A 144,179-nucleotide genomic window follows, 5' to 3' on the forward strand; every position below is an offset into this window, starting at 1 on the left:
ATAAAAATGATCTGCTTTATCATACCACATTAAAAAAAAAAACCCTCAAAATGGATTAAATACTTAACACCTGAAACCATAAAATTCCCAGAAGAAAACATATGCAATATGATCTTTGACATTGTCTTAGAAATATTTTTTTGTATCTGCCTTCTCAGGCAAGGGAAACAAAGTAAAAAATAAACAAATGGGACTATATCAAACTAAAAAGTTTTTGCACAGTGAAGGGAATTATCAATAAGAAGAAAAGGTCAGCTACTGAATGGGAGAAGTCACTTGTAAACAATATATCTGATAAGGGGTTAATAGGCACAATATTCAAAGAGTTCATAAAACTCAACATCAAAAAACCAAACAACCTGATTAAAAAATGGGCAGAGGACCTGAGCAGACATTTTCCCAAAGATGGATGACCAGCAAGTACATGAAAAGATGCTCAACATCACTAATCATCAGGGAAATGCAAGTCAAAACCACAGTGAGACATCACCTCACACCTCTCAGAATGGCTATTATCAAAAAGAACAAATAACAAATATTGGCAAGAATGTGAAGAAAAGGGTAGTTGGGAATGTAAATTGGTGCAGCCACTATGGAACACAGTACGGAGGTTCCCCCAAAAATTAAAAATAGAACTATCACATGATCCAGCAATTACACACTTCTGGGTATTTTGCCAAAGAAAACAAAAATCCTAATTCAAGAAAATGCATCACCCCTATGTTAATTGCAGTATTATTCACAAAAGCCAAGTATGGAAGCAACCTAAGTATTCATGGATAGATGAATGGATACACTACATGTGTTTGTATACGTACAATGGAATGTTACCCAGAAAGAAAAGTGAATTCTTGTCATTTCCTACAACGTGGATGGGCCTTGAGGGTATTATGCTAAGTGCAGTAAGTTAGATATGACTTCACTTATATGTGGAATCCAAAAAGCAAAACAAATTAACAAATACAACAAAACAGAAACACTCATCGATACAGAGAGCAATAGGTGATTGTCTGAGGGATTGAGGATGGGGGTGGGGGCGGGTAAGTGAAATAGGTGAGGGAGATTCAGAGATACAAACTTCCAGGTGCAAAATAAGTGAGTCACGGAGATAAAATTTAGGTATGGGGAATACACTCAATACTGTAATATCTTTGTGTGGTGGTCGATGGTAACTAGAATTACTGTGGTGAGCATTTTGTAATGTAAAGAAATATACCATTATGTTGTGCATGAGGAACTAACAGTGTTATTAAGGCAATTATGGGGCTTCCCAGGTGGCACTAGTGATAAAGAATCTGCCTGCCAATGCAGGAAACGTGGGTTCTATCTCTGGGTCAGGAAGATCCCCTGGAGTAGGTAACGGCAACCCACTCCAGGATTCTTGCCTGGACAATCTCAAGGACAGAGGAGCCTGGCGGGCCACAGTCCACGGGGTCGCAAAGAGTCAGACACACACATACACAATTATACTTCAACAAACAAACTCATAGAAAATAAGATCTAATTTGTGGTTACCAAAGGCAGGGGTTGGGGGAAGGAAGAACTGGATGAAGGTGGTCAAAAGGTACAAATTTGTAGTTGTAAGATAAATACAATGGATATGACGTACAACATGATTAATATAATTAACATTGCTGTATGTTATATACAATAGTTGTTACGAAAGTAAATCCTAAGTTCTCATCACAAGGAAAAAATATTTTTTTATTTTGTGTCTATAGGAGATGATGAATGTCTGTTATATTTTCTGTGGTAATCATTTCAGATTATGCTGTACACTTTAAACGTGTATAATTATATCTCAATAAAACTGGAAGAAAAAAAAGGAATATAGGAATGTTTTAAAAGAAACCAAGTGGAGGGATGCAGCTGGCTCCAGGAAAGACTAGAACCAAATTGTTGCGAGCCCAGACAATATTTTCTCTGCATATCCAATTCCTCTTGTCTGCTTATCCGCTTCAGTCTTCTTTCTAGGTCAGCTTCCTTTGCTCCCCAGGCTTCATGCAGAATATAGTTGCCCTCAACTCCTGAGTTAACCCCCCATTGGCTTAGTTGCACAAAGAAACTGCATCTCTCTAGGATCCCAAATATCTTACTCCTATTTATTTTCTTGAATAGCAGATAGATTCTTTTGGTTCAAAAAAGATACAGTGAAAACTCTTTCCAGCCTCTTCCCCCTGGCTACTCAGTTCCCTTTCTCAAGTTTGATCCATCTCCTTCCAGAGAAATTTTATGTATATGTGATAACATTTGTCTATCTATTCTCCTAGTCCCATTTTTTAAATATGATGGCAGCATAGCATAAACTTTTTTCACTGAGCAATTTATCCTGGAGATTTTACAGAATCAGCACTCAGAGAATGCCATCATTCTTTTATAGAATTCCAAAACTTGGAATTTAATGCTGCCATAGAAAATAAGAAGTATGTTTATAATGTGCATATAGTACATAATCTCCAGTATTCTTGCCTGGAGAATCCCAGGGACGGAGGAGCCTGGTGGGCTGCTCTCCATGGGGTCGCACAGAGTCGGACACGACTGAAGTGACTTAGTAGCAGCAGCAGCATAGTACATAATACATATACATATAATATATACATTTTGGGGAGCCTTCTTTATGCTTTGCCCAGTTTTTTTTTTTTTCTGTTGAGTTATTGGTCTTTTAAAAATTTATTTCCAAGTGTTTGTTTATTAGAGGAAACAGTCCTTTGTCTCTGATATGAATTGCGCTATTTTTATTCATAATTTTTCCTTTGATTTTACTAATGCTAATTTTTGATTTTGTCTCAATCCTAAAATTTTCCAGGAAGGGGCTATTAGATTAAGACACCCACCCCTGGTTCATTAACTATGGCCAAGGAAGCGAAGTCATTTTTTAATACCCTGAAGTCCACCCTATGGAATGAGGGCAAGTAAAGCTAAAGGGGAAATTGTGAGCTAGGAGGTACACTAAAAGGGGTCTATACATTTCAATGTTTAGAGGACATTTTCTAGTCACTGGAGTTATTTCTTATCTAGGGGAAAAGTTTGCAGTTTGCAGTTTGAAGATATATACCAACAGTCATCATTGGGACTGAATAAGAGAGATATATACAAATTGCTATGGTCTTAGAGGAAGTAGTTCATTACATTTGAGGTGCCTTGGAAAACTACAGGAGAAAAGACATTTAAACTAGATTTGTAAAGGATGTGACCACATGGATCTTAACCCATCATGTGACCACATGGATCATAACCCATCAGGCTCCTTTGTCCATGGGATTCTCTAGACAAGAATTCTGGAGTGAATTGCCATTTCCTCCCCCAGGGGATCTTCCTCACCCAGGGATCAAACTCATGTCTTCTCCGCCAACCTTGCAGGCAGATTCTTTACCATGGAGCCGCCTGGGAAGCCCAGAAGTGAAAATGAATGATGAGGTTACCCAATGACTCAACATCATTGGAAGTAGGATATGCGTGACTGTCACAAGTGGAAAAGTAATGCAACTGACAGAAGGATGTCAACAGGTATGATTATAGGGTGTAACATTTCCTTACTGGTAAGTGATATGAAGTTTCACAGTTACACAAAGCTAGAGCTACCACAATACATACGCTTCGGGACTGAAGCATGGCTTCCTATGAAAATTACTCACAAAGACACAGTACTGTGGTTACCATCGCATTTACATAAGGATTATCCCAGGCACAAGGAAGCTATCTTTGCCATCTATCCTGTAGTTCTTGTTCTCTTAAGTGTTTTATTTGTTTTAATATTCTCTTTTGCCAATTCCTTTTCTACCTTTCCCTGTTAAGTCTGGAGACTGCCTGACTGGTACTTTGGCCATCCACTTATGGAGAAACTATGTAAAGCAAAGATACAGTTCTTGAGAACATCCCTCAGTGGATCTAGGCTTGAGGTCTTGAAGTCCATTTCTGTAGGAAGGGCAGGATTTGGAAGCTACACTAAGGGATTTGGTTTTTCTGTTTTGTCGGTTATTGTTATTTTTTCAACAGAGATTGATTTCTCCCCTACCCTTCTTACCTCCCCATAGTATTACTGAAAAAATTGCACAGAAAGTGTACAACATAATTTGATATAGGTGTATGTACATTATGAAATGCGTTATCACAATTAATACATCCCTTTACTTCTCATAGTTGTCTGTGTGTGCTGAGACCACTTAAGATCTATTCTCTTGGCAAATTTCAATTCTTAAAGTTATCTCTTTAGTTCTTAGTATTTTATTCCTTCCTTTAAGATAGGTTTCCTCACTATTTTTAAAGCAGCACTTTATGCCTGCCTTTTTATACATAAATAATTGCACAAAGAAAATTACTTCATGATTGAATCCACCAATATCTGCAAGTAATACCTATCATCTATTGAGCTTTTACTTTACATGCTTTCATTATTTTAATTAATCATAAAATAGATATGAATGAATGTATTTGAGAGATGCGAAAACTGAGTTTTAGAGGGTTTAAAGTAATTTTCCCAGGGTCACAAAACTTGTAGCTCCTGTTTAGTGTGGTAAAGGAATTTTTTTGTAAAGATAAGCCCATTGATATTATTTACTTTAGATAATGGCAATATAACTCACTATCCAGTTTCTATCAGATTTAAAATGTAAAAACACGAGTTCCAGCATATGTTGGTTTTTACTTGTTAGCAAAATTCTTGCAAAATGTTATTCTGTTTAATTGGGAATGAAAACAAGTATTTGTCAGCCATTACATAAAAAAGGAAAAAAAAAAAATTCTGAGACCGACTTTCTTTTGATTTGCCATACACTGTGCCGTGGAGTAATGCTCATTCTTTTACTCATCAAATGTCCAAGGGGTGCTCTGTATAAGGGTCTGAGTTTGATAATGAGGAATACAAGGGTGAATGGGAAACAGAACCTATCTTCAAGAAATTGATGACCTACTAAGGGAGATTATAAATATGCTGTGCTGTGTTGTGCTTAGTCGTATCTGACTCTTTGCAACCCCATGGACTGTAGCCTGCCAGGGAGATTCTCCAGGCAAGTATACTAGAGCGGGTTGCCATGCCCTCCTCCAGGGGATCTTCCCGACCCAGGGATCGAACTCAGGTCTCTCACAATGCAGGCAGATTCTTTACCATCTGAGCCACCAGGGAAGACCATAAATATGCAAATAATTGTCATTATGCAGAATGCTCCCAGTCAAATTCAAAGCATAGAAATGCAAAGGTGGCATTGTGACTGAGATGAAATCACACTTAAGTTCTAAATATAAGCATGCTTAGAATTTAGCCATTAAACAGACCAAAGATGCTTTGGGTAAATATAAAATATTTGTTTATAATAAATTACAAATATTTATTACAAAAATCTGAGAAATTTTTTGAAAATGTAAATTTTATTATTTCCTTAAAGGCTGGTCTTTCATCTAAAGAAATGCCAGGGTTCATCTTATTTATTTAAAAGGTTAAGCAGTAGCATTTTGCCATTCTTCATATTCACCTGGCATTTTAAGAGAATTAAATATTTTAACAAAACCAACAGGAAGATTACAGAGAGCAGAATGTGACCAGGAGTAGCACCTTGCTATTTAAGTTACATCAAAATACTCAATAATTCAAAGATTCTTAAATTTCTTCTTTAGAATTGAAAGATACACGATCTGAAATGAGAATAGCATGATAAACAATCCGTTTATCCAATGTTTTAACCTAATGCTTATGTCTCACTCTTTAAAAGATGTGTTGTACTTTTCCTATTGGCTTAGAATTTAAACCAATAAGGAAGGAGGGAATCTTTATAAATATTCACAAAGGAAGGCTAGCATTGTGAATGTTGAGTAAAGATTGCTTTGTTCCTTATTAGAGTCTGATTTTCATAACTTTTATTTATATTTTTCTTTCATTGATATACTAAGCAAACACTTTTCCCCCCTTTTCTTCCTGGGCGATGTCTTGCTGGCTTGAAATATGTTTTCCAGTGTTAAGAATACTTTACTTCTTATTGTTCAGACCTAAGAATGTGATAAATCCTTAACAATGATCAAAGGAAAAAACAAGAATTTAAATGCCAGTTTTTAGTATCGTGCTGAACATACTTCATATGAACAAAATTAACTTTCTAGATTTGTTTGAAGTTTATAATTACTAGGATTCTTTCATTCCTCAAGTGGCATATAACACTGTTATTAGTCTCTTTTAATGGCTGTTAGGAGGCAACATAATGTTAAGGTTATATAGATCTTGCGATTTGGAGTACTTTGTTAACATTTTTGTGTTTCGAAATTAATAAAAGCAATAACAGAGGTATTTGCATTGTCATTTCTAAACAGGGGCTCAAGGAAACTTTTCAAAAATACAAAAATCACACAAAGGGGGGTAAACCTCCTTCCGTGTGGTTGGTTTCATTAGAAGATTGACCATCCCGAGATCTCTGCTTAAATATTTCGAGATTCTAAAAAAAAACCCAAAAAACCCTAGAATGTTTTCATGAGTTAAATGTTCCAATTAGACCTAAATGAAGATAAAAAATTCACTTACATTTCCCCCCGAATTTCCATTCAGTTGAAAGCAATTACTATAACAACATCGACAGACTGTCTTTTCCATGTCTATCAGGGGACTATTTCGTTTCTCTACGAAAAACTCTGATGACGGAACAAAAAGTAATTGCAAAGGGAGGGGAACAGAGGGAGGGGCAAAAAACTAATATAACCATAATCACCTCTATCAGAAAACAAGGGGGGGAAAATTCGTGTACCTGAAAACACGGAACATTTCACGATAGAACACGTAAGCAGGAAAAGCAGGAAACCAAGGAAGGTAGAATTTAGGAGGGAAAAAAAAAATGGAGCAGGCTTGGGTGATAGTCTAATAACACAGTGATCGCAAAAGCGAAGAAAACCTCGTTGCTTTTTCTCGGCACCTGAACACTGAAGCTCTAAGCAGGGCAAAGGTCAGCGCCCGCGGTCCTAGGTTGCAAACAGGCTCTGTGTTTTTGTGCTTCTGTCAGCTTGTTCAGAAGGCACATGGGCCGCGCCGGTTGGTACGACGCAGACCTCCGTCCCTGCCGCGACCGCCGCCGACCTCTTTGTCTCCCGGCTCCAAAGCGGCCACGCCGCGTCCGACTCCCGAGCGCGCAGAGGAGCAGCGGGCCGCGCGCCCGGAAACCTCCCGCGGACAGCGCGGCGCGCACGGAGGCGGGGTTCGCGCGCCGGCCGCCGCCGTGGCCTCGCTCGCCGAGTCAACTGCCCAGTTAGGCTACGCCGAGGCCGCCTGGTCCGCCTCGCGGTCGTTCTCAACTTGCTGCCGGGACCCGCGACCTGGCGGGCCCGCCCCGACCAGCGAGTACGACCTTGTGTTTCTGTTTTTGCTTTGGGGGATTGGGAGAGAGTGAAAGAGGCTTAGGCACGGCTGTGGTTATCGCGCAGTTTATTTCCGGAGAAATTTCAGGCCCCTATTGCTACGTTCACTAGCTCACAAAGACTCCCGCCTTCCTCGCAAACCCGACACATTGGAAAGGGCTTGCTCCTCCATGTGACCCCACGACAAGGGAAGGGGGAAACACGTCAGGCTTTCGCTCGAGGCGGGGGAAGGCGGGCCCGATGCGGCAGAACGGGCCAGGCCGGGACCGGCTCACTGAGGGGAGACGGAGAGGCGGGAGCCTGCGGGCCGGGGTCACCGGGGCCGCCAAGGCAGGGCGGGCCCACGCGCCCCACCTGAGCCCGAGGACGAACCAGAGGTCGCGGCCCGAGGCCGGCGGGGGGGGGGGGGGGGGAGGCGGAGAGCAGCGATCCACCTGGGCGACGTGGCAGCCCTTCCCTGCTCTCCGAGACCCCTCCCCATTCGGCCGCCCACCCGCCCTCTCGCGGCTAGCTGCTGTGAGGCTGCTCTTCCCCGGCCGGACGGAGAGCGGCAGTGTCTCCCCGCCAGGCGCCCGCCGCGCGTCTCCCCCCGGCGGCCGTCGCGCGCGCCAGCCCTGCGCCGCGCCGGAGAGCGCTGTGGTGGCGGCGGGAAAGGGCTGCGGACCCGCGTCGCACACTCGACGACGCGGCCCCGGCCTCGACGCCCTCCGCCTGCTTCTGGAGCAGGTAAAGGCGGCGGGTGGGAGGCGGAGCGGCGGGGCTGGGCTGAGGGTCGGGAAGAAGGGGGTCCCGGGGTCCCCAAACCCGAGCGGAGGGCCTGAGGCAGCAGCGGGAGGCGCTGCGACCGAAACCCCAACCCCCGGACGTGGAGGTCCGGAGCGGCCGTCTCTAGTCCGGCCCGCGGGCCCGGTCGCCCGGGCGGAAGGGAAGTGAGGCGTCGGTGAGAGGCGGGCCCTGGCTCGCCGCCCGAGGTCGGGCGAAGGCGAAGGCGGAGGCAGTGGCCGCTTTCCTGGCCTCCCAGCCCCAGCGGGCCTCCGGGCCTTTGACACACCCCTTTCGCCCCCCCCGGGGCTTCCTTGTTAGTTCCCGTTGGGACTTGACCTGGCGGCCCTCCGAGCTCCTTCGGCTTTCCCAGGCGGAACCTTCTTGGAACTTGGGGCCACCCTCCGGAGCACGTAGCCCTAGCACAGCCGTTTGTTTTATTTACTCACTTCAGTTCCAAATACAGCCTCTCACTCCGCAAGTTCTGATTTTGGGTACTGTGGGGAGGCATTCCCGGTTACTGGTATCTGTGTCTCTTTGATCGTCGTCCATACCACCCTCCCCCACGGCAACTTTGATCCTCACTGACTCCCTCCTTGAGCCCTACTGTGATCCGGACTCTCCAGAGAGGTCCCTTTGAAAATCCGTCTTGGGTAGAGTAAGTCATCCGACCCGGGGCAGTTTATTGCTTAAGCTCTTTTGGTTAAAACGTGGTTTTTTGTTTTTGTTTTTTTTAAATTTTTCTTTTGTCTCTCTCTCAGAAAGAGAGATAGAGTAATTTAAAAAAATGTAAATGCCAGATCACGCTCAGTGTTGGCTTGGAAGAATCTTCTTTTCTGCAACAATCTTTAGAACTAGAATCTGATATTTGTGGCACGGACAGGTTTGTACACATTCTCGCCATGCAGTGGTTGTAATGTCTCCATAGCACAGTTCTGACTTCAAGGCAGGATTGGCTGGTTTTTCTACTCGGTATCTTTAAGCCAATCAAGAAGCGCTGCTTGCCTGGAGACTGGATAACTCAGAAAAGGTGGAGATTGGTTGAGCTCAGAGAAGAAAATCTTGGGAGATGAACCTGCCTTCTCAGAAAACAGTGACTAATTTGCAGCTGCCTCGCCCCCCACTTAAAAAAATGTTTTTTTCATCTCAACAGCATCCTTTTCATTCTGTTTTTATTATTTCCATTGTTTTTCTCTCAAACGCCTGGCTCTCTTTTGTAACTCATTTTAACCCTCATCTTTCAATTTTCAATGAAAGAATTCTTAAAAGCGTTAAGAAATGTAAACGTCATGTGTTTGTGTTTTGATAAACAGCGTGGTTCAATTTTCTAACTTTGCCCGTTTTGCAAGGTCAAATTAAATATTTTTTTCTTCCTTTGCCAGAGCTTTATTATTCAAGTGGCTGTGCTAGGACGGCGGGGTGTGGGGGCTGCAGTGATGGAGATAGTGAAAAGAATAGGAAAGAAATGGCTGCTTTTCTATAAGAATACTACACTTTAGTTCATGAAAAAAGACATATAAAACAAAACCCGGGACAAATCAGCATTTAGTACTTAACGAATGTCCATTTGTGCACCTGTTGACTTTAGCTGCTTTGAAGGGGGTAGTAAAGAGGACTAAATACTGGATTTCATTGAAAAAGTGGGCTTAAGTTATGGAATGTTTTCTCTTTATTGAAGTAGGCATAGTATCTGTACACAATAGAGGCTAAATAAATAGTATCACTCAAGGGGCATTTTTTTAATACTGTGAGGATTTTCTCTTAAAATCTCCCTTTTCTTCATGATTATCTATGGTTATGCATCTTTTGATATGCAAAGCAGTAACCATTTATAAGTTAATGTGAATTTTAGAAAAGAGCTATCTTTGCCTTTCTTCTATTCAGCTTTTTATATGCAAACTCACATTGTAAGTCTTGGGAAGAATTTCAGTTTTTTTAGATCAAACATTGGATCTTAGCAGATCATATTATTAAATGCCTGTGGTAGTAGTTTTATTAGGAATTAAAGAGATTGAATTTTTAAAAAATATATATTTACAGTGCCAGACAATGAGTAAGCCAAATGTCATTAGGATTATATCTGGACTCTTAACTTTTAATAATAATCCTTCCATCTTTTATTGGATTTTTGTAGCTGTATCATTTAATCTTACAATGTTACTTTAATATGATATAGTATTTATTAGAATGAACTTTCGCCATGTGTCTTTAAAATTTTTTAAATATGTTCGCTCTATTTATTAAATTTAAGAATTAGCTTGGGAGACTGACGTGAATAATAATTTAATTTTTCTGTTCTGAAGCAGGCTGTCTTTTAAAAAAATTTTTCTTTTGTCTTCGAATTTGTTTCTTCTGGCTATAGTGTCTTCACTGTTCTCCCTGCCTTCCTCCTCTTAAACTCTCTGCTGACCTACTTCAAAATTTAGGTGGTATATGTTGTCAAGTTTGCTTTGCTTTCTTCCCCCAGCAGAGATAATCACATACTCATCATATTACCTCTGAACCTTTAACGTAGTATTTCCACTATCCACGTACTGCTATATGGAGTTACCTCCTCCCTGTAGTAGCTGTGAGTTTCACTGAATTTTACTCATTTTTTCCCCCTTAATTCTAGTTCCAAAGCTATAGTTGTGTAGGTATTAAATAAATATTGGCATGAATAAAGGAGTTTTTTTTTTTCTATTCTTTTTTTGACCTTGCTGCATGGCATGTGGAATCTTAGTTCCCCAACCAGGGATTGAACCCAAGCCCCCAGCAGTAGAAGTTCAGAGTTAAAGAAGATATTTACTCTTAAAAAATATTTCTCCCAGTTACTGTCTATATGTAGATAATTCTTATATCTCCAACCCAGAGCTATTTCTTGATAAATTGACTCAGGTTATCATCTACCTTCATAACACGTTCATTTGTATTCTCTCACAGGTGACTCAGACTGAGCATATCCCAAACTATAGTTATTATCAACCTTCCCTTTCCCAGCCTCAAAACAAAAATATGAAACAAGCTACCTCTTCTTCCTAGGGGAAGATTATATGAGATAATGCATATGTGGTAAGAATTTGATAAATAGTAGGCACTGCTAATAATAACTTGGCAGAAACCTGGGCTGTTCCTTTCCTTCTTTTCATTTTCTAATAGATCACTGAGCCCTGTTGGATTTTTGCTCCTTAGTATCTCTCCTTTTTTGGCCACATTGTGAGGCCTACAGGATCTTCATTCGCTGACCTTCATGTTCCCTGCAGTGGCAGCTTGGAGTCTTAACTACTGGACTGCCAGGGAAGCCCCGTCTCCTTAATATCTCTTGAATCTGTATCTTTTTTCCATTTCCAGGCTACCATCCTACTCAGTGGTTAGCATCATCTCTTACTTGGATTGCCACAGTAGCCTCCTAAATGGTTATCCCTGCTTGCAGTCTTGCCTTCCCATCCACTTTATCCCACTGTAGCTGGAGTAATCTAACACATTTAAACCCTTAACTCCTCAGGTCAAAACCTTTTGTGTGTGTGTGGCTTTTAATTGCCTTCAGGATAAAGTCTGAACTTCTTAATTTGACTTTCAGGATCATGATCTGGCATCTGTTAACTTCTTCATCCTCTGTCACTTTTTCCTTTTGCCCTCAATATGCTAGTCATATTCAGTTACTTCATTTCTCTCTCAAGATGCCAAGTTTGTTAAGTCTACTTGAGTACAGAAGCTTTCCTCTGTCTGGAATGCCTTCCCTTGCTCTCTGCTTCCCTCCCCTTTGGTTTTGTTAACTCATACATATCTTTCAGATTTCCATAGAGGTGATGCCTCTTAAGGGAAGCCAGTCCTCTACTTTCCCTAGCATTCTACATTCTCATTGTAATTGCTCATTGTCATCTCACCCAGTGCTGGTTAGAGTGTAACAAAAGAAAGAAGTAAATTGACTACCTTAAACCATGACATGAGAAATTTCCCTGGCTTTCCCTCTCCCTTCCACTGCAGGGGGCATGGGTTGATCCCACATCCTTAAACTAAGATCCCACATGCTGTAGCCATGAAAGAAAAGAGATGTGGTTTGTGTAGATTGTATTAAAGGGAATTAAATAGTAATATTGGGGTTTACCTAGTAGGTAAGAGAAAGGCCTATCTGATAGATGCAAGTTTTCTAAGTAGGAAAGGCATACTATGTAGGTCCTTTTACAGCTTTAATTAAATATATCTTTACATATAAAGATGCAGATCTTAGTTCCCTGACCAGGGTCAGAGTTGGCAGTGAAAGCGCAGAGTCCTAACCACTGGACTCTCAGGGAATTCCCAGTCCTTTCTGTGCTTATCATCTGTGACACTGGCACCATCTCTCCTCCTGCGGTATGCTTCTCCATATGTTGGGACCTGGTTCCTGAGCACAGATTTAGCCACTCCCATCAGAGGCTCTGGGTAGATTTGGTCACGTGCCTGTCCCTTGACCAATTCCTGCAGCTGAGGGGATGAGGTATATGCCTAGTTCAGCCTAAATCATGTGATGTGCTTACTTATTTGGCCAGGGGTCTATTAGCAGAAATTAGGCCCCTGGTGGAGTAAGGGAGAAGGAGTTCTGGGCAAAGAATATTCATTCTGAATCTTAACCACCCTTCTAATTTCAGATTTGTTTTCCTAGATATTTTATTCATGGGAAAGAGATGCCCTGTATTATGGACCTGAGTAGTCAAGCTACTGAAATGGTAAGTCCAATATTTTAAAGAACTAAATTGACTTTTTGGTTTGTGCTGGTATATAACAAATATTTATTAAGCTTTTGTTTGCTAAATAACATATTGTGAGATGCTTATAGACTAGCAGTCTAAACGAATAAGTATGCAGATGCTAAGATAGAGGTATATTTAAGGTGCAGTAGCAGCTCTGTGTAAATTAGACTTTGGGATAGTGGAAAACTTTCTTGAAAGAAAGTTACTTGAGCCAAGATATAAGGGTTGGGTAGGATGGGGTAGAGAGACTTTTGCAGGAACATGTGTGAGGCACAGAGATGTGAAGTGGTCTACTTTGGGAAACAAATAATTAGATATAGGAGAAGCAGAGAGTACCTGAGGAAGACTAGAGGAAGAGATGGGTAGGGGTAGGTAAGAGGTCAAATCATAGAAGTCCTTGAATGCTTTGCAATTGGAAAGTTGTAACTTGGTCTTGAGAGCTGTAGAGTCATTGAAGCATTTTAAGTTGGAACTCTCAGGACTGAAGTGCCTAAGTAGTGTCCAAGTAGATATGTCTGTGAGGCTGAACTCACAGAGGCATCAGTGAATAGTCCTGAAGAGAGATCTTAGTTCCCTGCCTAAGAATTGAATGTGGAAATGGCAACCCACTCCAGTGTTCTTGCCTGGAGAATCCCTGGGACGGGGGAGCCTGATAGGCTGCCGTCTGTCGGGTCGCACAGAGTTGGACACAACTGAAGTGACTTAGCAGCAGCAGCAGCAGCAGCCTGGATGAGACCCCACTCTAGTACTCTTGCCTGGAAAATCCCATGGACGGAGGAGCCTGGTTGGCTGCAGTCCATGGGGTCGCTAAGAGTCGGGCACGACTGAGCGACTTCACTTTCGCTTTTCACTTTCATGCATTGGAGAAGGAAATGGCAACCCACTCCAGTGTTCTTGCCTGGAGAATCCCATGGACAGGGGAGCCTTGGTGGGCTGCCATCTGTGGGGTCTCACAGAGTTGGACACGACTGAAGCAACTTAGCAGCAGCAGCAGCAGCCTGATGAAAACCAGGCTAAAAAACCACTAGACCACCAGGGGTTGGTGTCTAGAAGCAAAATGGCCCTGACTCTTGCTCCTGTGTGAAAGCAAGAATATTTCAAGGAGGCAAAAACTGTAAAAAAAAAAAAAAAAACAACAGATAAAAGTTTATTATTAGAGACACAGCACCACAAGTGGGAGAGCACACTTGTTTATTTTAAACTTGTTGATATAAGACTGAAGTAAGACCGAGCGCGCACACACACACAAGGCAGAAATACACATTGGGAGAGTAAGTGTGTGAGAAGGAGCACAGTGAAGAGGTGATTTAAATCACTTATATAGGATAGTCTTTCAAGGTCTTTGTTTACCTTTGGTGAATTATCTTGTTTCTTTTTCCCATCTGACCTGTCCTAGGACCTTCTCTAACATGTGTGTGCAACTTTTTGCTAAGTTGGGTTTCACCTCAGAGGTCTGTGGGGGTGTGTCCACACTTATTAAGGGGTGGTGCTCTCTCCTTTTTTGACCCCCCAAGGAGCCTTCCTACTCATGTGCAGACAGGGATGTTTTCCTTGACTCAGGAGCGGTTATCTTATCTGTTCACTTCAACAGAGCTCAGCTTTTGCTGGTAGCTTTTATCATTGGTTTGTCTGGGGGAAACAGAGCTTCAGTTTTACTCTGCTTGACAAACACCAACTATCCAGCCCAAGGGCCTATCTTATCTCCTACCTCAAGGCAGTTAACTATGTTGGAGTTGGGAGAGAGTTCTTAGCTAGAGTCATAGGTATTGAAGCAGTGGGTTTGGATGGACCTAGAAAAAAGTGGTGGAGCAGATGGTTGGGAATGGAACCCAGGGTAGCAATTATACTTGAAAGAGCAAACAGAAGAGAGATCAATGATGGAAACTGAGAAGGGGCAGCCAGAGAAAAACTACTAGATGCAGGGGACAGATTACACTGGATCAAGAAGTCAGCAGAAAGTGGCAAGTTGAAACAGTAAATGTAAACTGCTTTTAAGAAACAAACTGCTTAGGAAATACTGGGAGTTTGGATAGTCTGAGTTAAGAATTCTCCTATTAACTCAGTTAAGAATTCTGACTTAATAATTCAGGATGCATTGAGAAATCAGATTGCAAACAGTTTTTCCAGTACAGGAATTTGAACTTTTTAGAATTAGAATTTTTAAAGGTAGGAGAGGATAGAGACTTTTTGGTGGGAGGTAGTTGGTAGGAAAGAAATGATTGAGTAGGGCACGGATACAGTTTATGTACAATCAGTCATATTGGGGGGTACAGAGTAGATAGGGTATTTTGCATATAGTTTCTGGAGCTATAAAAATTCAATAAATCTACTTTAGATCATTGATTATTTTTAGCCTTTCTTTTCTAATATATGCATTTGTATGCTCTTCTATGCATGACTTGAATTGTATCTACAAATATGGATGTATAATGTTTTTGTTTAAAATATTTTATAGTTAATAATTCTTTTAAAATCAGTATTAATATGTAATTTACATAGTGAGTTCATCTTTGATACATTGATGTATGTTTCTTAATTTTCATATAATTTGGTTTTCTAGTTACATTTTTGCTATTGATTCTAGCATAATTCTATGTGACCTTGAAAATAATATTCTGTGGTTATTGGATTTGGTGTTATTTAGATACTAAGTCAAGTTACACTTACATGACTCAAATCTTTTATGTTATTACTGCTTTTTCTCTCCCTTTTTCTTTCTCCTTCCTCTCCTCTATATGTGTGTGAGGAGCGGGGTAGTGGCTGAGGTGGGAACCTCCTTATTATAATAGTTACAGACAGAGGGCTTTTACTAGTTGAATACAAACTTAGAATTGCTTTATCTTCCTGGTGGATTTGGAGAAGGCATTGGCACCCCACTCCAGTACTCTTGCCTGGAAAATCCCATGGATGGAGGAGTCTGGTGGGCTGCAGTCCATGGGGTTGCTAAGAGTCGGACAGGACTGAGTGACTTCCGTCCCTCCCTGGTGGATTAGACCTTTTATCTTTGACTTTTATCATCCACATTGGTTACTGGTGATTTAGATATGAGCAATTTTTAGTATAGTGGTAGAAATGGTGGGGCAAAATCATGTTTAAGAAAGGATGAAGGGGAAGAAATTGAAAACAGTTACTATATGTTATACTATTTTAAGGCTTCCCTGGTGGCTCAGACGGTAAAGCGTCTGCCTACAATGTGGGAGACCCGAGTTTGATCCTTGGGTTGGGAAGATCCTCTGGAGAAAGAAATGGCAACCCACTCTAGTACCCTTGCCTGGAAAATCCCATGGACGGAGGAGCCTGGTAGGCTGCAATCTATGGGGTCACAAGAGTCGGACATGACTGAGCGACTTCACCTCACCTCACATATTTTAACTTTTTTCTTCATCTAGAGATATTTTATATTTAAATGTGGCTAGATGTGTTTAGTACTTCTTTTTCTTTATGGCCTTCAGTTTGTACTTTCTGTAAATAAAACTTCTTAACTTTCTAAAACGAGATATTCATTTGCCTCACGGAACTTATATTCTAGAACAGTGCTTATGGAAAAGTTCACATGGGATATGATAGTCGTCAACCACATGTAGCTATTGAGCACTTGAAATGTAATAAGTATGACTGAGGAACTGAATTTTTAGTTTTACATACTCTTTTTCAAAATTAAACTTTTTGAGATTATAGAGTCACATAACTTTTGTTGATTTACACAACTTTTTGAGATTGTAAAGACATACCCATTTGAATGCAGAGTTCTAAAGAGTAGCAAGGAGAGATAAGAAAGACTTCCTCAGTGATCCTGTAAAGAAATAGAGGAAGACAATAGAATGGGAAAGACTAGAGATCTCTTCAAGAAAATTAGAGATACCAAGGGAACATTTCATGCAGAGATGGATAGAGTAAAGGACAGAAATGGTATGGGCCTAACAGAAGCAGATGATATTAAGAGGTGATAAGAATACACAGAAGAACTATAAAAAAGATCTTCATCACCCAGATAATCACGATGGTATGCTCACTCACCTAGAGCCAGACATCCTGGAGTGTGAAGTCAAGTGGGCCTTAGGAAGCAACACTACGAACAAAGCTAGGGGAGGTGGTCAAATTCCAGTTGAGCTGTTTCAAATCCTAGAAGATAATGCTGTGAAAGTGCTGTACTCAATATGCCAGCAAATTTGGAAAACTCAGCAGTGGCCACAGGACTGGAAAAGATCAGTTTTCATTCCAGTCCCAAAGAAAGGCAATGCCAAAGAATGTTCAAACTACCACACAATTGCACTCATCTCATATGCTAGCAAAGTAATGCTCAGAATTCTCCAAGCCAGGCTTCAACAGCACGGGAACCATGAACTTCCAGATGTTCAAGCTGGATTTAGAAAAGGCAGAGGAATCAGAGATCAAATTGGCAACATCTGTTGGATCATCAAAAAAGCAAGAGTTCCAGAAAAACATCTCCTTCTGCTTTATTGACTATGCCGAAGCTTTTGACTCTGTGGATCACAATAAACTGGAAAATTCTGAAAGAGATGGGAATACCAGACCACCTTCCCTGCCTCCTGAGAAATCTGTATGCAGGTCAGAAAGCAACAGTTAGAACTGGACATGGAACAACAGACTAATTCCAAACCAGGAAAGGAATACATCAAGGCTGTATATTGTCACCCTGCTTATTTAACTTATATGCAGAGTACATCATGTGAAATGCTGGGCTGGATGAAAAACAAGCCGAAATCAAGATTGCTGGGAGAAATATCAATAACCTCAGATATGCGGATGACACCACCCTTATGGCAAAAAGCAAAGAGGAACTAAAGAGCCTCTTGATGAAAGTGAAAGAGGAGAGTGAAGAAGTTGGCTTAAAGCTCAACATTCAGAAAACGAAGATCATGGCATCTGGTCCCATCACTTCATGGCACGTAGATGGGGAAACAATGGAAACAGAGACTTTATTTTTTTGGGCTCCAAAATCACTGCAGATGGTGACTGCAGCCATGAAATTAAAAGACGCTTACTCCTTAGAAGGAAAGTTATGACCAACCTTGACAGCATATTCAAAAGCAGCGACATTACTTGGCCAACAAAGGTCCGTCTACTCAAGGCTGTGGTTTTTCCAGTAGTCATGTATGGATGTGAGAGTTGGACTATAAAGAAAGCTGAGCACTGAAGAATTGATGTTTTTGAACTGTGGTGTTGGAGAAGACTCTTGAGAGTCCCTTGGACTGCAAGGAGATCCAACCAGTCCATCCTAAAGGAGACCAGTCCTGGGTGTTCATTGGAGGGACTGATGCTGAAGCTGAAACTTCAGTACTTTGGCCACCTGATGCGAAGAAATGACTCATTTGAAAAGACCCTGATCCTGGGAAAGATTGAAGGCAGGAGGAGAAAAGGACAACAGAAGATGAGATGGTTGGATGGCATCACCGATGTGATGGACTTGAGTTTGAGCAAACTCTAGTAATTGGTGATGGGCAGGGAAGCCAGTTGTGCTGCTGTCCATGGGATCGCAAAAAGTCAGACACGACTGAGCTACTGAACTGAGAGTCACATGCAGTTGTAATAAATAATACAGAGAAATCTCCTGTGCTCTTCACCCAGTTCCCCCAATGAAAGAAACGTGCAAAATGACTTACATTATCTCAACCAGGGTATTGATATCAATACAGTCAAGATATAGGACATTTCCATCACCACAAAAATCCCTCAAATTTCCTTTTCATAGCCCCATCCACTACTCCCTCTTCCTTCCTCCTCCTTAACCTTTGGCAACTGTTAATATTCTCTATTTCTGTATTTCTGTCATTTCAAGAATGTTAAGCAAATGGGGATCATTCAATACATAGCCTTTTGGATGGGCTTTTTTTTACTCAGCCTAATTCTCGGCAATTTCATCCAGGTCTTGTGTGCCAATAGTAGGTTTCTTTTTATTGCTGACTATTAACTTCATGGGATGGAAGTGACATAGTGTGTTTAACTGTGTACCCACTGAAGGACATCTGATTTCTGGTTTCTGATTATAATGAGTAAAGCTGCTACAAATACTTATGTGCAGGTTTTTGGGTAAACATAATTTTCCATTTCTTAGAAATGTCCATAAGTGCAATTACTTAATTGTATGGTAGTTCCAGATTTAGTTTAAGAAACTGCCAGACTGCTGTCCAGAGTGGTTTTTTCATTTTACATTCCTATCAGCAGCATATGAGCCATCCTATTTCTCTATATCCTTGACAGGATTTCCTATTGTTATTATTATTTATATTTGTCAACCTAATAGATGTATAAGTGTTATATCTCATTGTAGTTTTAAATTGCATTTACTTAATGGCTAATGATGTTGAAATTCTACCTGTGTGCCATTTGTATATCCTTTTGGTGAAATCCACTGCCCCCACCTCCCATTTCTAGTTGACTTACTTGGTTTTTGTTTGTTTTTACTTTGAGTTCTGATAAAGTTTGTTTATATATTTTGGATACTAGTCTTTTGTCTATGATACATGGTATGCAGATATTTTCTTTTAGCCTGTCATTTTTCTTTTTATACTCTTAACAGGATTGTTCACAGAGTAAAAGTTTTAAGTTTGGATAAAGTATAGTTTAATCAGTTTTTCTTTTTATGGAGCATACTTTTGGTGTTTTTGCCTAGCCCTAGATCCTTAAGATTTTCTTTTTTTTCCTAAAAGTTTTATAGTACTATGGATTTAAGTCCTTGATCCATTTTGAGTTGTTTTTTTTTTTTTAAATAAAGTGTGAGACTTAGGCCAAGGTTTTTCTCTTTCTATCTGTGGTGTCTATTTGTTCCAGTTCCATTTGTTGAAAGGTTATATTTTCTCCATTGAATTGCTTTTGCATTTTTGTCAGATGTCAGTTGGGCATATTCATGTTGGTCTCTTCTGTTTCCTAATCTATAGTCTGTTGTCAGATCTGTATGCCTGTCCTTCCACTGATACCATACAGTTTTGATAAGTGTAGCTTTATAGTAAGTCTTAAAATGGAGTCAACTGAATCCTTTTACTCTTTCAAAATTGTTTAAACTATTCTAGTTCCTTTGTCTTTCCATTTAAATTTAGGAATAATCTTGTCTGTATCCAGAAAAAATCTTCCTGGAGTTTTGATAGGAATTGTGCTAAACCTGTAAGTCAATTTGAGAAAAGTTGACGTCTTTACTATATTGAGTCTAGCAGCTCATAAATCCATTTATCTACTTTTTCAAAAATTGTCATCACTATTTTGTATTTCTAGCATATGTCTTATATATGTTTTGTTAGGTTTATTCAGAATATTTTATTATTTGAGCATTTGTAAATAATATTGTATTTTTAATTACAATGTTCATATATTCATTGGTAGGATATATAAATACAGTTGCTTTTGTGTATTTTGTGTCTTGTATACTTTGCTGAACTCATGTTGAAGATTTTATTGATTCCTTGAGATTTTCCACATAGATAGCTGTGTCATCTACAAATAGGAAAGTTTTATTTTTTCCTTTTGAATCTGTATATCTTTTATTTCCTTTCCTTCCTTTACTTCATAGGCTAGAACTTCCAGCGTTGTATTTCATAAGAGTGGTGAGAGTGGACATCCTTGCTTTGTTCTCAATCTTAGGATGAAAACATACAGTATTTTACTAGTAAATGAAATATAATCTGTAGGGTTTTGAGGAAGTTCTCATATATTCCTATTTTGGGGGTAGTTTTTATCCTGAATGAGTATTGAATTTTGTCACTTTTTTCCTTCATTTATTCATGCAACTAAGGTTTTCTTCATTAGCCTATTAATATAATGGGTTATACTGATTTTTGAATATTGAAGAAACCGTGTATCTCTGGGATAAACCTCAGTTAATAATGGTATATAATTCTTTTAAAATAAATTGCTCATTTCTGTTTGTAATATTTTTTAAGGATTTTTATGTCTGTATTCATGAAGGATATTGGTTTGTAGTTTTTTTTTTTTTTTCTGGTACTGCTTTGTCTGATTTTGGTATCAGGGTAACAGTACTGACTTGATAAAATGAATTAAGAAGTGTTCCTTCTATTTTTGAAAGAGACCATATATGGTAGACTTCTCCATTGAAGGTATTTAGGCCTGAAATTTCTTTTTATCTATTTCCTGTTGGGTGAGTTATGATAATTTGTGTGTTTTGAGAAATAAATATTTCCTATAAGATGTCTGACTTCTGTATGTACTCCGGTTCATAGTATTCTCTTAGTCTTTTGATGTCTGCAGGGTCTAGAGTGATTGTTTTTCTCTTTTCAGTTTTATTCATTTCTGCTGTGGTCTTTATTATTCTCTTCCTTCTACTGGCTTTGGGTTTATTTTGTTGTTCTTTTTCTAGGTTCTTGTAGTGGAAAGTTAAATTATTGATTTGAGAGTTTTAGTCTTTTCTAATGTATGAATTTATAGTTATAAATTTGCTATAAATTTTTGCCATTGCTGCTTTAGCTGTGTCTTACAAATTTTGATATGGTATATTTTCGTTTTCATTCATTTTTGTGTATTTTAAAATTTTCCTTGAGACTTCCTCTTTGACCCATAGATTATTTAGTATTTTACTTATGTTTCAAGTGTTTGGAGATTTTTGTATTATCTTTTTGTTATTGATTTTGAGTTTGATTTCATTGTGGTCAGAGAACATACTTTATATGATTTCAGTTCTTTCAAGTTTGTTGAGGTTTGTTTTATAGTCTAGGATATGGTCTATTTTGGTATATGTTATTTGGGTTCTTGAAAAGGATATGCATTCTGCTGTTGTTGTTGAATGGAGTGTATAAGTGTGGATTAGATCCTTAAATGATGGTGTTACTGAGTTTTTCTGTATCCTTGCTGATCTTATGTCTATTGACTCTTATTGAGAGAGGGGTGTTGAAGTCTCTAACTATAATTATAAGCTAGTCTATTTCTCCTTTCAGTTCTGTCAATTTTTGTTTCACTTAATTTAGTAGCTCTGTTTGGTGCCTACACATTTAGGGTTGCTCTGAATTCTTGTCAGACTGATCCTTTATGATTATATAGTGTTCTCTATCTTTGCTGATTTTTTTTTTTTGCTCTAAAATCTACTTTATCTGATATTTATAAATAAAATGTAATTTTACTTAATTTTAACTAATTTAAATTTAAATAGGCACATGTGGCTGGTGGCTGCCATATTGACATTGCAGTCTTGGAAGATGGAGAGAGCTATGACACAATAAATGTAATTAAAAGGTAAATTTTATGGAATGTAGAAGGTGTTAAGGGCAATGGGTGGTTAACAGAAAAGGGAAATTGGGAAAGAAAAAGTGGGGAATATGACTTTAAATTAGATAATCAAGGAAGAAATCATTGAATGTGGTACTTGAACAAAGATTTGAAGGGGTGAAAGAGTTAGCAATGCAAATATCTTGGGAAAAAGTATATTAAAAGCCAAAAGTGGAAGTGGGCCATAGTAAGAAATGTAGCTTTCACTCTGAGTGATACGGAGAGCCGGTTGAGAATTTAAAGCATACTGTAACTCGTTTTGACTTATGTTGTGTGAAGATCGTTTTGGCTGGTATATTGAAAATAGACTGTGGGGGACAAGAGGTGTAGAAACAGGGAGACCATTTAGGAGACAGGAATACAGATGGAGGATGACTATAGCCAGACCAAATGTTTAGAGCAGGTTTCAGAGAAAATATCAGACAGTTGGTTTTAGATAATGTTACATTTGAATTGTTCATAAGTAGATTGTCAGAGTTCTCCAGATCTATGAGTCCTTGCCCTTGTGGAGCTTACATTTTACTGGAATATGGGTAATAAATAAAACAAGTGGATGAAACACATACACTATTTTAGAAGGTGAGTTTTATGGAGAGAATTCAAGTAAGGAAAGAAGGATAAGTGGTGTTGGACAACTGACTTCCTAAGAAGGTAACAATTGAGTAATGATAGGAAATACATCTTTTAGATACCTGGGATAATAAGTTTAGGTAGAAGGGACCAAATATAAAAGTTCTAAGATGGAGCATGACTGATGTTTGAAGGACAAGGAGATGAAGTATGGCTCGAGTGACGTGAGCAAGGGAAAGAGGAATAGGGATGACTGTACCAAAGTAAAAAATGTCTGGGTTATAGGCCATTTTAAGGGTTCTGACTTTTATCCTGAGTGTAATGGGAAGCTAGTGGATAGTTTAGCAGAAGAGAGGTGTGATCTGACCTGTGGTTTAACTGAGTCACTCTAGTTGTCGTGCTCAGTAGACTGAAGGGGCAAGGGTGGAAGCAAGGAGGTTAAGAGACTTTTATACTAATCCAGGCAAGGCTGTGGTAACCATGGAAATGGTGAGGAATTATCATATTCTGGATACATTTTGAGGGTTGCATTGACAAAATTGGCTTACTGATTGGATGTGGGATGAGAGGAGTCAAGAATTATTCCAAGATTTTTGACCTGAGCAATTGGAAGGACAGAGTCGCCTTAAATGAGATGGGAAAGACTAGGAAGAACAAGTGTGAACTATGTGATAAGGAGCTCAGTTTTGGACATGTGAAGTTTATGATGCCTATTAGACATCCAAATAGGTGTTCAGTAGGCATCCTCGTTATGAATACTGTGTTGTTGTTTTTTTAAATGAAGTAATTGTGCTAAAATAGTGTACTCACCATTCTGAAACTATATTACATTTGTTAATATCTTAATTTTTAACATGTTCAATCCTGAAAAACTTGAATATTTTGGAGAGGGAAATTGTTTGACTGCTCTTGGGCTTTGCTGCCCACCAGAGTTGATGGTACTTTTTTAGAGTTAAATAAAGATGTCATTCCAATTTTAGATCTGGAACTATAACTATAGTCTGAGTGTTTCAACTTGCTTTCTATTTTAGGTCCTTTTACTACTGGATTGTGCAAGATATTTAACCCTATTTTCTTTGAGGTATGACTTAAATATCAAACATCTTAAATAAGAAAAGGGAAACATTTTAGTTTTGGAAGTCAGAATGCCAAGGAGAAGGAAAAATCTTGGGGGAAATCCTTTTCGGAAGACCACAAACTCTAAGGAAGTTGTATCCAGTGTTGCTAGTCATGAGGAGCCAACCGCTACTCTCCCTTCCGTGTATGAGACAAAGGTTGATCAGGAAGAACTCTTCACCAGTGTCTCAGAGATGTTTTCTGACCTGGATCCTGATGTAGTGTATTTGATGCTTTCTGAGTGTGATTTCAAAGGTGAGAAAAGTTCAGTTTGAACCCTTTGCATTTTATAAAAAGGTTTTATGTACTATGCCATGACCAGTAGTAATATAGAAAATGACTACGTTATTTCTATTTTGTTCATTATTTTTTGAAAATCTGCTGTGGGTAAGGTACTAAGTGTAGTATTACGAGGAATATAAAGAAGAATAAAACATCGTTTCTTCTTTCAAGAAATGTATAGTTCTAGGTATAAGATGTATGTGTAGATTTCATCTTTTACGTTTTATTTCTTTTTATCTTCCCACTTGAAAAGGTTGGCACTATTGACATTTTGGACCAGATGATTCTTTGTTGTGAGTGTCTTTCCTGGGCATCATAGGATGTTCAGCAATATCTCTAGCCTGTACCCATCAGATGCCAGTGGCACATCCCCTACCCCACCCCTGCAGCTGTAACAGTTAAAAATGCCTCTATATATCATCTTATGTTCCCTGGGGGGCAAAATCATTCCCAGTTGAGAGCTGTTGACCTAGAGTACTCTATAAAGAGAGGGATTTTAAAGAACTGTTTTGTTGTACTGCTGTATCTCCAGCACCTAAGTACCAAATGACTTGCTCGGACCTCAGTAAATATTTATTGAGTGAAAAGGTAATTGTAATTATGGAAATGAGAGCTGATTAAGAGTTGAGGCTAATAGACCAGTGTGATTTAAAACTGGCTTTAGGTTGATTTTCCAGCTCTACCTCTTAACCTCTCTGGGTTTCAGTTTTCTTATCTGTTAAAGAGAAAAATAATAGTATGTACCTCATAGGACTTTTTCTTTTTTTTCCAGTAAGGATTGAGTTTTTGTTTTGTTTTGATAAAGTCTTCAGTGCAGTAAATTATTAATGACTTGTAATAAATTGTTTAGATGTATGTTTGCAGACAGGGGAAACTATCAAATTTAAATGGATGAGTAAGTTAAATATTGATTTTTAGTATTGCTATTGGCTGTGATTAGTATAAGTAAAATTGTTCTAGGTTTGGGGAATTTTGGTAATGGAGTAAACTTCAATTTTTTTTTTTTTTTACATTCCACAGTCTGTGATGTGAACCTATCTTATCTATCCTTTTATGTATGCAGAAAACCAGTTTTCAGGAGTCTACATGATGCTCAGAAACAATAGTGTTTACAATTTTACTTGTGGCTTCAACATATATTTCCTAATTTTGGTGTGTTTAAAATTTATTTTTGCACGTACACTAATAGCAATGAAGAAGTACAAGGAAAATATCAGTATGTTACCCTTACATCCTAACAAAAAACATTTTTCTTTTCCAGGATCTTCTCTATACCTGTTCATAAATACTGATGTTTTGAGTAGGTTGAATAATAACATTTATGATGTTATATATTCTACTTTTAAAACTTAACCTAATATAAGCATTTTTTTCAGTTGGCTGCAGTCTTTATATTTTTTAATAGCTTTCTAATTTTCTATTGGGTTATTATGCTCTAATTTATTTAATTATAGCTATGTTTTACATGAATAATTAATATTACAAAGAGCATCTTTGTATGAATAACCTTTTCCATCTCTTGGCTTTTTCCCGATTCCGAAGTTTTATTTTCTTCTATCACAGGGTAAGGACAGTTTTTGGCTCTTGGAAACATATTGCTGAATTGCCTACTATATTGCTGAATTGCCTACTAAAGAGGTGTGGCATATGGTTACCAGGGGTGAAAGCGAGGGGATGGATAAATTCGGAGACTGAGATTGACATATACACACTACTACATATAAAGTAGATAACTAATAAAGACCTACTGTATGGCACAGGGAACTCTTCTCAATACTCTGTAATGACCTGTATTAGAAAAGAATTAAAATACAGAGTGGATATATGTATATCTGATGCACTTTGCTGTACAGCAAAAACTATAACCCGACATTATAAATCAACTATACTATACTCCAATAAAAATTAATTAAAAAATAAATTTACCTTATAAAATAAATGTGCCAATTTGTAATGACACTAGCACTGTATAAGGGTTTCATTACAGCCTTGTCAGCATTGAGTGGTATTCTTTTAAGATTTTAGGAATAAGATTTTACCTTTTCTTTAATGGTTTTTTTTTTTTTTAGATAAAGGGAAATGTTAACATTTTTATATATGATTGTTTATTAGTTCTTATATTGTATGAATTGTTCATGTGTTTTTCATCGTTTTATACCATTGTTTTAATTTTTCTCAACACTGTAAAAACTTCTGTGTTTTATGTATATAGTGATCTTTTACTTCTTTTTACATATACTGTTTTTCATTATATACACTTAATTTTCTTGGTTGATCTTTTGTGATTTTTCTATCATGTAGTTTTTTCTTAAAAATTCTTCTTATATTTGCCTTTTTCCCTTTTTTTTCCCCCCCCCTTTTTTCCATGTTTATTGCTATAGTCTTCTAACTGGTCTCTCTGCCAGGCTTGCCCCCTCCAATCCCTCTTTGTTTTTCTTCTTAAGGGAACACTAATTGGGTGCTTACTAGGTGCCAGTCCTTGTGTACAGCCCTTTTTCATGGATTATCTCATTTAATCCTCACAACAACCCTATGAGGTAGGTACTTTTGTTATCCACACATTGCAAATGAGAAAATCAAGGCTTAGGAAAGTTAACTAACTTGTTCAGAGTGTTCATGCCAGCAAGTAGGGATTTAAATGTCATTCTGATTCCTGACCAGAGCTTCTACCTACTGTGCTGTGCCGTTTCCACATTTATCTTCCTTAAGTTAATACACAGAAATAATATGAAAAAGCCTCAGATTTCAGATGCTTAACAATTCTAATTTCTCTATATTTATGTTGTAATGGAAGGAGCTCAGCATTGGAGTCGACACACCAGTCCTGACTCTGTCACTTATTATTTGTGTGACTTGGGCTAAGTTAATGTACTTTCTAAACTTCATTTTCTTTGTCTCTGTGCTGGGAATACTATAGCTTGTAGTATAATTTGAAGATTCAGTGAGACGACAAAGCATCTAGCCCAAATGCTATGACAGGTAGTTTCCCTTCAAGTTCCCTTGGAAAATAAAATTAGTATTTCTTACCATGAAATTAGAGGACCCTTCCCAATTTTACTTGATTTCCCTTTCCAGTTTTATCTCCTTCTCTTATCTGCCATATTACTGTGTACTCGCATTCCAACAAACTCAATAGCTTAAACATGCTGTGTGTTTTCAGGTCTGGGTTTGCCTTTCCCTTCTGTATTGACAAGTATCTTTTTGATCTTCAACTCCCAGTTTTCATATCACCTCATGTGAAATCTTTCCTTGCTTTCCTATAAGGCTGCTTAAGCATTTGTATATTGTTCAGAGTGTGCAGTATTTAATCTATATTATAGTATAATTGTCTTCTAACATCTTCAGTTGCTTCCATTAGACTGCGAAAATCCTTTGAGTGTAGTAAAAACTATTATCTTGTTCATTTTTGTACAAAGTATGTCTGATATGTAGTACATGCTCATGCACATTTTTTGTGTTAAGTCAAATTCATAGTATGGACCATATAAACAAATTAGGTTTATTAGAGTACTTATTAATAAATAAAATACTTCATACTTAAAGCAGCATGTAGTAGGTAAGTATTTGTTGATTAAATCAACTGGTTTTAGGATCTTTATAAACAACCCTAAAGTATACAGTTCCAGATCGTTTTCTTTTACTCAATAAATTCATCAGAGAATGTCTACTTGATGGCAGTTTATTGGCCTAGTTTATTACTGTTTGTCTGAAAGTAACAACATTGCATGTCTCCATTATTCAGACCTTTCACTGTACAGAATTATATATTAGTAAAGTGTTAAGTTAAAAATGACTTGAATATTTATAAATTTCTTGACATTTCATTCAATGTAAAGTCAGTATAATTTTATGAGAATTTTAATTATGTTTTACTATTTTCAATCCATATAGATATATTTTATTTTTGTTATTGTTGTTCTTATTGTTGTACAGTTGAAAATGCCATGGATTGTCTATTAGAATTATCAGCCACTGATGCTAAGATAGAAGAATCATCTTCAACAAACTTTGTTGCTTCTGAGAAACAAGTAAATGCAGTGGAATGTGAAATAATGGAAAAGTGTTCTCCAGAAGAAGAGAGTGAAGATTCAAAAATGGATTCATTTTTGGACATGCAGCTAACTGAAGACTTAGATTCCTTAATACAAAATGCTTTTGAGAAATTGAACTCTTCTCCTGATAACCAAGCATACTCATTTTTGCCTTTGCAAGATGTTAATAATTTTAGTGACCCGAGTTCATTTATAAGTTCAGATTCAAGTAATATGACTCCCATTCTTTCTACCCAAAGTATGGATTTGAACAGTGAAAATTTAGAGCATTCTGTCTCTGCATTAAGTTCAAATTCCTTAACTTCACGTTCAGTTTCAGATGGGTCCAAAAGTTTTACAAAAGATAACACGTTGGCATTGGGAGATTCTCTTCTCAGTAGTTCTTTAAATACAGATAATGACACTTTGATGGATGGCAGCAACCAAATTCAGAAAGAGCTTTCGGAATCTGAGTGTGTTAAGACTCAGTTCTCTCAAGCTCCTGTAGATTTGGATGCCAGTGAGCCTCAGGCTCCTCTAAACCTTGCTGTCCAAAATCCAGGGCTTGGTTTAATAGGTACAGGTGGAGATCAGAAATCCACGTCTGTCCCTGATGTTTTCGTACCTTCTGAAGAATTCAGTTTCCAGCCACACAAACATACGGAACTGCCGCCAAAGGGGAAGGATGTGAATTACTGCCCAGTATTAACCCCTCTCCCTCTGCTGCTGCCTCCTCCTCCCCCTCCACCAATGTGGAATCCAATGATTCCTGCTTTTGACCTCTTTCAAGCAAACCATGGCTTTGTAGCTCCTGTTGTAACCACAGCTGCACACTGGAGACCTGTCAATTATACATTTCCACCCCCAGTTATTTCTCATACTTCCCCAACAAAGGTATGGAGAAGTAAAGAGGGAACAAGTGCTTACCAGGTACAAGAAACTCCAGTTTCTCAGGTGATAAGAAAGAAGACGTCATCTTATGTTGGACTAGTTCTCGTTCTTCTCAGAGGCCTTCCAGGATCTGGAAAATCTTTTTTGGCAAGGTATGAGGTTTAATTGAGTTTAAAATATGAGTATAATGTGTGAACTTGAATATTTATAATAGCTTGACTGTGTGAAATGTTTTTACTTCATAGAGATGTTTACTAATTTTTTCTAACTTTGTAGCTAATAGCACTGTTTTCTCCAGAAGTTTTTATTGAATTCTTTTGTCTTAGAATATCATTTTGAGAGACAGAATAGAAGAAAAAAATTAAAGGTGATTTCAAGATTGTGAGCTTGTGAAATCAAAAGAAATAAGTTCATGTGGAAGAGAACTAATTTAAGTGGGAGAAAGATGAATTCAGCTTTGGTTATATAGATAAAGGGCCATAATTGATTTTGAATTCAAGGAAGTCTTAACAAGAATTCTGCTGATAGTTGGAAATTTGGAATTGTAGCATGTTGTTAAATAAGGTTTAGAAATGTATAATATGAAGGAAGAGAACATACGATGAACCATTGGTAATCAGGGAACTTCAAATTTTCAGTGATTGTTTTTTTTTTCTTGCAAAGTGTGGTACCCTCAGTTGTTTTATCTCATATATCCCATCTGTGTGCTTTTTGTAGTTAAGATATGTTGTGGATGTCTTGGTCTCAGAGACCAGAGTCAGGGTTAGAGGCAACTTCGTTATACTTTCAGTGATACTTGTTAAAGGGTGTTGTTTTCAAAGTTTCTTCAATCCTTTTCTTTAAATTCCAGAATATTTACATCTAATTTATTTTTTTTTGCCAGTTTTTCCCTTTTCCTTTTAAGTTTTATCTGTTTTCTCTCATGGTTTGCTGTTCTCAGCTTAGTCTTTTCTATTTGATTCTAGGTGGTGTCTAGTCTTTGGGAGTATTCATGTATACCTTGATAAGCTCATTTTCAGTTGTTTTTTTAATGTCCTTTCTAAGTCTGGATTTATCTTCCAATAAATTTCCACACATTCTACTCAATATATTTATAAATACATTCTTCTATAGACATAGCCTTTCTCTTTGACTTAATGACCACAAGAATAGGAAATAATAATATAGATATTACAGTCAATTATGATACTTCATTTTGTGAAAGATTGAAACAAAAGTGGGCACCTTAAAAGATAATAGAACTGTGACACAAGTTTGAAGAAGTAGGTTTCAGAGGCCTGAGAGCCAGAAGCAGCTACAGTTAGAGATTAGGAAGAGAAAGAAATGCTTGTCACAGAGTTGGAGCTTGCTAAAATTTGAATGAAAAGAGAGAAATAACTGGGAAGGGCAGAGATAGGTAGCTGAGTTTTCTCAGAGAGAGTGGCACAACAGTGTTAAGCTGTTGTGCCCAAGGAAAATGACAGATGAAAAAAGACTTTCAGATTTATTGGAAAGAAGGCCACGAATGGCTGTCTTGAAAAATAGTTTTGTTGCCTTGGAAAGGTGGAAGACCTTAAGACATTAAAGAAGCATTTATACTAAAGCAGTTAAGGAGAGAAGTTGGGTAACAGTTGAAAAGGGATCTTTAAAGTGTGGTTAAAAATTAAAAAGATAGCTGAGATAGATGTGAAGTGTCAGAGGGGAAAGCTTAGAGATAAAAGAGAAGAAGATAAATATAGGAGTCTTAGAAAGTGAGATCAAGTGAGCATTCACTGCAGTGTAAGTGAGTGCAATTTACGGGATGGATGCTCAGGGATTAAAACAGCACCTCTTCCTCTTAAAGTGAGAGTGAAAGTAGCTCAGTCGTGTCCAACTCTGTGACCCCATGGACTACAGAGTCCATGGAACTCTCCAGGCCAGAATATTGGAGTGGGTAGCCTTTCCCTTCTCCAGGGGATCTTCCCAACCCAGAAATCAAACAGGGGTCTCCTGCATTGCAGGTGGATTCTTTACCAGCTGAACCACAAGGGAAGCCCAAGAATACTGGAGTGGGTAGCCTATCCCTTCTCTAGCGGATTCCAACCCAGGAATCAAATAGGGATCTCCTGCATTGCAGGCGGATTCTTTACCAACTGAGCTATTAGGGAATCCCATTTTTGCTTAGTAGATACTAATAAAAATCTAATTCAAAAGATATATTTTAATATGCGAAAAAGAATCTGAGTGTGTGTGTATATATATATATATGCATAACTGATTCACTTTGTTGTACACCTGAAACTAATACAACATTGTAAATAAATTATACTCCAATACAATAAAATCAATAAAATAAAATGGATTTTTATTGGCATATAGTTGTTTTACAGTTTTCTGTTAGTTTATTCTGTACAGCAAAGTGGATCAGTTGTACATATACGTATATGTCAAGAGGGTAGCACTGTTGTGTCTCTGTGGATTCTCTTTGCTTATTTTTTACATGTATCTCAAATATATAGAAGATAAATTCCAGAGTCAAGAAAGAGAGATGGGGTACTTTCCTGATGGTCCAGTAGTTAAGACTTCACACTTTGAATTCTGTCTCTGGTTGGTGAGCTAAGATCCTGCAAGCACATGTGGCCAAAAGAAAGAGAGGAGTCAGAAAACCCCTATAAAACTATCTTATCTTTGTATTATTTATTTGTTAAATTTTTTTAAAAATTTTATTTTTGGCTGCATTGGGTCTTCATTGCTGCACGCTGGCTTTCTCCAGTTGCAGTGAGTGGGGGCTACTCTAGTTGCGGTGCATGGGCTTCTCATTGCAGTGACTTCTTATTGCAGAGCATGGGCTCTAGGGCCTTGGGACTTTGGTAGTTGTGGCACATGGGGTTAGTTGCCCTAAGTTGTGGCACATGGAATCTTCCTGGACCAGACCAAGGATTGAACCCATGTCCCCTGCATTGACAGGTGGATTCTTAACCACTGGACCACCAGAGAAGTCCTTAACTTTGTATAATTGAGCTGATTAAATTAATAGTCTAAGAGTTTCCTCTGCTTTTGAAGTAGAATTAAATATCAAGGTACTTGCCTACCTGGAAGTGACCTTCAGCTTAGAGCGGGTAAGGTAGATCTGTGTGTATCAAGTGATCAGATGAGGGAGATGCATGTGATTGATAAGAATTTTGAAGCATTGTTAGTTACTGGTTTTCTTGATATTTAAAATTGTGCTAACCTTCATACCTTTATAGTAAGGACAAAGGACTTCATAATATATTTTAAAAGTTTCTGAAATAATAATGTACATAAAGCAAAGTAGACTTGCCTCAGGTCGGTTTCCTTGGGAGTCAGACTTCTGCTTAGAGATTTTCAGTGTGATTTGTTTGAGAAATAAAGTGTCTTTATTCTTTTAAATAATGATACTTGAATTTTTAATTTGGATTATGACCTTGCAAAAATCAGGAGAGAGAATTTAGAAGAAAAATTAATGAAAATAATTATATTTATCGTTCACAGGACTTTGCAAGAGGATAATCCAAGTGGAGTCATTCTTAGTACTGATGATTATTTTTACATAAATGGACAATATCAGTTTGATGTAAGATACTTAGGAGAAGCACATGAATGGAACCAGAATCGTGGTAAGGATTAGACATCAGGTGATGGGTAATATTAAGAGCAATATAAAGGAAAAAATCTGCCGAGTGTTTTTATTTTGAGTGACATACAACTTTTAAGTTGTAATTAACTTTCATTCTAAATTAAAACTATATAATATAGATAAAATTATAACTATAGCAATTCTTATTACATAATAAGTGGAGGAGGTAGTCTCATAGATCTGTGATGAGGATTAAATGAGTTAATTTTTGTAAAATGGCTTAGAACATTGCCTGGAATGTTTAAGTTTTATTTAGTCAGTGGAGATCTTGTCAGAAGTTAGTCAGATTTTCTACATTGGTCTGGAAATAGCTCAAGATGGTTACAGTTGTCTGGCACGCTCTGGTTCCAGTTTCCTAAAATAGAATTTGCATTGTTAACCACTAGTCTTCCCTAGATTGGCTTAATTTTTGTATAGGATTGTGTGAGAGTAGAAAATGACTTCCCTCAAACTAAACCAGCAGGAAGGTTGTGCAACTATTCACTGAAGATGGTTTTATCATGAAATGTTTAGTTATGAATAGTTTGAATTTTATACGGGAAATTCTTGTTAAGACATATAGACAGTATTTTACTTAGCCTTTCTTTTGTGATAAATGCACTATGAAGGCTATTCTTGAGTCTGTCATCTTTAGACATGGTTAAATTTTTCTATGTTCTTTCTTGAACTAAATATTAAAGTGAAAATCAGGAATATGAAAATACCAACACAAAAATAAAACAGTCTGATGTCATCAAGTGCAGACTTGGATTTGCCAGTTACCAGCTGTGTGATCTTAAGCAAGTTATTTGTACTCTCCAGGATTCTGTGTCCTCATCTGTAAAAGAGTTTAATAGTACTAAACCCCCAGAATTCTTATAAAGGTTAAATGAGAATGAAGAGTGCTTATCAGTAGTAGTTCAACTTGCCTTTCTGTAACAACAACTGCAGCAATAATAATTTGAAATTAATTGGCAGAACTTTTTAAAAAAGGTTTATTGAGTGAGATAAGAGTCAGATAGTTTTAAACATATTCCTTGTCATACAACCATCACCACAATCAAATTTAGAACATTTTTATCACTTCAGAAAGACCCCGTACCCATTAGCAATCCCTCCTCATTTCTCCTTAACTCTCTCCCAGCCCCAGGCAACCACTGCTTCAGTTTCCATAGGTTTATCTATTCTGGACATTATATCCAAGTAGAATCATATAATATGTGGTCTTTTGTGAGTGGCTTTTTTTCACTTAGCATAATGTTTTCAAGGTTCATCTGTGTTGTAGAAAGTATCAGTAGTTCATTCTTTTATATGGCTGAATAATATTCCATTATGTGGATATGCCACATTTCATTTATCCATTCATTAGTTGATGGACATTTGTATTGTTTTCATTTTTCGGCTATTATGAATAATGTTGCTTTGAGTATACCTGTCTATGTTTTACCTTTCTAGGAACTGCCAAGCTATTTTCCAAAGCAAGAGCACCATTTTACATTCTCAGTAGCAGTTTATGAGAGTTCCAACTTCTCTTCATCTTTACTAACACTTGTCTTTTTTTTAATTAAAAAAATTTTTTTAATCTGATCTTTTGAACTATGGCTATCCTAATGGTGGGTGTTAAGTGGTATCTCATTGTGGTTTTGATTTGCATTTCCCTGATGGCTAATGATGTAGACCATTTTTTTGTCTGTTTATTGGCTACTTGTTTATCTCCTTTGGAGAGCTTTCTGTTTAGATCTTTTGCCATTTTTAAATTGGATTATTGTCTTTTTATTGGTTTTAATGAAAACTCCCCCCCCCCCCCCGTTTATGCTGACTATACATTTAATATACACATCAAACTTAGACCAGACAGTTTTTATTTAATTTCTGATTATAATTTTAGTATTTAAGATTTATTATTCAGCATTTTCCTGTACTTTAGTTTTTCATATACTCAAAATAGTATTTAGAAGTACTGGTGGTTTAGTTGCTAAGTTGTATCTGACTCTTGTGACCCTATGGACTGTAGCCCGTCAGGCTCCTCTGTCCATGGGATTTTCCAGTCAAGAATACTGGAGTGGGTTGCCATTTCCTTCTTCAGTGTATTTAGAAGTAGAATTGTGAGTAAAATTAGCACATATCTATGATTTTCAAATTATGAAATTTCAAATCTAATCAATAAGATTAGATTTTTAAAACATACTGTTATTAAAAGTGATTTCTCATTTTCTGTTTTGCAGCAAAAGAAGCATTTGAGAAGAAGGTGTCTCCTGTAATAATAGATAATACAAACCTACAGGCATGGGAAATGAAGCCATATGTTGCTTTGGTTTGTACCATAAATTGTCATAAGTCTTTAATAGTGGGTTTGGAATTTTGGGGGCATACTAATACTTAAGTGAATTCAAGCAAACAGTCCTGACTTTTTAGTAAGTTAGCATTCATTCATTACTAAAAAGCTGACTTGGGCACTCTTCTTTCATGGCACCCTGGCTTATTTCTGTTACAGCACTAAGTACATTGTTTTTATCAGTAGGTCATGAGTTGACTAATTTTTGTTTAGCAAAAACCAGATAGTCAGTATTTTAGGTTTTGCAGGCCACAGTCTGTTGCATATTCTTTTTAAACAATCCTTTAAACATAAATATATATATATATATCCTTAGTTCCTAATCTGTTCAGATATTGGCTGGTGGGCTGAATTTGGCTTTAAGCCATCTGTTTTTCTTGTGGGTAGGGCTATTGTTTTATTCATCATTGAATCTACAAAGTATAGCACTGGCATATACTGAATATATATTTGTTGAGTAAATTGATGAGTGAAGCTTTTGTGACTATGTGTATTATTTGTTTTATTCTCCCAAGATTAGCACATGTCTGGCACATTGAAGCTCAGCTTGTTTCTTTAGTTAATGAATGTTATACTTGCTATTCTGTATTTTTAACACATCCAGCTTATACCCCCTTTACTGTGTCTAGTGTGTTTATACTGTTTTGAAGGTGTGATTCTTTACTTTGCCAAAGAAAATTATGTTTCCTTTGAAAGCAAGTGAGATTTTACTTCTGTGCAGCGTGGTAGGGGAAACAGACTTCTTTGGGAGCTGAAATTCAGTTCACTTTCTGGCCTTAGGAGTTCCTAATTTCTAGACTAATATATTTACCACAGGGACGTACTTCCCCCTTAACCTTACTTGACTCCTCTGTAAGTTTTTCTTAGCTCCCTGCTGTCATCTTAGAAAATTTTTTAATACTTTATTTTCCTATGTAGAAAATAAAGAAGTCCCCAAATTATATGTTTCTGATTTTCATTTAGACTTCAGCCTTCTATGTTATCTTTTCCCTTATTTATTATATAATAATTAAAAATATAAATCCTTTTTCCAATGCTGATTCCTTGACTCTTTCCAACTCTACTTAGAGATATGAAGGACTCCTGTTTATCTTAGATGCCAAATGCTTTTGTCTTCATAAAGAAGTAGATGCATGAATTACTGTAGAGAAGAGGATCACCTTTTGCTTCATTTGTTATTAAGATAATGAAAAGTATAGAAGAGAGGGATAGATTGGAGATAATAGTCTATTACCATCTTGACTGTCATTCACAAAAGTAGCTAAAATAGTAAGTTAGGGATAAATAGGGAGCAGTCAAGTAGCTTAGTTTCTACTGGCTAAATATAAATATGGCAAAGTAGTATTTTCCCTTGTGGGCTGTCGTATTGGTTGACCTAAGTCAGAATCCTCTTAAGTAATATAACTTATTGTTAAGATTTGTCCATTGATATGGGAGTTGAAAAAGTCTTTAAATGCTTAGTCTCTTTTTCTCTGTTTGTATGTGTGCATTTAAAATTAATTTGATTCTAAGAGCTAAATATACCCCTTTAGGTAATTAGAGACCTGGACTATTGCCGGCCATTGAATAAGTTATAGAAATTTGGTGCTGAGGTGAGGAGATGGAAGTGAGCAGGCTCATTACAGGGTATCATGTCACTACCTACCTTGGTGTCTGGGTTGATCTTTGGACTTTTCTTTTTTTTTTTCCCCCACCCCTGGACTTTTCTGTCAGAATGACAGAGAATAGCAATGACCACTATTGACATCTTGTCATAAAACTGAAGGGATCAATAGTGGGAGGTGTGGTCAGGGAGATGGCAGGGCAGACTTATGTAAGGGCTTATGCGTAGGTCTCTGTGAGGACTTAGGATTTTACCTTGAGTGACATGGAAGATACATTAGTCTGCTCAGGTTGCCATAAAAATTACGATAGACTGGATAGCTTAAACAAGAGGAATCTTATTTTCTCACGGTTTTGGAGACTAGATGTCCCAGATCAAGGTCCAGGAGGATCGAGTTCTGTTGAGAGTTCTCTTCTTGCGTGGCCGTCTTGCTGTGTTCTCACATGGTAGAGAGAGCAAGTTCTCTGGTGTCCCTTCTTATAGGGACACTAATCTTACCAGATCAGTGCCCTAAACTTTTGACTGCATTTAACCCTAAATTACTTCCATAAAGATCCTGTCTCCAAAAGCAGTCACATGGTGGAATGGGAGTTTCCACATACAAGATTTGAGGGAATAAATTCATTAGTTCATAACAGGGTTTTGAGCAGAGTAGTGACATGATCTGACTATTAAAAGAATCACTGTAGGGCAGTGTTGAGAACAGACTTGGGAGTCGGGGAGAATGGAAGCAGGAAGGAGACTTGTCGTGGTAGTTAAAGTAAGAGATGACATGGTTCAGACCAACATGGTAGCAGTGAAGGTCATGGTGAGTAGAGATTAAATTCTGGATATATTTTTAAAGTAGAGCCAATTGAATTTCTTATTGGATTGATACAGATGTGAAAGAAAGAGAGGCATTAAGTATGGCATCAAGTTGGGTTTTGGCCTGTGTAACTGAAGATTGACATCAGTTGAGATGGAAAAAGTTCAGGTAGAATAGTTTCTCTCTCTCTCTCTCTCTCTCTTTTTTTTTTGGCATTGCGGTGCCAAAATACTAGAGTTTTGAAAAATAGTTTCCCAATAGCTGTCATTGGGAATTCCATGATTCCCTGGCAGACCAGTAGTTAGGACTTTTTGCTTCCACTGACGAGGGTGCGTGTTCAATCCCTGCTTGGGAAACTAAGATCCCTCAAGCTGTGCAATGTGGCCAAAAAAAAAAAAAAGAATGCGTTGTCATTTAAAATAGTTTTAAAATTATAAAAGTCATGTATATATTCTGATAGGTATTCAATCCATAAAAAAGAAAGCCTAAAGTCCTGTTCCCTTGAGGTAGATGATTTTCATAGTATTTTTGAGACTCTTTCCAGAAGTTTTCTATAATATGCAGATTAATCTTTTTTTATTTTAGTGAAAATTCTATATCTTACTTTCTTAACATTTACATTAAGAACATTCTCTCAATAACACATAGAGGATTTTAAAAGCCATTGTATGTATTTTCATTGTATGACTATATCCTCCTTTATTTAGCCAGTTCAATATTAATAGACACTGAGTTGTGTGTATTCTTTTGCTATTACAAATAATGATGAATTAGATATTCTGCTGTATATATAATTTTGCACTCTGACATAAGTTTTTATCAGTAGCATAAATTTCTAGAAGTTTGTTGTTGGATCAAAGAGACTTCATCTTGCCAGGTAACACACTCATCAAGATAGATAATCTTTTATATTCTTTCAGTTTTAACATGCTGTGAATTTGGGAAAAATTTAATTTCATGAAAGTAATTATTTAAAAATGCATTTATCTTTTTTGTATGTAGTCTCAAAAACATAAATATAAAGTCCTTTTCCGGGAACCGGATACATGGTGGAAATTCAAACCGAAGGAACTTGCAAGGTAAAAGTTGGAGCTTATATAAAATGTTTTAGTTTTGTGAGAGTGATAGAAAGTCCATCTAGATTATTTTCCTCTTATAAATAATGAATAAAACAAAATGGATTAGATTGTGGCTTTGCCACTTAAAAATTGACGGATTTTTTATTGCCTGTAGGTTCTCTTTTTCAGTTTATGAAGAATTTGTATCTGTTTATTCTGAAATTGGGTTAATAACCAGAAAAATTCCAGTTGTCTTATATAGCCAGTACTTTGTTACTTATTAAAAATATAATGTCACTATCTGAAACTAGAAGAGACTAGGGTTTGGCAAACCTGAACTATGTGCCACTTGGAAGGAACAAATTGTAGCTGCCTGGTAACTTACAGTGCTGGAGGGAAGTGAGAACGTGTAAACAGAAAGGGTAGCAAATGTTAGCTGTTCGGGTTTTTCTCTACTCGCTCTGCTTTATAATCTTGTAAAGGTACAAGATTATACTTTTTTCTTTAATTGTTTAATTTGGATGAAAATGTTATTCAGGACATGGACAGTGTGTTTTGTTTTGTGCTTTGTATTCCCATAGGGGTCAGGGTATTTTCTTCTTGGTAATTTGAACTGATTTCAGTACTAACTGAAGGACATCTTGTCTTCAGGATATTTACAACATTGTGCAACCATCACCACTATCTAATTAATGAATGTTTTCATCACCTCAAAAAGAAACCCTGTACCTGCTACTGCTAGTCTCTCCCAGTTCCACTTTACCCCTTGGCAATCACTAATCTGCTTTTCTGTCTCTGTTAATTTACTTGTTCTGAACATTTCATGTAAGTGGAATCACATGTGAACTTTTGTGTCTGGCAGCTTCACTTAACATAATGTTTTCAAGGTTCACCCATGTTGTAGCATGTATCAGTATTTTATTCCTTTTTATTATCCCCTTGATACATTACTAGATTTGGTTTTCTAATATTTTGTTTAGGATTTTTGCATCTGCATGAATGAGTGAGATTGACTTACAGTTTTTATTCTTTGCCCTGTCTTGCCTGGTTTTGGTATGATGGTTTTAGGTTCATAGAGTTAGTTGGGAAGTATTTTCTCTTTTATCTGAGTTACGTAAGTTTGAATGTTTGATAGGATTTACTTATGAAACTGTCTGTATTGTGTATTTTCTTTGTAAGAAGTTTCAGTTGGAATTTATCCATTATACCAAAGTTTTCAAATTTATTAAGACTTTTTATTAAGATGGTTGATATTCTCAAGTTTAAATCTCTGCTACATCTTTACTTAGTTCCCCTTTTTAATCCTAATATGTTTACATGTGTCTTTTTTTCTTGTTTATTCTCACCAGAGATCAGATTTTTTATTAGCATTTTCAAATAAACATCTCTGCTTTGTTGAGCTTTCTATTATGTTTGTTTTATGTTTGATTCATTTCTGCTTCTCTTTTATTCTACTTTCTTTGTTTAAAAAAAAACTATTGCTTTGTTTATTGTTATTTTTGTAAGGCTTGAACTGAAAGTTCAGGTCATTTTCTAGTATGAGCATTTAATGCTTTATATTTCCTTAACTACCATGTTAGCTGCTCCTAGAATTTTACTGTGTAATATCTTCTTTTAAGCATTTATTTTCTAGTTTGCATTACTGTTCTTTTTATTCTTTAACCTTTGGGTTATTTAGAACTATATTTTGAATTTTTGAGTAGATGAATATAAAATTTATCTTCTCAAAAAATTGATTTTCAACTTTACTGCAGTAGATAAGATTGTGTGGTTTGTATCAAACTAATTCTCTGATATTTTTAAAGATGTGTTTTACTAGTTCATTATCAGTTTGTTATAATGTTTATATTTGCTTGATAAGAATTTATAATGGTTACAGTGTATTACTATATCATTAAATCGTGCTTATTCATTTGCTCACATTATATGTAATTTTACTTTTTTGAGAATTTTGCTTAATGGGTTAATCTTTAAGAGAGGGATGAGAAAAATCTACTGTGAGAGGTGTGTTGAAATCTTCCTCTACCACCATTATGTTGATTATATTAGTCTTTCCCTATAATTCTATTTTTGTTGTAAATATGCTGAGGATATTTTTTGAAGTCCATATAATCTTAAGGTCTTTGCATCACTCTAATTGAAGCTTTTATCCTTTGTTAGTATTACTTTTTGTCATAAAATCTAATTGTCTAATATAAATAGAAATATACCAGCTTTTTTTAGTTGGTATTTGAGTGTTATTAATTTTTCTATACTTTTCCTTTCAACCTTTCAGTATCTTTATGTTTAGGGGTATCTCTTATAACCAGTATGGCTGGATTTTAAAAAATTCACTCTGTCTTTAGCTTTTAACTGATATTTTAGTTTCTTTACAGTTATTTTGGTTATTCATATAATTGGTCTTCTTTCTTACTGTCTCATTCTATGTACTTTTTATTTATCTCACATTTTTTGTGATTTATTTTTTCCTATCACAGAAAATTAATTATTTGATTTTTCCCTCCTATCTTGCCTTACTTCAGATTTTTAAAAATTGAATGCAGATTTGCTTGCTCATTTTTTCCTTCTCTGCTAGTTTGGAGATTACATATACTATTTTAAGTTTGTTAGTGGATACATTAAAAGTTTCATTGTGCAGACTTTTAAGTTAAACCATTTTCTTAGCCTTCCTCCTCCCACATACAAGAACTTTCAAACATATTAACTCTGATAATTTACCTCCCTTCCAGCTTACAGGCTCTGACTGTCTAGAATGTACAGGTAGTATTTGTTTTCACTCATTTAGTTATTGCTTTGTGCTTAATTTTTCTTTCATCATAGGCCTTTCATCTGAGAATTTTCTTCTGCTTGACATTCATTCATCTTTTAGAATTTCTTTTACAATTTAGGCATGCTTTATGTCAAACTTTTTTTTTTTTAATCTGGAAGTTCTTTTATTGTGCTCATTCTTGTAAGCTTTTGCTGAGTGTATATATTCTAGATTTACAGTTTCTGTTATTGATAACATTTAACTGTCTTCTGGATTCCATTACTATTGTTGTCAGGTATAATTCTAATGGTTGTTTTCTTTGTAGATAATTTGTTTATCAAATTTCTAGTTGCTTTTAATACGATTTCTATCTTTGGTGAGTGACAATTTCAGTACTGTGTTTCTAGTTGTGGATTTCTTATTTATCTTGCTTGGGATTTGTTGAACTTGTGAGATTAGGAGATTGATGTCTTTCATCAGTTCTGGAAAATTCTTTAACCATTTTTCTTTAAATTGTTTCTGTCCCATGTGTCCTCTCTTCTCTTTCTGGGACTCAGATAGATACATACTAGACCTTTTTGGTCTGTCCTCTATGTCTACGTCTCTTAACCTCTCTTTCATATTTTCTATCTCTTTGCTTCTTTGTGATCTGAAACCAGACAAGATGGAGGTATGTAAATATGAAAGCCAGATTTGCCCAGCTGGCAAATGCTGATACTACCCCCAGGATCCAGACACTAAACCTTGGATCCAACCTGAGATAGAAGAGTTGCAACTGAGATGTTTTCGTTAAGATAAAACTCTTAAAGAACTAAAGCATACCATCTTGCCTCTTGGCAGATGCAACTCCTGATGCTGTATGAATGAAAGCACCCTCACTTTCAGGCCTAAGGATTCCCATATATTAGATTCAGCTAAGTATACGAGCTTATAAACAAAAACAAAGAAATAAGCTACAATGAGTGAAAGCACAAATATAGCCGATTTCATATTTGGACATCCAGAAACTTCAAATAGGAATTTTTTTTCTCTTTGCTTAAACTTAAGATGTATTAAAGTGTGTGTATAATTTATATGGGGTCCAATTTTATTGGAATAGGAGAGTCCTTTGGGACATCTTGTCTGCTGTACTGATGTAAGTAAGAGCCTCTGAGTAGAATTTTTTTAGTCACTAGTTAGTAATTAATTAATTAAAACGATGGCCATATTCTTATGACTTTTTTTTAAAATAGCACTTGTGAATAAGTTCTTTTGAAGTTATTAAGATTTGCTTGTTTTTTTCTAACTTGATAAAGGATGTTTGGAAAAGATTGTGTGGCATGATTAAGAAAATAGTAATTTAAGACATCCTGAATAAAATGAAAATTAAAATTAAATAGTTTAATTGTGTCATAATAAACCAGTTTTGATATTTTTACATATTAGAAATTTTTTCTTTTGACAATGTATGAGCTGATTTAAAAAAAAATGTCATTAGTAATGTTCCTTCTTCCCTTTCTCCCCCCTGGAATTTTTAGGCGTAATATTCATGGGATAAGCAAAGAAAAAATAACAAGAATGTTGGAACACTATCAACGTTTTGTTTCAGTGCCAATAATCATGAGTTCTTCAGTTCCAGAAAAAATCGAACGTGTTGAGTTGTGTGCATATTCTTGTGACAGAAGTACTAGGTAGGTTAAAGTCTCTATGTACCAGAGTTCAATTTGAAAACCTAATTTTAAAAGTGTGATAATTTCGAAGGAATTCCCTGGTGGTCCAGTGGTTAGGACTCTGCTGTCACTGCCATGGGCCCAGGTTTGATACCTGGTCAGGGAACTAGATCCCATAAGCCCAGAAAAAATAAATTAAAAAAAAAAAGATAATTTTGAAACTTCTAAAATCACTGTGATATAAATGTAAAAATAAGTTAGGCATTTGTTGTTTATAAGGTTCAGGTATAGTTTTACCTAGAGCAGGATACTTATGGTTAGCAAGAGAAGTAAAAGCTTATGTGAGTGATGACATATGTGGGAGTTTCATTGTCTTCTGATTTATGTAGGTCCATCTTTATGCTATGAATATTCCTGTCCTCTTTATTTAACTTGCTGCTGTTGCAGTATTTATCTGTTACCTTATCTACCCTCTGTTGTTATTTTGTAGTTACATTACTTCTTAATTCTCTTAGATATTAATAAAAATACTTTCAAGCTATCATAAAAATTTATTATTCATGGTATACTTTGATTAAATAATACAAGTCATAGCCTTTGGAAGTTTGTAGTTCAGGATAGTACTGATTCTGTTAAAAAATATTTAGGGCAAATAAACAATTGAATAAGTAGGTGAGGAAAGAAGAGCCTTAAATATATGAGGTCTGAATGCTCACATTTTTTGATGGTAGGGGATGAGAAGCTCTGTTGAAAAGGAGTTAGGAAAAGAAGATTCATAAATGCTGCAGTGTTGCAAAATGGATAAGAATATGGGCTCCTTAGCTGTGTTTCCTGGCTTCATATCCCAAAGCTTAATCTTGACAGATTATAAGATCTCTCTATATTTCAGCTCCTCATTTGCAAAATGGCAATAACACTTTGCTTATAAGGATCTCATAAGGATTATGAATTAATACTTATAAAGGACTTATAATAACATCTGGATGTAGAAAACTGGTCAGGTGTGATTTCACTTAGGAAGGCTTCATGGGAGAGGTGGGCCTTTGAGAACTCCTGCAATATAGAAAGGAAGATGAGTTGACAAATAAGGAAAATGCACTGAGGTTGAAAGTATTAATATAATGATTTGGCAAAAGTGCTCTGAGTCTGAAAATAACATTGAGCGTGGTTTAAAAAAAAATTCAGCAAGTGACATCTCAAATGAGAGCTGTCCTCCCTATCTCTCATTTGACTTAATTGTGCAAATCATGTTGATTGACTCTTTGTGACTTTGTAAATCAATCTTAAGCATTTTCCTTGGTAGCAAATGACAGGTGGTACAGAGGCAGACCTAGTTTCCCATGTGTTAAGCTTAAGTAAGTTGGAAAGGAGCCCGGGAGGTTGTCCTGTTCTGGGAACAAATTTAGAATCTTAACTTTAATATTTAATGCATAATAAACACCTTAACTGAAAATCTCCTGTTAATTATTTAATTCAAAAAACAGTTTGAGTGCTTCTTGTATGCCAGGCGATGTGCTGGGTGTTAGGATTACAGTAAAGGGGTGTGTTCATCATGTATTAGGGAAAGATCAGGTATCTTGTCTTTCAATTGAAAGATTCTTTAGTTTAAATCATAATGTTAATGTTCTTTAGTTTAAATATATTAACAGTATTAATATTACTAATTATAACAGTAAGAGATTTCGTTATAATACTTAAAAAAAAATCTTACAGCCCAAGAGACAATGAAGATATTACTTCTGAGAAAGAAGAAAATGTTTTATCCTCGTCTTTGAAGCATCTAGAGTTAACTGAAGAGAATAAACTTGATGTGACCAAAGAAAATATGTTACCTGAGAATATTGCATATCTCCCTAACGCTGATTTAAACAAAGGAAAAAAAGAAATAAGTGATATGAATCCCAATATTCAGAATGCTTTCATTCAGGAATCTCCAAACACTTACTTTCCTGATTCTGAAAGCGAAGTACAAGTTACAGACAAAAGTGAAAAAGAAGAGCCAGTAGAAATGGCTCTTGAAAAAGAATGTAGTGAAACCAATGCAGATAGTTTGTTAGAGAGAATGTCACCAAGTAGTTGTTATGGTGAAAATAATCAAGGGGACTGTGGTCTTTCAAATCCTGTACCCCGTCAAAATGAAAAATCTTTATCTAGTGAAATATTGGAAGAAAGAGCGGCAGTAAAGAAAAAAGCCTTTGGAAAACAAAAAAGCAAATCAACTTTGGAAAAGTTTCCAAAACACGAGCTGTCTTTTGTTGGTGACTGGCCAGTTGATAAGAGTATTGGTCAGAGGACAAAAAGGAACCGAAAAATGGAAAAAGCCTCATCTGTACAAAATGACAAAAAGTATAATCGCCTTCAGTCACATAAAATATTAGATAACAGTTTATCTGTGAGTGTAGATTGTATCCAGGCACAAGGATTTCCATATGAAAATGTAGAGGATGACAACATTTCACAGTGTGATGATGCCTTGGAATCATTCAACAGCTGTAAATATGATACTTATAAAAACACTGAAAGAGATTCATTCAACATTGTGGGTGACTGGCCTTCCCTTGATTCATTAACTCAGAGAGACCACAGATCAAGAATGCCAAAGGCTGGCTTAAATGAACCCAACCTAGAATTTGGAACCAACAACAGTATGAATGAAATATCCTTATACTCTTCACATGAGGCCTGTTGGGGCACAAGCCCTGAAGAGCTAAAAACATTGGGTACTTGTACTCGAAGTTCTGAAATGTTGCCCAATGAAATGACCTATGAGCGTAAGACTTGTCCAAGTAAAAAGATTCATAGGGAACACACATTGTCTCTTCCTTATATCAGTAGTGTGCCAACTGTCCAGGGAGAAGTAGGACCACAAACTTCAGCTGAATTTTCAGAAGAAAAGACTAAAGGAGCCCCTGGAATAGGAGTAGGCATGTGTACCCAGACTGAACCACAGGATTTTGCTCTCTTATGGAAAGTAGAAAAAAATAAAATTAGTGTTTCCGATTCTCTGAGAGTATTAACAGGAAGATTAGATGGATTTAAACCCAAAACTTTGAATATTAACACAAAATTGGATGTTCAAGAAACAATTCCATATAGGGTAATGTATGACAAAAGCACATATGTGGAAGAAAGTGAGCTTACCAGTGCTGATGAATCTGAAAATCTTAACATTCTTTGTAAACTATTTGGGTCTTTTTCATTAGAAGCCCTAAAAGACTTATATGAGAGGTGTAACAAAGATATTATTTGGGCCACAAGCCTTTTATTGGATTCTGAAACCAAATTATGTGAGGATACTGAATTTGAGAATATAAAAAAATCATACGATGAAGCACAAATTGGGCCATTTTCTCTGGGACTGAATTTGAAGGAAATTATTAGCCAAAGAGGAAGCTTAGAGGATTCTAATTTTTCTGTACCAGAATTTAGCCATGGAATTGAAAGCAATAACACTGATGTAGAGTCTACCTGTGATTCCAAAAAGGAAAACTTAGAGGAGGCAGAAATAAGAGCTATAACTACTGAAAAACCTGGATTAATAAGTATACTTCCTACTGTAGAGCTAAATAATAGTAATGAAGTACTTCCTAATAGTCAAACAGAACTTTCAGGTTTATATAATGTGAAGCAGTTTTTTCCAGATACTCTAAAAGCTACTACCACTAAAACTGTGAGTGAAATGGAAAAGAATTCAGAAGTTGCAGAGACTGGAGATAATATACCTTCTTCTTTGAATTTGTCTGACATTTTGAACTCTGTATCAAGCGCTTCAAATCTTGAATTACATGAAGAAATTTATTTTACTAACTCTTTTGAAATAAATAAAAATGAAACTCTTCCAAAGGACAATGTGAAACTTCCAAACACAGAAGAATTTATGATTGAAGAGGAACAGGAAATGGAGACAATTCTGATGGCAGGGAGTGCTTTGTCAGCTGGAGTTACTGGAGAAGATAAAGCTGAGGCACTGAATCCCACTCCAGTGACAACCAAATCTCTGACCATAGACTGTCTTGAATTGGCATTGCCCCCTGAACTGGCTTTTCAGCTCAATGAATTATTTGGCCCTGTTGGTATTGATTCAGGTAAGGAAAAAGTAACTTATTACCTATATGTGCATTTTTCTGTGACTAGAATATAGATAGTTTTAGTTCAATTTTAAAATTATTTTGTATGTTAACAAATGTAAAAGTCTGTTGACTGCATTATTGTTTCTGGCACCATGTGTTTGTAGAGGATTTTTAAATACATAATTTCAAGAAACAGAGAGTATAGAGTTTGTATTCATCCCATGCATATATTGAAAATTTTCTCTGGTATTTACCTCATACTTGTTTGCACAGATACATCTTTTTAATCCCTTGATGCTACTCCAGATACACGTAAGGCAAGATAATTCCTTAGGACACACTTATTGGAAAGTCTTAATGGAAGTGAACATATTAAATATATTTAGTGTAATGGACATGAATAACTTAAATATATGAAGCATTGTATAATTGCATCTGTCAAGAAGTGTGAATACAATGACATGTTACATAAAAATATTCCAAGAGTTTTAAAACTAGAGACATAGGTTAGTAATTAAAAATATAGATTTTTTTTTTATGATGTGTAAGGTAGTTGAGTATGTTTTCTGCAAATGTATAATGAGTAATGGTCATATTTTCTTTTCTTTTTTTCCTCTCCTCATAAGGGTCCCTAACAGTTGAGGATTGTGTGGTTCATATAGATCTGAATCTGGCTAAAGTGATTCATGAGAAATGGAAAGAATCTGTAATGGTTGGTAGGCTTCTTTTTATAAAGAGCTCCTTTTGTGTCCATTTTGTCACCTTTGCTCTTCATTACAATCTGTTATGTTATATGAAAGATTCTGTTGAATTTTTCGTTTGAGAGAGAATGAATTTTACCAGTTAACAGAATACTGATATTTTTTCTCTTTCCAGTATTTTAGATTATATCCAGACTGACCAAACTATATAACAAATGATGGAGCTCAATATGATTGATTTTTTATTTTAGGAAAAAAAATCATAAATAGTTTTCTGCTCCTTAAAGACTTGAAATGCTAAATAGTTTCATAAACAGTTTTTAAAAAATTACAGCATAAGAGCTCTATAAGTGGAAAAGATACATAGATGTAGTCATAATTTATATTTATCTAGATTTATTAGATTTAGCAAGAATGATTGATAGTCTTATAAGGAGAAATGATTAGTGAGAAAAATAACATAAGCTTGTTTTCTAATGCACCCTTTTTTGCCAATCCCCTATTCTGCCTTTGTGTTTAGGAGCGACAAAGACAAGAAGAGGTATCTTTTGGCAAGTTAATGCAAGGTAAATCACATAGTTTCACTTCTGATGTTCTTACGTTGATGTTGAAACTTGATGTGTGTGTATGAATTTCAACTTATTTTAAATATACTTCCACAAAATATGTTACCAAAGAATTTTGATTTGTAGATAAGTTTAAAAAAATTTAACATTTAATATTGATATAAAACTTAAAGAGGAAAAAAGTCCCGGTATTATTTAACTTTCAGGTTATAACTGAAAACTAACACAACATTATAGATCAACTATACTTCAATTGAAAAATTTTTTTTTCAACTATGAGGCTATGAAGCACCTAGGTGTGCTCTCATGCGTATATTCAGAATGTTTCCTGTTAATGATTTTGTTCTGAATGATAGAAAACTGTTCTGATTTGAGAGCAATAAAATATTCCTATCTTTGATAGCATCATTGAAATATTACTTTGGCTATTAAATTTTTATTGATGTTAATATGATTAGAGCATAAAAGTCAGCCTGCTTTCTGGGTGTATCTGTCAAACTGAAAATATTTAATTCCAGAAGATTGCTTAGATGCAGTGTCTTAAGTGGTTAGTGCACAGTGGCAGACCTGTTCTAGGTCCTGCTTTTGTGCTTGAGTTTCTCTAGATGCTTCTGTCCACTTCATACTAGGACTCCAGACTGAAGATGGTTAGAGTGAAGATTCTTAACTTTAATCTAGACCTGTATTGTAGCTTCAAGAACCAAAGTTATTTGAGAGCTGGAGGTTCCCAAATAGTATCAGTTATTCAGATGACAGTATTAGCTTTTTCTTCACTTTCCAAGAGAGCAAAAGTATATATCAGAATGTGTTACTCTTAGAAAAGCTGAAATATACATTAAATATTACTGTTATGAACTTCTTAGAATGTTCAGTTCCTTCTTTATCTTGAGTATCAATGTTCAGTGTTTATTGTGTGCCTTCAGTGGGTTACAGATTTGCAAAAATATTAATCCTTTCAGTTCTTAGAGTGGCCAGGCAGAGCTGACCAGCTGCTGTAGCTGGTCGCTCCTGGCTGGCTGCAGCTTCCTCTGTTTGTCAATGTATATGTGTGTTACTGTTTTCTCTGTTGAAGGGATATGAAAAAGAGTGGGAAGCATTGGGTTGATTTACAATGATACTCAGATTGTTGCTCATTTGAATTATTCCTACATTTATACATATTTCATACTTACAATTATGTGAAGATATATTTTGAAATTTGCGAACTGTATTATAAGCAGAGAGTAAAAAGTCATGTTTTCTGGGTCTGTCTGAGGTATATATTTACATCAGAATATTAATTTGTACATTTGTTATTCACGGTCTGACACTATTGATAACTGCTTTTGTAGATCCTTCCCTGGTTGGGCATGTTGGTCTTGATAATTCAGAACAAAAATCATCTCAGAGAACAGGCAAAAAATTACTGAAGACTTTAGCAGCACCTGAAATGCTACCCTTATTGGATCATTGGAACACTCAAACTAAAAAAGTATCACTCAGAGAAATAATGTCAGAAGAAATTGCCTTACAGGAAAAGCATGATTTGGTATGAGTTAGTATAAATATTAAGCTTTTGTTTCTTACTTTAGTTTGATTATATGTTTAGTTTGTGATTTTCATTTGATTCTACTTTCTGTAGTCTGGAATCTATTTTAACCTGATTGAAGTTAGTGTTAAAATTGAAAAATGTTTTAAATGTAGTTTGAAGTTAAAGGTTTTTACTTCTGCAAAATTAGTTGACATTCTATAACAGTAAGCCAGTTACGTTAAATCTGTTGTTTTGGATTTAATTTTGCAGATGTATATTTCTTGTCTATAATTTTACTTCTGTAAATTTTTTCATTCTAGAAAAACATGAAAAATATTTCATTTGAAGATAATTTCATTCATAAGTTAGAATAAATGACTGTTTTGCTATTGAAGAGTTCATATTTGAAGCAAAATTTTTTAGAGGAAAATTTTAGAAACTTTCTAATCTTAAGTACTCTTCTTTTCCTATCTAATTTTTCAATAAGACAAGTTCAAACAGATACTTCACTTTGCTCTGAATTTAATTTTTTTTTCTTTTTCAGCCTATCTAACTATATGACTGAACTGAACTGAACTATCTGAATTCGTAAGATAATTTGGTTTCCTTTGCATTTCTTTTTCTTAACTTTTTTTGGAATTCTGAAAATTAGTATTCAGTCAGTTCAGTCGCTTAGTCGTGTCCGACTCTTTGCGACCCCATGAATCGCAGCACACCAGGCCTCCCTGTCCATCACCAACTCCCAGATTTCACTCAGGCTCAGGTCCATAGAGTCAGTGATGCCATCGAGCCATCTCATCCTCTGTCATCTCCTTCTCCTCCTGCCACCAATCCCTCCCAGCATCAGAATCTTTTTCAATGAGTCAGTGCTTCACATGAGGTGGCCAAAGTACTGGAGTTTCAGCTTTAGCATCAGTCCTTCCAAAGAAATCCCAGGGCTGATCTCCTTCAGAATGGACTGGTTGGATCTCCTTGCAGTCCAAGGGACTCTCAAGAGTCTTCTCCAACACCACAGTTCAAAAGCATCAATTCTTTGGCGCTCAGCCTTCTTCACAGTCCAACTCTCACATCCATACGTGACTACTGGAGAAACCATAGCCTTGACTAGACGGACCTTAGTTGGCAAAGTAATGTCTCTGCTTTTGAATATGCTATCTAGGTTGGTCATAACTTTTCTTCCAAGGAGTAAGCATCTTTTAATTTCATGGCTGCAGTCACCATCTGCAGTGATGTTGGAGCCCAAAAAAATGAAGTCTGACATGGTTTCCACTGTTTCCCCATCTATTTCCCATAAAGTGATGAGATCAGATGCCGTGATGTTAGTTTTCTGAATGTTGAGCTTGAAGCCAACTTTTTCACTCTCCTCTTTCACTTTCATCAAGAGGCTTTTCAGTTCCTCTTCACTTTCTGCCGTAAGGGTGATGTCATCTGCATATCTGAGGTTATTGATATTTCTCCTGGCAATCTTGATTCCAGCTTGTGTTTCTTCCAGCCCAGCATTTCTCATGATGTACTCTGCATAGAAGTTAAATAAGCAGGGTGACAATATACAGCCTCGACGTACTCCTTTTCCTATTTGGAACCAGTCTGTTGTTCCATGTCCAGTTCGAACTGTTGCTTCCTGACCTGCATATAGGTTTCTCAAGAGGCAGATCAGGTGGTGGTCTGGTATTCCCATCTCTTTCAAAATTTTCCACAGTTTATTGTGATCCACACAGTCAAAGGCTTTGGCATAGTCAATAAAGCAGAAATAGATGTTTTTCTGGAACTCTCTTGCTTTTTCGATCATCCAGCAGAGGTTGGCAATTTGATCTCTGGTTCCTCTGCCTTTTCTAAAACCAGCTTGAACATCTGGAAGTTCATGGTTCAGGTATTGCTGAAACCTGGCTTGGAGAATTTTGAGCATTACTTTACTAGCGTGTGAGATGAGTGCAATTGTGCAGTAGTTTGAGCATTCTTTGGCATTGCCTTTCTTTGGGATTGGAATGAAAACTGACCTTTTCCAGTCCTGTGGCCACTGCTGAGTTTTCCAAATTTGCTGGCCTATTGAGTGTAGCACTTTCACAGCATCATCTTTCAGGATTTGAAACAGCTCAACTGGAATTCCATCACCTCCACTAGCTTTGTTCATAGTGATGCTTTCTAAGGCCCACTTGACTTCACATTCCAGGATGTCTGGCTCTAAGTGAGTGATCACACCATCATGATTATCTTGGTCGTGAAGATCTTTTTTGTATCGTTCTTCCTGTGGTGTATTCCTGCCACCTCTTCTTAAAATCTTCTGCTTCTGTTAGGTCCCTACCATTTCTGTCGTTTATCGAGCCCATCTTTGCATGAAATGTTTCCTTGGTATCTCCAATTTTCTTGAAGAGATCTCTAGTCTCCCGTTCTGTTGTTTCCCTCTGTTCCTTTGCATTGATCGCTGAAGAAGGTTTCTTATCTCTTTTTGTTATTCTTTGGAACTCTGCATTCAGATGCTTATATCTTTCCTTTTCTCCTTTGCTTTTCGCCTCTTTTCTTTTCACAGCCATTTGTAAGGCCTCCCCAGACAGGCATTTTGCTTTTTTGCATTTCTTTTCCATGGGGATGGTCTTGATCCCTGTCTCCTGTACAATGCCACGAACCTCCGTCCATAGTTCATCAGGCATTCTATCTATCAGATCTAGTCCCTTAAATCTATTTCTCATTTCCACTGTATGATCATAAGGGATTTGATTTAGGTCATACCTGAATGGTCTAGTGGTTTTCCCTACTTCCTTCAATTTAAGTCTGAATTTGGCAATAAGGAGTTCATGATCTGAGCCACAGTCAGCTCCTGGTCTTGTTTTTGTTGACTGTATAGAGCTTCTCCATCTTTGGCTGCAAAGAATATAATCAATCTGATTTCGGTGTTGACCATCTGGTGATGTCCATGTGTAGAGTTTTTTCTTGTGCTGTTGGAAGAGGGTGTTTGCTATGACCAGTGCATTTTCTTGGCAAAACTCTATTAGTCTTTGCCCTGCTTCATTCCGTATTCCAAGGCCAAATTTGTGTGTTACTCCAGGTGTTTCTTGACTTCCTACTGTGCATTCCAGTCCCCTATAATGAAAAGGACATCTTTTTTGGGTGTTAGTTCTAAAAGGTCTTGTAGGTCTTCATAGAACCGTTCAACGTCAGCTTCTTCATCAAAAGGGAAAAGACCTTAGAGATTATTAGTTCAGTTCTCAAGGAAAAAAAAAAATTCTTAGTTGGTGATCTTACAACCTTTTCCTCTCTTTTTCCTACTTATTTGACTGCTCAAAGAAACATCTTTATATTGGTTGAAATATATATTGATAGAATGGGGGCGTAGAAAGAATGATGGGATTTTTCCACTTTCATATTTATCTTCCTCACTTGTTAATTAATTTGGAAATAAGCTACCGTTACCAACTTTACGTGTTTATATAATCCAAGGAACAGTCTCTTCAGTGGGATCTTATAATTTAGTGTTGTTTCAGATATCCTCTTCAATTTACATATAAGGAAAGCCTAGAACTTACGCTCAAATGATGAGGCACTTTTTGTTGAAATGGTGTTTTCTGCTGCTGAAACTTTTGTTTATGGTTCTAGCCTGCCTTTTTATTTCTTAGTATACCTGGGTTGGGAAGATCTCCTGGAGAAAGAGTTGACCCACTCCAGTACTGTGGCCTAGAGAATTCCATGGACTGTGTATAGTTCCTGCCGTCGCAAAGAGTCAGACACAACTGAGCGACTTTCATTTCACTTCACTTCACATAATGATGAACAAATAAGTTTCTTTGAGTTTCCAACTTAATTTTTTTTCTGTCAGTGATTTTTCTTGTGTTTTTGTGAATTTGATAATAGAAGCTATACTCTTTTGATCCTAAAGATATTCCTGCTTAAGTAGAGACTCATTAAGAGAATTTCTGGAAAAATTTCTCAGTAATTTCTCAGAATTTTCCAAAGGAGAAATACACTTTACATTCTTTTAAAGCAAAGAATATAAAATAAAAATTAGGCATAATGCATGAAGAGGATAATTAATTGTAAGATGATTGTTGTTGTTCAGTCACTAAGTCATGTCCGACTCTGCGACTTCATGAACTGCAGCACACCGAGCTTCCTTGTCCTTCACTATCTCTTGGAATTTGCTCAAACTCTTGTCCAGTGAGTCGCTGATGCGATCCAACGATCTCATACTTTATCTCCCCCTTTTCCTTCTGCCCTCCATCTTTCCCAGCATTAGGGTCTTTTCCAGTGAGCTGACTCTTTGCATCAGGTGACCAAAGTCTTGGAGCTTCAGCTTCAGCATCAGTCCTTCCAATGAGTATTCAGGGTTGACTTCCTTTAGGATTGACTGATTTGATCTCCTTGCTGTTTTCAGTTAATTGATAAGACCTTAGAACTTGTAGTTTAGAGATACTCTATGACTTGGCAGATGCTAGTAAATCTGATCACTGAGGTTTTTTTTAAAAAAAATCACTGAATTTTTTAGTAAGATCAGATTATAATGTATATCTTAAAATAAGATGTGAAATATTAAAAATTCTTGAGGTGGCTTGTTTTCATCACTCTAGTGGTATGTGATACATTCAGCTTCACCAGTCTTTTTGACTGGTCAGGTTGTTGCTTATTGTGATTCTTTTTCTGTTGTTGTTTGATATTATAAATGGCCTAAATATGGCTAGGTTTCAAAACCAATAGCTATTCTAGGACTGTCCCAAATTATTGTAATTTTTACATTTTCAGATACCCTTTGAACTTTTATAGGAAGTTATTTTTTAAACACTAGGACTTTTGGAATAAACAGAAATATTACATAGTTAAATCATAATGTTAACAAATTGTCTTAGAGTTAGAAATCCCTTTACAAATGATTACTATAATCCTTAATTAGAATTAAATTAGCACATGTTAGAAAAGCCTGTTTGGTTTGGCAATTTAAACAATCCAAATACGACTTTGAAAAAATAACACTTAGCAATTCTCATACAATTCCTTTGGAATAAATATGTTTGTGAAAAAAAATTTTTAATGTGGATTTTTCTGTCAACCTGAATTTACACCTCATTTGTACGTTGTAGTTTCTGCCTATTGAGGAGAATGTGTTTTTAAGGACGTTGTTCACAGCATCACACAGTGTCCCTTTTATGAGGACCCATGCGAGAAATTTCTTTCAGGTCTCAGTACCAGAAAAAGCTGTTCTTCTCCTGAGCAGCTGATTTTTTATTTCATGGACACTGAGAATCTTTGTTTTCTTGTTTGCTTTGGCCATTGAGAAGCTCAGAACTGAATTTGTGACCCACCTTTAGGAATTGTACAGGATTTTGTAGCATGCATTTATTTATACTAATTTTCTTGTTAGCTTTATCCTGTATTCTTACTTTTATTTTCTCTACTCTCTGATTTCTTCATTTATTTATATCCTGTTTATATGTATATACTTCACCCTTTTTATATGTGTAATATATGATCGAATGTGGGCTTCCCTGGTGGCTCAGATGGTAAAGAATCCATCTGCAATGTGGGAGACCCGTGTTCAATCCCTGTGTTGGGACGATCCTCTGGAGGAGGGCGTGGCAACCCACTCCAGTATTCTTTCCTGGAGAATCCCGTGAACAGAGGATCCTGGTGGGCTACAGTCCGTAGGGTCGCAAAGAGTTGGACACGACTGAGTGACACAGCACATATGTCATATGTGAGAGTATATATATACACACATGCACACACATATATATGTATATGTGTGATTATGTTTGTGTATTAATAAGCAGCTTCGAATACTTAGAAAAAATGGGATATAAATAAACAGTGCAAGAATACTTATATTTCTATTTTCAGCCTTTAATCAATGAAGAAAGTCTGTGGTTACTTTTAAATTATTAGTGTTTTTGCAATGAAATAACCATGGTTTTGGATCAGCATAACTAGTATTGTAAATTCCATAGTAAGAATGAGTTTTGTCTTTTTTGTTTGTTTTAGAAAAGGGAGACGCTTATGTTTGAGAAAGATTGTGCCACTAAGCTAAAGGAGAAGCAACTCTTTAAGATATTTCCAGCCATTAACCAAAATTTCCTGGTGGACATTTTCAAGGACCACAAGTGAGTACTAGAAGGATTGTTTGCAGTTTCTGTTGTGATGTGGTTGAAAGTGTATGTCATACATTTTAATCTCTTATTTTTATTTTTTCTGATAACAAAAATAATAGAGGTATATTATAAACCATTTAAATGCAATAATGTAGAAAGTGAGGAATTTTTGTCAATTGGTTCATATTCCTCCTCAATTTTTTCTCGTGTTCATATACTAAGTATGCGTACACATGTGTACCTGTTTATTTTGTTGACTATATATATATATATAGATTGTGTTTTATATACTATTTTGTAGTTTTGCTGTTATTTATTTTTTCTGTCCATACTTTGTGACAGAATAAATACTCTTTTCTTTTTAATGTCTATAGAGTATTCCATAGTACTCTGAAAGTGATTTCTTAAAGTACTGTCGTTTGTTTAAACATGCTCTGTTTATAGGCTTTTTGACTATAAGAAAAGTTGGAAACCATGTTGCACTGAGCAACATTGAACATACATTTTTGTGTGCATGGGTGAATGTTATCGTAAGCTAGTTTCTAAAAGTGAAATTGCTGATTCAGAGTAGATACACTAAAAATGTTTATAGCTAATGCCAAATTTCCTTTTATAAGGGCTTTCCATATTACTTATATGCACTGATTGTGTAACTTGCCCTGAACATTAAGAATCTTTAATTTTTTGCCAGTCTGGTGGGAAAAATATTTCATTGTTGCTTAAATTTTTATTATTAGTGAGGTTGAGCTTTTTTCCCATTGATTTCTTTTTCTATTAAATTGCTTCTTTTTGCCTGTCTTCTTTTGGCTCTTTGTATTTCTTTCTACATTTATGAGAATTCTTTATATATTATGTGTAGTTATCTTTGTTAATATAGATTATAATAAATTTTCTTGATAAAATCTCATTGGTCAGAAACATTTTTTAATTCATGTTTTATCAGAAAATTGTTTTTCTTATTGGTTTGGAGTTTTAACTCTTTTTGAGAAATCTGCCCTACCCCAACATTATGGAATTTATTTATTCCATATTTATTCCAATATTTATTTTTAAATTTGCTTTTTTTTTAAAGAAACTTTTTAATATATAATTTTGTTTATTTATTTATTTTTGGTTGTCCTGTGTCTTTGTTGCTGCTCAAGCTTTTCTCTAGTTGTGGTGAACAGGGGCTGCTCTCTACTTGTGGCATGCAGGCTTCACACTGCGGTGGCTTCTCTTGTTGTGGGGCACAGTCTTCAGTAGTTGTGATTCTTGGGCTCTAGAGCACAGGCTCAATAGTTGTGGCACATGGGCTTAGTTGCTCTGAGGCATGTGGGATCTTCCCAGACCAGGGATCGAACCCATGTCTCCTTGCGTTGGCAGGTGGACTCTACCACTGAGCCACCAGTGAAGCCCTTAATTTATTTTTCTTAATTTATATATTTGACTGCACCAGATCTTAGCTGGAGCACACAGGATCTTTGACTATCATTCAGTATTTTTAATAGTGAAATTTAAAAAATTTACCTAACATTTTTGTGTGTTTAGTATGAAGTAGAGATTTAACTTAATTTTTTTCCGAATGATAAACTGGGTAGATAGGTGAATGATAAACTGGGTAGATAGGTCATCTTTACACACTGATATAAAATATAGCCACTAATATTTCTCACATTCTCAAATATACATTTTCTTTTATTGACTCTTTGATTCCATTGAGCCATTTGGTCCTAAATTTTATTTTCAGTATTGTAGTGTAATAGTGTGTTTTGTTGTTTGCTGTGTTGGGAATGCTTCTGGTTTGAGTAATACATAGTTTTGATCTTAATGTATTCCTTAAATTTTTATTTTAGCAAGAGTTGTTTTAAATAGGTGCCTTTTTAGGCTCTTTGGAGACTCTAATACAGATTTTTTTCTTTAGTTTACTAGTATATTACATGTCAATCACCAGTAATTTTTAGAATAAAAATTCTCTCATATTTTTGTTTTTTTCCTTTAATGCAATATCAGAATTGATTTCAGGCTTTTTGCAACAGTTATTAAGTGAGATTAGTCTGTAATTTTCTGTTTCTTTGTTGTCTTTGTCAGATTTGGTTTTAGGGTTTTATTTGGTATTTGGCTTAATAAAAGGGCTTTCCTGGTGGCTCAATGGTAAAGAATGTAGCTGCAATGCGGGAGACGCAGGTTTAGTCCTTGGGTTAAGAGGATCCCCTGGAGAAGGAAATGGCAACCCACTTCAGTATTCCTTCCTGGAAAATTCCAGAGGACAGAGGAATCTAGAGGGACACAGTTCTTGGGGTCACAAAGAGTCAGACACGACTGAGCAACTTGCTCTGGAAAATTTAAATAAATTGGTACCTTGAAGATTCTGGGGTTGTGCCTTTTTAGGGAAGTCTTTTAGAATTTTTCACTACCTTTTAAGGGTATTGCTTTATTCAAATATTTGCCTGTTTTTTTTTTTTTTTCCTGTGAGTCTTTTCTGGTGGTTTGTCTTCTAGAAAACCATTTGTTTTACCTTGATTTTAAGGTTTATTATTGTTAAGTTATATATAATATTCTGTGATAATTAAAACTATTCTTTTGTATTTGATGATATCCTTTTTTCCTTTCCTAAGATTTTTTTTTTTTCTGTTTTCTTTGTTTTTGCTGTTTGTCAGAATGGCCCTTTTAAAGAGCAAGCTCTTGGTTTATTGATCAAAGTCTGTTTTATATTCTCTAATCATTTATTTTTGCTTTTATTTTTGATAATTGCTTTCTATTTTTGTTGGTTCCTTTCTCTTTAAATTTGTTGACATATCTTCAATTCTTTGGTTAGTTTGTTTCCTTTCAGTATTTGATAACAAATATATTTAAGGGTATGAATTTTTCTCTATTTTATGCTTTTGATATATATATGTGATATTTTGATTTTGATATATAGTACTTTCATTTTTTTCTGTAAAAATCTAATTCAGTTTGATTTTCTCATTCATCCAAGAGTTTGAAGTTTTCTAAATGGATTGATAGTTTGGTGGTGATGGTAGTGGTGGTGGTGGTTACTGTTTATTTTGTTTTGTTGTGTTGAGGCATAAGAATGCAGCCTGAGAGAGTCCTGCTTTTGGGAATTTGAAATTTTCTTTATGGTTTAATACATGATCAGTTATTATAAATATTACATGAAGGTGCTTTTGAAAAAGAATATTCTCTGCTGAGTATGCAGAGTTCTAAATATGTCACTTGAATCAAGTTTTTCGTGATATTATTTCAGCCCACAAATTTTCTATTTATTTTTGTTACCTGAGCAGCTGTTTTCTTAGAATTATGTGTTAAAATACCCCAGGCATTGGGGGTTAGGAGGGTTGGTGCTGGCATATGGCAACTCTCTTCTGTGGGAACCTAGGGCAAGAAGGTCTGATGTGAAACTACCCAGTGTTGTGGGTCCCAGGTGAGGTTAGAGGACTGAGTACTTCCTTTCAGTACTCAGAATGATTGATCAGTCAGGTCCCAAGGGTAGGTATTATGATATTCAGTGATCCTCCATTTGTCTGCCAACAGCTGGATACTTGTCTCAGCAGTAGTGTTAGCTTCACCCTGATAAGAAGGGTTCAGTTCAGTTCAGTCACTCAGTCGTGTCCGACTCTTTGCGACCCCATGAATCGCAGCACGCCAGGCCTCCCTGTCCATCACCAACTCCCGGAGTTCACTCAAACTCATATCCATCGAGTTGGTGATGCCATCCAGCCACCTCATCCTCTGTCATCCCCTTCTCCTTCTGCCCCCAATCCCTCCCAACATCAGGGTCTTTTCCAATGAGTCAACTCTTCGCATGAGGTGGCCAAAGTATTGGAGTTTCAGCTTTAGCATCAGTCCTTCCAATGAACACCCAGGACTGATCTCCTGTAGGATGGACTGGTTGGACCTCCTTGCAGGCCATGGGACTCCCAAGAGTCTTCTCCAACACCACAGTTCAAAAGCATCAATTCTTCGGTGCTCAGCTTTCTTCACAGTCCAACTCTCACATCCATACATGACCACTGGAAAAACCATAGTCTTGTCTAGATGGACCTTTGTTGGCCATGTAATGTCTCTGCTTTTGAATATGCTGTCTAGGTTGGTCATAACTTTCCTTGCAAGGAGTAAGTGTCTTTTAATTTCATGGCTGCAGTCACCATCTGCAGTGATTCTGGAGCCCAAGAAAATAAAGTCTGGTACTGTTTCCATTGTTTCCCCATCTATTTTCCATGAAGTGATGGGACGAGATGCCATGATCTTCGTTTTCTGAATGTTGAGCTTTAAGCCAACTTTTTCACTCTCCTCTTTCACTTTCATCAAGAGGCTCTTTAGTTCTTCACTTTCTGCCGTAAGGTTGGTGTCATCTGCATATCTGAGGTTATTGATATTTCTCCCAGCAATCTTGATTCCAGCTTGTGCTTCTTCCAGCCTAGTGTTTCTCATGATATACTCTGCATATAAGGTAAATAAACAGGGTGACAGTATACAGCCTTGACATACTCCTTTTCCTGTTTGAAACCAGTCTGTTGTTCCATGTCCAGTTCAAACTGTTGCTTCCTGACCTGCATATAGGTTTCTCAAGAGGCAGGTCAGGTGGTCTCTTTCAGAATTTTCTACAGTTTATTGTGATCCACACAGTCAAAGGCTTTGGCATAGTCAGTAAAGCAGAAATAGATGTTTTTTCTGGAACTCTCTTGCTTTTTCGGTCATCCAGCAGATGTTGGCAATTTGATCTCTGGTTCCTTCTCCTTTTCTAAAACCAGCTTGAACATCTGGAAGTTCACGGTTCATGTATCACTGAAGCCTGGCTTGGGGAAGGTTCAGTCAGTTACTTACTGCATTATATGCCTGCAGTGTAATCTTCCAGAACCATATACTCCTAACAACACCTGTGGTGGAGACTGGCTTCTAGCCCTGAAAGTGAAAGTGAAATCACCCAGTCGTGTCCAACTCTTGGCGACCCCTGGACTGTAGCCTACCAGACTCCTCTGTCCATGAGATTTCCCAGGCAATAGTACTGGAATGGATTGCCATTTCCTTCTCCAGGGGATCTTCCCAACCCAGGGATCGAACCCTGGTCTCCCACATTGTAGACAGATGCTTTACTGTCTGAGCCACCAGACAGTGGGCTTCTAGCCCTAAAAGTGGGCAAACTAGGTGATTTTAAGGACTGGTTAGGATGTGGACAATTTCTGGCAATTTCTAGCCCCCAAGAAACTCCTATTTGTTGAGTATATGTTAGGCAGTAAGATGAGAGTGCTCAAGTGGAATTGGTAGTCCCAAATGATTCCCCTTCAGGGGTTGCTTTAATAAATTGAAGAATAGCAAAATATCACAGTATTTTGCATAAGTATTGCATTTCAAAAATAGTCCTTTGTGGTCAGCTCTTCATTATCTAGCCTTTGGAAGAGATCAGAATCATGAAAAGTAATAAGTATAAAATCAGTTATAATTTGCTTTTGCTTATGGGAATATGAGTGTTTTAGGCTTTTGTCAATTTTTGTAGCATTTCATATTCCACATAATGTAGTATCACCATGAAAATATGCTTAAATGGTGTAGTGTTGGGAGGTAGGATAGTTTTTTACTTTTTCCTTTCCATATTTCTGCTTAGAATTTCTTTGACTGGAACCCCATGGTTTAAGTAAAATGTGAAATTTGACAGAATACGATCTTAGCGTAAAGATCTATTGTCTGTTTTTCATGTATGAAGGAAGCTGAAACGTGTGAATTCAGATGAGACTAAGTATGTGTGATAAGAGGAAGGAAAGAGTTGTGGAAAATCTACCTGGAATAAAATATAAGAATATGAATTAATTATTAATATGTTACTTTGGGGTATTCATTTAAAAAATTAATTTTTGAGAGCCTCTTAACTTTACACTTTCTGTTCATTCTTGAGTCTTGAGATGCCCAACGAGCATTCAATTTTGATGTTTAAAACTAAGAAGTGAGCCAATTTTTCGTATTCTTCTAAGATGTTTTAAAGGTTGCCTTTGTTAATGTTTCCACATAACTTTTATTTTAATTCACTGACCTCATATTTGTACTTTAACTCTCTACAGCTATTCATTAGAACACACAGTGCAATTTCTAAATTGTGTTCTTGAAGGAGACCCTGTAAAAACAGTGGTAGCACAAGAATTTGTTCACCAAAATGAGAGCATCACTTCTCATACTGCACAGAAGTCTAAGGAGAAAAAGGTATAGAGCTTCTTAGTTTTTTACAATAATGGTAAAAATAGTTATGTATGAAATATAATTGATTTGTTAGATGAATGTTTATTTCCCACCATTTTTTGTAGACTGGAAATTTAACCAATAATAGCATATTTGGCTAATAATATCCGCTCAAAATAATGAATTTATAGTGGATTATATTTTTTCTTCAGTGTCATTGTATATGACAAACGTTTGAATTTCTGTAACTTTTCTTGTGTAGACTATACATGAAACGTATGAGATTTAATTGAATAACTATGGAATGCAGTATGATGGGTCTTAGAGTATAACTGTGTCAGACCTGGGTCTCCCTGATTGCAGGCAGAGCCACTTGGGAAGCCCAGAAACATTTAGCCATTTGAGGAACTGCCAAGCATTTTCCCCAGATGGTTACATTCTTTTAAGTTTCCATCAGCAGTGTATGAGGGTTAGAATTTCTCCACATCCTCTATGACACTTTGTAATCATCTTGTCTTTTTGATTAAAGCCATCTGAGTAGAAGTGAAGTTGTTTGATGGATACCTGGGATTTGTTTTAATCGGGTATGGTAAGACAACAGGTATGGAAATGACATGAAGGAAGAAGTTTATTATAGTTACAGAAGCAAGAGGTATGGCCTACCACCCAGAGCCCCGTGAGGAATCACCAGGGTCAAGGAGATAAGGAGAGAAGGGGGAAATGTGCCCAAGAGCCTTTTTTTGTAGTTTCTGTGGGAAAGACTTGGCAAAACAGGGTGATAAGTAGGTTCAGGATTGGCTAGTTTGAATAATTTCAGCAGACTCTGGGGCATAGGAACTGTTCCTAGTTTTCTGGTACCTGGCTTCAGTGATTAGGGTATGTGAATGGTGGCCAGAGAGTGAGAGCCCATAATGGAAGTGGTTGTGGGTATGGGTTCTAGATTGGATGGTTTGCATGTGTAAAGTGTGCCAGCAAGTGAATTGTTTCCAATCTCTAGGAATTAGCGAACCCCAAGGTGGGGGCTTTGTCTCTAGGGATTAGCAAGGCCTCATGTCAAAGCATCAGAATATAAGAAATAAAAGACATAGTTAATATAGAAGTGGTATCTCATTGTGATTTTGATTTGCATTTTCCTGATGGCTGGTGATGTTGAGCATCTTTTGATGTGCTTATTGGCCATTTGTATTATATCTTCTTTGAAGAAGTGTCTATTAATATCCGTAGCCCATTACAATTAAAAAAAATTTCTTTAGTTGTGTGAGTTTTTATATAGTCTACATGCAAGTCCCTTTTCAGACATATGACTTGCAGACTTCTTCCCATTTCAAGGGTTGTCTTTTCACTTTTTTGCTGATGTACTTTGAAGCACAAAAGTTTAAAAATTGATTACGTGCAATTCACTTCTTTTTTTTTTTTTTCAATTCACTTCTTTTGTTGGATGTACTTTTCATGTCACACCTAAGAAACTATTGCCTAATCCAAAGTCATCAAACTTACACCCACGTTTTCTTATAGTTTTAGTTTTATAGTTTTATAGTTTTAAATTCTTTTATAGTTTTAGTGCTTACATTTAGATCTTTGTATGTGGTGTGAGATAGGGGTTCAAGTTTATTCTTTTGCATATGGATATTCAGTTATCACAATACCACTTGTTGCAAAGATTATTTTTTCCACATTGAATTTTCTTAGCACCCTAGTTGGAAATGAATTTTGACTGTAAATTTTTTACTAGACTCTCAGTTTCATTCCATTGTTTTGTATGTCTGTCATTATGCCTGTACCATAGTCATAGTCTTGACTGCTGTAACTTTATAGTAAGTTTTGAAATTGAGAAATGTGAGTTTTCAACTATGTTCTTTTTTCCCCCTAAGATTATTTTGGCTATTCTGGTCCCCTTGCATTTCTGTGTGACTTTTAGGATCAGCTTGTCAGTTTCTGCAAAGAAGCCAGTTGGAATTTTCATGGGGATTGTACTGAGTCTGCAGGTCAGTTTGAGGTGTATTGCCATCTTAACAATGCTGTCTTCCAATTTGTGAATGTGGAAGTACCTTTCAATTTATTTAGTTCCTCTTAAGTTCATTCAACAGTGTGTTGTAGTTTTGAATATAAGTTATACATGAGTTTTGTTAAATTTATTTCGAGGTATTTTATTTTTTTGATGCCACTGTAAATGAAATTGTTTTCTTAATTTTATTTTTGGCTTATCCACTGCAAATAGAAATACAGTTGATTTTATATATTAATCTTGTATTAGTTTTAGACTTTTTTTTTAAAACAGTACTCAATCATCCTGCTTTACTTGTTGATAAGACCACTTATGGATAAACTTGTGTGCTTCTTTTTTTCTTTGACTATTTCACCAGAATTTAGCTGATAGGACTTGGGTAATTTTGATGTTCATGTGATCTGGTAGTATGTACACGGAGCAGGAAGTATGTGGTACCACTGATGGCTGTGTGTGTCATGGATAGGAATAGTATGTTATCTGTTAGTGTGTACACGGAGCAGGAAGTATGTGGCACAACTGATGCCTGTGTTCATCACGGATAGGTGTAATATGTTATAAGATTCAAAGAGTGCAAGATGATGGTGAGACCTTCAGTGCCAGACTGGGGATAAAGATTACTTTTTCTCCTGATAATAGAGCAAGGCACTCTTGGTCATTATGGCAGTAGAGGAAGTGATTGGGAAGTGTGCTTGCTGAAAGTGGGAGATGGTTAGAAGATGTTGGAATCAAGAAAGAGTTTGTGAGTTGTGTACATGTTGGCCAAAACATAAATTTGAATAAGTTATACTGGAGATAAGTTATACTTAGTCTTTCTCAAAAAAATGTAGGCAGATGTCACAACACTGATAAAAATACTGTTAAGATTTGTGGGCAGAACAGTCTGTCTTTGATATCCCAGGACCTCAAAGGACCAGAGATACTAAAAGAGAGTATCATGATACCGGTAGCATTTTGGTTTCCCAGTTTTGTTCAAGAAACTAACATTTATCTAAAACTGTGTTTTCTTAATACTAGTACCTTTTCCCTTTAGTTGTTAATGAAATTTGCAAGTTTGTTACCTTTGGAAATGGTTTTAATATTACAGTACATCATGCTTTCAAGAGAATGCTGCTGCTGCTGCTGCTAAGTCGCTACAGTCATGCCCGACTCTGTGCGACCCCATAGATGGCAGCCCACCAGGCTCCCCCATCCCTGGGATTCTCCAGGCAAGAACACTGGAGTGGGTTGCCATTTCCTTCTCCAATGCATGAAAATGAAAAGTGAAAGTGAAGTCGCTCAGTCGTGTCCGACTCTTCGAGACCCCATGGACTGCAGCCCACCAGGCTTGTGAATTCTTAGGAAGCATGTTTCACTTGGCCCTAGTTAGTAAAGTTATAGTAAACCATATCACTATGAAAGGGATATAAAAATAAAATTTGGTTTCATTTTAAAATGAGAGTAGCTCTCATTATATACCTTCTCTTTTTTCCTTTCTTTTTTTGGGCCTTGCCATGTGGCTTGTGGGATGTTAGTTCCATGAACAGGGATCAAACCCGGGCCTAGGCAGTGAAGGCACAGAATTCTAACTATTGGACAGCCTGGGAATTCCCTGTTTTTTTTCTTTTTTAAAAATAAGAAATGAAGGGTCTCTTCCCAGAGAACCAAATGTGATTTGCATTTTTTAGTATAAATACCAATAGAGACTTTTAAGGCAAATATTTATATTTGTAGTATTAGGCACTATGGCTTTTCAAAGGTCATAAAAAGTGTTTTCTTTTTTTTAATCCCTTCTCTGCAAAATCTTTGGTTTTATCCAGGATACAAGCTATATACTTATAGACTATTTAAACATTAATATGAAATAGTTAAACAGTAGTATGATTATTAGTGAGCATGACATAAGGATGTAGGGCCTATGAATATTCTTAGGTAAGGGAGAGTCGTGGGTATTGGTTGCAAAAATAAAAATATATTTACAGATTTTTGACTCTAGTAATGAGTTAGGAATGTGGTGATACATTTATGTTATTCTTTTTTATTTGGTTTAGTGTTGAGGTGAATTTGCATAATTATTTTCATGATCTCATGTTTTAAATTAGAGTTATTTACTTTAGTTTCTTTAAGTTTCCATATGGCTAACAGCTACTTGATCGTATTTCAGAAAGCTCAAAAAGTCAACACTACCATAGTGGCTAGTTGGTTGAATTGATTGAAATTGCCCTATGAACCTCCTTATGATTTTTACCTACTATCAGGCATGGTCACTCCATATGCTCTTCTATTTTCAAAAGAATATTATTGAATTATTTTATTGATTGGTTTTTTAAAATATAAATTGAAATTTGCCATTACTTCCTTCAGTGATTGGACTGACCCTATGAATGGGTTTGCAAACTAAAATTTGGAAAATATTGCATTAGATAAATGAATGTTATTTTTTGAATATTTTATATTCTCTCTTTTGGCTTGATTTTTTTATTTCAATAGTTTTAGAGAACTTTTTAACATCTCCTTGGATAAGAGTGGTTACAATGGTATGAAAAAGTTAATGATGGTTCACAAGTGCATTACTTACTAGGAAGACAGTAGGGAAATATTGTCTGTTTTTTTAAGAAGAAAGATAAAAATTAGTAGAGCCCAGTTTTCATGTACAGATTTTGAAGGTAAAGATTGTTTGTTCCTTTCTTTGGGTTGTACTTATTGTGTAACACCTTACAGGCAAAGAAATTGAAAGAAACTGAAGATATACCAAGTGAACCATCTTTCCAGGACTTTGAGTACCCAGAGTATGATGACTACAGGGCAGAGGCTTTCCTGCACCAGCAGAAGAGGATGGAATGCTACAGCAAGGCAAAAGAAGCTTATCGGATGGGGAAGAAAAACGTTGCCACATTTTATGCCCAGCAGGTCAGTTCTTTTTGTCTTTGTCGTCTATGATGTCTGAATAATCTTGAAGGAGATAATACTCATACTGTGACTAGATGAAGTTATTCTGGGGAATGTAGATTATATTCTATAAGTGATGTAAAGTAGCCTATTCCATAAGAACTGTATGGTCTGAGAATTCCAACAGTCCCTAATCTCTTTTAGGTTGGGTTCTCTCATTCACTACTACTTCTAAACAGTTACAAATTTTATGGAGGAAACACAGTGGAATGTTAGTATTTACCTTCCCAGGTGGGATTACAGAGAACGTGTGCTTTCTGTCATGCTTGAATTTTTAGTTAGGTATCACTTTTCATAGTCAGGAAAAGAAAGTTACATTAATATCTTTCAGGGAAGTAGAATTTCTACCTAGGCTCATTTGGCATGCATGTGCTCTGTCACTTGAGTCGTGTCCGATTCATTGTGACCCCATTCGGCATATTATTAAAGGAAACCTGATTGACTTTTTGTTTTCTTGTGGTTCCACGTAGCTTACTTTTTTATGACTGAGTAGAAAAAGTATCAAACTGGTATTACCTAGTGAACAACAATAGCAGACCTTAAGGGATGGCTTCAGGGGTAACTTCAAGTTGTTAAGAGGGTTGAGACTCAGGATTATCAAAAGGTAAACCACCGATTCCTTCTTGAGATGGATGTTGTTTATTTGTGTCCCTCTTCTATGATTTTTGGATCAGAGAATGTGTTAGAAATGATGATCCAGTAGTTTAAGAACTATGTTATTAGTTCACTGAAATCCACCTAAATTTTTGGTGCGTTTTTGCATATTAGCCTATTGCATTAAAAATTTTAGATTAATTTTTCCTTTTTTTTTTTCTTCTTTTTACTGGGGCCACTATTTATTTTCTCATTGTCTACTAAGTAGCAGATATGAAAAGTGATCACTGGTGATATGTTTATATTTAAAGGGTAGTCTCCATGAGCAGAAGATGAAAGAAGCTAATCACCTTGCTGCCGTGGAGATATTTGAGAAAGTCAATGCCTCCCTATTGCCGCAGAATGTTCTAGACCTCCATGGGCTGCATGTGGATGAGGCTATAGAACATTTGACGACAGTTTTACAGCAGAAAACTGAAGGTAGGACTGTAGTCATTACACAATTTCAATAGAAAGTATATCTTTGTTTATATTGATATAACTTGCAAATTCAAGGGAGTCTGAATGTGCAGGCTAAGGATATGTGTGCCACACTGATAGATGTTTGTATTAGACTTATTCTTCAAGAAAACCTTGGGAAAGAATTCTAACTGCCTTGTCCATTAACATTTTTATTTTCCTGCTTCAGTCATGTTTGTATTCCTTTGTTATACTGGGCATGTAGATATGTCAGACCAACTTTTGGGCCTCAAAGGGAGGGCATGATGTAATCTGAGAATTCTCTGGACCTTTCAGTAATATTACACATCTTTGTTCATAGACATTTACTAGAGCTATTAGATACTTACTAGATGTCAGTTGCTCAACAGATATTTAATAAAATACAGAAGGAAATAAGGATTTAATAAAATATAGAAGTAAATAGGATTTTTATAGAATTATAAATTCAGGATTTCTGAGTGTTTGCATTATAATGGTGTGCCCTTCTCCCTTTCTGCTTGTATTTAGTCTTTGCAGGTCAATAGGAAAGCTGCTGCTTGCCTCTTAAAATCGTATTATGTACTTCATATACATTAAAGTATCTTGTTGGTTTATTATCTTGTTTCCTTTTCATCACCAGATGGTAGCACTTAGGAAAATTCAATCTTTGTAGTACCCAGACTAAATAGTAGGGCATCATCTAATACTAGGGAATCATCTCCTTTTACCACTGCTAGGATATTTTGAATTCTCAACTTGACTTTCTTTTTATCTTCCATTTTATTGTGGAGACATAAAATCCATGCCTCAGCTATTCCTTGTGGTTCCATCATACTGCTCTGTCATTGATAGCTGTATTCCGGTTAATTCATTTATATATATTTTAGAAAGTTTTATACTATATGTTATATAAGTTTATCAGTTCAACACAGTTGTATTATTAGTTCAATACTTGATTAAATATAATTGATATAAAAGGTTGAGAATTCATCTTTTTATCATGCAGACCATGTTGAAAAGGTTGCAGAGTAAAACAAGAACACCTCTGTACCCATAAGTATACAGTAACAAGTGGTAACATTTTCCTGTATGTGCTTCTTTATTTATTTTTTTTCTCTTACCTTCCTGGTGGAAATCAACACCCTTCAGTTTGCATTCATCATCAGTCTACTTGTTCCTTTTGTGAGTTTTAAAAAATCAACATATATGGAGTTACACTGTATCATCAGCCAAGTTCCTTATTTTCACCCAATCTAGTTTTCAAGATCTACTCATCTTAATGGATTTTTTTAAAAAAAAATTATAACTGCTGTATAGTATTGTGTGACCATGTCATAATGTGCCCATCTCTCTGTTGATGGGCATTTTTATTTTGCATATCAATATATATGTCTACTCTTATCACTATCTTTTTTTCTTAGCTTTTTATATTGAAAAATTTAAAACACACAGAGAAGTTGAATGAATTGTAGACTGACCAGTCAACATTTGGCCCCATTTTTCTCTCTCTAAAATAGCTTTCTGCTGAGCCATTTGAGAATAAGTTTTAAAGATTGTGGTGCTTTGTTTTTGAACACCTCAGCATGTTTATCACTTGAGGACAAATTCATTTTCTGACACAATCACAATACATGATGACTTTTAAGACATTTAACATTGTTAACAAAGTGTTGTCTAATATACAGGCCATACTTAGTGTTTTCTAGTTGTATGGAAAGGTCTTATGTAGCTGTGCCATTTTCTACCCCCAATCCAGGATTCAGTCATGCATCCCATGTTTTAGTTGATGGTCCCAAGTCAGTAGCCTCCTGTGATACAGAGTAGTTCCTTTGTCTAATTTTTGTTTTCCATGTCATTGACATTTTTAAAGATTCCAAGTCAGTCGTTTGGTAAATTGTCGAACAATTTAAATTTGTCTGATTGTTTCTTCACGGCTAGATTCGGATTAAAATTTTCTTGGTAAAAATGCTGCATAGGTGATGTTAGGTCATCCTTGGTGAACTCATTAGAAGACATATATGGTCAGTTTTCCCTTATTGGTGGTGTTAAGTTTGATTTCTTAGCTGAGATATAGAACTCTATCATATCAGATTTTGCTTTGTAAATGTACCTTTTCTCCCTTTGTAGTCAGTTAGTAAATTTTGGTGATTGATTCTTTGTGACTGTGTGAATAACTGTTTTCATACAGCTGTTCTCATTTTGCCTTACGATTTTAGCATCCATTTATGATCCTTGTCTGAATCAGTTATTTTATTGGTGGTTCCATCAGTTCAGTTCAGTCGCTCAGTCGTGTCCAACTCTTTGCGACCCCATGAACCGCAGCACGTCAGGCCTCCCTGTCCATCACCAACTCCCAGAGTCCACCCAAAGCCATGTCCATCAAGTCGGTGATGCCATCCAACCATCTCATCCTTTGTCTTCCCCTTCTCCTCCTGCCCTCAATCTTTCCCAGCATGAGGGTCTTTTCAAATGAGTCAGCTATTCGCATCAGGTGGCCAAAGTGTTGGAGTTTCAGCTTCAACATCAGTCCTTCCAATGAACACCCAGGACTGATCTCCTTTAGGTTGGATCTCCTTGCAGTCCAAGCGACTCTCAAGAGTCTTCTCCAACACCACAGTTCAAAAGCATCAGTTCTTCTCTATAGTCAATTCTTTTTTATAAAGAAGCTCAGCCTTCTTTATAGTCCAACTCTCATATCCATACATGACCACTGGAGAAACCATAGCCTTGACTAGACGGACCTTTGTTGGCAAAGTAACGTCTCTGCTTTTTAATATGCTGTCAAGGTTGGTCATAACTTTCCTTCCTTTTTTTTTTTTTTTTCATAACTTTCCTTCTAAGGAGCAAGAGTCTTTTAATTTCATGGCTGCAATCACCATCCGCAGTGATTTTAGAGCCCAGAAAAATAAAGTCAGCCACTGTGTCCACTGTTTCCCCATCTATTTTCTATGAAGTGATGGGACTAGATGCCATAATATTAGTTTTCTGAATGTTGAGCTTTAAGCCAACTTTTTCACTCTCCTCTTTCACGTTCATCAAGAGGCTTTTTAGTTCCTCTTCACTTTCTGCCGTAAGGGTGGTGTCATCTACATATCTGAGATTATTGATATTTCTCCCGGCAATCTTGATTCCAGCTTGTGCTTCCTCCAGCCCATCGTTTCTCGTGATGTACTCTGCATATAAGTTAAATGAACAGGGTGACAATATACAACCTTGACATACTCCTTTTCCTATTTGGAACCAGTCTGTTGTTCCATGTCCAGTTCGAACTGTTGCTTCCTGACCTGCATACAGGTTTCTCAAGAGGCAGATCAGGTGGTCTGGTATTCCCATCTCTCTCAGAATTTTCCACAGTTTATTGTGATCCACACAGTCAAAGGCTTTGGCATAGTCAATAAAGCAGAAGTAGATGTTTTTCTGGAATTTCTCTTGCTTTTTTTGATGATCAAGCGGATGTTGGCAATTTGATCTCTGGTTCCTCTGACTTTTCTAAAACCAGCTTGAATATTTGAAAGTTCACGGTTCACATATTGCTGAAGCCTGACTTGGAGAATTTTGAGCATTACTTTACTAGCGTGTGAGATGAGTGCAATTGTGTGGTAGTTGGAACATTCTTTGGCATTGCCTTTCTTTGGAATTGGAATGAAAACTGACCTTTTCCAGTCTTTGAATTGGAATGAAAACTGACCTTTTCCAGTCTTGTGGCCACTGCTGAGTTTTCCAAATTTGCTGGCATATTGAGTGCAGCACTTTCACAGCAGCATCTTTCAGGATTTGAAATAGCTCAACTGGAATTCCATCACCTCCACTAGCTTTGTTCGTAGTGATGCTTCGTAAGGCCCACTTGACTTCACATTCTAGGATGTCTGGCTCTAGGTGAATGATCACGTCATTGTAATTATCTGGGTCGTGAAGATCCTTTTTGTACAGTTCTTCTGTATATTCTTGGTGGTTCCATAATGGTGTTTTTATAATTTGTATTCCTTCATACAAGGAAGGAAGGTTTATTAGCAGACATTCTTTGATAGAGTATTTTCCTCCCCCACTTGTTTTTTAAATATAATTTTGAAAATCTTAGAGAAAATCTAGAAAACAGCAACAAAGATTAAAAGAGATAAATACATTATTTAATCTAGAGAAAAGAATAATTCCTATATAGAAGTATCATAAGGGAATATTTTGTCTATAGAGGATGAATACATCATTTACTCAGTAAAAACTTGATGATCTTATATAATCTTGACATCAAACATAAAGCAGTGAAAAAGACACACAATTACCATCTTTATGGAGTTTGCTATCTAGTAGAATAGATGATAGTGAATGACTAGTTACATAATTAGCACTGTGATAAGGTTGCCACATTTCATTTAGCATAAATCCCCACATCCCTACATAGTTTTTTCTGCCCTGTGTCTTTATCCTTGTCTTGTGTATTGTTGCTCTTCCATTTCTTTATGTTTATCTATGTTACCACTTGTTGACTTTCAGACTAAATTAGGCTGCCTGTTAAAAACTTCTGCTAGTACTCCTGTGTATCACAGCATTGATAAAAAGCTTCTCATATAATTGGCTTTTTGCATGCGGGCTGTGCTGAGTCTTCATAGGTGCATGCGAGCTTTCTCTAGTTGCGACGAGTGAGGGCTGCTCTTCATTGTTGTGTGCAGGCTTCTCATTGTCTTCTCATTGGCGTGGCTTCTCTTCTGTGGGGCACAGGCTCTAGGTGTGCAGACTTCAGTAGCTGTGATGCACGGGCTTAGTTGCTCCACGGCATGTGGCATCTTTCTTGACTGGGAATCAAACCCAGGCCCCCTGCACTGGCAGGTGGATTCCTAACCACTGAACCACTAGGGAAGCCCCTATAATTGATTATTAAATGCCCATCTTTTTGGCCAATAATTGAATCAGAGATAATTATTGAATCATTATTGTATATTCTGCTTTCCATTCAACACTTTAAAAACCTTTTGAATAAGTGACTGAATAAAGAGTAGATATTCCCCTCATTTTATAGATAAGGAAACTGATGACTTAGTAAGTTTAATAAAGTGGAAAATAGTAAGTGTTACTAAGGATACAGAGAATTGGAACCCTCATATATTGCTGATGGGAATGTTAAATGGTGCAACCTGTGGAAAAGGTTGACATTCCTTGAAAGGTTAAGCATAGAGTTACCATATGACCCAGCAGTTCTGGTCCCAGGCTTGTACACAAAAGAAATGAAAACACAATTCATCCACACAGAAACTTATGTATGTTCATAATAGCCCAAAGGTGGAAACAACCCAGATGTCTATCCACTGGTGAATGGAAAAAATGTGGTATATCGATACTGCTAAGTCACTTCAGTCGTGTCCGACTCTGTGCGACCCCATAGACGGCAGTCCACCAGGCTCCCCCATCCCTGGGATTCTCCAGGCAATAACACTGGAGTGGGTTGCCATTTCCTTCTCCAATGCGTGAAAGTGAAAAGTAAAATTGAAGTCGCTCAGTCGTGTCCGACCCTCAGCGACCCCATGGACTGCAGCCTTCCAGGCTCCTCCATCCATGGGATCTTCCAGGCAAGACTACTGGAGTGGGGTGCCATTGCTTTCTCCAATATCGATACAGTGGAATATAATTAAGCCATAAAAAGGAATGAAATACTGATACATGCTGCAACACAGATGAACCTTGTAAGGATTATGCTAGTGTGAAAGAAGCCAGACACCAAGGGCCGCATATTATATGATTTCCATTTATATAAATTGTCTAGAATAGAATCCATAGAAACAGAAAGTTCATTTTTGTTTTCTTGGACTGGAAAGCCAGGGATGGAGACTGACTGCTAACTGGCACATAATTTATTTTTGAGATGATGGAATGTTCTGGAATTAGATCATGTTGATGGTTGCACAACATTGTAATGTACTAAAACACACTGAATTGTACATTTTAAAATCGTGAATTTTATGTTAGGTGAGTTTTATTTCAGCAGAAAAAATTATGAGAATAAAAGAGTTAAATAACTTGTTTAAGGTTATACTTGGCCAGACCCAAGATACAAACTCTTTCTGGAAGCCAAAGCCCATCTGTGCACGCTACCTGTGGTGACCTGTAATTATGGTTGGTCACCACCAGATGGTAGTATTTTTTGAACAGAAAAGTGTCCAGGGGAACAATATGTGGCTCTGTCCTGCATTGCTTGTAGTTGTAAAAGATGATGGTCAAAATTAGGGATGAATTATTAAAAAAAAGAAATCTGACCCTTTTGTGTCTTCTAATTGAAATATATATATACCACAACTACCCATGAAGCTTTCTGCCCCCAAATAACTAGAAGCAGATAGATCTGACTTTAGATCTGACTACTGCTTTGGTGATGGACAGGGAGGCCTGGCGTGTTGCAGTTCACGGGGTCGCAAAGAGTCGGACACGACTGAGCAACTGAACTGAATTGCTTTGTTCAGATTTGTAGGGAATAGAGGAACATGTTAGATGATACCATGGGGATACAAAATCCAGACTGTAAATATTTAGGAGAAACGATCTCATTTTTCTGACAAATTGAAAAACCCCATCACACAGGGGGAAGAAGAACCTTTTATAAGTTAAGAGGTATATCAACCAAATACCCAGGGATCAAATCCTGGTCTCCTGCATTGCAGGCAGATTCTCTACTGTCTGAGCCACCAGGGATGCCCTATGAAATATACCAACCAAATACAATATGTGGACGTGTTTCAACCTTGATTCAAACAAATCAGTTTTTGAGACTATTGGGGGAAATTTTTAGCCATTTCTAGAAACTTTAAGGAACTATTTTTAACTTTATAAGATGTAATTGACTCTTCCTGGTGGCTCAGACAGTAAAGCGTTGTGGTTATGTTTTTTTAGAGAGTCTTTATCTTTTAAAATATGTACTGAAATATATATAGTTGAAATGATAAGAAATCTGAGAAATGCTTTAGATGAGTTTAAATAGGAATTATAAATAGAAGAGCAACATGTCCACTTTAATTCCAGACTAAATACTGCCTTGGAGATATGAGACTTGAAAACAATGTTTGTGGATCTGCTAGAGTCTTATGGCCGGAGAAGGCGATGGCACCCCACTCCAGTGCTCTTGCCTGGAAAATCCCATGGACAGAGGAGCCTGGTGGGCTGCAGTCCATGGGGTCACTAAGAGTTGGACACAGCTGAGCGACTTCACTTTCACTTTTCACTTTCATGCATTGGAGAAGGAAATGGCAGTCCACTCCAATGTTCTTGCCTGGAGAATCCCAGGGACGAGGGAGCCTGGTGGGCTGCCGTCTGTGGGGTTGCACAGAGTCAGACACAACTGAAGTGACTTAGCAGCAGCAGAGTTTTATGGCAACTGAATGAACAGAGTATGGAATATTTATGGGTATATGTATTTTATGCTAAAGGTCATAACTTGTGCTATTTAAAACTGAGGAGCAAATATCTACTGAATTGTGAAATCAATTCATATTATAAACAGGTTTTTTGTTGTTGCTATTTTATTGTAGCTGTTACTTTCAGATTTATATACTTTATTTTCACAGGCTCATTTCCAAAGCAGGAGCTATGGTCTTTTAAGAGGCTCAGGTTCATTCTATATTTTAAAATCATCTATTTGAAAGACTTTCTTAAGTTAATAATTGATTATCTTTAACAGTAAGACTGCAGTCCATGCTATAATTAGTGAGTTTGCTAATGGCTATTCCTGAGAGTTATAGCCTATAAAGCAGTTGCCTCATACCCCATCTTACTGACAAGAAAATAGGCACGGATAGGCTAAGAAACTTGTCCATGGTCCCAGTACACAGTCAGTTAGTGGCAGAGCCGCTTACAATAATGATCAAAGCTGTCTGGCTTCAGAGTATTTAGTAGAGTTGTTATAAAGATTCTTAGTTAATAAATATAAGTCACTTAAAGTGATGCCTGAATCCATGTGTGTATCGTTAATATTATTGTTGTCATCATTATTTCAGAGAGAAATTCTGGTAGCACATGCATGTCTCTCTCCCCGCAGAAGTTCCACTCAAGTCTTTAGGTGGATCAATTGCTATGAAGCTTCTATACTTAAAAGTATAGATGAAACATACATTTAAAAACATCAGTGTAGGACTTTTTGAAGTAATAAATCTTTAAATCCTCACGAAAACAATTTCATATGTGTTTGAGTAAAGGTTTGTTTTCTGTTGCGAATGTAAGATAGATAAATTTTAACTGTTCCAATTTCTGTTGTAACAGAATTTAAGCAGAATGGTGGTAAGCCCTCTCTCTCTGTGATAACGGGGAGAGGAAACCACAGCCAGGGAGGAGTTGCTCGCATCAAACCAGCCGTCATTAAATACCTCACAAGCCATAACTTTAGGTGAGTATAGATTTATGTTATCGATAATGGCAGTTGCCCATATGCAGATAGTATACACTAATAATATGCTCAGAACAATTTGTTAAGATAGTTTACTAAATTTAACCATCTGATTTTAGCCACAAATTCATGATTAAATTATGATATGTAGCATCCCTCCTGGATTTATGATGTCTAGTAAACCAGAATGGAGAAGGCAATGGCACTCCACTCCAGTACTCTTGCCTGGAAAATCCCATGGATGGAGGAGCCTGGTAGGCTGCAGTCCATGAGGTCACTAAGAGTTGGACACGACTGAGTGACTTCACTTTCACTTTTCACTTTCATGCATTGGAGAAGGAAATGGCAACCCACTCCAGGTTCTTGCCTGGAGAATCCCAGGGACAGAGGAGCCTGGTAGGAGGCTGTCTATGGGGTCGCACAGAGTCAGACATGACTGAAGTGACTTAGCAGCAGCAGCAGCAGTAAACCAGAAATGAAAGAAAAATTGTTTGTTGTTGAAGCAATCATTTGAAAAAAACTATGTCTATCATAGATTTAAAATTTAAAAGAAAATAAGTATATTCTTTTTTTTATTTTATTCAAGATATCTAAATTATACATATCATCAGTTTAGTTCAGTTCAGTCGCTTAGTTGTGTCGGAGTGTTTGCGACCCCATGGACTGCAGCACACCAGGTCTCCCTGTCCATCACCAACTCCCAGAGTTTACCCAAACTCATGTCCATTGAGTCGGTGATGCCATCCAACCATCTCACCCTCTGTCATCGCCTTTTCCTCCCACCCTAAGGTTATTGTTTAATTCTTTTGAAAAGAAGTACATGTTTGTGGATTTTGGAAGAATTTGGAGCTCCTGCTAAAATGTGGTTATAATTTGTATGTATTTAAACTTTAGTGGAAATCTCTAGTCAGTTATGAATTTATACATCTTCATAAATTAAGTGCCACTATTAGTCTTAGCTGGCAAATATGAAATATCCTTTTTCATTAAGTGATTATTATTCAGTAACAGCCAGTGGCAAGAAAAGTTCAAGAAGAAGGATTTGTTGATGGATAGCTTCCCTGAGGAATCCCAGTACCCTCTTCCCTTACTTCTAGTTTCAGTTATTACAGCCTGTTTTGTTTATGTCATGTGATAAAATGTTGGCTATGTTATAGAAAGTGGTCGCATTAATTCTGAGCATGAAAACAGCTGACATTTTAGGGTTACTTTTACAAAAGAAATAGGCTAGAACATTATCATATAGGAATTAATCGTCTGTTTTAGAGACTGATGGTGTTTCTTTAAATTAAATTTTCACACTGAGGGAGTTTCATGTTCTGATAAATCAGACTTACCTATGGAAATTTCTTCTTGGTAGTCTTATAATGCAGAGAGAGAATGTAATTCAGACATCATCATATCCTTCATACAGCTTACTGTTATTCATTAACATCAAAATCAGGCTTGAGAATTTTTAAAAATCTTAAATTGTAATAACTGCTGTTAGGAGTAATCCCCAGCCTTAGTCATGTATTTATTTTGACAGTAGATTAAAAAGAACACAAGCATAGATATTAGTCCTTGATTTAACTTAAAGGAGAGTGCTTTGATAGTGAATACTATGTTTAGCATAGGCACTTAGAATTGGTTACAAGATATAGTTCTTAATCAACTTGAAATTTTTATCTTTAACTCTTTTTTCATTTTTGCAGATTCTCTGAAATTAAACCAGGGTGCTTGAAAGTCATGCTAAAGTAAAATAAACATCCTTGACTAAAAAGTGTGAAGGTTTGTAGCTTAAAATTAGTTTTATTTGCAGTGATTTAGTCAATTTTACGTAAATGTATGTTTTATTAGTAGTGATGTCCATTTATAAACAGAAAAACATGATGTTTTTCAAAATTCAAGAGAAGTTTAATTTTTACTGAATCAAATGCCAAATATGTTATCTATTAAAGATATTAAAGAGAATTTTTATTGATTACCAGATGTCTAAGAAAATTATCAGCTGTGATTTTAGAGATTGAAATGCTCTGATACTTTCTCAGACAGAAAATGTTACCTTTATATTAATTGTTGTTTGACGTTTCGTAAAGTCTTAAAGGCTTCTATGAGAGGTATTTAAAGTGCTTTGAGATCTAGTAGTAGTAGTACAGAAAGAAAGGAGATCTAACAGAAATCTTTCAGTGCTTCTTGATTTTAAAACAATACAAAAAATCATTTTGCCACACTCTACAGGTTGTGATCGCTTACCTTTTGTTCCTTCTTTCTGGGTGTGTACCTTTCCTAGAAGTGAAGTTGGGGTCTGAGATTATGTTACAGTTTTATACCTTCCATAGGCAGACAAGTTTTCAAAGGAGTGCTGCTGTCTTCTAGAACTGCTCCGAGTCTTATAGCACTGCCTGTGTAAATGATATTTATTGAAGACAGTACTAAAGAGCTATATTTTGTATTTGAGGCATGTAATTTCTAAACTAGAGTAGGTCAAAATCCTATTAACTTAAAACAGATATAGAAAACATTTTTGATACAATCATAAAAGAAATTCTTACAATTTAAAAGTTTTTTACCTTTATTTTTAAAAAGAACCAACTTTCTGAAAGGAAACTTTCACTGATATCTTTTTTCTTGGTCAGCTTAAAAAGCCCTGTTGGTATACTTGTTGGTTATAACTTCCTTTACACAAGTTTAGTGCGATAAAGTATAATTTTCCAATATGAGACGCTGGCTTAAATAAATCTGACTTTGGATATGAAGGGTATTTTCAACATACATAGTTTTAGCAAACAACTGTATTGATTTTTGATAAGCTTAAAAATTATTTGGACTAGGTGATAGGATTTAGGATTGCGCTATTCCTGAAAGAATTCCCAGAAGAACAGACATTTTAATGAAAATAAAATTTAGAAACATGTTTTTATATATCATGAAAGCATGCTTGTAAAAGAAGAGCCATATCATTGAATTTATTTCCATAAAAATATATGTTTGTTACTTAGAAATAGTAACTGGTGTTGAAGTATTATTCATGTTGTTTGTGGTAATTTGTTTAAAAAAAAATGCCAACAGTTTGGCATATGTTTTTTGTGAGGTCTAGAAGAGTTGTATACATTAAAAATAAAACAATTCCTTTCAACAACTCTAATTATAAAACTACAACTGTTAATGAAATAAAACCTTTCTGTGTATAAATTGATATGATTTAAGAAATGTGTATAACAGTACTAAAACTTAGGATTATTCAAGTGTGTGCAGCTGCATACTCATTTTCTGTGTTTTTATATTTCCTCATCCCAGTTTAAAAAAAGACATCGCTTTTGAGTGCTTCAACTAGACTTTACTTCAATATTAGTTATTATAATTATTAATATGGGAGCAGTCAAAAAGAACAAGAGGTGAGGTATTTTGTGGGCAGAAATCAAATGAAAGAACCTATGTTTTGAACTGTACCAACTCTAATTTTATGCTTTATTTTGGTAAATCTAGGGCATTTCTTCTTAATCATCATTCATAAATATATGGAGACATTTTGAACATTATAAATGTTTTTGTAAAGTTGTTTAGTACCAGACTGGCTTCTATCCCACTATCTAGCATAGTTTAAGCAACATGTAATTTTGAAAGAAATTTTTATAATGGCTCTTTTCTTGTTTTGCCTATTTCTAAATCCTGTATGCCAAAGGTAAACAGAGTTTGAGGATTATCAAATTTTTCTCTTTTACTCATTTCTAAATCCTGTGTGTCAAAACTAAAGATAATGTGGGACTTATCAGACTTTTCATGTATGTTTTGGTATATTTGTACTAATATATGACTTACTAGAATGGCTTTTTGCAAAGTTATTAATATTTTAAAAGTACAACAGGTCTGTAATTTTGGAAGATTTTAATAACAATTATATTCTTTCAATAGTCTCTTACCAGTATCTCCCAGGGGAAGATGAGCACTAATATGGAAACCACAGACAGGGAAAGTGGGGTTGGACAGAGGGAACTTTTAACAGTATTTTCAGTCTGTTCATTTCCTTCCTTAAACATGAGAAATGGAAGTATTTTGTCTTACATTTATTGGCTGTTCATGTATCTCTATATTATTTCAAGTTGAGGTTTCTTCAGTGTATTAGTGTTTCAGTACTGCCTGCAATTCTAAGGCCTTCAAATGTGGGACATAGTGTATAGTAGAAACCCCGACTTAACACTTTAAAGTGTCTGGTGTATTATAACACATTTTGGAGAGAAAGCTGAATAATTCTGTTGGATTGTTTCCAATCCTTTATTTTGTCCTTTTAAAATTCAAGTGTTTTGTATGCTTAGAAAAAAAGACATGTATAATAGCAAGATTGGTTGTTTCTGAGCTGGAAATTGGAAACTTTGAAACTCAGGAAATTGCTCTGACAATGTTTTAACTGCTCTCAATTTAAGAAAATGACAAAATGTATAAAAAAGACACAAAAATAATGTGTGCTGTTTTTTCCAATTGCTTTTTCATTGTGCAATTGAGGTGAAGTTTGATAATTTTTCTGTGTTGTGGTTAAATATTGCTTATTTTTATTTACATGGTAGAACAGATTTAAATGTTTTGTGTGGCCAAAAAACCTTGTCATTTAAAACGTAAAGTAAGTTTAGGTAGAATGTATGTAAATGGTGCTTATTTTTAAATGTAATTCAAGTTTACAGTGTTACTTAATGTCTGTTTGCAAAATTTATTAGAGAAATAAGGCTAGAATACATCTACATTCTGAAGAGCTTTTTATAACTTCACATTATATGATGACAAATTTTATTGTTTTCCTTAAAGTTGAGAAAATGACTTTTATGGTCCAAATGATGAACCCATTTATTAACATATGATTGAGAATTAACCATGAGATTTCTCATTAAAATATAATATTGCAACTGTCAGTCGGAGAATATAAGATCTTCAAACAGTCTATTAGAAACAAAATCCTTTTATTTGTACTATAAAGAAAATGTAATTTTGCTGTTAACTGTACTTTTTTATTGAAACTGTTTTATAACTTTGCTTTTAAAATTTCTTATGAAACCATTTGCAAATTACATACTTAATTTAATAAAACACTTTAACCACTGCTCAGTGTGAGGATATCCTTCATTTGGTGTGGTGGGGTTGGTGGTTTAAATATTAAAGTACATTTTTATGTGTAACTTAATATTTAATATTTCACATGGTCACAATCTCCGCTTCCCTCCTCCTCCCCTCCATTCAAGCAGTTAGGCCTGTCTTCCATTACTTCAGGGGAAGGATTTGATCAGCAGAAAGGAAAACAAAAGGAGTGTTCCTAACTTTCATTTGCAAAAGCATACGGGCTTAGGGACCAGTAAAGACCAGTGGGACAGACAAAAGGATCAGACAGAGGACTTCCGTCACTCCACTCCACCCCCATCCTCGACATGAAGAAGTTTCCTCCAGGATGACACCACACCACCCTTATGGTAGAAAGCGAAGAAGAACTAAAGAGCCTCTTGATGAAGGTGAAAGAGGAGAGTGAAATGCTGGCTTAAAACTCCACATTCAAAAAACTAAGATCATGGCATCCTATCCTATCGCTTCATGGCAAATAGATGGGGAAACAGTGGCTGACTTTATTCTTTTGGGCTCCAAAATCACTGCAGATGGTGACTGTAGCCATGAAGTTAAAAGATGCTTGCTCCTTGGAAGAAAAGCTATGACCAAGCTAGACAGCGTATTTAAAAGCAGAGACTTTACTTTGCCAACAAAGGTCCATCTTGTCAAAGCTATGGTTTTTCCAGTAGTCATGTATGGATGTGAGAGTTGGACTATAAAGAAAGCTGAGCACCGAAGAATTGATGCTTTTGAACTGTGTTGTTGGAGAAGTCTCTTGAGAGTCCCTTGGACTGCAAGGAGATCCAGCCAGTCCATCGTAAAGGAAATCAGTTCTGAATATTCATTGGAAGGACTGATGCTGAAGCTGAAACTCCAATACTTTGGCCACATGATGCAAAGAACTGACTCATTGGAATAGACCCTGATGCTGGGAAAGATTGAGGGCAGGAGGAGAAAGGGACAGCAGAGGATGAGATGGTTGGATGGCATCACCGACTTGATTGACATGAGTTTGAGCAAGCTCTGGGAGTTGGTGATAGATAGGGAAGCCTGGTATGCTGCAGTCTATGGGGTCACAAAGAGTTGCACACGACTGAACTGAACTGAACTTGTAATTTAAAGGGAAAAGTGTCAAAAATTTTTTATTTTTATACCACAACTTTTTTTCTAATTTAAACTATTTTGCTGTTGCAAAAAAGGACTTCCCTGTAGCTCAAATGGTAAAGAATCTGCCTGCAGTGCAGGAGACCCAGGTTCTATCCCTGGGTCGGGAAGATTCTCTGGAGAAGGGAATGGCAACCTACTCCAGTATTCTTGCCTGGAGAATCCCATGGACAGAGGAGCCTGGTGGGCTACAGTCCATGGGGTCACAAAGAGTTGGACACCACTGAGCAACTAACTACTACTACTACTGTAGCAAACAGGGGTCTGCTTTTGAACCAGATAAATGGATTAGCTAGGTTTATGTTTTCATACCATTATGTCTTTTGACTGATGTCACAATTAAGAATTGTGTCTCTAAAGGATTCAAGTAATACTTCAATTAATATTAAAGCCTTTTGAACTTTATTAAACTCAAAACAATAATTTATACATTTAGCAAGGAGTTAAAAATATTGATTCAATAAGTATTTATTGGACATTTGTTAATAGGGATACAAAGTGAGCAAGAAAGAGCTTCTAGAGCTCTACAGGTATTTTGTCAACTATTTTGTGTATGGTAATTTATATGGTGGGACACTTTTCAAATACATTATATTTTAAGACTCAAGGGAATTTTATTACATAGGTGTCCTACAAAAGCTTAGATAGACTTGCCTAGTTAGTGGCAGAGGTAAGACTTCAACCTGGATTCTCTGACTCCTAGTATAGAGCAACTGTGTCTGTCTGAAGAGTAAGAATAATTGCTGAGAAAGAGATAATATCCTGTTATCCCCAACTGAGAGACATGTGGCTCCACAGTGTATGTCTGTGAAAGTCTGTCATTTATAAATCTGCCTTCCTCCTTTATCTAGGAGGATAAAGCTGCTATTATGGGTTTTTCCAATGGCAAAGATAAAGTTCATTTTTCTCTTCACTTAAAATTTCAGAAATATAAAGAGAGTCCAGGACTGATGGGCATGCTCTTTTCCATGAAGTTTTTGAGGATCTAGGATCCTTTTAGCTCATCACTGTAGCCGATCCAAGGAGGGCTCTCGTTTCCCTAAAGCCGTGTGGGTGGCTACAGCTCTAATCATCGCATCTGTATTCTCTTGGAGGAAAGACAAGAAGGGAGCAGTGGGCAAATGCCAGTGGTGTTTTGCATAAGAATTGTGGAAGCTGCCATAGGACACTTTCACTTACGTCTTACACTGGCCAGCACTGAGTCGCGTGGGCATATCTAGCTGCAGGAGAGGCTGGGAAGTTGTCTTTGTTTCATACTACCATATGTTCTGCTAAAATTTGGGCATTCTCTTGGAGGAAGAAAAATATATTAAGGGAATGAAGTGTAATCTATGCCACATTATTTTTGATTATTGAATGCAAATAATGTGAAAATTCGTTCTTACAAATTTTTTTCAACAAGTCTTTGTTGATTACTATGTGCTAGGAATAACAAAGGAACTCACAGTTGTATGTATTTTAACTTAAATACTCAAATAGTAACCAACATTGCTGATGGAATGGGTTTTCAGTTGATAACTGCTAATGCAATCACTTTTGATCTAATAACTCAATTGTGGCAACTAGATTAAGTGTGTAAGTTATTTCTTACAGTGATACTGTTTAGTTAATATATTCGTATAGTGACATTTGTGTTTTCTTAAACATTCTGTAATCCATCCATGTATACAAGCTCAGTACTTGGTACAAGTGATGTAAAGCCAAGTAAACGGGTGTGTGTGTACGTGCTTAGTCGCTTCAGTCATGTCCAACTCTTTGCGACCCTATGGACTGTAGTTTGCCAGGCTCCTCTGTCCACGGCATTCTTCAGGCAAGAATACTGTAGTAGGTTGCCATGCCCTCCTCCAGGGGATCTTCCCAACCCAGAGATTGAACCCGCATCTCTTAGAGGTCTCCTGCATTAACAGACGGGTTCATTACCACTAGTTCCACCTGGGAAGCCCAAACTAGGGTAGAGGATATAAATATGTAAATGTCCTGAGAATTAGAAGCTGTGTATAAAAAATCGTGAAAGCATAGAGGGGAGATAAATCATTCTTTTTGGAGGTGGTAAACTTGAACTTTATTCTTGATTTTTTTTTTTTTAAATGATTGTGTAGGAAAAAGGTTAAACACTGCAAATTCATGACTTTTCTCCATGTATAACCATACAGTTACACCATTCATAGGTTCTGGAGCACTTCTCTGGGTAATCTTGATTTAAATTTAATTATGTGACTGGTGTTAAGATAGGAGTTCAATTTCATTGTTTTGCAAGTGAATATCCAGTTTTTCCAGCACCATTTATTGAAGAGAGTGTCCCTTTCCCCTTGCCTATTCTTGTCAGGTATCATTGGGTTTATTTTCGGGCTCTCTGTTCAGTTCTGTTGGTCTGTGTCTGTTCTGATGATTACTATTGCTTTGTTATTGTTTTAAATCAGGAAGTGTGATGTCTCCAGCTTTGTTCTTTCTTAAGATAACTTTGGCTCTTCAAGATCTTTTGTGATTCCATACAAATTTTAAGATTGTTCTGTTTCTATGAAACATTCCACTGAAATTTTGATGGGGATTACATTGAATCTACATTGGTTCATCCCTGTAGCTCAGACGGTAAAGAATCTGCCCGCAATGTGGGAGACCTGGGTTTGATCCCTGGATTGGGAAGATCCCCTGGAGAAGGCAATGGCAACCCACTCCAGTATTCTTGCCTGGAGAATCCCATGGACAGAGAAGCCTGGTGGGCTACAATCCATGGGATAGAAGAGATTCGGACATGACTGAGTGACTGACGCTTACTTCCTTACATTGAATCTATAGATAATTTTGGATAATATGGACATTTTAATGTTAACTCTTCTGATCCATGAGCATGAGATAATCTCCACTTACTTGTATCTTCAGTTGCTTTCATCAGCCTCATACAGTTTTCATTGTACATACCTTTCACTTCCTTGATTAAATTTATTTCTAGGTATTTATTGTTTCTGATGCTATTGTAAATGGATTTTTGTTTGTTTTTGTGTTCTTTTTGGTTGCACCGGGTCTTCATTGCTCTGTACAGGCTTTCTCTAGTTGTGTGTGACAAGTGGGGGCCACTCTTCATTGTGGTGTGTGGTCTTCTCATTTTGGTCACCTCTCTTCTTGCAGAGCACAGGCTCTAGGCCCATGGGCTTTAGTAGTTGCAGCACGTAGGCTCAGTAGTTGCGGCTCATGAGCTCAGAAGCTGTGTGGCACAGGGCTTAGTTGCTTCGGAGCATGTGGAATCTTCGCAGACCAGGAATTGAACCCATGTCCCATGCATTGGCAGGCAGATTCCTGTCTACTGTGCCACCAGAGAGGTGTGTAAAAGGGGTTGTTTTATTTTTTGGTGAGATAGTTCATTGTTAGTATAGAGAAACACAGCTGCTTTTTGTATGTTGATATTGTATCCTACAACTTTGCTGAATTTGTTTATTAGTTCTAACAGTTTTTGTTGGAGTCTTTAGAATTTTCAATATGTAAGATGATATCATCTGCAAACAGACAATTTAACTTCTTTCTGATTTGGTTGCCTTTTATTTCTTTTTCTTGCATACTTGCTCTGGCTAAGACTTCAGTTACTGTGTTGAGTAGGAGTGGTGAGAGTAGGCAGTGTTGTCTTATTCTTTTTTTCTTTATTTTTTGCCACATATGTTTGACTTGTAGGATCTTAGTTCCGTGACTGCTGATTGAACTCCAGCCTTTGGCAGTGTGAGATTTTACCATCGAGCATGACATTAGCTGTTGCTTTGTCATATATGGCAAGAGTGATGACTAGTAGAGACAAGAGAGCAGAAACAGATGTGTACAAACTATCTTTGTGGTAAAAAATTGACTAAAACGTCATCGTAAAAATCATAAAAGACCATAAAACACGGTCCTGTGTTCTTAAGGACCATATATGCAGAAATTTTAACAAAATGTTAGAAAAATAAATCCAGTGGTTGGTATATAAAAAGGTTAATATATCACAACTAAGTGAAGTTTTCAGGAATACAAGGATATAATTTACCACATTAACAGAAGGGAGAGAAAAAAGGAAAAATTTTATGATTAATTTCCTAGATATAGAAATGAGATGTGATAAAATTCAATACTTACCATGATAAAATATTTCAGATAATTAAGAATAGAGAAGAATTACTTAGTCTGATAAAGAGTATTATGTTAAAAGCACAAATATACTTAAATGTAAAATACTATAATCTTGCCTTCTGAGATTGGGAAACTGTATCTATATGAGTTAAAATCAAACTGAATTCCTGTCTAACAATATACATATGTGGGCTCCAGAAAGATTAAAGACAGTTGTGACAGTTGAAGCTATAAAATTGTGCATGATATCAATTTTAAGAATCCTGATTTATTATTTCTGAAAATGGGATGAGCCTTACCATAGACTTAATATTTATAATTGCCATTGGCCATTGTTTTCTACAGTTAAGCATCTCTAAAATCAGTATGCATCTTCATATGGTGCATATGAGGTTTCATTAAATATCATAGTTTAGAAAACATCTTTGTGACATAGAGATGGGAAAGAATTTAAAGCCCCAGAAACAAAAGTTGCAAGGCCAAAATATAGTGCATTTGATAAAAAAAATTAAAGTTTTCTGCTTAATGAAGAACATCATTCTCCAAGCGAGGCTTCAACAGTACAAGAACTAAGAACTTCAGATGTTCAAGCTGGATTTAGAAAAGGCAGAAGAGCCAGAGATCAAATTGGCAACATCTGTTGGATCAGAGAAAAACAAGAGAATTCCAGAAAAACATCTACTTCTGCTTCATTGACTAGGCTAAAGCCTTTGTGTGGATCACAACAAACCGTAAAATTCTTAAAGAGATGGGAATACCAGACTACCTTACCTGCCCCCTGAGAAATCTGTGTGCAGGTCAAGAAACAAAGTTAGATCCAGACATGGAACAATGGACTGGTTCCAAATTTGGAAAGGAGTACGTCAAAGCTGTCTATTGTCACCCTGATTATTTAACTTACATTCAGAGTATACCATGTGAAGTGCCGGGCTGGATGAAGCACAAGCTGGAATCAAGATTGCTGGGAGAAAAATCAATAACCTCAGATACGCAGATGATACCACCCTTATGGCAGAAAGCGAAGAGGAACTAAAGAGCCTCTTGATGAAGGTGAAAGAAAGTGAAAAAGCTGGCTTAAAATTTCAACATTCCAACAATGAAGATGATGGCATCTGGTCCCATCACTTTATGGCAATAGATGGGGAAACAATGGAAACAGTGAGACACTTTATTTTCTTGGACTCCAAAATCGCTGTAGATGGTGACTGCAGCTATGAAATTAAGAGGTGCATACTCCTTGGAAGGAAAGCTATGACCAACCTAGATAGCATATAAAAAGCAGAGACATTACTTTGCCGACAAAGGAAAATATAGTCAAAGCTATTGTTTTTCCAGTAGTCATGTATGGATGTGAAAGCTGGACCATAAAGAAGGCTGAGTGCCGAAGAATTGATGCTTTGAACTGTGGTGGTGAAGAAGACTCTTGAGAGTCCCTTGGACTGCAAGGAGATCAAACCAGTCAATCCTAAAGGAAATCAGTCCTGAATATTCATTGGAAGGACTGATGCTACAGCTGCACTACTTTGGCCAGCCGATGCGAAGAGCTGACTCATTAGAAAAGACCCTGCTGCTGGGAAAGATTGAAGGCAGGAGAAGAAGGGGATGACAGAGGATGAGATGGTTGGATGGCATCACTAATGCAATGGACATGCGTTTGAATTGGTGATGGACAGAGAAGCCTGGCATGCTGCAGTGCCTGGAATCTCAAAGAGTTGAACATGACTAAATGACTGAACTGAACTGAAGAACATAATGAGTGACAAAAGAAAATATTTGCAATGTCTGAGTGACAAGGAACTAGTTTCCAAATATAAGGAACTCTGGTGAAAATAAATCTAATAGAAAACGGTTAGAGAATATGGTAAGGTCATTTTATAGAAGTGAGACTCTATAAGCCAATAAGACTCTAAAAGCCAATAAACAGATGCTCAAATTTATTTCTACTAAGAGAACTACAGTTAATACATTAAAAATGAGATAGCCTCTCATACTTACTCGTTTGGCAAAATGGAAACCTGGATAATGCTACATGTTACTCTCATGCACCACTGATGAAAGACCCGAAGAACATTCTGGTAGTGCTTGGTTGAGTTAAAATGTTTATATATCCGTGGCACAGCAATCATACTTCTGGGTGTATCCCAAAGGGATTTCTCCACAAGTTCACAAGAATGCTGAAATTTGGAGGTAATTTGGGTCTTTGTCACCGGGGGAATGTGAAAGTGATGGGTAATACACTATTAAGTACTGTGAAGGATTTAAAAGCAGTGGGCATGATGTACACACAGCAATGTGGACATATGTTAAGAACAGCAGAGTGAAAAAAGCTATGCATCACAGTACTGTTTAAACAGTATTACACAATACAGTGTAAATTAAAAATACATATAAGCAACAATCCATCTTTTACAACAACAGCTAACAGTGATACACATGGAAATACAAAGTTTGCCTGGCGGTGAGGAAAGGATATGGAAATGAAGAAAGCAGCAGAAAAGAATTAAAACAATAATATGTAGGGGCCTTACACAGATCAAAGATGATAGTGTGCCATGAACTAGGGAGAACGACTAACTGAACCCTCTGCTTTGAAATCCACTAAATACATAACTTGTTGGGTGGGGAGTGGGAGGAGGTCAAACTCTGCTTGTTTCTAGAAACTTATGCTTAGACATCTTCTGCTAATGCTAACGTTGTATGGTGGCGCCAATGGTTACAGTAATTGAGATTTCTTTCTGAAAAAAATACCTGGAATTGTTTTTCTTCTGTGATCTGAACCCTGACTAATAATACAGTGAGGTTGCTCAAATTCCTTAGCCCAGTTAGTAAAATGAAAAAAAGTTATCCAGGATCTTAAGCTATTTAAATTTTATTGGAAATGTCATGCTTCCCAGAAACAAGGAAAACAGTAAAACGTTTTTCTCTTGAGAGACCTCTGCTTGGCCGTAGCAGTCAGCAGTGAAAGTAGACTTTTGGGTATAGTTACACATGTAATTTTGACCAGTTATGGAAACCATTATCCAGATGGCTTTGGAAAGTTTCCTACTCTCAGCTTTATATAAGCTAAAATCAACAATCAAGGGAGTCTAGGAAGCTCAGACTTACCGTTTATCAAGAGAAAAACAAGACACATTTTACTTGAAACTATCATAATAAGCTAATGAATTGGCTTCTTTTTAGATGGGTCTTGGCTCTTTAGAGTATAGTAAATTAAAAGATCAATTGGATAATACTGTAAGAAAAGATTTCCTGCCTTTGATATCCAAATGATGGGTCAGTTTGTTTATCCCCATTAACTCTATAGTTGTGGTCCCATCTGATTGAATGCAGAATGTTCTGGTTTTGTTTGTTTTGGTGGCTTCCCTGGTGGCTCAGATGGTAAAGCGTCTGCCTGCAGTGCGGGAGACCTGGGTTCGATTCCTGGGTTGGGAAGATCCCCTGGAGAAGGAAATGGCAACCCACTCCCGTACTCTTGCCTAGAAAATTCCGTGGACTAAGGAATCTGGTAGGCTACAGCCCATAGGGTCCCAAAGAGTCGGACACGACTGAGCGACTTCACTTCACTATCCCATAAAGATATCTAATACTTAGAATCAGGTGCTCAAAAATAAGTGGAAATTACCATATATTGCCAAAAACAAACCCAGATACTGGTTCAAGCCTGTAGATCCAACACTCAGTTTATAGAAATTATAGAGGGATGTGTCAACATTGTGGATGCAACCACCAAAATACAGACTGGGAAACTAACAGTTTCTTCAAAAATTATGAAGGGACAACCTCCCCACAAATGGAAAGGGAACCTATACATTGAGATTTAAGATGCACATTGGCCAGTTACAATTTGTAGTCCTTATTTGGGTGCTGGTTCAGAAAAAAAAAACTAAAAATTTTTATGACAATAACAAGACAATTGGCAATGTGAAGATTGATTGGAAAAGTACTTAATTATACTTACTTAATTATATTAAAGAACCTATTTTTAGAGGTGATGTTACTGTGGTTGCGTTAGGAAAACAGTCTTGCTGTGTGTTTCTTTTCTGTGTGTCTCCTTTATCATTCACATAGAACATTTTACTTCTGCTCATCAAATGCGTGGTGTTTTCCTCCACACCAGGCAACTGTCTGTGACCACAGCAGATATTCTACAGTTCAACTCAATTTGACACTATCTACCCATAACTTGAGCATTCTTTGGCATTGCCTCTCTTTGGGATTGGAATGAAAACTGACCTTTTCCAGTCCTGTGGCCACTGCTGAGTTTTCCGAATTTGCTGGCAAATTGAGTGCAGCACTTTCACAGCATCATCTTTCAGGATTTGAAATAGCTCAACTGGAATTCCATCACCTCCACTAGCTTTGTTCGTAGTGATGCTTTCTAAGGCCCACTTGACTTCACATTCCAGGATGTCTGGCTCTAGGTGAGTGATCACAGCATCGTGATTATCTTGGTCATGAAGATCTTTCTTGTATAGTTCTTCTGTGTATTCTTGCCACCTCTTCGTAATATCTTCTGCTTCTGTTAGGTCCATACCATTTCTGTGCTTTATCGAGCCCATCTTTGCATGAAATGTTCCCTTGGTATCTCTAATTTTCTTGAAGAGATCTCTAGTCTTTCCCATTCTGTTGTTTTCCTCTTTCTTTGCATTGATCGCTGAGGAAGGCTTTTGCCGAAGAATTGATGCTTTTGAACTGTAGTGTTGGAGAAGACTCTTGAGAGTCTATTGGAATGCAAGGAGATCTAACCAGTCCATCCTAAAGGAGATCAGTCCTGGGTGTTCATTGGAAGGACTGATGCTGAAGCTGAAATTCCAGTACTTTGGCCACCTCATGCAAAGAGTTGACTCATTGGAAAAGACTGTGATGCTGGGAGGGATTGGGGGCAGGAGGAAAAGGGGACGACGGAGGATGAGATAGCTGGATGGCATCACCGACTCTATGGATGTGAGTTTGAGTGACCTCTGGGAGTTGGTGATGGACAGGGAGGCCAGGTGTGCTGCAATTCATGGGGTCGCAAAGAGTCGGACACGACTGAGCGACTGAGCTGAACTGAACCCATAACTTGACTTTTTAGCAGAATGAGCAATAGCAATAAATAGATGGCTTTTGACTTAACTTCTGCCTTGCAGATTCATAAGAGTATATCTAATTCGTGGAAACTCTTATATTCAGAATTTTACGAGCAAGAGGGGTTTAGGAAATGTAGCTTTAGACTTTCCAGCCTCTACTACTAAAAGTCTCAAAGTGGAGCTGGAGGCTGAATGGTCAAGTGTACATATTTACAACACTGATGGTATTTGTCAAATCATGCATGAGAAATAAAGTAGGTCAATGTGTTTATCACAAAAGCCTTGTGTGTCAACTAAGGTATGTAGAGATATCCCAGGGGTTACCACAAACCCAGGGTAAATTTAGCATGTCTTTCAGGAGCATTAATTTTACTTGATGGCAAATAATGCACATTATTATATAATGTACCTTACTTGTATATTAAAAATGGATAAATTATGGAGAAGAATGGAAAACTTTGCCTTAATTTTAAAAAGTATAACAGTAGGGTTCAATGAGATTAATCTTTAGGCCATTTACCTGGACTCCCTTTCCCCAAAGTAGCTTCTCAAAGTGTAGATACACAATGCATGCCAAGTCACTTCAGTCATGTCAGACTTTGTGACCTGATGGACTGTATCCCACCAGGCTCCTCTGTACATGGGATTCCCGAAGGCAAGAATACTGGAGTGGGTTGCCATGCCCTTCTCCATGGGATCTTGACCCAGGTATCAAACCTGGGTCTCCCGCATTGGAGGCAGATTATTTACTGTCTGAGACGCTAGGGAAGCCCCTTAGATACACAGTAATTAACCACAAAATGCTCAGTGAAAATAGAGTTTTGCCTTCCTTCAGACTTCCTGAATCAGGAAGCTAGGCTCTGAATTTTAAATAAATAGCACAGATGATTATAATGCAGGTAGGCCATACCTTAAAAAATGCTACCCTAGTTGAATAGCCTCTCATGAACAGTTTACTCAAGGTAGTGTTTCTTGGCTTCTATTACAATCCTGGTTTGCAGGTCCTCAAACATAATTAACTCTGCCTTGGGACTCAGAAAGAAATAGGCACTTTTTTTTTTTAATTGAGGGATAATTGCTTTACAGAATTTTGTTGTTTTCTGTCAAACCTCAACATGAATCAGCCATAGGTATACATATGTCTCCTCCCTCTTGAACCTCCCTCCCATCTCTTTCCCCATCCCACCCTTCTAGGTTGACACAGAGCCCCTGTTTGGGTTTTCTGAGACATACAGCAAATTCCCATTGGCTATCTAGTTTACATATGGTAAGGTAAGTTTCATTTTACTCTCTCCATATATCTCTCTCTCCTCCCCTTTCCCCTGTGTGTGTGTATGTTAGTTGCTTAGTCGTGTCCGACTCTGCAACCCCATAGACTGTAACCCACCAAACCCCTCTGTCCACAGGATTCTTCAGGCAAGAACACTGGAGTGGGTTGCCATTTCCTCTCCAAAAGGAACTATAGAAAGAAAGAAAGTGAAGTCGCTCAGTCGTGTCTGACTCTCTGCAACCCCATGGACTGTAGCCTACCAGGCTCCTCCATCCATGGAATTTTCCAGGCAAGAGTACTGGAGTGGGTTGCCATTTCCTTCTCCTCTTCTTCCCTATACTCTTTTAAATTTATATAGAGTAGCTTACTTAATTCTTACAACAATCCAGTGAGGGAAACTGAGGAACGAAGAGGTTAAGTGACTTGCCTAAGATTACACGGACAAGAGGTGATGGGACTGGGATTCACACTAAGGCAGTCTGGTTTCAAAGCCTGTGTGTTTAACTGTGATGCATATTACCTACTAGCAATGGTCCAAGAAGCTCAGACTTCAAATTTATCAAGGAGAACACCAAGATACACGTTACCTGGACTGGCATAGGAAGTTGTGAACCTTCCTGCCCTCTCTGGCAGTCTCCTCAGAGTTCAACAGGCTTCACTAACAGTCTCTTCAGGACCCTTTAACTTCTCACTAATTTTCTCAAGGTTCTTCCAACTTCTTCCAGATGCTAAGTTCCAAAACTACTCTTACATTTTAGATTTTTGTTATAGCAGAACCCCTTTTTGGTACCAAAATTAGTATTAGTTGTTTATCCCTGCCTAAGAAATTATTCTAAGACTTAGTGGCAAAACAGCAAAAACACTTATTATCCTTAGAGTTTCCTAGGATTATGGGAATGGTCTATCTTGGGGGTTCTAGGTTGGAGTCTGTCATGAGGTTGAAGCCAGCATGTTGATTGGGGCATCAATTATTTGAAGGCTTGTTTGAGGCTTGCAAATCCACTTCCAAGGTGGTGGCTTATTCATATGGTGAGTTGGTGCTGGTTTCTTAGCAAAAATCCTCAATTTCTCCCCATGCAAGCCTCTCCACCGGCTGCTTAAGTGCCCTTATAACATGGCCACTGTGCCCAGAGTGGACGATCCATGTGAGCAAACAGAAGCCACAATGACTTCTATGACTTAGTGTTGGAAGTCTCGGGCTTCCCTAGTGGCTCTGATGGTAAAGACTCTGCCTGCAAGGCAGGAAATGCAGGAGACTGAGGTTCAATCCCTGGTGGGAAAGATCTCCTGGAGGAGGAATGGCAACCCACTTCAATATTCTTGCCTGGAGAATTCCATGGACAGAGGAGCCTGGTGGTGTACCATTCATGGGGTCACAAAGGGTTGGACACGGCTGAGTGACTAATACAACTATACTGTTGGAAGTCTCATGTCATATTTTTCTTTTCCTTTAGGTCTACTATAGGTTAGTGAGTATCGTTCCCTGTGCCATACAACAGCACCTTGTTTATCCATTCTACATGTAATAGTTTGCATCTGCTAACCCCCGAATCCATCTCTCCCCCAGCCCTGCCCCTTGACAAATACAAGTCTGTTCTCTATGTCTGTGAGTCTCAACACCATTATCTTTGCCAAATTCTATTTGTTAGAAGCAAGTCACTAAAAATAGAATCCATTCAGAGGTAGGGGAATTAGCTCTACTTTTTGAAGGAAAGTTTATCAAAGAATTGGTAGATTTCTTTAAAGAATATCATGTCTACCTTGTTCTAGGCACCATTAGGTACTTTGCAGATGTAGCCAACATTATAACCATGCTCAAGACAGGTATCATTACCTACATGGCAGAAATTGTTAGCCTAACAGCTATTCTTTGTTCTCATTATCCTGACTGTCTTTATTCAGGTATCTGGTGGCAATGTGCTCAGGAAAGACTGACCCCTCTGTAGCCCGAGAGGGTGAGTCATGATTGGAGGAAAAGGCAATCACTGCACTCCCATTTCCCTTTGTCGGTGACTGGTTAGAGGGTGGATATACCCAAGGCTAAACTCCGTGAGTTAAGCATGGTAGAGCTTAAAGAGGAAAGACTTTGTTCTTTTTTTTTTTTTTTCAAACTTCAGCTTTTTATTTTGTATTGGGGTATAGCCAATGAACAATGTTGTGGTAGTTTCAGGTGAACAGCAAAGGAATATACATGTATCCATTCTCCCCTAAACCCCCTCCCATACACACTGGCACATAACATTGAGTAGAGTTCCATATGCTATAATAGGTCCTTGTTGGTTATCTATTTTGAATATAGCAGTGTGTACATGATCTTCCCTAACTCCCTAACTATCCCTTCCCCCCACAACCTTAAGTTTGTTTTCTAAGTCTGTTAGTCTCTGTTTTGTAAGTAAGTTCATTTGTATCATGTATTATTTTTTTTAAGATTCCACATATAAGGGATGTCATATGATACTTCTCTGACTTACTTCACTCAATATGACACTCTCTGGCCATCCATGTTGCTGCAAATGCCATTTACAAGAACCTTTGTTTTTGATGATATCACCGAACCACTGAATTAGCCCCAGAATAAATCTTTTTTTTTTTTAAGTTAATTTTTGGCATTGCTGGGTCTTTGTTGCTCCCTGTAGACTTTCTCTAGTGGCAGCAAGTGAGGGTTACTCTCTAGTTGTGTTGTGGAGGCTTCTCATTTTGGAGGCTTCTCTAGTTGTAGAGCACAGGCTCTAGGTATGTGGGTTTCAGCAGTTGTGGCACATCGTCTTAGTTGCCATGAGGCATATGGAATCTTTCCAGACCAGGAATCAAACCTTTGTCCACTGCATTGGCAGGTGAATTCCTACCCACTGGACCACCAGGGAAGTCCCCAGTCTTTTTATTTTTTTCCAGCAAAACAAAACTTTTAATATATTTTGGTACACTTTAGAATCTAAATGATGAGGAAATAATGGTAGAATTTTTAAAAATATTTTTTATTGGAGTGTAGTTGATTTACAGTAGAACAGATCTTAACCACCTTGTTATGGGAAGCAACATAGGTTGGTTGGTTTTCTTTTAAGCTGAAAGCATTGTAATGGATGCACTCCATTTTACAGATTAGAAAACAGATGTTCAGAGAGGTTATATCACTTGCCCAAACTTTCCCAGGTAATAGATAGCAGAACCAGGTTTCAGATTGAGATCTGAATATCCCCCAAACCTGGTATTTGTATATTGTACTGATTAAGTGATTTTTTTCTAGAAATTCTTAGGAGTTGAGGAGAAACAGAAACATACTTTGGGTTAAGTAGAGTCTGGTTGGTAAGCAGGTATGGTAGGGGATCAGTGTGGGAAGGAAAGGAGAAAGAATTTAGGATGCTGTATACATGAAGTGGCCAACCGTGATACAGACTGGGTGAGGAGTCGAGTGGCACCCAGAGGGCTGGTAGACTGAGGAAATGGAGGTGAATAGTGAAGATAAAAGAACAGACTCAGAGCATGTGAGGGAAAGTGGAAGGACATGCAGGTAGGGAGAGAAATTTCAGAGAACAAGATATGAGGGATGCAAATATTTGTTGCCAACAGAGTTTGATTTGTGGCTGAGAATGGAGATGATGGTTATCAGAGTGGAGGTCATAGAACTAACATCAAATTCCTGGATCATCCATTTAACGTACATGTTTCCCAGGAAGATGACAAGCAGTGGAGGGTAAAGGAAGATTGAAAGCCAGTCTGCTGAAAATATGGATGGATTAGAAAATATTTTCTTTATTTGCATGGTCCCCGTCCTTCACACTGATAGGATCTGACTCAACACAGCCATGCTTTGCAGAAAGGTTGGTAAGGATTATTCAACTTTGATCTGCTGTTTTGCACCAAGTAGAGAGATGAGATCGATGGGGTCATCGGGAGGAGCTGAGAGGATTGTGGGAAATGGATGGTTTCTTGGGTCTTTCTTTTTCTTTTTTTTGTGGGGAGGGTCTTTCTGAAATAATTCTTTGCAGTAGGATTTCATGGTTGTGTTTGAAGCCACTCTTGTTCATTTATCCACTGAATATATGAAAACCAATGAAATATACTTTAAAAATCACTTGCTATTTTGGATTCTCTCAGCTTCCCTGTTTGTATAAACAATTGAGAATTAATGACACTCTCTTGAATCTCTGCTCAGACTCTGGAGCAGGTCGAGATGTATGGTAAAAAGTACTGTCTTTTGAAGGTCTTGGCTAAGTTTTTCTTCTTATTGTTCTGTCTTTGGTAAAATTAATTTCTCTCCTTTAAAAACAATGTCTGGCATTTGGTTACTTAATCTGTTTTTAAAGCACCTTATTAATTTTTTATTACACATGAAATGAATTCATTCTAGACTTTCTGAATATACTGCCTCCCTTAGCCCTTGTAGTTCTTGTTCTCATCCTTGGAGTAATGTTAACAGTTTTCCATCATGTGCCTGTGATTTCACTGTGAACTAACTCAGATCTTTTCAGAAAACCGACAGGATATAAATAAATACATCTGTATATTTAAGGGGGAAAAAAGCAAGGTGCAAAAGGGTACTTTACAGTATGATCCCATTTGTGTTTTTAAAAAATTTTTAAAATTTTAATTGAAAGCTGAAGCTCCAGTACTTTGGCCACCTCATGCGAAGAGTTGACTCATTGGAAGAGACTCTGATGCTGGGAGTTATTGGGGGCAGGAGGAGAAGGGGACAACCGAGGATGAGATGGCTGGATGGCATCACGGATTCGATGGACGTGAGTCTGAGTGAACTCCGGGAGATGGTAATGGACAGGGAGGCCTGGCGTGCTGTGATTCATGGGGTCGCAAAGAGTCGGACACGACTGAGCAACTGAACTGAACTGAATTGCTTTACAGAATTTTGTTTTTTGAAAAGAATATATATAGATTCACTTATATTGTGTGCTGCAGTCCATGGGGTCACAGAGTTAGACACAACTTAGCAACTGAAAAACAAGATAAATCCACTTATATACTATATCTCTTTTTCTATGTACATACACAAGCATGCACACACACATACACACGAATGCAAACTCACACATAGAGTGAACAGAATAGAACCTGGGACTTTAATGACTCAGCCTCAGAGTGTTACCAAAGGAATGTGTTATGTAGGGTCTGGCTACTTGACGCTCAAAAGCCAATAAACAGGTCAAGTTTGTGGAAAGGAAAGTTTGCTTTGTTTCAGATGCCAGCAATTGGAAGGGGGAGGGTAGCAGACATCTGTCCAAAGGCCGACTCCCCCTCCCCTGACAGAGTGGGGGTGGCATGGGGGGCTACGTGTAGAAACAGCAGTCAGCTCTGGCAGTCATTTTCAAATTGGTCATCAGTGGTCTGACCAGCATCATCTTGATTGTTTTAGATACAGTTAATCATCAGTTCCAGGGTCCATTTGTTCCCATTTCCTTGTGGCCATTTCTCGGAATTGTGGCAGCTCATATCCTGGGTATAGTCTGATCCTCATGTAATAAGTTCTCCACTTGGTGTTTTAGTATCTACAAGACAGTTCACAGGATATGGCTCAGAATATTATCTTTAGCCCTTGAGAAAGAACTAAAGGTCCTTGACTGTGCTTAATGGCTACATTATTACTATTTAGTCTCTTTTGACTGTTTTTCTTTGTTTCTCATTTCTCTGATCTTATTCTTTGACTAAAGTTTAACACAGACAAAGGCAGGCAGAAGACATGGGGGAGCAAGGACCATAGGGTTCTACTCCTTTTCAAGAGGGTATCACGTACAGAAGATAGTAAAAGTAATTCTAATTTTTATTTGTATTCTTCAAAGAACTTACAAGACCATCACTAGCATTTTATATAATGTGTTATGTAACTTGTATGAGCACTTCTTTAAGTCTGCATTCCTGTTGCAGAAGGGGCACCCCTTCCAGGGCCTAAGAGTAGACTCTTGTCTGACACTTGGAATGAACTGTCCGAGGAGACACATGTGCTGACAAAGCAAGAGACTTTATTGGGAAAGGGTGCCTGGACAGAGAATAGGAGGCTAAAGGAACCCAGGAGAACTACTCTGCCACATGGCTCATGGTCTCGGGTTTTATGGTGATGGGATTACTTTCCAGGTTGTCTGTGGCCAATCATTTCTCACTCAGGGTCCTTCCTGGAAACTCACCCATCGCTCTGCCAAGATGGATTCCAGCGAGAAGGATTCTGGGAGGTTGGTAGCATGGATGGACTGGCGTCTCCTCACTCTTTTTGACCTTTCCCAAGTTCTTCTGGTTGGTGGTAGCTTGTTAGTTCTGTGTTCTTTACCAGGACCTCCTGTTGTAAGATAACATGTAAGTGCTTACCATTGTGTCTGGCCAGGGCGGGCGGTTTCAGTCACTGGTTCCCTATACATTACCAGAATTACAGAATTTCTTTCTGTCTCCCCTTCTCTCATATCCCATAGATATCCCAAAGCCTCTGCCCTATATTTCTTATTCTCTCTCTTTCACCAAAACCCTCCTTGATATCTTTGCCAGTGCTAGGCCTCATCTGTTACCCTCCTTCTTTCTTTGCTTTTCCTTTCTTTCCCTCCACATAGAGAATAGGACAACTTCATAAAAATAAAATTAGAGTAGATTTTTATTATACATTTTTCGGAACTAGACAAATCTAGTAGACAAAACAAATAAGACCATACAAAAACTAATATAATCAACATATATGCATTATTAAATATGTATAAATCTTGTATTCTTCAGAGAACACATGTAATTTCCAAATGTCCATTGACCATATACAAAACCTGACCATAAACTGCCACACACACACACACACACACACACACACACACAAAACCAATAAGAAAATTTTAAAGTAGAGATTTTTACGGGTCACATTATCTGATGAAATTAGAAGTAAGTTATTTGTTTGTTTATTTAGTTTTGGCTGCACTGGGTCTTCATTGCTGCCTGCAGTCTTTCTCTAGTTTCAGCAAGCTGCCTATTCTCTCGTTGCAGTGCCCTGGCTTCTCTTGTGGTGCTTTCTCTTGTTGCGGTGCACCAGTACCAGGGCAAGTAGGCTCAGCAGTTGTGCCGTGCAGGCTTAGCTGCTCCCAGGTATGTGGAATCTTTCCAGACCGGGGGTTGAACTCATGTCTCCTGCATTGGCAAGTGAATTCTTAACCACTGGATCACCAGGAAAGTCCTAGAAGTAAATTAATGAAATTAAAATAAACTTTTAAAAGATAACTTAATTATTTGAAATGTAAGACTATCATCCTGTAATCATTTCACAAGATACAGGTCAAATCATTGTGATGTATCCTTGAAACTAATGTAATAGTGAATGTCAACTATACCTCAATGAAAAATATTAAAATGGAAAACAGTCCACCCCAAAAAAGAAAGACTACCCTCCTAAATGGGTTTCCCAGGTGATGCTACTGGTAAAAAGCCTGCCTGCCAATGCAGGAGACAGATGTGGATTTGATCCCTGGTTCAGGAAGATCCCCTGGAGGAGGGCATGGCAACCCACTCCAGTATTCTTGCCTGGAAAATCTCATGGACAGAAGAACCTGGCGGACTACAGTCCTTGGGGTCACAGAGTCGAACAATACTGAAGTGACTTAGCATGCTCGCACCTACCCTTCTAAATAATCTTTGCACAGAACTAGAAACTAAAATTGAAATTGTGAACTCTAGAGTGAGAAGGGAAACCCAACAAAACAAAACCGACAAGACCCAATGAAATCTGTGTGCAAAGATTAGAAATATAAGAACTCAGTATTCATCTTTAAAAATTAGAAAAAGAACCAAGAAGACAGTAAAAGAGGGAATTAATAAAAATAAAGACAATTTGGTGAAATGTAGAAAACAGTAGAAAAGATAAATCAAAAGCACCCCTCCCAAAATTAACCCCTTATGAACCAGAGGGTTAAAAAAAAAAAAAAAAACCTAGTAAAAACTAAAATACACATTTAACCTAGCAATTCTACTCTACAGTTCTTATGGGCATAAAACTTAAAAATCTCAAGAAATATTATATATTCAAAGATATTTACTTAGTAATGTTCATAGTGACCAAAGTTGAGCTTCCTGGTGGCTCACATGGTAAAGAATCCCCCTGAAATGCAGGAGACCTGAGTTTGATCTCTGGGTTGGAAAGATCTCCTGGAGAAGGGACTGGCAACCCACTCCAGTATTCTTGTCTGGAGAATTCCATGGACAGAGGAGCCTGGTGAGCTGAAGTTCATGGGGTCCTAGAGTCTGCCAGACTGAGCAACTAACACACACATAGTGACCAAAACTGGAAACAAAGTGTCCTTGAGAAGGCACTGCTTCGACAAACTGTTACAGCCACCCTACAGAAACATGAGTGACCTCAGTCCTGTCCAACTCTTTGCGACCCCGTGGACTGTAGCCCACCAGGCTCCTCCATCCATGGGATTCTCCAGGCAGGAATACTGGAGTGGGTTGCCATTTCCTTCTTCAGGGGATCTTCCCGACCCAGGGACCAAACCCAGGTCTCCCGCATTACAGGCAGACGCTTTAACCTCTGAGCCACCAGGGAAGTCGAGCCATAGAAAGGATGAGTTAATCATGTTCTGCTTATCCATTGCTGTGTAACATGATTCCCTGAAACTCTTACTGATGTAAAACAACAATTTTATCATGCTCATGAATTCGGTGGAATTTGGACAAGGTACAGCAGAGCCTGTAAGCACAATGGAGATGGTTTGTTTTCTGTGGTGTCCGAGGTCTCATTCAGAAGATGCAGTAGCTGAGGATGACTTGATGGAAGAGATCTGGAGTTTTCTGAAGGCTCATTCACTCACATATCTGGCTGTTGGCTGAGACTTCAGCTAGAACTGTCTGTGAGAACTTCTACACATGGCCTCCCAGGGTAGCCTGGGCTCCCTCACAAAATGCTACTGGCTGAGAGAGAGAGACAGGGAGACAGGGAAAGGAAGGAAGAAAAGAGAAAATAGGTGAAAGATGTGTCATCTTTTCTAACTTAGGCTTAAAAGTCACACTGTATCAACATCTGCCGCATTTGTCAAGATGCTCACAGGCACAGCTGGTTCAAGAGAAGGGGAAATAGACTGCACGTTTTTATGGGAGAGCGGTAAGGTCGTGGAAGAGCATGTGGAACAGGACATACCGTTGTGACTATTTTTGGGAAATAAAATATTCCACAGATCCTTACCAGTTAGGGCATCCCACGATGTATTGTTAAGCGAACAAACAATAAAATCAGAAAAGGGTATATGATTCTATTTTTGTAAAACAGTTAATGGCAACTTGGATATGTGTGTGTACTTATGATTATATGAACAGGAAGAAGGCTATGTAAAGATAAACAGTAGGTAGTTAACTTTGGTTGCTGGGTTAGGTGGAGGGGAGCAGTAAACAAAGAGCAAAAGTACACTGATGAGATTTCCCTGGTGGTCCAGTGGTCCATGCTTCCAATGAAGGGGGGCAAAGGTTATATCCCTGGTCAGGAAACTGAGGTCCTACATGCTGTGCTATGTGGCCAAATATATATATATATATATATATATCTACATATGTACAAATATAAGAAAGTTCAGGTAGTAGAGATAAAAGTTTGTAGAGTGGGTGTGGCGATGTCAAATGAATATGTAGGTTATGAAGAAAAAATTTAGAACAGTGGAAGGAACTGTGATATAGACTAGATGCCATGAGCTTCTCAAGCAGCACTGGTTCTATGGAACTCATAATTAAGATTGAGGGATTTGCCATTTTATTGCCTATACTAACAGAAATAGCCTTGAGTCAAAGTGATCACCCTATTATTTTAAGGGAATATAGTTTGGGTTTTCTTGAAAAAGAAGTTTCTTCTCAAATTTTATATTTGCTCTATTATTTTAATAAGAATATTGTGTCAATATAATTTTTGACCTATAGGGCCAATGTTTTAATAGTTAGATCCACTTTATGGTTTCAAAAAGTTTAGATTTAATTGGTTATAAATGATAGTGGAAGAATTACTTTCTGATGTTTAAATGTTATCATCCCCTTGGAGTATCATTATTGCTTTCTATTCTTAGAAACACCTTATTTAGTGTTATGTCTGCACTTGTCAGCACTTACATGGTTATTAAATATCTACATCTTTCTTTCCTTCCTCTGCGTGCTTGTTTTTGGGTTTTCTACTAATCACTAGTACTCTGAAGTGGCTGGGGAGAGGAAAAGAGTCTGAAAATAAACTGAAGGACTGTTGCTTTGTCTGGAGTTCTTGGGTAATGCTTGTTTGCATGAGGCTGAAATCAGTGTTGAAATATAAGTCAGCCAAGGAGTTTGCTAACATACTGAATGACCTAGAGTCAAAGAGGCCAGTGCCTGAGATTGTGGGTGACAGTCTTCCTCTTAATCCTTTAAAGACGGTTTCTCTCCACAATGGTAGCAGTAATTCAAAATCGAGTATGGTATATTTGAGGACCCTATTAAAACTTTACCACTAGGGGTCAGAATTTAGCCCATGAATCCTACATGGTTTCATCAAGAGCATGCTGGTAAATAATGCTTTATGTATTTTTCCTTTGTTTTCTACTTTTGGGGAGGCTCAGAACACTAATCAGATAGGTTTGAGATTTAAAGGGAACCCCTATAGCTTTTTTATACCACATTTTAGCAACTAGATTACTTGGAGTCTTCACTCTAATCTTACTCAATGAACACACTTAGATATACTATCCCAATATAAATGAACTATGTAGTCCTGAATATTCATTGGAGGGATTGTTGCTGAAGCTGAAACTCCAATACTTTGGCTACCTGATGCGAAGAACTGACTTATTGGAAAAGACCCTGATGCTGGGAAAGATTGAAGGCAGGAGGAGAAAGAGATGACAGAGGATAAGATGGTTGGATGGCATCACCGAATTGATGGACATGAGTTTGAGTAGGCTCCAGGAGTTGGTGATAAACAGGGAAGACTGGTGTACTGCAGTCCATGGGGTTGCAAAGAGTTGGACACGCCTGAGCAACTGAACTGAACTGAACTGAGACTTCTAATAAGGAGCTCAGCAGACCTCATCCATTTTTTATGTTCTGATTGGAAATTGTTGATGCTCTATATATTTTCAGCTGTATCTTTTTGGCTAGATGCTACCAATGAGACCATTTCCTGTTCAATAGCTATATTGAGTTATACATTAACTTAAATGATTGAGTTAATGTGTCATGGGTCATTTAACACAGTGCAACTGTATTTCAGATATTCTCCTTTTGTTCAATGATGTCTTTCCTACTTTGGTTCCTCTTTGGAAAGGGATTGAAACTAAGAAACAGGTTGTCATGGCAGTCCGAGCCTGGGTTGGAAAAGAATTCCAGACACAGAGCATTTCAGAAGGGAGTAAGTTTATATTAAGAGCAAGGAGCAGAGATAATGAAGGCACTGCAAATGCAGGGGTCTGACCTCCTGACAGACAGGCAGAGCAGACGCTTTTCCTGGCCAATTTTTATAGCCTCAAGACAAAGAAAACTCCTGGAAGGTTGATTAGGGCACTGTAAGGTGAGTGCTGGGTGGGCATTTTTGCCTAATATGGGGTCAGAAAGCTGGCCGGGAAGGATCAGGGGGACTTTTGGCAAGGTTACAAAGGGGGCTTAGTCAGCTTTGGAGGTGACCTTGGTTCTGGTCTGTGGCCTTGGTTCAAGGCTCTAGCACCTGTGGCCTAGGGGTAGGACTCCACACAAATAATGTAAAATACATATTTCCCATGTTGACAATTGAGAGATTTAATTGTTTTTTTGAACTTGTTTGAGGATTCAGCTTTCCTATTTCAGTGGCCTCAGACTGGCATATTTTACTTGGTGTACAATTTAATGATTTTCTCATTTACGCTGGGGTTTGGCAGAGGCATCTGGATATGTTGGCCTGTCCTGCTGAATTGCATACATAAAGGACTGGGCTTCCACTTTTCTCAGTCTGTCTTCTGACCCTGGCAAAGCCCTCCAAAACGAAGTGCCAGAGCATGCTACACTGTCCTTGTTTGCTGTGGGCCTTTCTCTGCTGCCAGGGAAAAGAGCCAGGAAAAAAAGATTTAAGCTGCATGAGAAGGCTGCTAGCCCTTTGGCAAGATGAGAGTGCATCTTGTACTTTACCTACTGCTGCTGTGATTGGGGTCCCTGCTATCTTTGCCTCTAGTCTGGGTGCTAGTCCCCATGCAACACAGCCAGAGAGGCAGTCCAAGCCTGGGTTGGAAAAGAATTCCAGACACAGAGCATTTCAGAAGGGAGTAAGTTTATATTAAGAGCAAGGAGCAGAGATAATGAAGGCACTGCAAATGAAGGGGTCCAACCTCCTGACAGACCATCAAGGCTATCTGATGGCGTTTGAGTTTATCTCTGGATTGTCGCCTAAGATGTGGCTGGGTATTACGGGTTGAATAGTATTCTCCCAAGATTCACACATTTAAGTTCTAAGCCCCAGTATCGCACAGTGTGATTGTATTTGGAGGTGGTGTTTTTACAGAGGTAACTGAGTTAAAATGGGATTCTTTGGAGAGGAAGTTGGACACAGAGATATGCAGAGGGAATGTAATGTAAAGAAACACAGGGAGGAGAGGGCCCTCTGTAATCAAGAGGAGAGGGGCAGCCTCAGAAGAAATCAACCCTGCTGACACCTAGATTTTGGATTTCTGGCCTCCAGACCTTGAGAGGATAAACTTCTGTTGTTTAAGCCACTCAGTCTATGGTCCTTTGTTATGGGAGCCCTAGCAAACTATTGAGTTTAGATCAGTTCAGTTCAGCTATGTTTGTTTAAGTCTGTGAGAGTGACCATTTCAACACAACCTTCTCCACAATATATATTATAATCTCCCAACATCCAGCACATAGTGGGTATTGATGTTTGATGACAAAATGAAAAAAATGATTATGTTGAATCTATGATATTTCAAAGCTAAGAATTTTTTTGTCTTTTTGCAAAAGCACCACCAAGTTCCCCCTGTACATACCTCTGGGAATAGGTACAGTTGATACTTCCCTGATGTTGTCTATTTTCTTCCTCACTCCCCACCCCAGTTGCTACATATATCTAGTTCTGCTCTCACCATCAGTAGAGGGCATCCCTTGCAATCAGGCCAACTTCCCCATGAGCCCCTCATCTTCTCAGAGGAGAGGGCAGTTTAGCAAACCTGTCTGTTATCCCACCTCAGTAGATTGCTCAGATCCTGGGTGTGAACAAGTCCACAACCCCAAATTGCAAGATGAAGTTGGCTGCTGTAACTCTGGGACCTCTTTGGAAGGTACCCTATGACAACAAAGGGTCCTTGCTTAGAAAGTAGCTGGATGAGGACTCAATGTGATGATCTCTACCATGTTAGGCACTGTGGAGATATGGAATAAGAAAAGAGAGTAGTACACAGAATTGCTATACTAGGGGGCACCACTATTGTGATAAATACTATGGGGAAGGGCTATAGAGAAGCATAAATTTACTCCAGGACAACCTGGAAAGAGTTCATGGAAGATGGAACACCTAAGCGGGGTTTTGCAGATGGAGCTGGAGCTAAATGTGCTCTGTTCAAGGAGAAAATGTATACAAATAACATGATGGTCAGAATATTCCCAATAACACCTTGCCTTGTAAAGTAGCCTGAAATCAGGCTACTTTAGTGAGAATACATCAGTATGAGTGGATCAGTTAGTTACTGTCAAATTGGGTTCTCACTGCGTGGTGCCTGGGCTGGACTCCAGTTAAATACTCTGAATATCATTCCTATTAGCAAACCAACAATATTTCCTTTTCTCTGTGTTGTAACTTCCTCCCCTCGCCTCATCTTCCTTTTCTTTTTCCCAGAACTAATTTCAAGAAATGGAAGGTATAGATTTGAAATTTTACACATAAACTGTTCTTATTTATGGTTATAAAAGCAATGAAACTTGTGAGAAAGAAACTGAAAAAATTAAAAGAACTTCCCTAGTGGTCCAGTGGTTAAGAATTCACCTGCCAATGCAGGGGACAAGTTCAGTTCCTGGTCTGAGAAGATTCTACATGCTGAGGAGCAACAAAACCTGGGTACTACAACTACTAAGCTTGTGCTCTAGAGCCCGAGTACCACAACTACTAAAGCCCGCATGCCCTAGAGCCTGCGCTCTCCGAGAACGGAAGCCACTGCACGGAGCAGCCCTCACACCACAACGAAGAGTAGCCCCTGCTCGCCACAACTAGAGAAAGCCCTAGCACGGCCAAAAACAAGCAAATGAACTTATGTTTGTAGAGTTCTTGTAAAGTTTCTCACTTTAAATTATAATTAGATTGCTTTGGCTATTTGAGGTTTTTTGTATTTCCATACAAATTGTGAAATTATTTGTTCTAGCTCTGTGAAAAATACCGCTGGTAGCTTGATAGGGATTGCATTGAATCTATAAGATTTCACTCCAAGTTATCTGTCCAAGGAAAGTGCATACATATCCACGAAGACTTGTATGGGAATGTTCAAAACTGGAAGGTGGAAACAAATGTCCATCAACAGGTGAATGGATAAACTGTGGTATATTCAATAATGAAATACTACCCCACAACAGAAGGGATGAACTATTGATACACACAGAAACATGGATGGATATAAAAAACATAACGCTGAATTAAAGAAGCCATACACAGGATACATACCATATGATTCCATTTATATGAAGCTCTACAGTAGGCAAAACTGATCTACAGTGAAATCTGATCACTGGATGTCTGGGGTTGGGTAGAGAGAGATGATTGCAATGGGCAGAGGGAGATTTGGGGAGGGTGACAGAAATGTTCTTCATCTTGACTGCAGAGGTGATTACACAGACATAGATACCTGTCAGAACTCACTGAGTACACATTTAAAATGGGTTCATCTTGTTTTAATTTTTCACAGATGTGTATTACTTCTGTAATTTAAAAAGATTTGTTGTCCTTTTAAAACTCTTCTAACTGGTCAGGCTTGGTTAGTGACAGAAGCAGGTTTTTAAGATGCTTATATAAAAGGGATTACCATGAATAATTATATGAGGAGACTATAATCACTGAAAGTTGGCTGTGAGCCACCAGATATTACTAGCATGTTTTTCTCACAAAATTAGCAATACTTCTGTCAAACTCACCTGATAGACAATTTAAAAAATTTTAAGCAAAAAAATAAAATAAAATGGGAGCATCTTGTATGTAAATTATATTTCAATAAAGTTGAAAAAATATTTTACAACAACAAAAAATTATAATTAAAAAAAGAATTTTAAAACTCTCCATTAATCCTATTCAAAACAAAGATCTGCTAGCATTTTGGTGATTTTCTTCCAACTTTCTGCTGTGTATATAAATTAAATAGTTGAAATCACACCTTGCATATATTTTTGTATCCTGCATTTTACAATGGGAAACCATGCATCTTTTTTTAATGTCATTAAAAGTCATGAGAATGGTTATAAACATATTCTGTAATATGGATTACTTAGCATAATATGTTGTCCTGTTTTTGGACAGTTAGATCTTGTTTATCTTCCCAGGAGTGGAGAGTGTATAATTTCAACAATAAAACCCTCTCAAGGTGAGGGTTCTGGTAGGCAGAGCCTACCCTGAGCTCCTTAACTGCAGGATTAAGGCAATGAGATCACTCTGTGGTGACTGGAGAGAAAATATGACAAGAGGCACTATAATAATGGCCCCATTAACTGTGACATGCCTTTTTCCACCGAATTTACTTTAATTATTCAAGCTCCTTGTGTTTGCATCTAAACTTTGAAGTCAGAGTAGATGTCACCAACAGGCAGTGTTCTGTCTTCTAGGATTTTTCTCCAGGAGGGGAGGAGGAGTCCTGGGGCAGTGACCAACTGAAGCTCAACTTTGAAAACAGAATTTGCACAGTATGGACTTAGGGTGCTTATGAAAGGAAATGGTTTCCTAGGTCCATTGGGGACTTTTAGGTGATCTGCTATCGTGCAGAGAGAAGGAAGGGAGGGAAAGCCCATAGTTGTTCCTTGCTTTGCTTCTTAAGACTTCTTGCTCAACTAGAGCACAGCCTTAGTATGAAGATATCTGACTTTTTAATGTCAGACAAATTATCTCTGTCTGTCATCTGAGCTCTCATTTGTATTGTGTAGGATCTTGGCTCACCTCAAGGTTACTTATAGTTCTATTAATTTTTTTTTCCAGTCCGCACACAGGTCTTTTTTTTCTGTGTGAGAGCAGGTTTTACTTTTATAAATCACATGTAGCCTAGATGTCTGTTGGGGTCACCCTGTCCTTTGAAATTCAAATAAAATTGCCACAGCTAAATGTTTTTATTGTGAAGTGAGAGTAATGGAAAAAGAGTTTAAGCATTTAACTTTAAGCAACTTAAGAAAACAAAGAAAAAATAAAGTAGCAGAAGAGTGAATTGTTTACTCAGAAATGAGTATAATTGAAAAAAACAGTCTATTTTTCTGTTGCCTGCCAGTGTCAATACAATGAAATAGATAAAATCAGAAATGAATGAAATAGAAAATAAAAATATAGCAAGAGTTGGTAAGTTAAACCAAAAGCTGTTCCTCATGATACATAAATGTTATAGAGAAAATTCTGGCAAGACTCACCAAGAAAAAGAAAAAATAATTCAACTTTAGGCATAAAAAAGATACTCACAGATATGGAAGAGATAAAGGCATTACAAGAAAAACTAATGGGACCTGGTACTTGGGAACATGTGCCTTTTTAGTAGATTTTCGTGATTATTAACAAACATAGGCACACTTTATCACTGTAAAATCAAGGAACAAGCTTGATCTTTAGCTACAAATTGTAACAAGGACAGTGATTAAACTCTCTAAATAACATAAAGTTGCTCAAGCTAAAGAAAGGTTTTGGAAGGTTTGCAGACAGGATCATCCCTGAGACTTGCTCAGTATATTAGCTAAATGTATAGGAAATAAGGTTCCATTGCATGTTAAGGGCACATTTGTCTCAGATGAGGTAAAACTGGTTTGTGCAGCTGCTGTTTGAGAGTCCTGCCTGTCAGGGCAAGACTCATAGTTAAAATGTGTAATTCCTGCCGTAGGCTCTTCTGACTTGTTGAGCTTTTGCAGCTGCTACTTCTATTTGATTTGTGTGTGACACTGATTTTCTTATTTGCAGTCTTCAGTTTTCTATCTTCAGTTGCAGAGTTTCATTTTACTAATCTAGGCAGGTGGCAGAAAGGTTAAGACCATTTATAAGGATTGGATGCATTCTGGAGCATTTATATTATATATATATTATATATTTATATTATATATTATATTATCAGATAATAAAACATTTTGGGAAACTCTTGTTATCAAGACACAGCAAAATAATAGTAGCTAATGTTGATTGAAACTTTATATGTTGCAAGGAATGTCCCAAGCATCTGGTATGTACTAAATCATTGTTCATCAAGTCCTGTGACATAGATACTAGTATTATCTGCATTTACCAGTTAAGGTAACCAAGACACATAGAAATTAAAAAACTTTCCTGAGTTTACACAGCATAATCAGGCCTTGAACTCAGGAAGGTTGGTACAAAGGATTGTACTCTTAACTATTACATTATTGTCATATAATTTTGAAAGAATGATAAATCATAACTATAGGAAAATACTGTTTACATTTTGGAATGGTAAATAGTCTAATCAGTCTTGGAAATGAAAAACTTGGGCACAGCCAAAGGCACCATAAATAAAACTAAAAAATGAATAACAGACCTAGAGATACTTTGTAAAATATACAGGGACAAGTTATTGACATCTTTAGCATATAAATAATTTTTCTAAATTAATATGAAAACAATAAATCAATATAGGAAAATGAGCAGAGGATATAGACATGCATTTCAGAGAAGAAATAGAAATGACCAGTAAATACGTGAGAAGATGTTGAATCTCACTAATTAATTAGCATGATACCACTTTTCAGCTGACGGTAACTAAAAAGATTTATAATACCTAGTGTGGTGAGAGTACAAGGAAATAGGTGCTCTCATTCATCATTGGTGGACTTCTCTGGAATGTAATTTGATTGTATCTTCTAAAATAAACAGAGAAGGCAATGGCACCCCAGTCCAGTACTCTTGCCTGGAAAATCCCATGGATGGAGGGCCTGGTGGCAGTCCATGGGGTCACTAAGAGTCGGACACGACTGAGGGACTTCACTTTCACTTTTCACTTTCATGCATTGGAGAAGGAAATGGAAACCTACTCCAGTGTTCTTTTTTTTTTTTTTCACTCCAGTGTTCTGGCCTGGAGAATCCCAGGGACGGGGGAGCCTGGTGGGCTGCCATCTATGGGGTCGCACAGAGTCAGACATGACTGAAGTGACTTAGCAGCAGCAGCAGCAGCTATAATAAAAATATATCTGTCCAGCAAGCCTGCAGAGTCTCTTCCTGTCATTTATTCCACAGGAATACTTAATTGCTCATGCACAGTTGCGTTCAAGTGTTACATGTTTTGCACAAAAACAGCACTGTTTGCAACAGCAACAAAAAACACGGAGTAGTTAAATTAATTATGGTACTTTCGTATGAAGGAATGCTATGCTTTTATTAAAGGATGAGGTGAATCTATTTGAAAAGATGTCTGTGGCATATTGATTGGTTAAAAGCCAAACCAAAAGAAAATATGTTGCAAAACAGTATGTCTAGCATGAGTGTTTCTGGTACAATGAAAAATGATATGCAAGGTATATGTAAACATGTCATTAAAATTTGCAAAATATTGACCCTAAAAATCATTCCATATTGAATGGGAAATATAGCACTTATACCTGTTTTTCTGGGGATTTGGAAAGCTTATGCTTTATTATAAGCTCTAATTTCCAGCTTCCACTGAATGAACAGCCTTTTGGTTTTTCTCATTTCTGCTGTTGTTTTTTTCTGCCTTGAACCCTTTGCCTTGATTTCCAAAAACCCCTGTTCATACCAGGCTACTGTGTACACTAGATTTTTACTGAGAATTTGGTGATGACATTAAGAAATTACATTGTAGCAGAGAACACTAGGTGGCTTAATGTTTACTACTAGTCATCTTATTCTTAAAATTACTTTAGTCAACTCTTTACCCTTATCTTCTCCCCCAGATAGTCATTGGTGGCCCTGGCTTTTCCCCATATTTCTAGTCCTACCACCAGCCACCCCCTTCTTCAGCCTTTTGTTTTCCTTTGCATGCTAGTCCCAAACCTCCAACTTTCAGTTCATGGCTTCTGGATAGTAATTCAATGATATTGTTGTCATTCCTCTTCTAGAACCATTTTTGTCAGGAGCTTTTATCATAAATTAATATATCAGTTAGGATAGATTGTATGTGACAGAAAACTCAAAAACAATAGTGGGATATGCAGATTCTCTATTTGTCTCTCCTGTGGAAATGAAACCAAGCGGTAGGCACTCCAGTGCTGGAGTGGCAGTACCAGGCTCATCGGGGACCTAGCCTTCTGGTTCCTCCAAGCTCAGCTCAGGGCTTTCTCTCCATGGTCCAAGTTGGCTGCCCAGACTTAAGGATCTAAGAAGGAAAGGACAAAGAAGAGAGCACCTCTCCTATTAAGGACATTCCTGGAGCTTGCGCTCACCTCAGTAGCCAGAACAAAGTCATGTAACTATGACCAGCTGAAAGGAAGGCTAGGACATGTTGCCTTTATCTTCGGCTGTGGTGTGCTCAGTTGAAAATCATTCTCTATTGAAGAAAAGGATTTGAGGGAATAATCAGCAGTCTCTGCCACATTTGGCAATGTTTACCTTGCACAAAAGGCAAGACTTTTCAGCCATGAATTAGTGTTAACTGTGGCTGGAACTGGACGTGTAGTGGGGGATGGGGCTAGAGGAATAGGCAGGGGCCATGTTTGGAAGGGCTTTGAAAGGCAAACTGGCAAGTTCAAGTTTGACAATAGGGAGTCAAACATATTCTTATATTGATATAAATTTTTCCAGGGGTACATACTGTCATACCTCATTTTATTACACTTCATTTTACTGTCCTTCAAAGATACTGCATTTTTTAAAAAATAAATTGAAGGTTTGTGAAAACCCTGCATTAAGCTAGTCTGTTGGTGCCATTTTTCAACAGCATTTGCTTACTTCATGTGTCTGAGCCACATTTTGGTAATTTTTACAATATTTCAAACTTTTCATTGTTATGTTGATTACAGTGATCTGTGATGTTACCACTATGACTTGCTGAAGGTTTAGATGATGGTTAGCATTTTTTAGCAAAAAAGTATTTTATTTTATTTTATTCATTTGTTTCTTGGCTGCTCTGCATGGCATGTGGGATCTTAGTTTTCTGACCAAGGATAGAACCCATGCCCCTTGTAGTAGAAGCATGGAGTCTCAACCACTAAAACACCAGGGAAGTCCCAGAAAGTATTTTTAAATTAAGCTATGTACATTGTTTTCTAGAGACAATGTTATTGCACACTTAATAGACTATATTATAAACATAACATTTATATGCACGTTCAGTTCAGTTCAGTCTCTCAGTCATATCTGACTCTTTGCGACCCCATGGACCACAGCACGCCAGGCCTCCCTGTCCATCACCAACTCCCAGAGTTTACCCAAACTCATGTCCATTGAGTCGGTGATACCATCCAACCATCTCATCCTCTGTCGTCCCCTTCTTCTCCTACCCTCAATCCTTCCCAGCATCAGGGTCTTTTCAAATGAGTCAGCTGTTTGCATCAGGTGACTAAAGTATTGGAGTCTCAGCTTCAACATCAGTCCTTGCAATGAACACCCAGGACTGATCTCCTGAAGGATGGACTTGTTGGATCTCCTTGCAGTCTAAGGGACTCAAGAGTCTTCTCCAATGCCACAGTTCAAAAGCATGACTTCTTCAGTGCTCAGCTTTCTTTATAGTCCAACCCTCACATCCATACATGACTACTGGAAAAAACCATAGTGTGTGACTGTATTGTGATATTTGCTCTGTTGTGATGATCTGGAACCAAACTCGTAATATCTCCAAGGTATGCCTGTCTATGTGAGTTTATTTTATATTTTTTAACGTAAAGATTGTAACCTGTGAGGCCCAGTATTTAAAAAATAGAGGAATGGATAAAAACAATCTATTGGTAATTTTATCCCTCAAGACAATTCCTGATAGTTATTTGGGGTTGTTTCTTCACAATCTTTAAAAACATTATTGTAATCATAGCGTATATACAATTCCAAGTCCTCTTTTTCTTTTTCCCCCCACATAATCTTACATCATGTAACCACATGATTTTCCCACACGTTACTTTTAACTAACTTTGTAATAGCCCAGTAAAATAATATACCTAACCACTGTTTTTCTTTTCCAGATTTATTGAGACATATATGACATATGATGAATATCTAACCATTTCTCTATGGCATTCTGTACTGTTGGCCGTTTAGTTTGGGTATTGGCTAATTTTTTTACACTTTGTAAGATGCTGATAGCTTCCATTGGAAAATTTTTGTATGTTACTACATCATTAGAAGACATTCAGTTGCAAGTATTAGAATAACAAACTGTGGCTTAGATAATACATGCATTTAATTATCTCACATAATAAAAATTAAGAGGTAGCAAGTGGGTCAACAGTGTTCTGGCTCTGTGTCTCTTCAGTGTTTTGGGCTTTCCCTCTTGTCCTGAGATGACTGCTGTAGCCCTCAGAACATCAAATTCTCATATGACAACAGTCAAAACATGAAAGGAGCACAGGTATTTTTTGGATGTTTCCCGCTGTTCTAACCAGTGAAGAATACTTTTTACTGGAACAGCCAAAAAAACTTTCCTGAGTATTTCATTGAGTAGAACTGGGTCACATGGCTACCCATAGCTGCAAGGGAGGTTGGGAAGCCAGGAACCAGAGGAATCTCTCACACTACCTTAGACTGGACATCATGATTCATCCCCTGATTCGGGACACTTTGCCTGTCACCAAATGGAGATTCTTCTACCAGGGAAGAAGAAATGGCTATTGGGAAGGTAGTCATCGAAGTTAACAGTAAACTTTGGGACTTATTGCAGACATGAAGAAAACTACAGAATTGTTTTTCAGGTTATGATCTCAAAAACCTGCCCTATATTGCTACATGGGCTAGAAGAGAGAACCAACTCTTCAGAATATGGCACTGTGATTTCACATTACTTAAAAAAAAAAAACTGAAACCACATGTGCCTTTTTTTTAAATTAAAAATTCCTAGCAAATCAAAAAACTGAAGTGAAACCACATAGAGAATCACTGATGAGAATAAACAGTATGTTTAGATCACTATTAAAGAAAGCTGGTAATATTTGTTTGACAGATTATAGAGTTAATCCTTACTTATGGCTAAAAATTTGAAGAATACAAAAAGAGAAAAATAAGTGAAAAAATTCTCTCCAATTTCATGATTCAGAGATAACCACTATTAATTTTTGATATTATTTTCAGTCTTTTAGACATATGAATAATTTTTGCATATAAAATTAGGATTGCATTGCACAGATACTTTATTTTTGTATCTTCTTTATACTAGTAAATCTATGACCATATAAAAATAACAGATTTTCTGGATTTTTTTTGCATGTCTCTCTTCAATGTGAAGGACAGGGAAGCCTGACATGATGCAGTCCATGGGGTCACAAAGAGTTAGATATGACTGAACAACAATTTCAACAATTTCATTTTGTTTTAATGAATCGGTAAAAGTAATTTGCTTTTTGGCAGGGAAAATAATATAGAAATAAATTGATCTACAGAGTTCTCTTACTGACTGGCTGCGTGGTCTTATACAAATTGTTTAATCTTTTTTAGTTTCAGTCTTCTCATTTATAAAATGAGATTCCTGAGAATAATATTAATACTGGTTTTGCTATTTTACAGTGATCTTGTGAGGACCAAATTCAGTAATGTACATAAAAATAGTTTGTAAGTTGTAAGTTGAATCTGAAAGACAAAGATTCAAAGTTATAAGAAAACTTAGCATTTTTCTTCCAAAGCAAAGCATTAAAAAAAACTCATTATTTTCATTTTGAAGGTTATTTTAAAGGATAGGAATTATAGAGAGCAAAACAATCTTATTTTATGTTTTGAATAATAAACATACCCTAGAAATAGCTTTGTTGAGAATTATAAAAACCATTCTATTTCCAGTAAATCTTTGAGAACTTAAAATTGTTATTTGGAAAAAATATTTTAATAGAAATTTTGCCTTTTTAAAGGTTTATGTGGTTAAAAAAAAGTAAAGGAAATAAACATTTGTTTAGGACTAGAGCTGCAATTCATGGGTTGCAAAGAGTTGGACACGGCTGAGCGACTGAACTGAACTGAATCTTGAAATTTTATGTATAATTCTAGGTGTCATTTAAACAGAAAGCACTCATTAAGGAGAATTTACAAAAATTATCTCTCTTCTCCAAAATGGTTAAAAAAATGCAGCTATAATAATTTAGGTAATAATAGTCATAAGAAAACAGCAGGTTTAGTTTGAAACCAAATCTTGCAATCGTTGACTGCCCTTGTCACAAACATGTTTACCTTTCATAAGCACCAAGCATTTCCCACTACCTCTTTCTTTTTGAGCTCAGACACTGAATAAATTTCCCGGAAACCTCACTTTTATTTCTGAGTACTCCTCTATCTTTCCCATGAGAAGATAAAGTTACTAAATAGCCTAGGCTCTTTCCCAGCTTTGATTCCTATTTTAAGGGAAATTTAAGATAGGATTTCTAAGAGGTTTAATGCGAAAGCCTTTAGAATCCCTTGTTTTTGAGTCTATGTGGAAGTAGAATTTGCATTTGGTTGGAATCATTTAAATGTGACCCTGTATAGGCTGAGCAATGAGGAAGATGACTTTGCAAGGTTCAGCTTTGGTTCAGAGATTCTCCTCTGAGAATCAACTGCTATAAAATCACTAGTTATTATGCAAAACATACTGCCACGGAAGCAGTAACAAGGGTTTATGGAGAAAAGTTAGGTAGACTTCCTCAATGCAATTAAAAAAAACAGTACTTTTCTATATGGCTCATATAGTTGGTTTTCATAATATAGAAAATTTGAGAAATACAGAAAAGGAAAACATAAAAATTAGTGGTGTCCTGTCACCTAGAGGGTTACTCTATTAATATTTGCATATGTGTGTATATTTGTTGAATTCAAGTTCAAGTTTTGTCCTGTTTTTCTTTGAATTAACAATATATTGTGTGCACATTTCCATGTTATTAAGCACTTTTTGATTCATAGTGAGCTGAAATTGCTTGCTTCTTAGGACTGAGTCACCATCAGTCAAGAGATGAAATCAGTGTCTTGCAGAAGCAAGTAGTTGCCTCTACTGCCTACACCAGCCTCTCTTTCATTGCACCCATAACCATTGTTTCTAATAAGCAATGCCAACTGTTGTCAAGTCTCAGCTGAATGACATGATGCTTTGTTTGATCTATTGGCCTGATAAATATTTTAAATGAAAACTTTTGCACATATGTTTCAAGCTAGTTCTCTCCATGAAGGCTGTGTCAGTAATAAAGTGAATGGAATTCATAATTTTCTTTCATTGAGTCAACATTTATCATTTAAGCAAGTGGGTATTTCCAACGCAGGAAGTTAACTGTTAAGGAAGAAGAGCTAAGCTCATTTGAATCTGGCTTCCCAAAGCTCAGGCCACATTATTCCAGGTTTACCAAACAAGACAAATATAAATTTTCTGTTAAAGTAAACATTGGCTTAAGAAGTATTGCTACTTTCTGGTGAGCTTAAAGAGATCATGAACTGGTTTTCTTAACCATTTGTAATACTGTAAACAGCATCTTAAAAAACAAAAAAACAACATTCATCCAAGGCCAAAAATCTGCACACATTCCTGGTATTTGTGCAAAAAAAGTTTAGACTGCTATATGTAATTAAAGCATCAATGGTCATCTTTTTTTTGACTCAATATACCCTGACAAGCCACATAAATTTTAGTTTTATGTGCTTTTAAGACTAGTGAATTGCCTCTTCTATAAATCAGCATATATCTGTAACGGCTTCCAGAACTTTATTCAGGAGAACATATGAGAGCCATTTTTACACATGTCCTTCATGTTGTCAGCACAACTTTCAGTAGTGGGTGAAATTCCTCTTACTTATTGGTATAGTGGCACTAACTAACAAAAATAGGACCTAAAAACAAAAATGTCTAACATTCACGCCTATACATTGAGTCATCTTAGGAAAAAAAGACAAAAAAGGGTCAAAGAATTATTCTTTAAAAGTAGGAAAAAACAATATATTTTTTGAATGAGCATAATGACAGCTTTTGAAATTTAAAATCAATCTTCATCAACAAGCCATGTGGTAATTCAGGATCAGGCAAACAGGTTTGGGATGTTGATGTACCCATCTGGTGTGAGAGACCCAATAAATAATATTTAAATGATATAACTGTATCCTGTAGTTAGGTTACCAAAGATATTGGCAAAATTCAACAGGCTACCATCATAAAGAAATGCAGATGGAGTATGGAATCCAGGTGTGCCATTTACTGCTCTGAGATCTTGAACAAGATTCATGACCTCTCTCTGCCTCAGTTTCCTCCTCTGCAAATGAAGATAATAATGCTACCTACCTCATAATTATTGGGATGATTAGGAAAATGCATATAAAGTACTTGATTGGCACATGTTAAATGTGCAATAAATGGCAAGTCAGTGTGACTTGTTATTATGACTTGGTTAAAAAGATCAAGGGAAGAGAGAATAATAGCAAGTTGAAGGACAAGGCAGCATTGAGCTGTATCTGAAAAAACTCTTACTACTCTGGAATCTTCCACTAGGTATTTAGTTCTGGACATGTATCTTTGGAGTTATCAGCAGTCCATCATGAAAATGACTTACAAAGATTCAGAGAAGAGAGTCAGAAAGGACCAGGAAAGGAGGAGAAGTGAGCGGTTAAATGAAGGCCTGGGGCTGACAGGTGAGCATGCACAAGTTTCCCTTTTAGTCAAGGGAGGAAGGGGAGCTGCCCCACTGAGCTGGGTGCTTGGCTCCTCTCTCCCAAGTTTGAGTAGAAGAGGAAGCAGATCTTGCATCACTGAGAAGGCCAATGATCATCAGATCTAGGGATGTATGCTGGTGTTAAGGACCACTACTCATTAAAGTGGTTATTGAACCTTGAAAGACTTTACTTCCCTCATCTTCCCACCCAGGGTTTTCCTGAGCCATTCTGTTTAAATATGCATCCCACCCAAGCTTCCTGTCCTTCCCTGCCTTATTTTCCTTTTTAGTAGTTAGCACTCTGTAACATTTCATATAACTGAATTATCTCGTTCATCACTTTTCTTTCCAGTAGATATACGAGAGCAGGCTGTTTTATTTTTGTGGTTGTTATTGTTCACGGCTGTCTCCCTGGTGCCTAACACAGAGTTCAATAAATATTACAGCAAGGGTTCAATAAATATTTGTTGAGTGAGAAAGGAAACAATAAATTCTCATTTATCTTAAGATGTTTGTAGGGTGGTGAGCAGACGACTTCAGAAGACGTTTCTGAAGATTCCGTGATTGTTCAAATTGTGCAAAAGGAATAAATTACCAGTAACAATTTGTTTTAAAATTTTCTAGACCACGTAAAACTGTTGAGACAATCAACATAGGACTTAGAATCCTGTGCATGATGTATAAGCTTGTACAACTTTGTTCAACCAGAATTTGGCATTGGCAAAGCTTCTCAAATTCTGAAAGTCAAGTTATCATTTAAAGAGGGAGTAGGAATTGAGGGAAAAAACTCCAGAAGGTGAAAGTCCGAAACAGGATAGATTATGAATAGACACCATGTACTGAGTGTCTACTGTATTCCAAAGACTCTATGGTCATTTTACAAAATCTTTCCCAGGGAGGTGTAATTATAGCTATTTCTCAGTTGGGAAGATCAGGGCCTCCTCCTTGCTCATAAGTGGGACTGAGATTTGAATCTTACTTTATCTGAATCCAAATTTGTAGCTCTCCAGAATTTCAGATTGTTCTGGGTTCAAGTTTTAACCTGATCCCTCTAGAATTGTGCAGGAGATCTGTTATTTTGAAAAGATGGCAAGTTAGTAGTCATGGCCCTGCCTTTTAACTGAAACGTCTGCAACCCCCACTGTGAGCAGGTGTGCGGAGATGCAGTTACCCTGTGATGTGTGTGCCCAAAGTGAAGATCCCTATCAAGACAACGAGTAAAATATGAATGTGAGAAGAAGCAGTGATGGCCTTTTTCTTTTTTTAAATGAATCAGATATTCTATATTAGAGAGGAACTCCCCTGGGAGTTAATGCATTTGACCCAAAGACACTCCTTTTACTCATATTACTTTGCAAACTCCTCTCCAGGATTTGCTGTCAAAGCCTGAGGCACATTCTTTCAAATTTCGTCAATGACAGCCCATCTTTGTCCTTTTTGGGTGGATTTGATTTTGCTTTGGACCTGTATCCAGTGAATAAGGTAGGTGAACAAACCAGATTATACTTTGAGTCAAAGGCAAGTTGTGAATAGAATGTAACACTACTGGTTTTTCTCTTATAGTTTATTAAGCTGTCTCTAAAAGTTCTAAAAAGGTCCTAAAAGTGCCTTGCCTGATGTCAGCAGGGTTGCAAAAGTATATTAACTAACCAGGGATGGCTTTGAGGGGTAACGGGCATTAGACGATATTAACTCTATTCTGACACTTAAAAAAAAAAAAGAAGTTACACCACAGCTTGAATGATTACGTTGAATGCTATCATCTTGCAACAAGACCCTGCATTGTTATGAATTATGGCTCTGCAATAAAAAGAACCAGGATGTAAATGTTTGCTCGATAAACACAGTTATACACAGCAAACAAACCAGGATTAAAATGACAGTTGAGAATCCTGAGAACCTGACATTCACTGAAACAAAAAGCGATACATTATGTTACAGTAAAACAGTTAAAGAGAAAATAGATGATGAGAATCACAGCAAGGGAAATGGGTTTTTTATAGCTATGGCTAAAAGAGGGAAGCTAAAAGATGTTTGAAATGATACTCTTATCTGGTTAGGGAGGCTGATGTTTATAATGATTCAAAGTGCATAAGGAGGTAATCATTCATGTGATTTCTAGCCTGAAGCATTCCTAGGATATTTTAATATTTAGAATTTAATGGGTATTTTATATAAGTGTATTTTTACACTGAAAGTGACACATACTACTTAACCTTTTTCTCTTCTATATAGCTGACATTTTACAATTCCCATCATAAAATTTCTCAATCAGAAGGAATGCATGTTTTGGTTTAATACAGTTGCTTATCACATAGTGGGGAGCTGGGTAAAGATAATTACAGTCTGTCTAATGCCCTAGGTTTGAAACTCCAAACAGTCAAAGTTGGTACATCTTCAGAATCCACTGAAATATTTTATTTTATTGGGTGGCATATTGTGAATGAAGGTCTGTGTAAACATTAAAAGCTACTCACTAAATCTAAATAATTTCATTAACAGTAAGAAGAAGGGGCAGGCATCTTACTCAGGGTGAAAAATAATTTGGTAAATGATTGATATCACAGTTTCCAAGGTTTACTATTCATTACAATTAACACTGTCACTAAGAGTTCTCTCTGGTATAAAAGGCAGAGACCTTTGCAATGGACAAAAATATTACTTATGTGTGAGATCAGAGTACTCAGTTGTTATATTATTTTAAAACCCTCAATAAAAAATGTGCTCATTCAAGGAGACTATTAAAGAGAAAACAAGCTATTGGTCTGCCATATCAGAAGACATCTCTTTTTAAAAATAAGTAATTTTTGGCTGCACTTGGTCTTCACTGCTGTGTGTGGGCTTTCTCTAGTTGCAGAGAGTAGGGGCTACTCTCCAGTTGTGGTGCACGGGCTCCTTGTTGCAGTGGTTTCTTTTGTTGTTGATACAGGCTCTAGAGTGCTCAGGCTTCAGTGGTTTGCAGTTCCTGGGCTCTAGAGCACAGGCTCAATAGCTGTGGCGCAGTGGCTTTGTTGCCTCATGGCATGTGGAATCTTCCTGGACAAGGAATTGAACCCATATCCCCTGCATTGGCAGGCGGACTCTTAACCACTGGGCCACCAAGAAAGCCCAGGACATTTCAGATGAAAATGTTTTTGAGAAAGCAAGTCTTTATCTTTAGCCAACTGTATTTGGCGGAGAATCTCAGAGGAAGGGTGCTCAGAAAACAGAAAATGGACCTGTGGCTTAGGGCTTAGGCTGCTTCCCTGTCTCCACAGCCCCACTCTCCCCCTTGGGAGCCGGCACGGTGAAGAGCCACAACGGGTGGATGGGTTGGGCGGGGGTCTTCGTTCTGCTTTTGTGGTCATGTACTTTCATGCAAATTGCTTAGCCTGCTGAGGTCTTCTTAGCTGTAAAAATATATTAAAAAATGATTACCATGTAAGACTGTTGTGAGGATTAGATGAGAGAATCAACCCATGGATCAGCAAATGGTTTGTCAGTGGCTGACTATGAGGTGCCTGAGATGCGCCAATAAGCAAGGCCAGGCTCTGGGCCTCAAGGGCTCTGTGCTGGATGTGACAGGGCTGTTTGGTGGGTGCTTGACAATTAACAGAAGGTGCTGTGGGAGCTTATGGGAGAACACTAGTCCAACTCACAGTGTGGTAAGTGCTTGTCATGGAAGCTTCCCGAATATGGCTTATGAGAAGCCAGATCCTACTGGGAACTCCACACCCAGGATTTCCTTCCTTCCCACCACTCTGAATTCCCCAGGGTTTCCCCTCATCTCTGTCCCAAGGCTGGGCCTCATCTCTGTTCTGAGGCCCTATACAGCCTCAGAACTTACATACCCACAGCGGTGTGTGTGTGTGTGTCTAAGCATGTAGCGTGTACATGTATTTTAGGTTATTTGCTTCCTCCCCTCACCACTACCCCTGTCCGTTAAAAGAACGAGAGTGAGCGAGCTAGAGTGAGAGAGAAAGAAAGATTTCCAGAAAAGGGAGAAGGTTAGATAGCTGTCTCCCAACCTTCTCCCACTCCCCTTGAGAAAACCTCCTCTGACATTAAAATATATGAAGAGTTTTATATATTATATATATATAAATATGTTTAGTGAAGACTAAAGATATATAAGAGGCAAGAGGAAAAACCGTTTCTCACTGTCAGGAGCAAGAGGCTGCACAAAGCCTGACTCTATGAGAACATCTGAAACTACAATTGCCTACACAGAGGGAGCAAGGCCATCAGAAGAGGCAGTGGGGGGTGGTGGTGGGGGGAAGCCAGGGAGCCGAGAAGGAAAGGAACATCTTACAGCCAACTGGCAGTACTTTTCCCAGCACAAGCCAGAGTGGATGGGAGCTTTTGGGCCTTCAGACACACCCCGATTACCCTGCCCTGGAATATGTATGTTCTTTTGTGAAGAAAATGCCCAAGGCCCAACGCCCTGAAATTACAAACCACACTGTGGTGCCTTTTGCTTTGTTTCCCAAAGGGTAAAGGCTTGCCTTCTCATGGAGGTGAAGCAGGGCTAACCTTGGAGGCAGCTGTCCTTGCTCAAGGACACTCCTCTGCTTTTTCAAGGGGCTCTGGGGCACTGAGAAAACCACTGGATCTCTTCCTGGAAGTACTACCAATGGTCAGCTCTTTGCTGCCTTCAATTTTTTAGACACTCAGATGAGAAAACAGTTTTATCCTGCATTTGCAGAAGCATTTCTGAAATCTGTTTTCATCTGCATTAAATTTGCATATCGAAGCAGGACCCTCTCTGATGTGCCCCTGGGATTGCTTTTAGTCAGGTTTTTCATGAGATGAAATCAACCTATTTTACACTGAGGAAAAATGTGAGGAGCCATCTCTCGAGCTTGTGACTGGCTGGGTTTAGTCTAAGGGTGGTGTTTCACTTCGGTTGTCATGTCCTTCCACGAGAATGCAGGTGCCAAGTTTCTCCTAGCACCGTCTCAGCACCAAAGAGCCAGGAAGCCCTCCTCATCCTGAGCAATGTGCTCAGTTTTTTGTGTGGTAGTGTTTACTGCTTCACACCAGTTGCTTAAATGCTTAGAACTACATGGTATTTTCATTTTCTCATTCAACCTTACCCCTGGCTTTAGCTTAATTTTGGCTTCATCTTTCTTGTTTTTAATTTGCTTTATTTTGCTAAGGTATATGTATTTTTATATTGCTGCCCTAAGTCTTTTGATAATCCAGTTCAGTTCAGTTCAGTCGCTCAGTCGTGTCCAACTCTTTGCGACCCCATGAATCCCAGCATGCCAGGCCTCCCTGTCCATCACTAACTCCTGGAGTTCACCCAAACTAGAGGTAAATAAAGTGTCCACCAGCCATATGTTCTGCTTGCCTAGTAACATTATGATGGTGATCTGACTTTTCTGGGAAATTTTTCTAAAATGAAGTATGTGCTTATCAGAGGGCTCAAGGATCTCACCTCCCAGACTGAGTTCTTATTGTACCTTAAAAATTGATGCCTGGTTTCAGGGGTTAATGAGTCTCCTATGGACTCAGTAGTTGTATGAGCATCCCTGAGAATGCTCATTTTTCACCACTTAGTCCTGTCATCATTACACACCAGATATATCCATCCTCTTTTACTTCCTTAAACATGCCAAGCATTTTCCCACCTCAGGGCCTTTACACACATTATTGCCTCTGCTTGAAATGTCCTCCTTCTACTCCCCTTAGTAGAGTACTAAGCACTAGAAAGTAGTACTACTCCCTGCTTTCCTTCTACTCCTCTTTTTCAGCAATAGAGAGGTAACTTTACATTATAATAATGGGGGAGTTCATATTGATGCCCAAGCCCCAAATCAGACAAATCAAACTGGAATCTCTGGGGATGGGGCCTAGGTACTGATATACATATGTATTTTTTTGCCCGTTGGTACCGCATTAGAGTTCTTAGTTCCCCGACCAGGGATTGAACCCATGCCCCCTTGCAGTGGGAGTGCCAAGGCCTAACCACTGAAGTGCCAGGGAATTCCCTAGGTACTGGTATTTTTCAAAAGCTTCTCAGTCAGGGTCGAGATTAACAACTTCAAGTCTCACTTTGATTGTCAGATACACAAAGAGGCCCTCCTTGACCACCACTCCTGGAATGTGCATCTTGTCTTGCTCTCTAGTTTACCTTCTTTTCTGATTCCTTTGCAATAGTTATTACAATCTGTAATGACTGCATTTGTATGGATGTTTCTGTCTCCTCTGACTAGGATGTAGGTGCTGAGAGCACAGGGAATATGTCTGTCTCAGCCTTTGTGTTTCTCTTCAGTTCACGGTATCAGGCACGTAACGGAATTCCGCGTCTGCAACACTGAGGGTGTGAGGGTGGCTCTCAGATGATGCACGCAGATCTGAGTGGCTCTCTGAAAGTCAGTCGAGGCTCCCTGGAATATTACAAAAGAGTCCATGTTAACATTCAGTAGCTATCCTAACTGGCTAAAAGGTTGTACACACTTTCCTTTCAACTGACTCTGGTGTCCCAGGATTTTTCGAGTGAGATTTTTTTTTTTTTCTTTTGGCCATGCCTTGCGGCATGTGGGATCTTAGTTCCCTAACCAGTGATTGAACCTGTGTCCCTGCAGTGGAAATGCAGAGTCCTAACCACTGGACTGCCTGGGAAGTCCTGGAGTGAGATTTAGAAATAGATCCTGACTCAGCATTTCCTTTATGTCCCTGTCTTTCCCCTTCACTTGACTTTGACCATTATGAGTGAGAGATTCCATCTTGGTGTACCCTCCCCTACCCTAGCACTGGACTTTGCACACAGTAGGGGCTCTATAAATGCTTGTTAACTTGAGTGGAGTTGATTTTATCCTTTTGGCATGTAGGCATTTTGACCAAGACTTCACCCTGGGAGGCAGCGTTTATGATTAGTTAGGGATTTGAGGTGGGTGTAGGGGGCAGACTGTGACCGCATCATGAAAGTTAAATGTATTGCTACAGGCAACTCAGTCATAATCTAAGTATGTGCAGATGGTCTCTACACCTGGATTGCACTGGAGGACAGATGTGTAAATTTGGGTTTGGAGGCAAGTAATGAAACTCTGAGGAGTCTGAAAACAACTCTTAGTCACATATCTCATAACACAGGTGTGGGTCCATCCAAGGGTAAATGTGTGGCGGGGATGTCTGAGCTCTTGCTAAGGCTGAGTCTGTCCTTTCCAGATTGCTGTTTGGTAGTTATTAATAAAACAAAGTGAATCACCCACCTACCGCTTTCCCTCCATAGTCAGTATGTTCACCAAGTTGACGTGAAGATCTAAGGGGCTTTTTCCTAAGCTTCAATGAACCGAGACCAGTCTGCGGAGTGGCCCTGTGGCGTTTTTTTTTCCTTGGTTTGTTTCACTTCCTTAAGGAGTCATCTTGGTTTTTTACTTTTCCTTTCCACAATTTTAAGTAGGTGGTTTGCTGGTGGGAAATTGGGGGAGGGGGAGAGGGAAATGGTCCCTCCAGAAGTGAGAAATTCAACACAAATCTGCTATGCAGCAAAGGTCGTATTCTGTCTCTCATCTGGGGAAGTTTTCATATTGTCATGGAGGAAAACACACGTGCACACACACATACACACATCACTAACCCACACAAATGAAACCCTCTCTTCGGAGAAGCCAGCTACAGGAAATTGACTTATGCACAGGAACTTGCTAATCTCTTTTGTCACATTCGGATCGTTCCTGCTGCCTCAGTCACCGCTCACACCAAACCCAATCATCTTGGGTTTGATTCTCTACCAGCCCAGCTCTCAAAATTTTAGGTCTTCCAATGCAAGAATGTTATACTCTTGGGGAGGAAGGAAAGATAAATCCTAGAAGGAAATTGGGCTGCTTTTGTTTTTACTTACCTGCACTGAACAAATTTGACTTCCGGAGTCAGTCATTTTGGTGTCAAGAAATTTCTTTAGCATTCTACAACAGGTAAGACTTTGACTTCTTTAAAACTATTTCTTCACTGTCAAAAGAAATCTTTCTGATTTATTTAGCTTTTAGTATAGATTCAACATAGTGATTACTCTGTTCAACCTGTTGTGAAGTATAGAACCGTGTTACTCCAGCAAAGGGAGTTAGTCAGATATCCAGCTACTCCCCATGCCTGCCCAAGTCTAACAGGATGCATTTAGTTTCTGAAACATTAAACATTATAATAGTTGGCTTTTTGGTTTTCCGGATAGTCTCCTAGAGAATTCATATGCTTATAACTGGCTATGATTGAGCTCAAATATTTTGGTAGTTTAAATATCATCCTGTTTGATGAAGTAAATCCAAAGATCCTCTAAACTGTGCAAATATGAGTTTAAAAATTTTCTAATTCAGAAAGAAACAGAATCAAAATCCAAATGATACAGGTTCATATCTGAAATTCCTAGCTTGTTGGTTTCACCTATTCTCAATGCTAAAGTCCCTTTTTAAAAGTGATATTTGATGTGTAAGTACATATTTTTAAATGAAATCAAATTTAGTTTTTTGAAGTGGTCTGATTTGGAGATAAGCTGTGAGGTACCACTTGGTAGCCTGGGTTGTAACTAAATAAAGTTAGAGAAATCACTGGTTTGGGTTTCTTTACTAAATTAAAGCTAATATTGAAATATTCAAGAAAGCAGCAAGTAGTTGATTATCACTTGTTGATTCTAAACGGGTGTTGTGAAGGATGTAAGAGAAATGTAAAAAATTCTCTATTTTGAAGGATCTAGTAGATGTGATAAGAACTAAAATCCAGGAAGCAGTGCAAGATGGGAATTAAGGAATAGATGGAATGACCATAGGCTGTAAGAGTTATAGGAGTTCTGAGAATGAGATTTGAGGGAAAGCTCGAGTAGTCTGAAAGACACAGGACTTGGAAAGATGAGAGATTTGAGTAGATGGAAGGGGGTTCATTCACACTGGAAAAATTGTGTGGGCAAAAGCACAAAGATGAGACTGACTGGAAGATGACCATCCCACTTAAGGAAATTGACCTGAGAAAAGATGAAAGCTTGTTTTACACTTTGGTAGGAAATAAGGTTGAAAAATGAAGGTGTAGATGGGTTATGGAAGACCTAGAGAGGCAAGGCTGCTGAGGAGAAGAGTCCTCCAGTCAGTGGCTGTCTGGTCTTCTTAGGCCTTTGGGCACTTCTTTCTCAGCACTCATAACTCTGACAATTCCATGTGCGAGGTTGCCTCGGGATCCTTGCTTCTTCATGCTCCGGGCTTCCTCATGTATCTCCCACATCTATGATTCTCCACTTGCCTTCCCTCTACTGTTTTCCCCTTGTACATTGTTAATGCAGAGAAAGATTTGTGTAGCTTACGGTACCTATCCGACCTCCATTTTTGGTTACTACCTGCTAAGGAGACCCTGCAGTCATTTAGTAATTGAAGTAGACTTCCTCTTGGGCAGACAAGCTGATTGACTAATTATGAGCAAGTCTCCATTCTTCAACAGTCAGACCCCAAATCTCATGAACTATCTGTTACCTCCTTTGTGTGTCTGAATGATGAGTTGTGGATATGCTGCTGTTCTTTCCCTAAGGATTCCGAATACTTTTTTCCCCTGGACTATGAAATATCTGCATCCACATAATAACAAAAGCACCTTCCAGTATACAAACCCAGACTTTGGAGCCAGATTGCCTTATGTCGAATCCTGGTGCTGTTGCTTCTCACCTATGAGAACCTCGGACACATTAGTTAACTTCTTTAATCCTCATTAAAAAAAAAAAAAAGGTAAAGTAGCTCTAACAATAAATTAAAATATCTACTTCAGAGGTTGGTTGTAGGGATAAAAGAGATAAAAACATCTAAAGCATTTAGCCTAGTTCCTGGGATAAAATAAACTCTCAGTAAGTGTAGCTATTACAATTCTTATCAAGAATGGGGACACTAGAATGAAGATGGCATAGTCCCTGGCTTAGGAACAACGTATCTGTAAAGTTACTTTTTTAATGCCAGTATTCCTTTCAAAGGGAAGTGGGAGTGGATAGGTAGAAGCTGAGATTTAACATTTTTTTAGCACCAAGAATAGACAAGGCACAGGGTTAGATGTGTTATAGTGGTAATGTACATGAGAAAAGGGAAACAAGATTAGAAATAGATTTTTTAAGCCTTTCCCTAGCAAATTCTCAGACTTATAAGACAACTCTCTGAGTGACTGCTGTACTATTTGTGGACATCTATGGTTGATGCTCACTGAATGCTTTGGGTGGAATTATAGAGTACTTGGAATTAGAGATAAATGAGTAACTTGCTTGGGCTGTTTAAGTGAAATTATGTATTTTATGATATATTTTAATTTTAATGCTGAGAAGACACTGCTACAAATCCATTTCTATTTAGGAATCTGGACCATTTTGACAATGAATGCCCATAGTGCTTATTTAAATTCTGGATGCTTGGATCTGGACACAAGCCAAGATTAAAAAGCATCCTGCTTTCCCATTCTGCTCTGCAGATCAGAGATTCTTTTGGCTTTAGAAAACACCCTTTAAAAATGTGGATATGGCCAGTATATTCATTATGCAGGAGATTCTCAACTGCACATGTAGATTACTTTGGTTTTATCATAATCTTATTTTTTTAAAATAGAGCTCCACTGTATTCTCAGGGTGGAAATTTGGGGGCTTTGTGTATGTAAAGGGAGGACACAACTTCGGAGGGATACCAAAGTGGAACATGCTACAAAGTAGCCTCACAGTATCGAATGCTGGGCTGGGCAGTGCGGGGTGGGGGTCAGAGATGGAAAGGATGAACAGAGGGACGTGGAAGGTGCCAGAATTAAGGCTCCTCCTCTGAGGCTTTTCAGTCATTTGACTCCAACTGCTGCTTGAATGCCTTAAGCAACTTCTTGATGCTTCGTGTAGAAAGTCATCATACTGTTCCCAGATTTGGATCATTGTTCAGAAACGGTTTGATTTGTCTGGTTCTGGCCTGGAATCATAGTTCCTTAAGTTGGCTGGACATCAAAACCCTTTGAGAAGATTTTCAAAAACAGCAGTTCTCTTGTATCACACCGCAGTCCTGGAGTGGGGTCCAGGAATCTGTGTGATAAAAATACACATTTTTTTCCCCACTCAAGTGACTTAGAGACAATTGTTCTGAGGTGAGCATTTGGGAGCCATTGATCCAAAACTCTCCTACCAGAGCCCCAGCACTGAGATGGTAAGTTGAGTAAGTGCTGAAAAGAGGTAAAACCATCTTCCCTCAATTGCTAGTAACGTGCGTGTGTGTTAGTTGTTTAGTCATGTCCGACTCTTTGTGACCCCATAGACTATATAGCCTGCCATGCTCTTCTGCCCATGGAATTCTCCAGTTAAGAATACTAGAGTGGGTAACCATTCTCTTCTTCCGAGGATCTTCCTGACCCAGGGATTGAACCCAGGTCTCCTGCATTGCAGGCAGATTCTTTACCATCCAAGCCACCAGGGAAGCCCTTGTTAACATCACACAAAAGCATTTTCCTTTGTTTTGAATTTATTTCTTAGAATTTCTGGAAGTGGGATGATTTGGTCAAGTATGTATGTTTAGAGTTTTTGCTAACCATATTTACATGTTAACTTGGAAATGTAGGGTGCTACTTGAAAAATCCTGAAGTATTACAGACATGTAGAGGCTATTCAGTGTCACTCATGGAAAGCCCAAAGACAGGAATTTGCTTTCACATGCTGCTGCTGCTGCTGCTGCTAAGTCACTTCAGTCGTGTCCGACTCTGTGCGACCCCATAGACAGCAGCCCACCAGGCTCCCCCGTCCCTGGGATTCTCCAGCCAAGAATACTGGAGTGGGTTGCCATTGCCTTCTCCAGTGCGGCTTTCACATGAGATAGTGCCAAATCACTCTCCCACTTCTCTCTTCCAGTAAAACACAATACTAATGAATTACTTTGGAAAAAATTTCAAAGCATTACGGAATGCTCGATTGCTTCTTTGAGCATAAGTTGAAGTATTCTAATCACTACATTAGTTTCCTGTAAAACTGAAGTCAGCAGTGACCTCTTCCCCATTTCATAGAAAAGAAAACCAACAAAGACAGTGGTTAGGTAACATCAATATGGTTCTCAAAATATGTGCCATGAGAACTACATATAGTCATCCATTCAGTCACTGTTCGAGTAAATAAATGATTGAGTGCTTTTTAATAGGTGACCCATGGAAAAACACCAGTAAAATGAATGGATGAAGAGAGTATTACCCAAATTGGGGGAGAGTGGGCAGAATGAATTTGCTCACATAGACCTCCTGTTCTTTTCTCTCTTTTTTTTTTTTGGATTATGTTTTATTCATTATGCATTATCATAATTTGCTAACTTAAAAGCATGGCTATTGCTTGTGGCACAGATGGAATCAGGTGAATTTTCAATGGCTTCCATGAAAAAAAAAGGTGTGCTTTTGCTAAATATCTAGTGAGATGATAGTCAGGAATATGTGGGAGCCTGTACTTGCTTACAAGAACTGATTGTGTTATTCCAGAAAATTTGCAAACCAGTTGTTAAACAATCACTATTAAAAATTAAGTTCTATAAATCCCAGTTCAATAAATTATATTAAAAATAAATGTAATACTCAAAAAACTTATTACTCCTGATTATTTACAATATTTTTCTGTCATCTGTGCTTTTGAAGTTATCATCTCCAATTTATCTGTGTGATAGAAATATTATAATGATGTGATATATATTATATCGATATATCATATAATGATGCTATGAAACATCTGTATTCAGTGATACCATGTTCATAACTTGAAACTGGACCCGATAGGTGTATTTATACCACAAAATTGGCGAATGTTATAAATCAAACTCTCCACCCTTTTTTCTTTTCCTTTGAAAAAAATCTATTAAATAAACATTTACCAGCATGTTGCTTAGGAAATGTATAAAATACAACCCTGGCAACTTGGCAATATGTGGCAAGAGCTATCCAAATGCTCATACACTTTGATCCATTAATTCTACCTCTGGGAATTTATTCTAAATAAATAATTCAAAGAAGGAAAAAAGTAACATGCATGAACTGTATTATTCATTATGTATTGTTATTATGACACTGTATTGTTATTATGACAGAATGATCCAAAAATAGCCTAAATAACCAAAAGTGATCTGGCAGTACTAATATCTGTGCAATATTTTATAGTCTTAAAGGTCATCATTAACAGTAGTTATGAAAATATATTTGATATGGTGTTAAATTAGAAAATCAGGATTACAATTTTCATGTCACATTCTGGTTTTGTTATGAATGAGGATGAAATGTGAACTTTAAAAAAATAAAGCATTGGTGAGATACTAGAATTTTGTTTTTAGTTCATGTATTGTAGGAGTGGTGTGTGCCTTAAAAATGCGGAGAAAGACTGTAAATAAGCGGTTTTAAGTAGTCTTAATTCATTGGAAAAGACTCTGATGCTGGGAAGGATTGGAGGGAGGAGGAGAAGAGGACGACAGAGGTTGAGATGGCTGGATGGCATCACTGACTCGATGGATGTGAGTCTGAGTGAACTCCGGGAGTTGGAGATGGACAGGGAGGCCTGGCGTGCTGCGATTCATGGGTTCGCAAAGAGTCGGACATGACTGAGTGACTGAACTGAACTGAATATTTAAGAGCAAGGCCAAGAGGAGTTTTGTGGGCCAGATGGGGCTTGCTTTTGACATGCAAATATGTACTATGAACCCCAGGTGAGGTATTGTAAATGGTGTTAGGATCCAGGCAGTCTGAAGTGGTGGATACTAAGGAGGTTTCCTTAGGGCAGCTCTGGAAGAAAGAAGCCACTGGCTGCCTGTGGAGATTGAGGAAGAGCCCAGAGAAAAGCTACTGTCAAAGGCAAGAGAGAGGGAAGAAGATTTCTTAAGAGATGCTGATCTCAGAGGCAAGTCAGATGAATATGAAAGTAGTTCCATTTAGATCTCAAAACAATAGGGCTCAAGTCAGGAAGAAAATGATTCTTGTAAATCATGGGTTCTCTAATCTCAGCTGGATGGATGGGGGATGTATTAACAAAAGCAGCTTTTACCTCCATGGATTATGATCCAATTGGTCTGGAGGTTGGCAGGAATATTTTTAACTAGTCCTCTGGCCTCGTAAAGATTCTGAAACAAATGGTCTGCAGATAATACTTTGAGAAATGCTAATAGATTAAAGGTGATAGTTTGGGTTGGTTTAGAGAATGTGCATGCGTGTATGTGTGTGTGTGTGTGTGTGTGTTTGGGAGCAAGCCTACTAATACCTTGAGGCTTAGGATCAAAAAAGGGTGTGACAACAGAGAAAGCCCCAAAGGGACAAGCTATTGTGTTGAATCTATAGAAACAAACTAAAAACAGGAGACCACACCTGTGATACTCCCTAAAGGGGAATGTAGATTATGCCATAAAATTCCCTTTTACAGGCATTTGGACCAACTGAAAGTAGCTATGAACAGGGGAACTACAAGAAGGAAGCACAGAGAAAAATGGTCAAATGGAGAGTTGAAGACCCATGAATATTCTATCTCAAATTATTGGGAAGTGATCATCAAGCATAAACCTGGAGGAGAATACACATTGCTGTGTTTAGAAAATGTTTGAGCTGTAGTGTATAATAATATCACATTAAAGAAGTAAAGAAAGCTTGATGTTTGATGAAATGTAGTATTTTATATAGAAAACTATAGCCCTCAAAGGAATAACATCAGACATGTGCCATAATAACAATGTATGTATCACAAAATAAACATATTGAAGTAAATGACATTGCAGTAGCAGAAGCCATTGGTACTGAGATTATTGATTTCACCTGGCTTTAAACTTTAGTGACAGTAATAAGCTCTCAAATCATCTTTAATATTTTTGGGTTTTTTCTACTTTATGCTGAAAATTCTTCAGTTAAAAAAAAAATTTCACATTCCCTATCATCGGGGCACTAGTCTCAGGATGTTCATAAATTCCTTTTAGAATCTGATGAGAACCAAAGACCATATCCCTGAGAAAAAAGCCCATGTATAGAAACTACATATTTGTCATACACTTTTGGGAGATTTAGGGATATCCTCTAGAGTGCATCCCCAGTGGCTCAGATGGTAAAGAATCTGCCTGCAATGCAGGAGAGCCGGGTTTGATCCCTGGGTCAGGAAGATCTCCTGTAGAAGGGAATGGCAACCCACCCTAGTATTCTTGTCTGGAGAATTCCATGGACAGAGGAGCCTGGCGGGCTACAGTCCATGGGGTTGCAAAGAGTCGGACATGACTGAGCAACTAACATTCAGAGTGCATCTATGGAAGATCAGTAGTCCAGATGCCTCATATTAAGAAATCCTGCCTCAGAGACTGACAACACATCAGAGGAGGCCTTGCAGAAGTTGTGAAAGTCCTGGTCATTGCTGACATTGGACTTAGCTGCTAGAGAGAAAAATTGATAGTAAAAAGAGGACAAGAGGGCAGGTACACGTGTAGTTTTATAGCACTGGATCCTTAAGCTGGGTAAACATGTGGGGCTAGAGGTGGTTCTTGTCAGAGTATATATGACCAATGTTCTAAGTCCTTAATTCTTAATTCTCTTATGTGAGGCCAAGATCAGTAGCCATTCAGGAAAATAGTCTCTAAGATCCTACTTTAATGTCTTACTGACTGTCGTGTGGTACCTACTTGGCACAAGAAATACAGGCAGGTTGTAAATACCGATCTAGCCAACTCCAGAGTGTAGCGAGTGGTGCTCAGTGAGTACTGGATACCCAGCCAGGCTACTTTGAGCGGCGAAAGGCATTATTAGCTTGTGTGTAATGTGATTACTTCAGAGTGTGAAATGCTGGTTTTCCTATCTGAAGCTGAACATCGGTTAGGGCCCTGATTTTGGAGATAGTACTTTTCCTGTGTAGCCTCTAGACCACAGAAGCCCAGTTGGCCATCTTCCATTAATGGGTACCTGACATGCAATTTGGGGAAGTAGGCATTTTCAGTTGAAAGTTCATGCCTTTGTTAATGTACTGTCCACTTGGACGGTGATAGGGACTTAGGCAGGGTAGGGAGATTTACCCCAAATTCATCTCTTTAAACTGGTCAACTCTGTTGAAAGTGATAAAACCATACTATCATGTCATGTTAAGAGATTGGGGGAGATAGAGTATGGGGAGGGGAATTGCATCGTCTTCAACCCTCCAGAGAAAAACTATGTACAATTGGCTTAACAAATTGTGAAATTAGTGAAATTGTGATATTGAATCAGGCTTCTCTTGGTTTGGCATAATGTAAGGATTATACATCTTTCTTTGAGATAGAATAGGAAAATCTGTAACAAATACCAATACATATTTAAGTAATTAGTGTACTTCACCTTCTACAACCATTTTAATTATTGTAAACCCATGACTACAGCTCCTGCCAATTTCAACTCAGTGTATTCAATGTGTTTTTTGATGTATTCTGTGTATTTTATTATTATTATTTTTGGTCATGCCCATAGTGTGCAGGATACAAGTTCCCTGACTAGGGATTGAAGCCATGCCCTCTGCATTGGGAGCATAGAGTCTTAGCCACTGTACTCCCAGGGAAGTCCTCATTAAGTGTATTTTAATTTAATACTTTTGCATGTGTGCCTGGTCAGTCGCTTCAGTTGTGTGTGACTCTTTGTGACTCTATGGACTGTAGCCCGCCAGGCTCCCCTGTCCATAGGATTCTCTAGGCAAGAATACTGGAGCGGGTTGCCATGCCCTCCTCCAGGGAATCTTCCCGACTGAGGGATTGAACCCAAGTCTCCTGCCTCTCCTGCATTGCAGGTGGATTTTTTTAACCTACTGAGCTACCTGGGAAGGCCCTAATACATTTAATGCATTTAAATAATATTGCATCTTAGAATTCTCAGTTACAGCTCAGCAAACAGAAATATCCCATGTGCTCCAAAGGCCACTGGCAAACTCTTCTTCCCCTTTTCTCCTGCAGATTGCTTCCCCTGCTTCAGCATTCTGCCTAGCAACCTAATTGCTGATGTGGGAAACTGACTGACATTTGTCTTTTTCTCCATACTTTTCCTTTCTTTTCAGAGGTTCCTTTGAAAAGTAGAATCCCTACTTTTCCTTTGTTTTCCCTAGTGCTATTCTAGCTGCCTCCTTCTTGAGCACTAAAAATAAAAATAAAAATAGGTACACATATCTTATCATGAAGCTTTTTCTCAGTTGCCACAAAAAATTCTACCTGTCTTTGTTCCAATCTTGAGCTGAAAATGATCTCAACCATGATTGAGAAGCATAAGAATGCCTGTGGTTAATCCTTCTAACAAAGGAGGGCCATGTATTGGGATTCAAATTTAAATAATGTAAGACCATTGTCCTCTGCTGCAAATGCCCTTAAAGAGTTCAGAAATCCCTTTTGGGATACTTTTTTGGGGGATAAAACCTGACTTTCCTCAAGCTCCAGTAACTTTGGACCGTAACTTGCTGTAATTTATATCGATAGTCATTCACTCTCTCTCTCTCTTCCTCTGGCTGTAATAAGCAAGTAGAAGAGGGTGTTGGACGTATATACAGGAAATAGGAGGGGAAAGGCAGAAAAACTTTACATGTTGACAGTACCACAATTTCCTACATTTGTTGATATGACAAGTGATATTGTCACTCTATTCCTATACACAAACTATCTGGTAATATTAGAAATATCTGTAATGATGTTAACTTTATAATGGGCTTCGCTGGTGGCTCAGAGGTAGAGAATCTGCCTGCCATTGCAGGAGACATGGATTCGATCCCTGGGTTGGGAAGGTCCCTTGGAGAAAGAAAATAGTAACACGTATTTGTAACAAATGTAGCATATGCTTTTAACCTAAATATACATGTATATATTTTATTTATGAGTATTTAGGTTTTCACATATTAAAAACACCGTCATGCTAGTGCTTTCCCTCCAAAATGTGCAGAAACTATAGAAAGGCGCTTAAACATTGCTTCTTACCATAACAGAAATATAGCTGATGATTAAATGGATCACTTGAATTAATGATGGGCAAACAACTTTGCTGACTCCCATAGGTATCTTTTCTTCCTTTTTGTTCTCTACATCTCAGGAAAAGAGATTTCAAGATATAGAATATGGCAATGTTTCTATTAAATTCTAGAGCCATGAAAATACACAGGCAGTTTTGGCATCGTGACAGGGAAGTTCTATGTAAAACTTGGACCAAACGTTGAAAACCCAAACCGATAGTTTTGGATTTCCCCAAGGGCTACCCATTTGATATGTCATCCAGGAAAGACCCAACACATACAAATGTGGAAGGAAAAACAGAAGTTTTGTCTTCCAACAGGGGCTAGACTCTTGTGGTTTTCAGTTTAGAAACTAAACTGTGCAATTGCACTCATGAAAAAAAGTCACCAGCCTTTTCAGCTTAAGCTCATGTTCAACTCTTTCTTCTGACCTGTGACCAGTCAATCTTATGAAGTTATATTATCTTGAAGCTCCCTCGGATTTATTGTTCTTTTCTTTGGAGGGCTAAAGTGATCATATTTAAAATTTTTCCTACATTTACCTTGTTTGGAGTTTTCAGTGTTAGTGCTCCTTTATATATTTGGTCATGACTGGTTTTATTTCTCAACAGGTATGTATTTCATTATTTTACCTACCGATTATAATTGTTTGTTTCTTTTGCTAATTTTGAGAGTGCTTAATGATTCTTACATACTAGATCTTTAACAAAGTAATTACAAAAATGTAGGGTAAATAACAAAGCAAATTCACTTGCCTTCAAAGGGTTTGATGAACGCTTCGAGTTCATCAGAGTTTGTTTAAGAGTTTGATGAACTTTTAAATTATTATCAAGTTTTTCCTTTTCCTATAAAATAAAGGCCAAAGTACAATTTATAAATAATATCTCCAGTCAGGGAAAAAGAGTTGAATGATCCTTCTACTCACCATGTAATATGCTCTGTTCTAAATTATTATTTTAAATTACTTTAGGTAGCTATGGAAAGGCCATTCTTTTAAGAAAAATTGCAAGTAACTGGGCAGTCTGAAGGAATAGCCTTAAAATGTTCTTATCCTGTGACTGCTTCTAAGAATTGATCCTAAGAAAACAGCAAGTGTTTTACTATAAAAGCAAAGCTTTTCAACACAATAATTTTTTGAAGAATGTTTAATAGGTGAGAAAAAAATCAGAGTTTAAAATCATATATTTTTATTTAAAAAGGCTTATATATTCTTACATGAATTCAGAATGTGAAGTAGATAAACCAGTATGTTAAAAGTTATCATCTAGTATATGATAAAATTCTATATGGTTTTTATGTTTCCTATATTTTCTGTGATTTGCATATATTATTTTTATAATAAAAGGAAAAAATCTTTCAAAAGAAAGTCAATTTATGGAGTGAGGTTAATAGTGAAACTAGTAAAATGATTTTGATGTGAGAATTATTTTGACATCTTGAAGAAAACCTAATGCTTGACAGTCCTAAGCCTATAATTAAATTTTATCTTTTAAGATTTAAATGATCTTTAGCTTTAAAGGGATTTCAAGTTTCTTTTATCTTGAACCTTGAAAATCACATTTATGAGAGATGTTGGAGTTATTAAATAGGTTTATGTTTTTAAAATAAGAGAATTAGCTTTAACTAGTATCAGAATTTAAGTAAAATACATGATATTCAAATGATGAATATAGATATTTATCTAAAAATTTTTTAACATGGGAAAAGATTCCCAGAGAGATCCTTTAAGAAGCATATATTCCTTATGTATCTTAAATATTTAATTTAGAAATAATTGGCTTTCAAATATTTTGAAAGATACCTACTAGGCAAATCATTTGCTATAAAGTAGCAAAATTATCTTGTAGTCTTTCATGACCATTTTTCTGCACAGTAACAAATATCTTAAAAGTTTATTAGTATCAAATGCTAAATATTATTTCAAATGCTTTAACATTTATTTGAAAAGTTGATAAGTGAAGGAAAGCATTTTCCTTTAAAACATGAACGAAATCTGTTTGACTGCATAATATTTCTGATCACATTTTTGTTTGCTTTTGTTTGTGCTTCTCTCTGGCTTTGGTTTAACAGTAATTCATGGTTATGTTAGACAAGTTATGGTTCACGAGACTCACAACATATCAGTTAGCAGGGCTTTCAGCTGCAAGTTGCACGATACCTGACAATAGCTTTCAAAAAATCTGGATTCATTTCTCCCTCATAGCCAGAAGTCTGGAGGTCTGTGTTCCTGCCCCTGGTTCAGTGGCTCAGTGATAGTGCCTCTGCAGTTTTCCTGTGTGTCATCATAGCTGCAAGATGGCTCCCGCAGCTTCCAGGCTTGTGCCTCCATTAAGTCGTAGAGCTGGGTGAAGGTAAAAAGTAGGCTGAACTGGCAGTGGCTGTTGCATTTTCTAGGACAACAAGAGTTTCCCCAGAGATCTCCTAAACAGATATCAACTATCTTGTCATTGCTAGGATTGGGTTACTTGCCCAGCCCAGTTGTGAGAAAGGTGAGGAAACAGGAAGTAGAATTGTTACATAATTGTCTTAGGCTATGCATTTCCAACAGGGAGGCAAGTGAGGAAGGTAGTAGGAGCAGGTATGGGCAGGGATGGGGTGAGGGTAGATGGGATGATGATGATGATAACTCCTATGGGGGAGAATTGTTTATTGGTGAGGAGGAGGGGCAGAAAAAAGATATTACTCTTTTTATATATAAAGCACAGATATGCATGCAATACATAGAGTACATTTATGATATTAAATTTTAGTAAGTGACATGATTAGGAAAAAAGTGTCTAAAAATGCTTTGAGGCAAATGATAATGAAAAAAAGGTTGAGAAATGGTGGCTTAGGCCAAGCATGGTCCATTGCCTAAGGTTTTGCACATTGTCTTGCAACAAAATTGAATTCTATTTTTAAGGAAATATTATTGATATATTTGGCTGCACCAGGTCTTAGTTCCGACACACAGGTTCTTTGATCTTCCTTGTGGTATGTGGGGTCTTTAGTTGTAGCATATGGAGCCTAATTTCCTAACTAGAGATTGAACCCGGGCCCCTTGCATTGGGAGTGTGGAGTCTTAGCCATTGGGCCACCAGGGAAGTCCTGGATTCTATTATTAACGACAAAGAGAGGCTTGGATATTGAGTAGAAAACTAACAGTGCCTGCCACAGATAATGTCATAAACTAAATTAAGGAACAACTTACATTATCTTGTAATTGGTGATCTTCTCTCACTGGATTGGCAGTTTCCTAAGAATGGGAACTGTGTTGTATTCATCTTTGTATAGACCCCCCCAATATATATATATTGTATGTTGAGTGGAAAAAACCATTTTACTTGTTTTAAAGCTGGACCGATCACCCTAGGCATTAATTTGAACTTATTTCCCCACCCAAAAGCCTTCAGTAGCTTTCAGTTTCTTACAGGCATAAGGTCTACCTTCTCATTCTCTTTTCCTGTCATTTCCTCAACTCTGGTCTAGGGTCCAGGCATGCTGATCCACTTTGTTCTTAAGCACATCTTTGCTCTCAGTCCTCTGTGCTTTTGCACAGGCTAGTCCCTTTCTTGTTACCCTTCCAAATCCTCTCCCCTTGAGACTCTAGTCTAAGTCCCTTCCCCTGGGAGTCCTTAGGCAGTTCCACTTGCCTAGAAGACCTTTTCCTTCATCTACAACCTTTTTAATCCTTCTCCTCAAAACCTAGTTTAAGTCCTGCTTTCTTGCAAGTTCTTTTTTTTTTTAATTAAAAAAGTTAAAAATTGGAGGGTAATTGCTTTACAATGTCGTGTTGGCTTTTGCCATACAACAACATGAATCACCCATAATGAGAAGGAAATAGCAACACTTGCCTAGAGAATCCCATGGACAGAGGAGCCTGGTGGGCTACAGTCCATGAGGTCACAAGCCTTATATATATATATGTATATATATATGGGCTTCCCTCATAGCTCAGTTGGTAAGTCATCTGCCTACAATGCAGGAGGCCCAGTCATCTGCCTACAATGCAGGAGGCCCAGGTTCAATTCCTGGGTTGAGAAGATCTCCTGGAGAAGGAAATGGCAACCCTCTCAGGTATTCTTGCCTGGAGAATCCCATGGACAGGGGAGCCTGGCAGGCTACAGTACTCAGGATCACAAGAGTCCAACAAGACTTAGCGACTAAACCACCAACCACTACCACCATATATATATATCCTTTCCCTTTGCACGTTGTTTGCAGTGCCCCCAGCCCATGCACATTTCCATCCTTTTTTCTTTTTTTCCCTTCCTTTTTTTTTTTTTTTTTCAGTAATTCCTATTCTTTTAAAATCCTATAGTGTTTATGATCTGTTTCACTCTTTGGTGTACTTCATTAATTGTGTGTGTGTGTGTGTGTGTGTGTGCGCGCGCACGCACGTGCATGCGTGCACATGTGTGCTCAGTCCTGTTCAACTCTTGCTGCCCCATGGACTGTAGCCTGCTAGGCTCCGCTGTCCATGGAATTTTCCAGGCAAGAATACTGAAGCAGGTTGCCATTTCCTACTGCAGTGGATCTTCTTGACCCAGGGATCGAAACTGTGTCTTACATCTCCTACACTGGCAGGAGAATTCTTTAGCACTGTGCCACCTGGGAAGCCCCAATTAAGTAATTAAGTGTAGTGGTAAAGAACTCGCCTGCCAATGCAGGAGGCATAAGAGACTCAGGTTCTGACTCTGGATCCGGGAGATCCCCTGGAGAAGGAAATGGCAACATTTGCCTAGAGAATCCCATGGAGAGAGGCGCCTGGTGGGCTACAGTCCATGAGGTTGCAAAGAGTCAGACACAACTGAAGTGGCCTAGCACACACACACATAATGTCTTTTAATGTTACTTACCTGACTCAAGCATCTGTATCTTGTCTTCACAATGGGCTAAATTCCAGGAGAGCAGGGAGTCTCCCACAATGTCCACTGTAGTGCTATGCATCTAGAAAGCAGTTGGTAAAAGCTGGTTATAATAGCTAAAAGTGACAAACATCAATAGATGAGAGCCAGTAAGTAGCTGGACATGGTTTTCTTTGCAGTTCTAAAACCCACTGTACACTATTTGTGTTTTAACATAAGTAACCAACATCGTGGGAATTCACTTATAAGATACAAGCCTAAAGGCCAGATTTAGGAGCTGGAAACAGTTCACTAGCTCGATTCTGCCTTCCATTTCCTGATCTCTGTATGAGAGAATTGGAGGTGTGGAGGCAGGGTGTAAAGCTCAGGGTTTGGGAGTTGACCAGGGTCAAGTTATTTAATTTCTCTGGCTCTCAGTCATCACATTTGTAGAATTTTCCTTGTGGGACTGTCATGAGGATAAAACGAGGTCAGATATGAAGGTGCTTGCCTCAGGCACCATGGCAGTCAATAAATGGAGCTGTGGATGGCTTGGTTTATCCACCTGATGCTTCAGGGGCAATATATCTTTGTTTTACCGAGTTTCCCTCAGCATTCCCCTGAAGAGAAATAGTCACTTAGGTATACTTATTTAAAAGGTATTACTTAAAAGGTGTTATTTAAAAGGTGTCTACTTAAGGAGTTAGAATAGGAGTAGTATCTACATTTCATAACATTTCAAGCTGGAATGAAACCCTCCTATCTTATACTCAATGAAAGAAGCACCTAGAGGTGAGTGGGTACTTCTGGTTACAAGGCCAATGACAGAGGTGAAATTGAACCCAAATATCCTGACTCCTGATTAGAGCTTTCGCCTCTAGACTAGGGTTTTGTTTTGGCGGGGACAATTTTGTGTGTGTGTGTATGTGTGAGCCAAAGCTGCTTCACATGTAAACTGGGGATATTAATATAATAATTCTATTTTCCAGATGGTGAAGGTAAAATGAAAAGCTGTATGGGAATGCTGTACTTAGCTGCGTAACAGTGTTTCTCCAATTTGACTGCTTCTGAGTCATCCTTGTACTTTGAAAATAGCCTCTCTGGTTCTTCCCAGACCTATTGAATGTGAATGTCCCCGTGAGGTGCCCAGGAAAACATTTTAAACAACCTCTAATTCTGAGGATGCTCACATTTGGGGATCTCTGACTTTACCTCCTGGACATTGATCAGTTTATCTGTAAACTGAGGGAATTCCCTGGTGGTGCAGTGGTTAGGACTTGGTGCTTCACTGCTGTGGCTCTGGGTTCAATCCCTAGTTGGGGAATTCAGATCCTACGTGGCATGACCAAAGGAAAAAAAAATTTTAATCGTAAATTGAGAATAATGATACTTCCCAGGGCTAATGGTGTATCACATCACTCTGGGGCAAGTGCAGTGAATAGACACCAAGTGTTTCTTTAATATTGTAGTCAGTATTATATTATACTGAAACTCTAGTACTTTGGCCATCTCATGCGAAAAGTTGACTCATTGGAAAAGACCCTGATGCTGGGAGGGATTGGTGGCAGGAGGAGAAGGGGACAACAGAGGATGAGATGGCTGGATGGCATCACTGACTTGATGGACATGAGTTTGAGTAAACTCTGGGAGTTGGTGATGGGCAGGGAGGCCTGGTGTGCTGCGATTCACGGGGTCGCAAAGAGTTGGACACGACTGAGCGACTGAACTGAACTGATAATACAGATCAGTATTATAAACCCAGTGATCCTCATCTACAGATTGGACGCTTGATTTTGAGATGAATTAGAATTCCTCAGCTTTCTCTATTCCCCATGCAGCATTTAGTACAATGCCCAGCACATAGTTAGAGTGCAGTACATATTGGAGGAATGAGCACATGAATGGTGTTATTGAGAACTGAGATCAATGACACTTCAGATTATCAGTCTGCAGACAATACCGGAGACTGGTAGGCCACCAGGGCTACTCCAGTTTAGGAAGTGCCTGTATGTAGAAGGGAATGACCCAGAGAATGGGATTAATGACCAATACAAGATATCTTCCAGTGTCTTACCTCTCTTTGTATAGAGTTTTTGCTTTTTTGTGAAAATTTCTCCTCCTCCAACCAAAAGTGGCTTTGACGATAGAATAAGACTAGAACACATTCTTATAAATATGAAAACTGTAAAAAGGCCTTTACCTGCCAAGGATATTTGCATTCCAACGAAGCACTGAACCTCTGGAGAAAGGGCTGTTTCAATGGTGGGAGGATGTGCAGCAGGGAGGGGAATTCCCATCACCCAGATGTCCCCTGTGGAGGCGGTACCTTCTGGTAAGGCTGTCCCCTGAAGGGCACAGACTGTGCCTGCTGTACCAGCTGATTGGGAAGCCCATGTGTCAGACTTTCTTGCAGGGGATCCTTATCATCAGGATGGCAGCTACTACTGATAGACTGGGAAGCTGCTTCCTTTGCCATCTCCTTGTGGCTCACTGAGCTGGGCCTCTGGATGATCCCAGATGGAGAACTGTGCTGGGGAGATCTTACAACATGCTTCTGAATTACTGTCCTCCTTAAAAATGAGGAGCCCAGAACGGAACAGTTCTATGCACGAGAAGCAGTGATGACTGATAGTTGAAAAGACACTGGAATTCAGCCTGGAGAATATCATTAAAAGGAGAAGATGGGATAACAGATCTTGCATGTGGCACAGAAAGGAAGTCCTCTGTCTCTTTCTGTGCCCCATGATGCAAAAAGAAAAAAAGAAATTACCTACTGATTGTTA

General features: G+C 37.7%; 1 protein-coding gene across 1 annotated transcript; it reads left to right on the plus strand.

Moving 5' to 3' along the window:
- Positions 1-21,948: 21,948 nt before the first annotated feature.
- Positions 21,949-77,904, plus strand: N4BP2 (NEDD4 binding protein 2). Its single transcript, XM_052642111.1, has 17 exons — positions 21,949-21,998; positions 23,633-23,972; positions 27,933-29,073; positions 32,393-32,517; positions 34,742-34,830; positions 38,262-38,338; positions 42,584-42,736; positions 44,429-46,800; positions 47,412-47,497; positions 48,007-48,052; positions 49,384-49,580; positions 55,527-55,645; positions 61,669-61,807; positions 66,489-66,677; positions 67,622-67,790; positions 76,029-76,152; positions 77,847-77,904. The coding sequence occupies exons 2-17, from the start codon at positions 23,747-23,749 to the stop codon at positions 77,890-77,892; spliced, it is 5,298 nt and encodes a 1,765-aa protein (XP_052498071.1). The 5' UTR covers positions 21,949-21,998; positions 23,633-23,746; the 3' UTR covers positions 77,893-77,904.
- The last annotated feature ends 66,275 nt before the right edge of the window (positions 77,905-144,179 follow it).

This window comes from Budorcas taxicolor, chromosome 6, assembly GCF_023091745.1.
Source record: "Budorcas taxicolor isolate Tak-1 chromosome 6, Takin1.1, whole genome shotgun sequence".
NCBI lineage: Eukaryota > Metazoa > Chordata > Mammalia > Artiodactyla > Bovidae > Budorcas > Budorcas taxicolor.

Coding starts and splice junctions, on each gene's coding strand:
- N4BP2 (XM_052642111.1), top strand. CDS start 23,747: ATGCCAAGGAGAAGGAAAAATCTTGGGGGAAATCCTTTTCGGAAGACC. Junction 32,518..34,741: donor TGAATGGAACCAGAATCGTG/GTAAGGATTAGA, acceptor TCTGTTTTGCAG/CAAAAGAAGCATTTGAGAAG. Junction 67,791..76,028: donor TTTACAGCAGAAAACTGAAG/GTAGGACTGTAG, acceptor CTGTTGTAACAG/AATTTAAGCAGAATGGTGGT.